We start from the raw sequence: 144,179 nt of genomic DNA, 5'->3' as shown, positions 1-144,179 counted from the left end.
AAACCCTGAGTAAATTTTGTTCAGCTGACCACATTGAAAAGTTCTTTTTTTAAGGAGACCTTTAGGTAGAACCCATGATACTCACACTGAAATATATTTAAGCAAGTTTAAAATCCCTGGTACCTCCACCTGGTTTTGTTCATTGTATTATTCTTTTAAGTTGTACTCATACAGAAACATGCAGAATAGTCCAGATCCATTCTAGTTCAGCATTTGTTATTGCAGAAACAAGCAGGGTTTTGCCCAGGTCATAAAGAAAGCTTGAGTGTGATAATCAACGGATGGTTCAGGACATGTGGTCAGATTTTAAGAGGAAAAAGGTAAGACCTAGGTTTAAGCCTTGCTCCTCACAATGTTGAGCATAGACAGTACCTGTGGCCTGTGGAAGGATCATCTCTGCTTAATCACACTGACATCCTCATAAAAACCTGGAGTTTTAGAAAAGCAGGAGACAACAAGAAAAGGAAGTACTATTTTATTGCTGAAGCTAAACAATTCTCTTTGCCACCAAAGCTTCAGCCTGTACACTTGTTCACCTTGTTTATCTTTCTTACCACCTCAAAGACCAGAACAACACTGCTGTCTCCAGAAAAATCACCTCGGGGACAGCACCAAAGAAAAACTGTTTAAGTCTGCCTTTTATACCTCATTTTATTTATACTACATATTGTTTTCCAAGCATTTCTTAATCTTATTGATTAAAACATTAGGGTATCTAATTATTATTGGCAACACAAATCACTCTGTTATATCAAACTTACATCAATACTTATTATTATGTTACTAACGGTTATACTATTATTATTACAATTTAACCTTGTACTCTAATTAATCAAAAACAATTTGAGCAAACAACACAAATAATGTAACTCAACATTTCTTTGTTTTCCTTTCTCATAAGCAAATAAGATCATTATTCACCTTCTGGGTAATGAAACTGCTTTTACGTATCCATAACATCCAAAGTTCATCCTCCTTATTTAAAGTAAACTTCTCAGAACTTCATCTGCATGAAATTATTCAGACTGAACTGCAGGGAAACAAATTTGGGATTATTCTGAGAAATTTAGTCAATGCATACTTTGTTTATCCTATACCAATATCTAATTCTACTGATAGAACTGTTCTCAGTCTGCTGCATCCCCTTTTCACAGGCAAAATCTAGTATTCAAATATACCCCAAAACTCTGTATGGCTTGCTAATACAGAAAGGAAGAGGGAGGAGTGAGACAGAAGAAGAGGGAAGGGAAGGGAAGGGAAGGGAAGGGAAGGGAAGGGAAGGGAAGGGAAGGGAAGGGAAGGGAAGGGAAGGGAAGGGAAGGGAAGGGAAGGGAAGGGAAGGGAAGGGAAGGGAAGGGAAGGGAAGGGAAGGGAAGGGAAGGGAAGGGAAGGGAAGGGAAGGGAAGGGAAGGGAAGGGAAGGGAAGGGAAGGGAAGGGAAGGGAAGGGAGAGAGAATGATGACATGGAAACTAGACAGCATATTCTGAGTCTAGGTCACCTAGTCCACGGGAGGATTGCTCTTGAAAAGTTTATGGGGCACGCTATGTGAAATAGACAAGGCATCATCTATTTTCCCTGATCATTAGCTGCTTTTTAACCACACAGAATAAATGTCAGGCTAGACTCTGTTTACTAAATACCATTTGGGGTCTGTATGAGAATAAAATTGTCAGGGAATCTAATTTTCTTTTTGTGCATGTTAGATAATGTACTGCAGTTGTACATAGTCTTTGTGTGTATAGGTTGAAGGTAACCTATAGAATATACTCTGACCCATGTTGTTAAAATATTCTATGTGGGCGTAGGGACAACAAAAATTATAGGTGAAATGAAGTGTAGACTTCCCCACAAAAGGTTCCTGTTCCTTGTAAATATATGTTTCTTTGTCTTTCTAAAAGAACAGAAAATAATCATCCTCAATTAAATTTCTTTTTTTTTTCTTTCAAATATAATTTCTGATTTGCCCTTATCATTGTTATAATCAATAATTACAATATGATTATCACCCGTTTTTATGTCATTAAACAGTAAGTTATTTTGAACATTAAGAGTATAAATTCATTCCCTATAACAACCTTAATTTATACATTAGATTGATATTCCCCTCCATTTGCATATCCTAAAGCATGCACTCCCCACACATACATTTGCATCATGTTTTTTATCTACCCAGGTTCCATAAGGAACCCCCAAACTTTTTTTTTTTTTTTTTTTTTTGTTTGTTTAATGCTCAACTCATCTATCTTGGTCTCTCCTCCTCACTGTCCTCCCAAATCATTTAACAATGGTGACACTTTTTCAGTCTGTCACAGTGAACTCAAGGTTGCCTGTAAGTCACGGCTGTGAGCAGCCCTCTTGACCAGATGTGTTGTGAGCTGGGTGCTGTTCTTAAAAATTTGATGGTGTGAGGAGCACCTACCTGCAAAAGGCAGACGGGCACCATGTGGCACCCACTCGCACCTCTGCTTCTGTATTTTCATTGGATGGGGGAAAAAAAGCCAGACATTTAAAGGTTTCCTCTTGTATTGTTGGGCACTTAACCTTTTTGAAAAGTTGCTGCCTAGAAAAAAAATAAATTACACTTGGTGAATACTAGAGGCACAAAGAGTTTTATTATACATGATTACTATCAGCAATGATGGGTTTAAGATGATATTGTACGTGTATTTTCATAGATTACATTTCAGCAGGCTTGTATTCCCAATATCCTGTGTTGCTTAGATAAGAGAGCTAGTCAAAGGATGAATGTGATTAATTTCCAGGAAACCATGTTTTCCTTTCTTAATTATTATGTAGTTACATTCTATTTTATGTATTTCAAATAGCAAATAAGAGTATTGAGTCAATACCAAGGTAACCATGGCCTAGAAACTTATTAACATACACCTAATACTGAATGGTTTACTAGGCTAGAGAGAAATTTTGAGAGCATTTCAACTCTTCCTGTGTCTGTGTCATCAGATACTAGGTCCTGCATAGCCATAGTCTACTTTAAAATACTCTTCAGCTGAAATACACAGAGGGATTGCCATTCATGTTAATTGATGCACTGTTAAAAGTTGGATATTGTCGGCACTGCTTCTTTTGCACTATCTGCTTGCTTTTTCCAAGCTAAACATTTTTAATTTATATATGTAAGCTTTGTTGAAATGCTCTAAAGTGGTCCTACCATGACTTCACATGTTCCAAACCAAACCAAACCAAACCAATCCAAGCCAAAACAATCCAAACCAAACCAAACTAAACCAGTCCAAACCAAACCAAAACCACAACAGTCATTGTGGCTATAATTTAAGCATATCCTATCTTGTATATATGCTATGTTTATATACATTCAATGGAAACTAAAAGAAATAAGGTGGAGAAGTATAAAACATGAAAACTTCTAAATACATACTTTTTAATTTTTTATTTTTTTGTGCATAACAGCACAGCTGTCACTTAGAAAATGTGTCTGTGTGGAGCAGTAAAGGAGCAGGAGGAAAACCTGGTTGTGCAGCTTCATTTTCCAGACTCTAGAGGGATGCTGCCCAGGGCTGGCAGTGTTTGCATCCCTCTGCCATCACTTCTCTGCCACCATCAGCAGGCAGGGGAGGGACATGAAATCCAGTGGAGCAAGCAGGCAGCTTGAAGGTAAGGGTGCTGTGTAAGGGCTGCTTAAGCTGGGCAGGATTTTGCCCCGCAGTAGTTGCTGGACAGCTGAGAGGGGTCCCTGGGCCTCCAGGGCAGGGCAGGAAGCTCTGACAGAGACAGGTGGTGAGGGAAGCAAGGTGATGGTGGGTCCTTCCAGAGCCCCCACATGGAAAAGCATTTTTATTCTGATGCTTTTCTCCTAAAATATGTTTTGCTCTAAGGAAGATCTTCAGTCACCAGTTACGACTTCTCTTGCAGCCAGAGAGAATGAAATTACCAAATGGAAGCCTAAATCAGATTCATCCTGATAACCATGTTTTATCCCAGGGAACTGCACCCTCAGAGCCTATTCACAGGGTGACCAGATCAGGTAATGCTGTTCTCAGAAAAAAATGTGATAGCTGAGGGGCAAAGACCATTGGGGTGTGCTAAAGAGGAAGCACTGGAAGTGATCACCTGCAAATTATAGCAATTAAGCTTGGGGATATGAGGAAACCCTATTTTGAAGAGTTTGAAGATGAACTTCTCATTGTCTGTGACTGCCAGAAAGGCTCCTGAGGGGAAGAGGCCTATCCATTTTACTTCTCCCAGCTAAATGGCCATATCAGTGTTCAGTCACTGGCTCAGAACGGAAACCCGGGCAGCCATTGTGGCAACTCTGCCAAGGAAAAGTGTGTTGGGGCTGTGTCATCTTGCCCTTGAGCCTCCAAGGCTGACCAGCCAGAGCAACCAAGAGAAATACAAAACCCCTTTCATGCTATGAAGCTGGTGGGTGAGCTTTGTGTCAGACATCCAGGAGCATCTCTACAGCACATGGCTCTCTCCCTCTTCTTACTGGGTCCCTGTATTTCCAGCCCAGCTTAGGTCTCTTTTTCCAGCCACACACTAAAAACACCCTTATTGTCTCAACTAGGCTGTGAAAGAACCACAGTTTAGGTTTAAGTGCCTGTGATGCCCCATTGCCAAGCCTCCAATAACCTCCAAAATTCTCAGAGGAAAACGAAGACATGACATGTTTCTGGTACGACTGAGTTGTCTTTATGCACCAGAAAGGGCACCAACACCATTAACATGAATGATGAAATGCCTTTACAAATCATTTTGTAAAACAATATTCACAAAACAAAGTGTGCTAACAAAACTACTCCAAACTGTGCTAAAATGACTCTCAGTGAGCGTTGTGGACATATATGGTCCACGAAACCACTTACAAGCTAAGCCTCTCTTAGCCCCATCAACAACAGATGGGTTTAAACAAAGCAGTCATTTATCTTGATTTTTACAGCCTTGGCAATCCAACGTAACTGCTGATGTCCACCGTGTCTGCAGCCCTCACTGGGAAAGATTAATAGGCCTCGTCAGATGCAAAGCAAAAACTTGTTCTTTCAAGACCTAATTATTTTGTTTAATTGTAAGCTTTCTATGGAATTTACTCTTAAAATCATAAAGAAATACCATGTAAAGTTCAGATCATTATAATTGCAGCAGGTGAAAGTAAAATACAAAGCAAGAACTCAAGAAGTTGCCCTTCAGCAAGTAGGCAGAGATCTCAGTGACATTTTCAGCAGCTTGAAATAGGTGTTTTTGAAGCTTTAAAGGAACCGAATCCAGCCTGTGCTCCTAAACGTTATCACATTCAAGGGGGCACAGGTTTGCTCTGCGGTGCACAAAAGGTGCTCACTAGCCTGAAGCTGTGTTGATCTCAAGCATTCCATTAATAAATCACTTTATGAATAAATCACTGCATGTACAGCACACAAGAGACATCTTAAACTAGCAGGAGAATGAACAAACTGATCTAGCTGTTTTCCAGCTCTGAATTTATAGAATACCTAAATGATATAGTCTTCCTACATACTGATAATCAACTTAACTTTCTGTAACAGTTTTCTTCCTGGGATCACGGCATGCCACTTGCACACAGGAATAGGGTTCCCACTAGACTGAATAGGTCTATTTTCAGAGTTTTGGATTATTATTTTTTTGTGTGTGTGTGAAATTAACAGTAGCAGTAACCGTTAAGAGTTTTTTAGAAAACACCACAGCAACAAAACATCAGACAGTAATGTGACCCTGTCCAGTGAAAATTTGATTGAGTGTTTTCTGCTCTATCAACTTCACTTACTGCAGGGAAGGCAGAGAGGGTTAAGGCAATCTTAGGAACACAATCAATATTTCATTTCCTTGCAGCTAAATAACAGCCAAGATAAACACTTCTGATTAAGATGTTTATAGGACTGGTGCTTTTTTGCTTTACAAGCATATATTGAGGAATCCTCCCAAACTCCTGTGGGAATACTTACATATATTTGAATCATTTTATAGGCAGCACTGAAATACAGGAAGAAAGCCTGACATTAGGATTTCATCCACCTTTTGACATCTAAAAAAAATCTGGACAAAATTTCACTGAAGCCAGCTAAGTTTTCAGCAAGTATTTAACTGGATCTCAAATAATTTCATATTTGTTTTATAGCAAAGAGTGCATACAAAATTCATGATCCTTTTCAGAAAACAAGTGGAATTCTTGTGGAAATGTTGGGACTAGAATTGAGAAAATTCTGGTTTTTAGTCCCTATTTTAAGTTTCTGTCATAGACAATGGATTCTAACTTATTCTTATATGCTACACAGCTAAAGAAATATGCAACAAGCCCCAAACTGGTTTTAGTAGTGGGTGGTATGCATAATGTTAATTGCTAATTATAGTGTGTTTGATGAGAATTAATTATTATTTTTTATTTATTTATTCATTTTATTCAACTAGCTCTAAATGGTTTGCATTAAGGGAAGGTCTACAGAGAACTGAAAACTAGATTATTCTTCAAGACACATCTGGCAGAAAAGGGAGCTGCGTTATTTAAAATCCTGAACCCTGACTACAAGATTCTGCTGCGTCATCTAGTAAATCTGATCCCATTTCTTCCAAACAGTGGAATTTAATTACAAAGGCTTATGAGTATATCATACACAATGATATAATCACAGATGGTAAGTCCATCAACAGCTTTATCTGAAAATTAACAACAGATAGTAAGGCACCCAGGGGAAAACAGCAGGCTTTTCGGTTTGCTGATGTATATGAGCTTTTCTAATACAACAAATGCTCTTCCATGATGTTAAACAATAACACAAATTGATTCAAGTCTGTGTAAATAATAATAGGTTATAGTCTTAGATGTTCCACATCTCATTGACAGTGTTTTCAAAGGGTTATTTAGCATTTACCTATACAGCGTTCCAAAAAACAATGAAAAACATGTAATTAAAAATTCCACCTACTGATACACTTAAAATATTAGTTTGTTTTAGTATTTAATATTTAAAGGTCAATAATCTGAAAATTAATCTGGAAAATCTTTTCCCAGATAGGTTTGAAAAAAAACTCTGGTCCAGTATAAAGCAGAGGTGTTCATTCTTCTGCATTATGATATGAATATTGGAGTTCAATGACAGAATTTTGCAGTAGTTTTATTCTGCTGTTAAAGGATATTTTAGATACTGCTGTTAAAGGATACTTTGTTTTAAAATAGTAGTACCACCTAATAGTAAGCCATCTCTTCTGGTATAAGCACAGGGTATAAAATATGCCATTTTAAAATCAAAAGGCTAATTTCAGTTTCAGTACCTTATGAAAGCCTTTGCAAATAAAACACCAAGAAATGTGATGCAAATAAAAATGTACCTTTCAATCCCAGAAAAGAAAGATCTCATCAATGATATGAACTCTGTAAAATCACAGAAAAGGGGAACAGAAAAATGACATAATTCAAGAATTGGGAACACCCAGTAAAATTAATGGACAAGAGCTCTAATACAACCAAACGGAAGTATTTTTCCCCAAGTCACAAATCATTAAACTGGATAACTTAATTTAGAAACAATTTTGAAATCCAAAAATTTGAGTGAAGTCAAAAAGAATCAGATGATAAAAGAAAAAAAATATATCTGTCATCAGTAGAAACATGAGGATGCAGATAGAAACTGTGTTTCAGGGGGATCGTGAACTGCTGTGGAGCTTGGAGACTGCATGGGGATCTGTTGCCACTTTCTTAAAGCTTATATCTGTATGTTCATTGCAGTCCATTATACTAATGAAGCTAACAGATTGGAAGGACCACTGGTTTAACATAACTGGGTGGAAGGACCACTGGTTTGACATAATTGGGTGGCACAGTTAATATGTGGTAAAAAAATGCACCAATGTTAAGTGGAATGACTTCAGGTCATGGGCTAGCTGTTGCCAGCAGCTCATTCCTACTGTTTCCCTGCTAACAGTTTTGGAAAACTTACCTTCTCTCTTATGAATTGTATTTGTAGAGATTTTTTTTGCAGATAATGTTGGTAAAAAACTGAATATAGATCAAGTCCTTCCAAGGAGCAAGTCAGCCAGTGTGTTGACATATCTGAAATATCCAAACTGGCTACAGAAAGGTGAGCCACTGGTGCAGACATCAGATCTTCAGAAAGATCTCCACAGCCTGCAAAATGATCAAAGAAAAACCTCTGTAGATTTACTGGAGATTTTCTGGGTTTCGTGGGTGCACAGGCTGCACACTGAGGTGAAGGAATGGAGGAACTGGATGGGCTGAGTATGAACTCTCAGCTGTGATTCACATTTGAGGTTAATGGCTGTGGCATTATTCCGTTGAGCTAGAAACCCAAAAGGACAGTAAAAAACATTGAATAGAATCCTTCTTTATGAAATTATCTGAAGTCTGCCTGTAAGAGTGATTGCCCTGGAAATCATCTGAGAAAAAAAAAAAGTATTTCAAAGAGATTAAATGCTGACATATTGCCAGGAGTGGAAATATTTAAGATGGAAGGAAATTATTGTACATATGTAAGGCATACTTCAGAGCAGGGAGAAATGGGAGGGGCTGTGGCAATAGACTACAAAGATCTCATAGAAATGGTAAGTCCAACAAAAGTAATCTCTCTTAGAAGTATATGATGGCAATTATTTTAGCACAGTGAAATGAACAATAAAAAAGAAACACCTGACAAGGCAAATTACAGTATTCTAAGTGTAAATTAGGCACTAGACCAGTAGATGTGCAATTAGGCAATAAAAAAATATCACTAGTGGATTTTTATATTAATTGTTTCTGTCCATCTGCAGTGGCTTAAATATCCCCTGTAGCTTAAAGGGAGGTCAATGACACTTGTTAATCTATTTCTTCTACTGGGGAGCTCTGTGGGTACCTCTATCTGTCAAGTATCTATCATCCCCCTGTAATGCAGCCAATACTGGACTAAGGGGTCACCTTCCCCTTTTCCTTTCCTGCAAGGTGACTACACTTGTGGTGATGGAGTGTGGAGCAACCCCAGAGTCAAGGTAAATCTTTCCAGAAGGCTATGGACCAGGTCCTCAGCACTTAAACCAACCAGGAACTGCCCCAGTTGAGTTTAGTTTCTGTGAAAGCCTGTTCCAGGAGATGGTCACTGTCTCCAAGGACAAGATTTCTTGTTAAAGCTTTGAAAAACACAAACACCTACATACCCCAGAAGGCAGGGGAAGAAATAACTGCACAAAAATGGGACTTGCAAGGGAGGGTAGGTTTGTAACATACCTGAAACATGGTAAAGGCTTATATAAGTAATACTCAGTAAATCCACTCAAACCCCAAACATTTTCCTTTCTAACCTTAGTTCTGTTCTCAGGTGTAAGATCGGCCAAGAAGCACAACTGTTCATATGTCTGCACTCATACTCCTTCTTTAAATCTGTCTTGTAGTCTAAAGCTATCTTGTTTGGAACTCCCTACATGGACTTCTCTGGATGGGCTAAATCCCAAATAAGAGCACGTGCCAAATACTTTGGGGTCTCTGACCCATAAAGCTTTGTAATATTTAAATTTTATTAACTATGAGTTGGAAAGATTGGTCAATTTTTAAAGTAGCACAAATGCAGCAAAAAATCATGTACTCATGCACATATATCACAGGTTGGATCAGATATTTCAGAGACAACATCTCAATTAGTAGTCCTCAGCAGTACCAGACAAATCCTTATTTAGATTGTGATTTTAATATGGTATGGGAATTAATAATACTACACTGAAAGTATTCATTGTTCACAAATACCATAATAGCTCCACAAAATAGAATGGAAAGAGAATTATAAATGAGAATTTGCAACAAATAAATGCAAATATGGAATCACTGTTCTCTTTTGTAGGCTCTAATTAGATGCTTACTTCAGGAAAGATGGCCAAACAATATTGCAGCCCATAAACAGAAAAGGTTAAATCAGCCTTTAGCTGAAGCTCTGGCCCATTAAACCTTTTTTGAGGCTGTGTAGTCCATGATTATGAGTAGAACTTAATGTATTTTTTTTAAACTATCTTTAAAATGATAAACAAACTTGAAACACTGAGAAATGTAAGCTAATAATGTTTATCCTTAAAAAGCCTGACTGTGGAGGCAAATCACTTGATGTTATAAAAAAAATGTTCACTGCAAGTTTTTAATAGGTCTGTGGGTATTTAAAATCTAATTTAAAGGTGTCTTAATGTATTTTTTGTTCCTTCTTGCAAAATATTAATAAGAAACTACAGAACTGTTCAATTGCTTGAAAATACATAAGAACAAATGCAGACAATAAAATGCAGAAGATAAACTTCCAGTTTCCAAGCTTTCACTGAAAGGTAATACAAAAGATTTTATTTTACTTATTTCCTGAGGTCTAAACATGTTGCTTGTTCTTTTCTCATTACTTTCCCTTTCCTAGATAAATATGGTATTTCAGCCTCTCTCAGAAGGCGACGTTCCAGGAGCACAGGGACAACAGCTCTTCAAGCAGACCAAAGAGTGGCATATTCTGTCACTCAGCTGCTGCTGCTAATCATACTGTATGATCAAGGCAATGACAGTTCATCTGCCTTTATATCAAGTATTTGTATCATAACTCCCAACAAGTATTTTTTCCACCTTTCTCCCTCCTTGATGTCATTTATTTCTATGCAATTTTCTCCTTATCCGTTTTCAAATTATTATTTTTATATGTAACATTGTCACTCCTGCAGAAATGGTACATTGCCAGAGTACTCTTGCAAACATCTGGCAAATGTAGTCAGTAATCTGATTGCTGCCCATAGAAATATAAGGTTATAAGACTCATTTCAATCTTTGTTGACATCATAAAAGTGTTCTGTGCCTGTTATGTGGTGTAGAACCATTTTTGTTACCAATTGTCTCAACAGAAAAAATTGCATCAATCAGTATAGATTCATGGCAAAATCTTCACCTTCAGTTGTTCATATGGATTAATAACAGATATAGACCTGGCCAATTAAGGCCTCATCCTGCAAGCATTGTTGTAACACATAAATAATTTCATGGGAGACTAGGTAACTACCTCCATGTTCACAATGTCTCTCAGGACTCAGGCATCAGAAATCAGCAGAATTTCTTCACCTTTTCTTGCTCAATACATCTCTCCAAGGAAAGTTCTTCCTGCCTAGTTCATGCCAAAGTTGTGTATATTTGCAAAACTAACATAAAAGCGGATTTCCCCTTTTGGTATACATATTCAAGTGGTTTTAGATAAATGCTGCAGTGCTGCAAGTCCACTGGATAGCACTAGTTGGCTATCTTAATTTACCCTTCCCCACATGGTGCTAAAGAGCACACCTTTCAAACTTTGTCTTTTGCTTAAAAAATACAAGCAGAAGCGCTTGAAACCCATCTGTTGTTTCTCAGTTAAACCATATTGTTGAAAGCAAAGTGTCAAGAGCTTTATATGTTGTTGAAATCTAAAGATGCATCAGCCCCATATATTTTCTTAGTGCAAGTACAAACACACACACACAAAAAAAAAAAAAAACACAAACAAACAAACAAAAAAAAACATTCCCTGTCCTAAACGAGTTTACAATCAATGTAAGATATTTCAGACAAAAAATGATTGTACTAAACTCAGAGGAGAGTGCTGGTCCTATGATGCAAACATCCCAGTAAAGAAATAGGCTTTAATTACATAACTATCTTCTTACAGACACTTTATAAAATTTTATAAGGTTGTTTTGATGTAACTAAGGTACACAAGAGGTCTTGGTGTATGTAATTCTTTTTCTCATAACATACCCATACTCAAATAAAACAGTCTGTTTGAAACAATCCTTAATTTATTACTTTATAGTTCTTCCAGTTAGTAAAGTTTTCCTTGACTTATACCATATTAATCCATATTTCCAGCTTCTTCCACACTGAGTTTCCCAATCTCAGTAATTAGTACCTCTGAGACATCTCTTCATTTTCCAGCTGAGTATTTTAGATACTGACTTAAATTTTCTTTTCAAAGTTTTAGAGCTTTTGTTCATTAATAATAAATGATAGACACAGAAGAGGAAGAAAGCATACTTAAAATATTATGTATAACATGGGGTCAAAACTTTCCAATTGTTACTTTTTTGAGTTACCTTGAATTTTCATCTCTAAGTTGTAGTGCTTTAACTAATTTCTAGTAAATGTAGAAAGGTTTTTAAAAGCATCAGGTATAAGACTGAACATAAATGTTGTCAATATGCTCATGGAAATAGTATTTAAGTTCAAGAGAAAGTCTCAGATAGAGGGCATGAACTTGGATTTCTACTCAGTCAAGAAAGAGTTTGGCATGCTGTGTCCATTTGCAAAAACTTCCACCCACCTTGCATAAAGCTGGATAGAGCATTAAAAGTGAGGGCAAGGGAAATGAACATTTTGCACTGCAATCAGGCTGCTAGGAAAGCAGCTTTATTTTAAATTCCCTATACCAACAGAAAGGTGACTATACTATCAAAGATGTTTCCTAAAGCAGCACCAAGGCACAATTTTGATAAGAAATACAGAAAAAAATCAGGTAATTTAAAATAAAATTAAAGGTAAATTTATTCATAAATACACAGACAAATGTGATTTTCCTTGTGGAGGTACTTACTGAATATGGTCATCAGTTCTTAATACTACTGTTTTGCGATTTTTTTCAATGACTGTCAGAATTAGTACTTCTCAGTCTCTGAAACTGAAAAAAATATATTAAGCTTTAGCTGTCAAGCTTTGTAACTTAGTGCACAGAATACAAATCACTATCACCAAAGGAGTGTGTGTGTGGGGGGGGGGGAGGGGAACAAGGAAAAAAAACAGCCTTAATTATTCAGAGATTTAATATACTGAAGTATCATTAACATTCAGGACTCCATCTTAAAGTAATTAAAATGCAGGAAGACTTAAGGGACTGGAGGTCATTGAGAAAAACACCTACACAGGTGCATGAAGAAGGAGGCTGGCTGGAAGAGAGAAGCAAGACATTATAAAGAGGAAGACTAATGCTTGTTGACTCACAGGTCCAAAAACATCCTCAGAAAGCTTTGATTAAGGACACATAAGATATTTACATGTTTTTATAAGGTGCATTTTATCTGAGTGCTTTGTAAATAAGCTTTCTGACACATCACAAGCACTTGGGGGCTAGTTTTCAGTATTGTGGTGTTTTGGTTGTTTATTTCATGTTATTTATTTATCTATTTATTTATTTATTCATTTATGTTTGTAGAAATCCCTTCTTTTAAAGCTCTCTGCATTGTGTTTAACCTTGAACAGTGTGTATGTTGCCTTAAGTACCTCAGAATCAAGGTTGTCTAACAGCGAACTGTGCTTGGTAGAGCTGGTTGACAACCAGGGTAAGCTATTAATGAAAAAATGGCTCTTTTGTGTGTGTTTGTGTATGTGTGTGTGTGTGCGCGCGCATTTGTTTTTCCCCCCAGGTAAAATCAGACAAGATACCTAACTCCTTTAGCTGAGGCACATGCAAAGGGGTGACTTCATCTAATGCTTCCTCCTCTGGGAGGTCCTCTCAGACACAGGGGAAAGTCCTCAGCCACAGCCCCATTTCTGCAGTGGCTAACTCACAGGCCTTCTCCTAATTTAATCCAAATACTAAGCTTTTCTTTACAGGAACTCCCCACCCCCTGAAAAAGTCTCAGACATTATTCTCCATCCCCTTGATGCTGTTAAATTGATGATGACACTAGAGCAGGGCAGATTCACACCAACACACAGACCTCTAAGGGCATGAATGCTGTGGATTTCAATCTGATATCTTTTTTTTTGGTTGTTGTTGCTTTTTAACTGAATTTCAAATGCAGTTTACTCAGGACTAGAATGTCATTTTATGGTCCTCTGACTCTCATCAGTTGAAATGAACATTTGGATAAATGAGAAATTATTTTCTTGCAAGACTATTTTCCTGATATTAAAGCAATGTATTTTTTTCAGCTAAGAAAGCCAAAAAACATTAAGCAGCTTATGAGCCAGGGACAGAGTTAGTGTGCACATTTACCCCAACCTTGTATTACATGGTTTTGACGTCTGAAAGAACAATGTCAAGCAAAATGATCAGTACGCAAAAAAGCTATTAATGACAGTCCCACAAAATCTACCATTGTTTTTCTCTACATTCAACCTGTTTCTGTTTTAGAAAGTATTGAAGTAGGTAAATCATCAGTATATAAAGAAAAAACAGTCTTCTGATTAAGATAGTTCATTTGCATTCCAATTTGAGTCTTGCTGCTGTTTTTTCTTGTGTCCTACTGCCTCAACTTAATTTGCCTGTTTCTCAATTTTCCCTTCTTTAAAATGGGGAGAGTCATAACTGTAGCCTATGTTTTGCCTTTTTGAACTGGATGTTTTCAAATCACAAGTATAAATCGGAAGCTGTTAGGGAGCTCTTCCTCTGAAAAACACTATGGATCCTCAATAGCTGAAAACTTAGGTTTCCTTGTTTAGCGTTCCCTATCTCCACAGCTGCTGGAGCTTTTTTCTTTTTTCTTATATATATATATATATATATATATAAAAATGTTTATATTTTGTTATTCAAAGTCTTCAAGTGAATTTTCAAGTGAATTGAATGTGAGCTTTAGATTTAAGCGTCAAGCTCTGTATTCATTGCATGTAGTCAGGAGAGAAAACACTTAGCAAAACCTCACAGGATTTGCTCAGGTTCAGGAGAAGCAGCAAATTTTGTGAGGAGGCTGAAGATACCTAGGAAAGATGAAGTGCAGCAACAGGAAATGTTATGAGGTGTTGAAGGAAATTGTTAGGGTTAGTGCTGAAAAAGGCAGAAACTAGTGATGGTCTGAAAGAGGTCCCAGCAGGAAATGACTTCCTACTTCCCAAATTAACCCCATGGCACTCCTGAAAACCAGGCATTTGCCCATGACACACCATTGAGCAGCAGAGACAGGATACTGCCTTTATCTTCTCACAGAAGGGTTTCTGGGAGCCCAGGCAGTTTCTGAGTTATCGTGTGCCAGCAGAGCAGATCTATTCTGTGATGTTGAAAAGGCCTCCCTTGTACAGTCTCACCACCAAAGAAGAGTGTCAGGTATTTGTAGCTTGTATTAATTTCTGTTGCAAGCACAACATAGCTAAAACCAACTAGTGAAATGGAACTTGAAAGTGTATATCACCTAGATATGGGGGATCTAGGTGTGAAGGCTACTAAATCTGTCATTAGCTGGGGTCCACCACGAACCATGCCTGCACTGGTATGGGACTGTGCCCAGCCAGTTAACCTTGACTTTTAGAAACATAGCACCTCTCTATTCTTGCTCTTATGGACTTTTTATTGCAACAGACAGCACTTCTCACTAAGGAATTCACAACAGTCTGTTGAGGTTTTTTGTTTTGTTTTGTTTTGTTTTAAACTAAAAAGTTACAAAGGAAAACTGCACCATCACCCCTGGTCTTTCTCTCTTGGAGCATCACAAGGACATATCAGCTTCCTACTGTTTTGTCAGTATCTGCATGTGAACTATAAGTAGAAATGTACAGAAGGCACGAATCAAGTACCTGTCTAGGTACTCGGTATGGATTTCATGTTAGCATGTCAGTTATACAAACAACATACAGTGCTCCTTTTCCTTCCCCTACCACAGCACTGCCTCCAGAGGGATGGAGAATCAGCTAGATCACACAAAGGAGCAAAAGAGAAGCAAAGCTGCTTACTCAAGGGCTCACAGCCATCTGGGCATGAAATACGTTCAGCTTAATAAATTCAGATTGGTACCCCATGCAGCAACCTGTCTTCGAGTGTATGTGGGCAAACAAAAGAGTATGTTTTTCTATCAATGCTGGCTTTGTGTACCACGAAGGCTCAGCCCATGTGTTGCTGATACCACACTGTTGTGGTTTAATCCGGCCGGCAGCTAAACACCACGCAGCCGTTTGCTCCCCCTCCCCCTCCCTCTCTGGGACGGGGGAGAGAAATGGAAAGTGAAGCCCATGAGTTGAGATAGAGACAGTTTAATAAGACAGGAAAATAATAATAACAATAATAACAATAATAACAATAATAACAATAATAACAATAATAACAATAATAATAATAATACAATGGTGATAATAGTACTACTACTAATAATATGTACAAACAAGCGATGCACAATGCAATTGCTCACCACCCGCTGACTGATGCCCAGCCTAACCCCGAGCAGTCCGGCCCCCTCCCCCCGGCTAGCCACCCCTATATATTGTTTAGCATGACGTCAGATGGTATGGAATACCCCTTTGGCTAGTTCGGGTCACCTGTCCTGGGTCTGTCCCCTCCCAGCTCTTACTGCACCCCCAGCCTGCCTGTTGGCAGGACAGAGCAAAAGGCTGAGATGTCCTTGGCTTGGTATAAGCACTGCTCTGCAACAATTAAAACATCGGGGTGTTATCAGCACTCTTCTGATCCCAAGCCAAAACACAGCATTCCACCAGCTACTAGGAAGAAAATTCTGTTCTAACTGAAACCAGGACACACACGACAAATGCTGTGCAGTGACTTCCAACCTCAGCCAAGCCAGGTATTTCCCATGGCACTGCATTGCTCTGCAAGGGCACATCAGCTTGGACCTTGAAGCCACATAGCTGGAAATTACTGGGCTGGTGCCTCTAGCTCAGTCCAGCAGTGCAGCACAGGACAGCTGCTTTTGATCACCGGCTGGCTTCACGCAGCAGCAGTTCAAGTGTCTCTGTGCTGTGGTTGCCAGCACCCTCCTTACAAAGGTTACCACATTTGGTATTTGAAATACTCACTGTTACTCTGTCTTCCATGCTCTGATGTCAAGTGTGGTATTAGAAAATGCAAAACAAAACATGCGTTCAAAAGAGGATCCAAAAATATTGCTTCTCAGCCAAGGACAATTTTGAGCATGCAGTCTCAGTGAAATGCCCACGTTGGTTATTTTAGGGTTGTGTTCCTTTCTTAAATCCTTTACACTTCCATACAAAAAGCCTTTTTGCTAGTAGCCTCTGTTGCCAATTCTGCTGCAAGCTGGAACACGACCTTTACAAAAGATAAACAGAAGCAGAGCGAGAACTGCCAAGCAGTCCGGCAGCATTAATACCTCTCTATGAGATACAAACTTTAATGCTGATTTATGCAGTTGTAGATCAAAAGGAGATGTACCCACACTTAGACTATTCAAGTGTAGCAATTACTTACAGATCTCAAAATGGAGCTTTTCCTAAAGCCAAGCTGATATATCCTTTTCCTTGCTGTGAGGAAGCTTTGTTGAAGACAGCCAGGGTCATCTTGCAGAAAATGAGTGCTTTTAGCAAGTGAAGGTTGAGTTTAAAGCTCTCACCCCTGCACACAGTGACTAATATTTCACTTCGGAGGTGGCCTCACAACTGTACAAGGGCTCTAGAAGTGTGCTAGCCATCAGTTTTATTAGTGCTATTGTATTTTATGAAAGTCCATTTTTTCCACACCTGAGTGGGCTTTTAAAAGTACACAGGCCAATGGAAGTCTCTTTTGTTACAAACAGTAGGCAACTTCACTAGGAGAGCATCAGCTTTGGCAATAAACAGCGTGGTTTCTTTGGGGTCCCTGGCAGCTAAAATATCCGCACTCTAATATAAACAGCTTAGGAGCCTAATACTTCTCCTTTGTAACACAGAGGTGGAACATTGATTTCAGCAGGAAGCGTGACAAATTTCACAGTCGCTCCAGTTAATACATTTGTCTTATACTCCTGGTGTTCACACCACAGGATAAACAGAGGCTTTAAATCAATTAGTGAATGTTTGTAAAGTTCCTCACAATCTAAAAAGCTAAGTGCAAGCTATTATTACCTTCTTGTTATAATTTTGCTATCATTAATCATTCTGCATTTTAGGGGGAGGACAGCTGACAAACTCCTTAAAATTTCATTCATTTATATTAATCAGAGCCATTATGCAAACCTTTTCCAGAGTGAATATATTAAATACTGCCAAAAGCTAATTGTTACATTATGCATATTATTACTCCTTTTTGACCCAGTTGATTAACCAAGCTATGGGGTCTTCTGCATTATTTCTCTTGGGCAACAAAATGGATCGTGGAGTCAAGTGCCCTAGAAGCAATGTGTGCAGTACAGAGCTTTTCTGCACACAAGGGCAACCCAATAAAAGGTATTTATTCACTCACAGCTACCGTCTGCTACCCAGGCTCAGCACAGAAAACTCTTGCTGCCCTTTTTTTCTCTACAGTGCTGTCTATACTGTTTCATAGCATGTCTGGTGTTGTCTTGACATTTTTCCCCACATTTCAGTTGTTCCTCTTTTCCTCCTCATTTAAATGAGGAGGAAAAGGTTCCTGTTCACACTGGAACAGGCTCCCCAGGGAAGTGGTCACTGCACCGAGCCTGTCTGAATTTAAGAAAAGATTGGACTGTGAACTTAGGCACATGGTCTGAACTTTTGGGTAGACCTGTGCGGTGTCAAGAGTTGGACTTGATGATCCTTAAGGGTCCCTTCCAACTCAGGATATTCTATGATTCTATGATTCTATGATTCTATAAATGTCAGCCCAGAGCCAGCCATTGTCCTCTGCCATGCTATTCTCTATGACACACATTCTGTGCGTGTTTCTGTTCAGGCCAATACCTGGCTTTCACTTAAGCAATTTTTCTTCCAGAATTTCTTACTTTAATGAAAAGGCTCGTGCAGAACCACATCAAAGCTCTGGGAATCCTCACCTCAGATCAGTATTTACAGAGTGGCCTGGGGATGAATTTTGCAAGACATTTGTATTCAGAAAAACTGAACAGGCACAGCACAGGACTTGGCCAGAATATAATAACTACACTGTATTTATCTTAATGCCTATGCTCAGTCTGTCCTAGATGACCAGCTGTGAAAGGACTTCCATGAAAGAAATGGAACAGTGCCTTTTCCGTCAAAGCAGTATGTAAACAGGAGCTGAGGAAAAGGTGGGAGGAAGCGAGTCTGGTGTGTGAGAAGAATGGATGTTCTTGTCCTCTTTGCAGGCTGCATCTGAAAGGCAGTGGCAAGAAAGAGCTTAGATGACAACTTCAGCCTGCACAACACTCAGGGCAAAACCTGGTATCAATACATTATTGACTGTGATGGGGAAGAGGTAAGCTCCTTCCTCTCTCCACTTTTTCAAAATTGGAAGGAAATCATGTTGTTGAATGACCAGGGCAGAGGCACATCAGCTTCAGTTTGTCTGGCACTGGTTTTGACTTGGATTTACCAAATGGCATGCTGGATATACTCAAAGCAATGTATGTTATTCTTGAATATCCTCCCATCACCTCTCCCACCTCCACTTCTTCATACTCAAAATAATAACTTTATGGATCACTGTTATTATATTACAATCCCCTAAAATCATATTGGCAGACTAGATTGATCTGTTTGTATATTTTCCTTAGTCTCAGAAAGCTGTTTTATAACATACAACAGGAAAATATGGAGAGCTCTGAAGATACCTTTTGCTATTTTTCCTAGTTTCAGTTATGACATTCTCATTTTAGTGGCTCTCCTGACTGTAGATGGTGCTAGTTGGCTGCACAAAAGTATGGTATGTAATTTTTAAAGAAAAGTAATATCTTTTGACCCCTATTTTCTTTTGGTGTTGATGTAGGACATAACTGAGAATTTTTAGCTCCTTTCTGGAAAGTCTTAATGGTATCCCAGTGACAGTGTACTGCCATGTACAGTACCAAAACACTAAATCTCTCCATATGGAAATGGAAAAGGCTCTTCCAAAACAGGAACGGAGCATTTTAATGTCTTTTTCTTTGTCTTTTTTTGAACTGCCTGTTTTTTTGCTGGAGACAACTGATGGAGACCTCCTTTGATGAAAGCATTGGCCAATGCTCTAGTCTAATTGCAGGAGGGTAGAATGTGTCTATATGCCTTTGCAGCATGTGCCAGGATGCTATCAAACTATTTCATGGGCAAATTAGATCTATAAATTTTGCTGGTGGACATCAGGATCTTTTGACACTGCTGTAGAAGCAGGCATTGCTTGACATAATCATTGCATTTTTCTCCTTTTCTTTGTGCTGTATTAACCTATGGCAATAATTTTGGTAAAGAAGGTGGTTTTGCAAGCTGCTCTGAACAGAAAGCTAATACAGCATCTGGTAATCTCCTTTGTAAATTTAGTCTGTATCTCAAAAATAGTGTCTGGAATTCAAACTCCTTGTGCTTGGGATCTGGGAACTGGCCAGGTAAAGTCATGAATGATGATGAGACCAGTAAAATAACTTCACCCAGAGCAGTGACCAATAGTGTCAGAAACTGGAACTAAGATTTTGAAATGACTGAGAAAATGGATGAAAAAAAAATTGATCCTCAGAATAAAGTAGTAACAGTGAGCCATGCCACAGAGAAGGTGAACATTTTCTTTCTGCGTGTTAGTGCAATAGTCGCCTACAGGAGATGTTTTTGCCTGTGTACATAGTAGTCTTACCATGTACCATCTTACCTTATTAATAAGAAAGGAGTTTTGGCAGTGAGAGGTCTAATGAATTAAATCCTTGCTGGGGTACATAGAGGAAAGAAATTTACACTTGTGGACAGTGTTTTTCATTCATAAGGGTATAGGACGGTCAGCTTTGTGACATGATAATTTGTTACAGCTGGAATGTGCTTTGACTAAGTGGAAAGAAAGTTACTTTAATTCTTAAAGTGGGTAAGACATTTAATGAGACAAGTTGCTTTCTTTTGAAAATATTTGATATATGTGTAAGATAATGCTATCACGAGGTATATGCAAATGAAATTAAATGAAAACAACACAGGACACAAAGTTTATTGCAAGATGATATATATCATCTCTAGCTAATTAATAAACATGTAAATTAGACAAGCTGAGATAAAGAATGTGTCAATCACTTTTTGGAATGATTCCTCTAGGTGATGTCATCATGGCTACCATTTGTCTCGTTTCCACCACAGAGAGGCTGCAATTATGGAGAAGCTTGCCTGCTTTGGTAAAGATGTCTTGGATCTTAGCCGTAAATATAGTTATTCCAGATTTTGTTTGACTTTTTAAAGGAACAAATCTTACACAAACTACAAACTTCATAAATTAGAAACTTCACTAAACAACAGGATCAAGACATGACAACACAGAAGATGAAGTAAATTTTGGAGGGGGAAAAAAAAAAAGTATTGTTTATATCTGACTCATAACTTAAATATAGAGTTCATCATCTTGAGAAGGAAGTAGTAAGTACTTTCTGTGGGAGAAAAAGGCAATTCTTCAAAATAATGCTTCCTGTTTATCAGATTCATCTCCGTCCTGCTTAGACCAAGCGAGACATCTACATCTGGGTGCCAGTCTCTTCTCAGAACAAGAACAGCTTTGTATAACAACATACCAAAAAGGAAATAGTGGTACCTGGCTGTATCAGCAGCCAATCCCCATGAGTAGAACTGACCTTGTCTCGTCACCCACCTGAATAGTCTCATATGGACACGAAGTTGTAAGGGTTCAAGGTGTAGAGCTTGGGTCCTGGATGGATAGGCTCCCTGAGTAGCTTTTCCTGGCTACAAGACCCCAGCCTGACTTGCAGAAGCCCATCACAACCAACTAAATGCAAACAGAGCTATGTGCAAAGGCTCAGCAGTGAGTTGTTTGTTTGTTTTTAATCAGGAGCTTCTTCATGACAGTCTTTCCCAAGGAACAACCTAGTTGAGCCACACATCTATGGACCCTGCTAGTTCAGGACCTTCTGCTTTGTGTCTTGCCTTGCAGTCACTGGTGTGGCACATGTTCTGGGTGTTGAAACACCAAAGTGAGGATGTTGCACTTAAGCTGCAAGAGGCTCCAGACCATGCTGCCCTTGCCTGCTATCAGCCCCTGCTCAACAGCTGAAGCAGTAACACAGCAGTGGAACAGCCTTGATGCATGTGAAAAATGGAACAAGGCACATTTGACTTTCTCCTGTCTCTAGATTGATAGCTTGTTTAATCAAATGACATGGAGGAGATTCCAAAAGCTGGAGTCTGTGCCCGCTGACTTTCCCTTCTCACCTTGCTTCATATAATCTGGCACTTCCCAGTTCTGATCTCACCTACGTTGTCAAATGCCAAATATATTTATTAATAGTGTACTATCTTGGATAAAAATCATAACAACTCCTAAACTCTGTAGTGTGAGAAGGAGTTGGAGAGAGGACTACATGTACCTGTGAATATAAAGAGAAACAGGAAAGCCAGAGACACTCCATTGGGGAGCACTCTAAACAAGCTACACTTCTATCAACTCCTGCCAACACAGAAGGAATGACTAGATCTGTGTTTATCCCGTGGGGGCTTAATATTAGATTTGAGGAGCATGGGCTGCCTGCACTTGCCCAAGGAATAGCTATGAACAGGGCCGAGCACACCAGCCTCCACCATTCATGGAAGTCTTTTATTGACACCTGTGTGAGACAGATACCTCCCCTAGTGCCTTGTATAATCAACCTTGAAACAAGTTATGATTTAGCTCCTCTTCAGTCACTGAAAGTCAATTTTCTCTCAGTTGAGTCATGTTCAGTTGGGGGTAGTCTGGAGTGGGTAGCCCCTTTGCTAACCTGTTGTGCTTTGTTAGCACTAAGAGAGGGTAGGAAGAGGTACTGGTGATTGCACTTGATCTGTAGGATATCTGCAGCCCTGCATAGATTAGCAGCCTTGTGGATTGTTGGACATTTGTCATACGGAGGCTGCTGGAGTGGAAGGCAAGGACCCCTGCACTTTTAATAGCACTTTTCATCTCCTTATTTTGATTCCCTCTCCAAAAAGCAACGTTTGCAGCAGATCTGAAGGAAAGTCTTTTTCATTCCTCTCCTACGAGATGGCATGCCGTTGTTTCTCTGGCGTTAGACGTCCACAAATTTCAATGATTTCAATGATTTTGCAATTAGGCTTTTACAAAGCATGTTTCTTTGGTAAAAGACCAAACCACCGTGAAACTGCCATGGCTTGGTGGCCCTCTCCTGGCCACAGGGTGCCATGCACTTGGCCTGAAACAACCCTGCCGCAGACCAGCCCCAGACTGCCGACTGTGCACTATGTCTTCTTGCCAGCTTGCTGGCAGCAGGCAGCAGCCAAGAGCACACATGCAAAATGAAGCAAGGAGCTGAATATATTTCCTTTGGATTCAAGAGGGCACCTTCATGTTTTATGCACCAGCATTTTGCAAAGTGGCATGCTAAAAACAGCCCAAACCCCTCCATCAACTGCAACATGAGGCACCCCTCACCATAAATAAATGCTTAACTGTATATTGATCAGTAAAGGTAGGATCCATCTCACCTGTGTCCTTTCACGTTTTTTGATACCTACTCTAGGTTAGTGTCCTTTTGGTCTAAAAAATTTTCAGGTTGAGCTTTTTTTTTTTTTCTAAACATGCCTATTCCTCTCCACTGCAGAGGTGAGTGACCAGTGACATCCACCAGAAAATAGCCAGACTGTTTTCCTCAGTCCTTGTGAGAGCCTGGTTCTCCTTTTACTTTCTTTAAGGTGAAAAACAGCTCCTTTGCTGAGGTACATAACATTGCCTTGGTGTGGAAAACGGTGTAGACAAAAGCTGAAGTGGGGCCTAAACCTCTTTAAGGATCAAGTGATTTTTGCCACTACTGGAACTCTTCCTTTCTTTCCCCTCCTTTCTCCTCCACAATTTTTCCCCTTTTCTCTGAGTGAAAAACAAGTCAGGGGTTGTGAGCCTCCTCTTTTGTCTGGCAACATGGCACATTCTTCTTCTCTTGTCTATAAATATTTAAAACTAATGTATTTGAAATACAGTAGACTGACAACATGCCTTTCATAAAGACTGATGACTCACACAGCAGGAAAAATAAATGAAAATACCCATTAATCATACAGTGCTGATGGAGTCTGCAGGTGACACAAAACCTGTTTAGTGCTAAAAAATGTAAAGTGATAGGTCTGAATGGTCTAAAGTGTATGATTTTATAACACTACATCATATTCTGCAGGTAATAACAAAGAAATTCCTACTGCATCAAGGTCTCTGTCCAGAGAAACAGTGACTCCTTCCTGACACTTTTTTATCCAGCTGGACTTAAATATCCAATGTCCAGTGTCACCAATGTCAAAAACAAAACCATGGCCCCAGGAGTAACAAACCCCCAGCAACAAGGAGAGACTTCCACCCCTCTCTTTGGCATGCATACAACTCCACAACCTGTTCTGCTGCCCATGGCTTTCCAGGGTACCAAAATAAATAAATAAATACAATTCAAAGCAGGTGTCAAAGATGAGCAAAAAATAAAATCCAAGATGTGGAAAATGCGCTTTCCTTGGAAAGCTCACACAGCTTATACAACAGAAAGCTAAGGGTTTGAACAAAATTTCTAAGAACCCAAATGAGAATAAAACTTAGTTAAGCAGCTCTCAAACCTGTAGGATATAACGAGCTACCAGGACTGGAAGCAGATGTAAAGAACTTTCTTCTGAAAATAAAAAGATAAATGACAGCCTGGAAAAAGAGAAGGAGGTATAAAGGTATGCAGTAACATCCAACAATGAGACTGTTAAAGGTGTGTAGATAGCTAAAAGCAAGAAGCAGCCTTTCCCAAGCATTTCAGAAATGTGTGTGATGCCAAACTCTCATTAATTTGTCTCTGCAAATCTGACACCTGAAGTCAGCAATGTAGTATAAATTGATAGCTGGCCTAACCCTTTGTGCACCTGGAAAGGCTAGCATGGAAAGAGCTCCTAAGAAGCTGAACAAATAAATCACTCTTACATGCAGCAACATGATTGCTTCTTAAAGATCAGGCTCACTATGAAAAGACTGGCAGTGTAAACAGCCTAGGCCTGTCCCTGACTGACAGACAGCCCCTAGCCCAGGTTTAGAAAAAGATGGATGTGCTGCCCAGGACAGGCAGCTCGGGACACTCTGGGTAGCTGGCAGCACCAGGCTGCCCACCACCACCTCTGTCTCCTTTATACTACTTCATATTTACCTATGAAGACAGGAGAGCTTCATTTAACCTTTGAGATGATGAGACTTTTATGATATTTCCTGTTTCTTCTGCGTTAACTTGCTCTGGACTTAATCAGTCTCACAGAGGCAGAGCTATCCCAACATTGACTTCTGTAGATTTTTGCTGCCAGAGGAGAAGGCAATTTGTACAGTCTGTGATTAAAGCCCTGAACTCTTAATTCAAAGACAGACCTCGAGTTGCTTCCTAGACTGTCTTGCTTTTCTACTTCTCCCATCACCTGTCCACTAACACAAATCTCTGTTTCTCTCTGGGACAAAACATGAAGAGAGCTGTCAAGCACTGAAAAATAAGAAGTCTTTGGATTGTGAGAATAAAGAAAAGCTGCCAAAACATGCATTACCTTGCCTGTAATCAAAGGGCTTCTGATCTACAGATCCGAAAAGAAAGAGAAAAAATATTATTTTAGCAGCCAGGGTGCTACAGACATTATAAAATCACATTATAAATTTTGGTGTAGTGACAATGTAATCATATTTTAGTTGGAACAAAATTTCACTTTGACAAGAAAAATCAATATTTTGTCTAATTGTCAAAAATGCTCCCAATATTTCTACATTTCATTTTTTCAGTACTCTAAATGATCCTGTCAATTTGGCTGGAATTTACAAATAATTTCAGCTGATTCTCAAATGAATTTTTTCTTTTTTCTTTCTTCTTCTTTTTTTTTTTTTTTCTACTCTCAAATGATATGCTTTATTTTTCTCTTTAAAGCTGGAGGTGGAATGGTTCTTCCTTGCAAGACCTCCTTCCCTGTGCCTTTATGGGCACAAAAAACTGTGCACAATCTTTTAGAGAGGCAGATGGGGCTAATACTTCCTCTAGCTTAAGGAAGAGACAGAAGAATAACAATTAGCTGCTCGGACATCCTTCCCCTGTCCCTCTCACTTTTTATAATCCACTGGGATGTACACAAATTTAGGTGTCAAGGAGAAAATATCTTTCCTTTTTTTTCCGTAAGCCACTCTGTTTCTTATAGACATGTACCATATCCTGCCCCGGTAGTTTTAGAGCATAGAGAGCATTAGTTGGCTATTTCTAGCTCCAAATTACTGGATTAGACAAAGTGAGGGTTCAACTCAGTATAAGCCCACTGCTACAGTCTTTAGCAGTGGCCTTGGCAAGTTGTGCATGACCCTATGACTACTACAGAACAGCACTGCAGAACTTTTCTTTCCAAGTAACATGCATGGACCTTCAATTTCCCAAAGAGTCTGCTTCCCATTCGGAATGGTACATCACTGCTAAATTGCTCCTCACGAGGGTCTGTCACCCTGCTGTCAAGAACCACCCCATCTGTGGAGACCTGAGCTGCTTGTGGCCAGGCCCAGGCCCAGGTCCCTGGAAGACCTTTCTTCATGCAGAGCAGTCAAAATGAGGGTGACAAGGCAGCTCTCTCTGGCAGCCCTGGACCTTGCCTACCCACTTTGTCTTTTTTTTTTTTTTTTTTTTGGGTGGGGGGGTGAAGAGAGCACATGAGGCTCATTTTCTTTTCTGTAACTGGAGATATTCTTGTTCATTCTGCTTGAATTCTGGAGGGTTGTTCCCAATGATCTAGTGGGTCATCAGTTGGGTCCAAGCCATGCATCTTTGCATCTGATCACATAGCCTGATGTAGGGCAATGTTTTCTCTTATACTCGTGTAAAGACACTTCTTTCTTCACATCACCAGAGACAGTCTGTAGGGCTCAGTAGAGTGCATGTGTTAAGTTAGAAAATCTGGAGCAGAAGTGCCCTGGTTCATATCCATGATGTTGGGTGAGTCCCATAGTATGTTCCTTTTGAGCTCTGTTCCTAACTGGACACTACTTTTTCTTCTGACCTCAATGATAGGCTCCAAATTGCAATTATTTGTGAGGACCAATGGAGAAAATAAGTTCTGAAGGAAGTATACTTGTCTGTGTGGTCACAGAGGGGATGATGTGTGTCCAGTAGCAGAGGTAGCTACTGTGCAGGGAGGATAATATTCTGTTTAATTTCATGTGTGTATCTGTAATATACTCATTAAACAAGAACTTTGTAAGAAAGGTGATAGATTTTCATCTAATAGCTACAACTGTATCAACTGTATCTAGTAAAAGAAGAGCACTATTGACATTATGGAAGGTGTAACAACATAAAAGTTTTTTACCTTACAGAACTCCCCAGTGAAGACCCAATAAAACCATTCAGACACACCCACTCAAACTATTTCTACTGTCAGAGTACAAATCAGTGAAATAAAATGCATTGTTAAAACATCAGTTTTAGGATGACAATATTTTCATGGAAGATGCTTAGAGCAGAATTATTTTTCTATCATCTGACATCCTTGAATATCAGCCTTGGGTCCTATCTGCATTATCAAAGTTGAAATCAGCCACAGGGTTTGCATGGCCCAGAACATGAAAAAAAAAAAAATAATAATAAATTTTTCCTCTTTGCAAGGCTCCTTAGATTAATGGATCTGCCTTAAAATAGCCTTGAGACACACAAAACAACATCCCAGTTGATGGAGAGTGGAACATTTGATCTTAACTACCTGTAAATAATTTAAGTATTGAAAGTTTAGAGATGTTGAGTAGGCCTAAGGCACTTAATTATCTAACAAGATTCCTAGGGAACTCAAATAGTGTTTTTTGTCTGCTTACAACAGAAGTACTTTTTTTTTTTTCTTTTTTTTTTCTTTTCATTTTTTCCCTGTTTTAGCAAACATCTCAACAAACAATAAAATGTGCAAGCTGGAAGTTAAAGACTGGTTAATGGCCCCTTGACAGGATCATACTGAAGTGAAAAAGAGTAAAACCAGCATATGTTATGTACATAAAAAAGGTATTTCAACCTAAATGTTAATATTTTAAAGAAAACACACTGAAGGCCATGAAGTGTTCTGCATCTCAGTGGATGGAAATTACTGAGTTTTATTCAGCTTCCATTTCTGTTTATTGCATTGACTCTAAAATTGTGTTTCCTATTACTAAAAGGAAAAGGAGGTGCTGTAAATCAAATTAACAAGTAGCCTTTCTAGAGCTGTCGATGCAGCACTTACTGGACTGCTGCACACATACAGGCTGTGAGAGAATGCCTTCAACCTGGCATGCTATGGTTTATGACTTTCACTCCACTTATTAATTGATATTCTTTACTGTGGCTGGTAGGCTGGTTATGAGTACTTAGAAAGTGCTTTATCAAAGGTCCATGTGTCAGTTAAACAAATTTTGAGAAGGAAAGCTTTTTTTTTGTTGTTGTTGTTTGAGTGTATTGAAGGAATACAAGACTGCTTTTCAAAAATGATGGGCAAACCAGAAGGCTTTGAGCTTCCAGCTTCCAGGCTGTTGTAATGCTGGCTGTCAGGCATGGTGTCTATTTATTGCCCTCTGCTGGTATCATCCCTAAATTTGATGTTTCAAAGCTGACTTGTCTACCATTTGTCTCATTTATTTGCCATTCCCTGACAGTGAAAATGATATTTTAGAGGAAAGAAAGATTTGCAGATTGGTACTGGTAAGATGAAATGTCATGTACTTAGTTGTCCAGAAATGATGATGTTCATAAATGAAGTGCTGGGGAACTGAATTTCTTAAGCTATTTCTTTAATGGGGTCTTCATACATGAGAAAGAATATGAAAACCTTCTCCACAGAAACAGACCCGCAAGAAAGGGAATCACACTTAGAGGAAACTGAAGAAACTATTGCTTTTTTTTTTTTTTTTTTAATAGGAAGCTCGAGGCAGTAAAACTGAAGTCAAGGTTTGCTATTTAAGTATTTTTCACTTCACTAAATCACAAAAAGAATGTTTTAAATAAGAAAATAGAATAACTTAGCAAATAGACTGAAAATTTAACATTCCACTCATCTTTTTCACAGATAATGTCTCTGTTCTTTTTTACTTCATATAACAAATGATTAAGCACCTTTGATGAGAAACTATCATTTTCTCTTAACAAATAATGTACTCAGTCATGGTAACATCTGACAACAAATGTGGTGCTACTCAATTGCTGATAATGATAAAACCAAGTTCATCTGTGGGGTCTTTCTATTCCTAAAACAAGAAGCACCAGCTTAAATAATGATAAATTCTGGGAAGTCTCAGGCTGTGTGGTCTAGTTGGGTCTCCTCTGGTTTATGATCTAATAATTCATCTGCACAGCTGAGCTCCTGCTTCCTCTTTCCCATATTCTCCCTCCCCTTCTTTATCCATTTTTTTTTCTTCTTGGTCCTTTCCTCTTACTCAGCTCCAGTCTTCTTCTTATCCTTGCCACTTCTCCACGTTATATGTCCAAAAAGTTTAGGTCTAAAAGGACTAAAAGGAAATTTTGCATCTAAACTTATTCACTAAATAAAACTACCTATAGGCCATCACCTAAAAGGAAACAAAACCAGTCCCCCCCCCCCCCCCAAAAAAAAAAAAAAAAAAAAAAAGATACATATATATACATAAACTGATGGCATCCCTTAGGAATTTGTTGTAGTGTTTTAACTTCATTTCTCAACACCATTTATTTTTATTTGTTTTTTGAGTCCAGTGTCCTTAGACATTGTTACAGAACACCATTGAATCTTTCTCTCATGGATCAAAAAGCACTTTAGTACCTAGCATTTTATTCTTGTGAAAATACTGACAGAAATGACATCACTCTGAACTTACTTTTAGATAAGATAAATAGGCTGAAAAACGTAAGCCTCTCATTACACCACAGTCACCAAGACCCTCACTACTTCTGTACTTTTTCCACCCCAGTCTTCCATTGCTTTCTGTTCTCCAGCCTGTCTTGCCACACATTGTCCTGCTTCCAAAAGTCACTTTGCCAGGAGAAAAAAAAAAGGGGGGGGGGCGGTTGGGGGGTGAGGAGGTGGGGGGAAATTCTTGTCCTGTGGAGTAAGCAGGGCTGCTCTTGTGACCTGTGGCCATTTCCAGCCCTGGGCAGCTGGGCCACACGTGGGCTGTCCAGCTTTTGCAGGTATCTTTGACAAGTTTGGCATATTTGCATATTTATACTAGTTTCAGTGCTGTAACTCAGCAAATGTGGGCTGCTTATTGAAGAGAAAGGTATGCCTCCAAATCCAGGGTGAGTTCTCTTCTCCTGAAAAGGTTCCTATTCCTGCTGCAAGGCAGGAAGACACCTGCTGACACTGCTAGATCAAATAGCTTGTCAAACTGTTTTGACTTGGTAGAGGAGTGTGTTCTCTTCTAATTTCAGTCCTGAAAATGTCCAGATCACTTTTTCACTTTTACTGAAGCTTTCTTCCTTCCAGGGTCTCACTCCCCCATTCCTGGAGTATATCCGGCCTACACACCTCACCAACATACAAACATTCAGCGGGTACACTGAAGATATAAGTACAGAGCAGCAGGGTAGCAACATAATCTTGAGGTCTCTTCCAACCTAGAAATTCTGTGATTCTGTGATAATATCCATGACAGTTGTAAAGCTTAGATAGGCCCTAGATCTTACAGTATCCATTATCCTTTTCCTAGAATTACCCTTCCATTAGATTCATATATGAGCCTCCTATTTTGGTATTGAACATCCCAGTATTAATCATTGGAACTAAGCTGTTGTATTTAAAGTACATTTGCCACTGATATTTGGAACCTAGTATTTAAAAAAATGATTGTATTTATTGAAATACAAGCCCTGGTTTACTTGATATATCCGTGTACGTGTTCTGCATTCTAGAAGAGTGGCTATAAAGTCCAATTTGAACTAGCATTATATTACATGCCTGTCACTCATGATTACAGACTCCCTTTTGAACTTTGTTTTTCACAAACATTAATATCTCTAGAACTGCATGGAGAAAGGAAGTCCTGAAATACCTTTGCTGGTTTTCTGTACATTTCTAAAAAAAACCTTGCAAAAGGAGTTATGAATATTTATTACAATCATGTATTTAAATGGCTCTTATAAAAGCTTTATCCATAAATACTGCATAGCACAGAATGAAAAAGAAATTGCTGAGTACACTGGAAATTCTGTGTGACTTCCTTGGCTGTTCTAAAGCTCCCCTTTTGCTTTGCCATGGAAGAGAGCTATTGAGACCTGCTGTAGCTGGTACACTTCACACCGCAGAGGAATACATCAGTCCTGACTAGCAAAGCAGAAGACGGACCATATGGTATAAGGAAGGCTGAAATTGAGCTAAGGCATGTTAAATTAATGGGTAAGGCTTTCAGAAATACCATTTCATACATGAAACTCTGCTGCTTTCACAAGTTGCCCAGAGCAAAACTCCCTAGTTGAATTATTCACTGAGGGCAGAGAGAATTCCTGCCTCCCCTGAGAACTGGTTTTCTAACCCCTGTCGAGGTTGTATATTCTTCCATCACAGCACTCTCCTTCACGCTGGATGAAGCTGCATTATTGCTCTGTAGCCACCATATTCCCTGGTAGCTCTTGCTAGGACACTCTGATAATGTGAAGTCAACTGATTTTCCAGCTGCTATCCTCTTGGCTGATCTGCATTTGCTAGGAGACACTAGATTTGCACAACTTGTCATCAGCTTTTCATAGGTGGCTGCTAGATGGAGCATTTTTCATGCTTATTAATCTTTGTGAATCAAACATTTGAAAAGGAGGCAGGTCCCAACCTCTTCCCAGAACACCAGCTAGTGCTGAAGGCAAGTGAAGAGGACACCCAAGGACAGAGGTTGAGAAAAATTCCAGGTAGCTAGCATAGGGTAGCTAGGTAGCTAGGGTGTAAACTGTAACCTGAATGAACAATATCCACAGCCACATTTTCAGAAAGCCTCCAGGAACTTTGCTGGTCCACCCGGCTTCTTGCAAGTACCATGGCAAAACTTGGCCAAGAAGTCTTCTTGTTTCTCATGGCAGCAGGGTATCACAATCTAGAGAGTCCCTGGCACCTTCCCTCTGTCAGGGCTTGTTTTTTCCAGTGCACTTCACTCAGAGCTCTGCATGGCGCAAAACTTCTCTGTGTGGGGACAAAACTGATGGCAGGATCTGGCAGTAGAGCTCCCGTTTCTCACAGTGCAGGAATTTACACCTCCAGGAAGCTTCTGCTCAGCAGAGATTTTGGCAGCAGGCAGCAGTTTCAATGCATAAACAGCTCTCCAATTCTGCCCAACCACTGCAGCTGAGCTTGTGTGATCTGTTTATAAAACATAAGCAGGCACTTAGAAAACAATAAAAGGGGAAGAGGGAAAAGGGACATACTGGCAAAATAGGATACTTTCTATTTCAGTTCCAAGTCTGTCACATTGGTCACTAATTTTACACCTGTAGTCTTGGCAAAGCATCACCACTGGGCAAGAAGCAGCAGGTATAAACAGGTATCAGCACTGTGAACCTTACAGCACAGGGTTTATAAAGCTCTGTGGCAATCCTGAAAATTATATGAATAGCAAAAAGGCTTTTTAAACTAAAAAAATCTCTGCTTGGTAAGGACTGCAACATCACTGCATGTGCACAGGAGCTTCTGGGACGAGGATGTGTGCCATTTAAGACCTTTGTAGCTTGAATATGAGAACCCAGTTCCGGGGGAAGAGTAACAGAGGATGGGGCTCTCTGCTGAGGAGAGAGGATGGAAAAATCATAAATGATCACAGCCAAGTGGGATAAAAGAGCCCTGTGATGCTAAATCTGTGCTGCCAAACAAGAAAAGATGGGATGGGCACCCTGCAGACTGACAAGACAGGTAGGGAGAAGACTGTATTTTGGAAAAAGAAAGAGAAAATAAAGTCACAGAGCATGCTTATCAATGTGGGAGGACTATATTGCCAGGTCCTCATGATATCTGAGATGTGGGACCAGCTCTAATGGTTAAGCATAATGGAGAATTGCACTTCAGAGATTTGTTTTTCTCTTTGTTTTGTTTCCAGTTCCAATTTCTGTAATAAAATAGCATAATCATTTGAATTTCTAGAATAAACTTGCTATTTTGCTATTAAGTTTATCTGTTATCAAGACAAGATTAAGTCCATCCTGACATACATTAATCAGTGAGGGACCAGTAAACCACAGCCTCAGGAACACTGTGTGATATGATGAGTTATACGAACAACAACAAAAAGACTATCACTCTCTTCTTTAGCGGAAAAAAAAAAAAAAAAAAAAAAAAAAAAAAAAGGAAAAAAGAGAGAGAGAGAGAGAGAGGCATTGAAAGATTGCTTATGTATCTATAAATTGCTGGAGTGCTGGGAAACCTTAGTTTCCTCTAATTATTCTTGCTGCCACTTCTAGTGAGACATCCAAACATCACTTGGTAAATAGCCCTTTATTTCTACAAAATCTTTCTAGAAAACTGTTTACTTCTGTCATTTTTCTTATCCTTCATATCTTGCCTCTAGCTATGCCAGCAAGATGCAGGTTTGCCTGATTCATAAAGTTGACGGTTTAATAGGTTTAATAATTAAAGATTAATTTAGAAGAAAACAAGTAGCTTCAGTCAACTTGACAGGTTCACTACTGCAACTAATATTTTTATTTATTTTAAACTCAGTTCATGATTTTATTGTATAGAATCTTCTACTCTATGAGTTATTTCAGATCATCTGGACCTTACACATTCAATAGTTTCACCGAGCAAGAGAGCACAGGTAAATCAGGAAGATGCTATGTGAAAGATGTCTATTGAGAAATAATAAGTATTTCGTGAGGTCTTTCTGTTAACCTCTCAGGCTTTATGCAGGGCTTTAGAAGCATGTGGAAAAGCCCTGAGCAAAAATCATTCAGACTTGGCAAGCTTTCCTCCACAGCAGCTTGTTAAAGAACCTATTAGGGAATTTAATGATGGACTACAAGAGTTCATCGGCCACAAATTATATCAGTCCAAAACCTGGCAGAGGTTCCAGTTAATGTATTAAATAACTTTTGCCCTTGTGAATAGATCAGTTGGCCAGGCCATGGAAGAATAATGAGCAATACAATATCTACTCTTACTGAGCAACCTTTGCACAGCTATTGAGTTTCAAGTGTCAGTTATCAGCGTTTTTTTGTATTTTTCCTAAATTGACCAACTTCACCTCAAAAACTCCTACTAACCTCTCTAAATAAGGAAAGAGAGGATGGTGTGGGAAAGGTGTATTGAAAGAAGGCTGTAGCTTCTGGTCAGATTGCAAGGAAAGTGATGATTCCTCAAACTCTCACAAACACTAACACAATGAGCATCTTTCCCCAGTCTTGGGCTGTTGACTCCCATGCTCCATGGCAGCACACGGTGCACTTGGTTGTGCCGACTACCACATTCAACTCCTGGCAAAATATTAACCTTCTTTTAATCCTTGATACAGATCATTTCAGTGATCCAGCAACGAAACACCTTGGTTGGTAGAGCTGAGGTAAATGAACACACAGACAGCAAAGGCTGGGGTGGGCCTTCAGGAAGCTGAAAGGGTGGCATTCTTCAATGAGGTTTTGTCTTAATTAGCAAGTAGCATAGGTGAATAGGAGCAGGTCCATAGAGCAAATCAGTTGGTGTGAAGGGCATGACGCCCATCCTGCTTGGGTCATGCATCCCAGCTACAGCCCCATCTTTCAAGCCAAACACCTGTTTGTGGCTGTGATGCATGCATTGCAGTCCTGAAGCATCTCCATTCCTTCAATTTTCCCAGCAAAATCCGGCCCTACAGAGTTCTGTGTAACTGAACTGGTTGACACGTTGACAGCTCACAGGCCAGATCTCCAAGTGACAAAGGTTTCCCACAGTGCAGCCTACATGGGGTCAGGAAGGCTTCACAACCAAAGCAATCTAAAGGGCTTTTTCTCTTGCCCAGTTATCCTGCAATGGGAACCTCTCCCAGCCAGGCCTTGTGCAAGGTTCATAAACACCTTGGGTAGAAGAAAGGAGGGTAGAAAAAAGGTGAACGTGTCAGTATTGTGTATGGCCTCCATCTTAAGTGCTAGACTGGTAACTCACCCTCTATGACAACAGCAGGTGGGGGAATGGATTCTTTCACTGAAGTCTTTGGTTGTTCTATTACCTTTAAGGTCATTTAGGTATCTGTATTACCTATTCTATTCATTTACTTCTGAAACTGGAGAAAAAAAATGCTGTAGATTTGGAGACCAGATTTCACAGTATTTGGTTCCATAAAAAGCCTGTGGACAGATGTTTCACATAGTTAATGAGTTTTTTTCTTTTTTTTTTTTCTTTTTTTTTTTTTTCTTTTTCCCCACATAGGACACACAAATGACAAAGAGATAAACTAAAGTGTCTTTGTTTTTCCAAAAAAAAAAATGCATTGAAGAGTTAAGCAATTCTGCTTTCATTGTTACATTTGGAATGCTGTGCAATTCCTATGCAGGAGATTCTATACTATTATCAAGTGAATTTACTGAGATTACCATTTTTACAATGGGTGACTGAAGAATTAATGAAGATGATGCATTTGAATTATGTGCTTGATAGGAATACACTGTTTAAATCTATTTAAAATTAGAAAGGGAGCCTGAGACATTCTTTAACTAAGTTTTAGTTCTTGGCTTATTGTAAGACATAAATTTTGCTGTTCAATTATTTACAATCCTAATGGTGTTGCTTTCCCTTAATTGTTGAATATAGATAATATTTTATGTATAGATAAATATATATTATATTTATTCCGGAGTTAGGGGAATGCAATAATTAAATACACACAAAGAATCTGAATAACTGCAAATTAAAGAAATTAATACTAACTGAAGAGATAAAATTATGTTGATATTAGTAGAAAAATTATCTCCTATTTGTGACTAAATTCTACCAATAATCCATTACTGCTGTCCTCATATTTTGCACTATGAAATTAACTTGTCACTTCTGCCATAATTCTTTATGAGACATGTATTAAGGTCATGTCAGAATTTCTAAGTAATCAAAAGTATTTCACAAAGGCAAAGATTACGTGTTAGAAACCAAATAGAAATTCTAGTACAGGATTACTTTGTAAGTGAGGCTTTTGGCCACTGAATCTGAGCACTTTGGAGCCTGTTAAATATTAACAGACAAGTGCTACAAAAGGATTAGCTTGGGCTGTGAGCAGATACTGTGAGAGGCAATCTTTTCCTGTTAGGTCTGAGTAGAACTGACAGGGTAATATTTTTCGATACCTCTGAGGTGAAGGCAGGAAAGTGGATGTCTATTTGATATGGATGTCTATTTGATATTCTAAATCGACAGATTTTTATTTTTTTTCCAGAACATAAAGTAAGTTGAAATAAGAAGATTTTTTTCCCCGGTTTTTAGCACTGTTCCCACATTTGGCAGTTATGAAATACTGCAGATAAATATTATTGGATACCTTTTTTTTGAAAATAAACATTTTACATTTTACTTGGCCATAAAACCTGAAAACTAGTATCTGATGGCTGTATACTCAGGAAATCCAGCTAGTAGGAACGAGAAGCAGGTTCTAGCATATTGGAGGACGATGACGACCTTGCGAGTTTTCAATTAACCTTTGTCTTCTGTTTTGATCTTTCTGCGTGTCATTTCAGGCAGAGTTACCGAGATGCTGTAACTGTGGCTCATTAGCATCACCCACATTGTTAGAGTGGCAAAATAATCATAATAAACTTGTACAAAATAAACTGTAACTAGGGCTGGATCTGGTAAGAACTTACTGACTCTATTCAGGAAGATTATTTTGCCACAGAAATCCACATTTGGAATAGTGGTTTGTGGCTGGGTGCCAGAGACTGGAGTTTCTCCAGGCTGCTATGCCCTGGTGACACCCAGATTCAAGTATTTCTCTCTGATTCTAGGCTGCTAAAACTTCCTCTGTAACGAAATATGGGTCACGTAAGTTTGCATATATAAATAAGTATGAACTGTTGAACTGTTAGTCAACAAAGCATTATTGGGATTCAGAAATAAGCAGAAACTTGAACTTTAGGAGGAGCATCTGGGGGGTTTGACCTGCTGGATTAGGAAAATTTGGGGCCAAGACCTGCACTGACAGTGCTGGGTGACCTGCCAAAGGAGGGTGGAAGAGGTCACAGCAGAAGACAAGCACCAGGCCTGGCCTGTGGTTAGTCACCCTGCTGAGGGCAAATCTGGTTTGGGGAGACTTTTCAGCCATCCTGTTGGAAACACATCCATGTGTTCGTGTCAGCTGAGGGAATGGTCTGCTCGTCACAGAAAGCCATGAGTCCTTCACCTTGCCTTGGTTGTTGTGATAGCATGGGCAAATCAACACCTAAAGAGGGCTAAGGCAAGAAAGTGATCTTGCCTCTGTATGCGGAAATTGTGAGAGTGCTGCAAGAATAACATGCCCCCAGGGAGCATGCAGGAAGGAGGGAACTCGCAGGAGGAACACATAAAATGATCCAGAACAGGGAGGAAATTCCTGTGATGCAGAGGGATCAAGTTACTCAGCTTGTACAGAGGGATTGAGGCATTCAGCTTGCTCAAGAATGGGTCTTAGAATCATTTTAGATAGACATGTTAAAAAATGCTGGCGTGAGAGTTGCTTTTACAGCCATGAATGAATTCACAGGGAAGGGGGAGGAGGAGGACATCAGTAGTTACAAACTACTGCTGTCACTGGCCAGTGCTGTGAATTAGCTTTGTTAGGGAATAAAAGAGGAACAATACATTCTCCTTTCTTTCCCCCAAACCTGCAGAGCTGCCTCCAGTCCTGGCTGTTCATCCTGCAGCCAGCAGCTGACCAATGTTTAGTAGCTGGAAGCAAAACTCTGTATAGATAAACTCAGCCTCGACATAGGACACAGTTTCCTTGAAGTAAGATTAACAGCTGGAATGATTTACCAGGGGAATTGCACAGGCACTTAAAATGAAATTGTATCTTTCTAAACTGGCTGTCATCCAGTGGCAGAGAACAGCTCTATGTCCTGTTTGTGCAGAAGAGCAGTGTGTGTGAACACAGGTGCTCCTTTCACCTTTGCTGTCTTTGGAGATACACTTGACATTTATGGATATTTTGGTTCCCGATCATGCTGACTTTGCAGCAGCGGGTGGTCCTGACCTGACCCAAGGCAGGATGCAGTGCTGCTCTATTTGCTACCTGTCATAGCTGGCAGATAGAGGGTGGAAGGGAACGAATCACTTTCATTGAATTTTTCTTTGCCTTATATCTTTGCTAAAAAAAAAAAAAAAAAGACAGAAAGAAAAGAGCAAACATCTAGTACAAAATTACATGATAACTTGCTTAAATTTTCAGATTAGTGTGTAGCTGCAGAGAAAATCTGCCTCTGCAGGCAGAAGCACCTGTAAGGAAAGAGGCCCCCTGGAGCTCAGTGACTGGCTCTGTCAGTTTGTATTTCACTCAGCTCCTCTCCATTTTGGCAGGTGTGAGCGAAGCCCACGGTGCTGGTTGCTGTGCCTCAGCTGCCACAGTTGAGGACACATCTGGGAGGAATGGGAAGACAAGCACACCCTCGGCTTTCTTCTCTAACCCTGATGCCTGCTTGCCTTGAAGGAGCACATGAAGGTACCACTTCTGCTTTGATGATGTTGGACAATCTCTAGTGTGCGTTCAGAGCAAGCTGGCTTACTTGGGCATGCCAGCTGCAATGCAGAATAAAAGGAAAGGCAAACAGGCACTTAAATGGGCTTTGAAGCTCTCATCGTGATGCAGTGAGAATAAAAGCCACTTTGCTGCCAAAAAAGAAAAAAAAAAATCAATTGGCAGCAGTACAGTAGCTCTCTTTTCCCTGTATCCTTTGCTTTCACTCACACCTTTGCTCTGTTATGCTTTCCCACAAATTGACACCAGTTTAGACGCAGCAGCACCTGCCAAATGGAGCTGCCACAGGGCTGGCCTAGCAGAGCTCCCTGCTCCTCTTGTCTAGCACCTGGCTGTGGTCACCTTCCTTGCAGTGCAGGCATGGAGACGGGCTCGGGGCTGGCTGCACCTCCCTGTCTCCTGCTGGGGCATCAGGACAGAGCCCACAGTGCTGTCAGGGCTGACTCAAGCCAAGCATTTCCCATCACTGCACCTGCACTTTCCTCCCCTCCCTCATCCTTGGCTGCATACACAGCCCCTGCGCTTCTCTGTGTCCAACAGTGCTGGTCAAGCCAAGCAGGTTCCTGGGCACGGGACCACAAGCACCTACCTTAAACTGCTCCTTGAGCCACACTGGGTGCTCCCCCAGAGCTATTTCCAGGCACCAACAGCAGCATGTGGCCATGTGCACACAGCTGTTTCCATCTGAAGGCCAGATGGTGACCTGGCATGGACATCAGCCACCCCACAGCATCAGTCCTAATGCCCAGGAGTGTTTCTGGGCATGCACAGTTTATGAGCATAGACATACAGCCACTGCCAGCATGCCTGTGGGGCCATATAGCAAAGACCAGAGCCATGGCCTGCATGCAGGCAATGCACAGTCATTTTTCTGCTAGGAACACAATTCAACAGAGCAGTCAACCATTTCTTTAGCTTTGAAGATGCTGAAATGGACCCTGGGTTAAAAAGTACCAGTTCCCAGCCTGTCCCTGAAAATAGTTGCTCAGGGCTAAAATCTGAGTTTCCTTTCAGTTACGTCTAGATCCAAAGAGACTCATACTCCCTTCTCAGTTGACTTCGGTGCTGCCTAGTCTTAAGATTTTCAGTACTCAGTCATGTACTCCAGACTCTCATTTTTTGAGAGGGATTGCACTCCTCTTAAATTAGATGGGAATCCCATTTTTTTGTCTTAAGGGTGAATGGTGTAAGGCACTTATAAATCATTGTAGATTGTTGTTGTTGTCAATTGCCATGTAAATTAAGGCCATTCAAGTACCTTCTACTCTTTCATCTTTTCTTTCATTTGTAGTCTGACTACTACTAAATACTATATAGTTGGTGAAATGTCCTAAAAACAACGTTATTTTTAAAATTTAACAACTTATTAACAATTTAACATTTTTTTCCTCTAGGTCTGCCACTAGCTGACAAAGTAGAAAGATGTGCTTTTCTCTTTCATTCTTGTGAAGTTTGAGGCAGAGACAATTTAAACTGTAACTGAGATTCTACAATGGTGCAAGTCTATCTTACTACTTCAAGTTCAGTGATGCAACCTGAATTTACATTACTTAACTTTCGAGTATTCAACCAATTTAAATGTGTGGGAATGTCTTCAAATAATTGTCATTGTCCAAAAGCTTTATTTTCTCATTTACATTTGTTTGCTATCTCCATCTCATTCACCAAATCATCTATGTTGGAAGAGACCTCCAAGATCACCTAGTCCAACCTCTGACCTAACATTAACAAGTCCTCCACTAAACCACATCACTAAGCTCTACATCTAAACATCTTTTAAAGACATCCAGGGATGGTGACTCCACCACTTCCCTGGGCAGCCTGTTCCAATGCCTAACATCCCTTTCAGTAAAGAAATTCTTCCAAATATGTAAACCTCTCCCGCGGCACAACTTTAGCCCATTTCCCCTCGTCCTGTCACCAGGCACATGGGAGAACAGACCAACCCCCACCTCACTACAGCCTCCTTTAAGGTACCTGTAGAGTGTAAGAAGGTCGCCCCTGAGCCTCCTCTTCTCCAGGCTGAACAAGCCCAGCTCCCTCAGCCGCTCCTCGTAGGACTTGTTCTCCAGACCCCTCACCATCTTTGTCGTCCTTCTCTGGACTCACTCGAGCACCTCGATGTCCTTCTTGTAGCGAGGGGCCCAAAACTGAACACAGTACTCGAGGTGCGGCCTCACCAGAGACGAGTACAGGGGAACAATCACGTCCCTAGTCCTGCTGGCCACACCGCTTCTGATACAAGCCAGGATGCTGTTGGCCTTCTTGGCCACCTGAGCACACTGCTGGCTCATATTCAGCTGACTATCAACCGATACTCTCATGTCCTTCTTTGCCAGGCAGCTTTCTAACTACTCAGCCATCTTCAAACTTCCAGATCTAGAGGAACGCTTTGGCTGCAGCCTAAAAGCCATGTGTACAGAAGTTCCCCCAAGCCAGCCAATCTTCTTCCTGCAACCTGCCAGAAAACAGCTGTCCTGGTTTCAGCTAGGATAGAGTTAATTTTCCTCCTAGGAGCTGGTAGGATGCTATGTTGTGGATTAGCATGAAAAGAGTGTTGATACCACCCTGATGTTTTAATTGTTGCAGAGCAGTGCTTACACCAAGCCAAGGACTTTTCAGCTTCTTGCTCTGTCCTACCAGCAGGCAGGCTGGGGGTGCAGCAGAAGCTGGGAGGGGACAGACCCAGGACAGCTGACCCAAACTGGTCGAAGGGTTATTCCATACCCTCTGATGTCATGCTAAACAATAGTTAGGGGTGGTTAGCTGGGATGGGGGGGCCGTCTGCTCGGGGATAGGCTGGGCATCGGTCAGCGGGTGATGAGCAATTGCATTGTGCATCACTTGTTTGTACACATTAGTAGTAGCTATACTATTATCGTTATTTTTTTTTTTTCCTTTCTTAATAAACTGTCTCTGTCTTGACACCCAGGCTTCATTTTCCTATTTCTCTCCCCCATCCTAGAAAGGGAGTGGGGAGGGTGAGCAAACGGCTGTGTGGTGCTTAGCTGCTGGCCGGGGGAAACCACAACAGCAGCAACGTAGTCATGTAACCAAATTAAAGCCAAAACTTTCAGCCCAGTCCTTGACCTGAATAGGGAGTGAGGATCCGGATCCTGGCATTTATACCTGAGAGTTTATATGCAGCCAAAGTAAATACTGTTGTCAGAGGTCATGGAGCTAGATTTTGAAAAGTCCTGCATAAAGAAGAGATCTCAGAAAAGCAAAATTAAATAACATTAATGTCAAGAAAAGTCATTCTGATTGCTATATTCTTTATCTGTGACTAGGCAGATGAAAATCTATGACAGCAATTTTGCCTTTAAGGTCATTTTCTTTTTTCTGTTATTTATTTATTTTATATATGTTTATTTATCTTATTTTAACAGGCTCTGTACTAATTTTCCTCACAGAATGAATAACAGAAATATGACCCTTACGCACCTTTTGTAGTTAATTCATTAGGTCAACTCTAACCACTAAGCCCCTTGTCAGGTTAATTGTACTAGTGATAAGGAGCAATTGACCTTAAAACTTTGAAGCCAGGTAGACTAGCTTATTCCACAAGGTCTCTTGGCTCCACCCTTGTGAAGTGAAATCTGCCAGGTGGGGATCATTTGACCTCTGCTATATAGGAAGCATGAGGATATATGGGAGGAATTGCCTCCCCAGGGGAGGTTGAGGCTTGGGTTACCTGGAGTGCTTTTCTACTGTCCTGGTGAAATGAACTCAGTGTTTCCCAGTAGGCTGCTTTTTCTTCATGTTTTCTATGGTCTCTGTGAAATAATTCTAGAGACTCTATGAGCTAGCTATGAGCTAGTTATGTTGGTGGTGCCTTCTCGGTACAGTAAAACCCAGGTGGTACTACTTGGTACTACTTCACTGGGAAGTAGTTTGGCAGTGACTCAAGTTCAGAGGCAGGCAGGTAAGTGTTCCTGGGTTCTACAGTTGTTTCATGTTGGTGAGTTTGAGTACTTCCTTCACCTTCACTGTTCTCAGTAAAGTAACTTGCATGGGTTCTAAGCTTCCTTCCCAGCCCTAAAACATAATAATTACAAAAATAAATAAATAAAACCAACCTCAGAAGCTCAAGTGCATGCAGGTAAGGCTGACTTTGAAGAATGTTTTTAAGTATTTGTGAAGACTGAGCAACAGGCTGTATGAAAAAGATGCCTTACTGTGCATTCAGACCTTGCTTTTTGGTAAGAAGAAAAAGATTTGGGTAGATACTGCTCAGGACTGGTTTGCTTCTCTGTTCTCTGGAAAAGTTCTATGCACTAGGAACCATTGTTAGAATCAGAATCCTGATCTAAGAGTATGATGAAAAATGTTGCACTTCAAGTTGGAAACTGGAAAGGAAAATGTTAATGTATATGTAAGAATTGTACTCAAACGGCTGATTACATCTCTGCACTTCCACATAGCCTTTGTTTTGTTGTTTTTTTCCCCTTCCCCCTGCCTTTTCCCCCTTTTTTCCCCTTTTGTTCAATTGTTTAGCTTATAATAATCTTTCCTTAATAAGTGTTTTTTTTTTCCCTTATTTAAATTATCCTTATCTCAACCCATGAGTTTTTCTTTCCTGTACTTTTTCCCTTCCTCATCTAAGGAGTGCAAGTGAGAGAGCAGTTATAGTGTTTAGCTGCTTAGCATGGTCAAACCACCACACCTGATCCCCAGCCCTGAACATTGGGAATGGTTTATAAAATGCAAGTCTTTGATTCTTAATTTCATAAGTTACTCCTGAATAACTGATTGGAAAAAATCCAAATTCAGGAAGTGCTCCCTAAGTCTATAAGCTTTGTATTTCAGGCATGTTTTTGCCTGTTGGTGTTCTTATCACTCAGCTTTGTACATGAGGTTCAGAAATAAGGAAATGTAGAAAACAGATGAGGTAGTCCTACCAGCTATTTACATCAACCTATATTATGGGAATCATAGGCTTTCCCTTGAATAATGCTTGCACTACCTTTTTCCAAGCAGTTGCACAAAATCATTACACTTTGGGAAATTAATGTTTGCTTGACTTTCGAAAAATAAAATGCATGTATCAGCATTTTGCTTTCATAACTTTGTAAATGATTGTTATCTCTAAATGTACTTCTGGGTTATGATTAATAGCAGAACATTCTGCTTTAAAAGCCTTCAGGTATTAGTGGGGGACCTGGGTTTATAATGAAATCTGAAAATGCTTGTTTAGTTATTTTGTTAGTTTTAAGCTGGAGGGACCATTTAACTAGCTTCTCAGGAAAGCAAACTCAGACCTGTGAGATGAAAATCCGACCACGAGATGGCATCTTGTTCTCACAGTAACCTTTAGCAATGGGCAGAAATATTTCTGAAAACGAAGCAGTGGTGGGCATTTCAATAAATCCAAATCATTTCAGGCAGAGCGATGCTCATAGCACTGCCCAGAGGGGTGCACGACAGCCACAGCAAACTGCAGAGCAAGGAGCTCGTCTTCCTCTCACCCCACCCAAGCTGCAGTTCCTCCTGCTGAAAATCTTGTGCTAATGTTTTTAATTGCCCTAATTAAACAACAGCAACAACAGCAAAATCATGATCCACCGAGAGTATAATGCAGACACTTTGAGGCTTTTAATGGGGAGGCTGATCATTGCAACCTATTTGAGAACCTCCTGGTTGCAATTTACACTAAAAGACAGTTTGTGGCTGATTTTCTTGACAGTAAAATATTTTGTCATTTTCAAGGATGAGGCAAGTGTTTTTTATAATTCTTCATTTCCAGGAGATGCCCAATACTTATGGTATGTTTTCAGATATCTAAGAGTGATGTGACACAAAATAAGGCTACGGACTCAGCTGAGAATTACTTCAGTAATATCACTGCAGAGAAAATGTGACCATCTCTGGAACTGATATAGTATGAAAGGTAAATTAAAAAATACTCCCATTTTAGCTGACACTGCTGTTTAAAACAGCAGGCTTTAGACATGAAAGTTCCCTTATTTCTTGTGTGCCCTATTAGGTAGCACCTTTCCAGTCTCAGTTATCTTCTATTGCTACCGTACTTCTGTATTAATGAAGGACCTTACACAGGAGCAAGGACCTTCTCTAGCCTCAGAGGTGCCCATTCCCTGAGTGCCCTGGGGTCTCTGGCAGTGCTCTGGCTTCTCAGCAAGGGTTTAAACTCCGCATGAGGAATGTGGTAGGGAAGAACATTTTGCCTGCTGGAAGATGCTCAAAATCTCCCTCTTGGCTTCAGTTGTGCCTCCCCACTCCAGCTGGGGTTACAGACAGCCCCGAGCACAGGGCAGTGTGGTAAGGAGGCTGAAAAATGTGCTGCAAGGAGGGTGGAGTGGCCTGTGACATCTGCCCAAAACATTAATGCGTTGGGATGGGTGAGTGGCTGTAAATCACGGTCTTCCTGAAGGCTGTCCCTCTCAGGGCACATGTGCACATCAGCCTGTGCTTGGGCACACTGCCTGGCTCTCTGCTGGTTCACTGCTGCTCTGCTCACTCCAAAGTGAAGTATCTTGTAAATGTTCTGTAAATCACAACTTGAGACAACATAAATGCTGCATCCAGCTGAAACTGCAGCAAGAGTTTCAGAAGATGGGCTGCTATCATCTGTATTGGCTCGACAGCAACCCTCTCACAAAATCTGGCATGGGGTCTGTAATGACCATGAGGGGTCATGAACCCACTGCAAGGACTCATCAGGAAAACAGCCCCACATTCCCCAGCAAGATACCGGGGCTTCAGCTTGTTTGCTGAACCATGAATATTGACTGCTATGGCACCTTTGTCTTACTGAAGGCTTTCACTAATGTGCTGTACAAGTATCCTGCTGCAATTAGCATCTGAAATCTAAGAAACAAAAGCACAGCCCTCTTCAGCTGTGGCTTGGAGAAGTGCCATAGCAAAGTTTTCCCAAGCTCTGCCCCTTGTCTAGCAGCATAAGCGACTCCTTGTTCCAAAACATTAAGCGAATAACTGTGTGCAAATCTCATGTTTGTTAGTGGGAGGCAACACTTTCCAAAGCCTTGTCTGGGTTTGAACCAAAAGAATTGTGCAATAATAAAAAAAAAAAAAAAAAAAAACGTTATGAGAAGTGTTCAGAAAATATCGAGGAAAATATAATTGAAATTGTCCTTTCCTTTCACACAGTGAATTCTATGTCATTTTTTATCCAGCCTGTTTAAAAATGGCTCTGTTCTGTTTGCAGTGGGAAAACAATAACGTAGACAATTTATTCAGAACAATCGCTTATTTGAGATCTGCTATAGTCGGAGAGCTTCTACAAAGCTTGTGTCATCACAGAAGCTCATGAATGCTATTACATATCCACACACACCCAATGTGACATTCCTGACACTCCATTGTCATCTGAATAGCTGCAAAAAATATACCATAGGGCACACTTCAGAGCTGAGAGTATCTTGCAAGAGCATTCATAATTTTAAACAGAATTGAGATTTTTTATAAACTCTGCTAATAAATCTATATTCAGAATTACTAATATTTTCTTTGTGCTATTGCAGCAATTTCATCTTTTCTACTCCACACCGTTTTGTGCTCCATCCTCTGCTGCACCTGGAGTAAAGCCCACCTTGAATGCCATGTGCTAGCAGCCCCAAAACTTAGGGAATCTTTGGCTCCCCAAAATGGAATACTACTCAGGCAGATGTGACTATTTTGCCTACCTACCATGACTGAGAGCTTCCTGAGCCAGAGAGGGAGCAAGACTAACCCAGATTTGAAATCTTTCCACACAGTTTTGGGACCAGGTCCTCTGCTTGCATGTGAGAGATAAAACTTTCAGAACAAAACTCTTCATAAGTCTGGGAGCACTCTGGAGTTCTGGGACCTGAACTAGAGCTAGAATCAAATATGAACTGCCCTCTTTTCCTCTTCTCCAGTCAAGTTCTCACAGGCAGAATGATCAGATGAGAGCTACAGGTCAATACAGGGGCAGCTTCAGCTTAAATAGCATTAATGTAGGTTCTCCCAGAGTTTCAACATTAGGAATCCATGTCATGTCATCCAAGATAGCCACATAACCCCCATCGCTCCCCTTCTGACCATTAAGCTTCGTTTGCCATTGACGGTCAGCCTACCTGACATTGCGAGTCCTCTACTTAAAAGCAAGCCTTAGCTTGAAGCAGAGTTAATGCAGGTTCCCCAGTCACTGTAGGGAAAGGGGACAGTCAATACAACCACAGTACTGCTGCCTGTGCAGCTCCAGGTTTCACCTTTGTGTCACACCGCTACTGTTGCAGGTTAGGGAGAGAATCTAAAATCCAAGGGTCAGAAGTTGCTTTCCTACCTACAGCTGCAATCTCTGGCAACCAGCTGACAAATGCTTGCTTATTTAATGGGGCTTCGTTCTTTCCCCTAAAAAGCCATTCTCCAGACACATTTTCCTTTGCAGTTGTTTTATCTAGGTGCTTTTTTCTACGGAGAGCTTACATTTTTCCTTCCCTATGCTATTCATTGGTGGCGTAAAGCTCACAAAGGTTTTAACATTTGCTCTGTTTTCATATGGTCTATAAGCACACTATTTTGACATGAAATAAATGTTTCAGTTCAGAGTGCACATAGCCTAGGGATAGATCACAGACACGGAACGCAACACAGAAATACATCCAGGAATGGTGTCATTCGCTGTTCGGTTAGCAAGACAATTTTCTACCCGCAGTAGATCCTTCTCACCTTGGTTGCAAGATTTATTTGAAAGACAAGATTTAGAAGAGGGCACAAATGCTATGGTTCAGGGTCAAAGAACATATTCCACCCTTGAGGAGATGCCTGAACACTGCTCTTGTTGCATGATGAGTTGATCTAATCATTAATAAAATCAGTAACATCTCCTCAAAACGATGTTAAGGAAGCCTTACCAAATGAGTATGGGTGGCACTGCTGTGTACAGAATGTGCTATGCCAAAAAAGATCAGGTTGACCTAAAAGCTTCTCTTCTCCCCATGGAACAGGGAAAAGTAGCATCACACTGCCAAAAACAGACATAGTACTCTGATGTTGTCCTTTCTGTGCCATGTTCATCAAATACTAAGTTCCTAGGACCCTTTAAGGAGCTACAGTGATGTCAGAAGACCACTTTAGATGGAAATGAAGAAAAGTTCCCTCTGCACCACTTCCAGCTGCCCCTAATATGAATTGATTTCTGTGTTCATACTGCAGTTTCCAACCAAAGGGACCAGTGCTGCTCCAAAGCGGAGGTGAAATGTCTGGTGTGGTGCACGAAGCATGGGAGGGTGGACACCAAACTCTGGCCAGACTTCTGTACTCAGCCATGCAAAATCAGCCTGGATCCAGCCGGACACCGCTGGATACAGATGGAGAGATGAAGTCCAGTGAAGATGCTTAAACAGCCCCCTGGCTCAGCCTGTAAGCATGCAGACTGTGTCTGCACCATGTCCAGCACGCTGGGTTTTGGAAACAGGCTTTAGGGAGCAGAAAATAATAACATTTGTTTTCTAGATACGATTTAAATAAGCACTATAGAAGTATTTCAGCAAATAAATAAGTATGCATTGATGTGCTGGGTAGCTGCCTCAACTCTAAATTAAGGCAACCTATTAAAATACCCAAACTTTTCAGGTATGTAATGTTTTTATCGACAGGACTTAAAAGAGGATTTTTGTGTGGCCATATTACTTATGCATTTTTCAGGCACGATTAAGAAAAAGTAGTTATTGGGAAGGTATTCCAATTGGGACAAATAACATTTATGTGATACGTGGGCTGATTGGGGATTTAAAAGTGCTGTTTGTTATGCTGCAGCCAGTTATGAAACAAATGATCTGGCTCCAACATAAACTGTTAAACTGAAAACATGCCAGAGGGAGACAGCTGTCAGTACATTAAAAAGTCATTTTCTCAGACAACAAAGACTTAAACCAATCATTTTATAAACATATTTCTTTGCCCAACCAGATTTCCTTAACTCTAATGGTTTGTCTGCTGCATGGAGAAATAAAGTAAGTTTTCGCTTATATGATTTGTCAGGAATTCTTACTTGGGAAGAACAGATGGTGCTAAAAAATTGAACAAGGATAACCACATTATCAGGCTTTCAGCTACAAATTTCATTCTTTCTACACATTTAAAATGGAAACAATGCATTCCACAAACCTTTGACCATGGCCAAGCCACAGTTTGCATTTAAATGACACTGTTCCCAGCGTAGAGAATCACATTTTGGAATCATTTTCTCCAGATTTGGGACAAAGAGTTTGAGTTATAAATTAAAGATATGGCCAGACTTCCCAGTGGTGTAAACTTGTGCACCTCTGTTGAATCAGTGAACACAGGGATTTATGCAGCATAAGGATCCAAAGAAGTATTGCCTTCCAAACAATCTGTGCCATATTTCGTGTTGACCCAGGTGAGTGCCTGGACGGGTCGTAGAGAGGCTGGCCATCCGGACAGAGCTGGGAGCATAGTTTCCACCAACATCATTTTATGCTTTTGTAGTACCACCCAAGCAATTATTGCTGGATCCCCCACTGTCTTACTTCCCCTTCTGATGTATCATCTCTGTGACACTCAGCCAGGTGGGGAAGCCAGAGGTCCCGAATTACTCTGGCCTTCTGCACCTGCATATTCAATAGCCCAGAAAGTAAAGATAGCACTTGAGTGAAAAGTCTGAAATCCCAGCTCTCTCACTTCAGAAATAAACAAGCAAAAAATAAAATCAAATTCAGCACCCAGGCAGTCCATCACCTGGACTGCTGTGGGTTAGAGCCCAGGAATGTTGAGCACTGAGGGGACAAGAAATCTTAAGTTCACTAACACCAGCTAGACAAATTATGGGAAGAGAAGGGAATGGGGTGGCTTGCTGACCCTGATAACTTCTGTGCTGGCATGGACAATTTTCAGCTGGTAAGCTGTTGCTAGATAAAACATATTTACTTACTTTGCTTTTTGCTTTTGTTCAGCGAACCAGGTCTTGGCAATGCCATTATCTCTGCTTATATGTGATTTTGTAGAAATTATTTTTCTCTTTTTCTTGCTGGCTGTTCTTATCATTTTTCCTCTTCCTCTCCCCTCTCCTCTCTCCTTTCCCTCCGTCCTTCTGCCCTTCCCTTCCTTCTCTCCCCCTTCCTTCCCTCACCAAATATCTTAGCCTGCCGCAGAGAGAAAAATGAAAAATGACCTGCATGGATGCTAAAGACCCAGAAGCCATGCAGCAAGGAAAAGGAGGTCTCCAGTGTATTTATTTCTAAATTGTATAATTTGCAGCCAGCCTTCTGTGGGCTTCGAAAACATGCAGCTGATAATAAGGTCACCCACTAGGCTCTAAAGCCAGGGCTGTCTCTGCAGCGTGGTATGGAGAGTGGCAGGTGGCAGCAGCGCACAGATACAATCTGCTAAAGCAATAATAATGATTACTACTCAGTGCTCCTCTCCAGAAACAGCACCACTAATGAAAATGTGATCTGCTGTAGCCTACATATGTCTTTACCCGCGACTTCTAAGACAACCCCAGTGGCAGCAGTTGCACCCACTGATGGCCAGGCCCCGAGCTTCTACTTCCCAAGGGATGGCAGGAGGGTGGCTGTGCCTGTGCCTGGAGGGCAGCCCCAGCCCCAGAGCTCACCCCAGCCCCAGCCAGGCACAGTCCCTTGGCAGGGCAGCCTCCCTCCCTGGCATCCCGACCCTGGCCAGGTGCGGGATGATTCAGCTGGAAGGTAAGCGTGGACGCTGCCAAAGTCTCCTCCAGCGTGGTAATGCCTGAACTGCAGAGTGATTCAGGGCTCCCAGCCAGTTCCTAGCCTGCCCCCATCCATCATCCACTCTTCAGGCTGGTGCTTTCAGGCTGGCGCTGCTTTAAAGCCCCCAAAGGACTTAGTCTGCTTCTAGGACTGGGCAGCAAGGGCAGAAGCAAAGCAGAGCACTGGTGGCCCTACATCCCTGTCCCATCCCTGCCACTCCTGGCTGTGCCAGGGCTGCCTCGGGTGGCACAAGGATGGGTCCCAGCACACAGAGCCAGCTCTGTGCTCCACTGCCCAGGAACATACCAAAACAATGAGGTACAGAAACAATGAGGGAACAAGAGCATCGCTCAAATCTTGCCATGGAAATGCTCACTAGTTGGGCTAATGTGTAAGCTCAGACCTGCTTCACTCTGAGGGTGGACCTCGGTGAACCGTACACAGCAGGCACGCCCTGCAAGCCTTGGATCTAAATATGCATGTCCTCGTCTTAAGTGAAACTTGCTCTGTGATGTGTCGAATCACGCAGAAGGAATCTTTTGAAAGCACGCCACTTCTAATTAAGTCGATGCTCACTCTCATAAAAAAGTTGTTTTGAGCATTTGCTACATATAAATGAGACAGGAAAGGAATATTTTTTCTCAGCCTCTTAATATTTTTAATGTAATCAATTAAATCAGCATATTCTAAACCAGTTAAGACTCCACTCGCTTTTTATGAGGCTACAAAGCTCCTGTATACAGGATTTTCCCAGAAAGGAACAAAAGACTATAGTTGGTAATTGTCTTGATTTATAAGTGTACAGTCAGTAATTATTTCTCAGACACAAGCCCACACACACACGGACATGCACACTTTGGGCTCCTGCTGAATGGTGGATTTCTGACCCCAGGCAGGCTGTGAGGCCAAGTCAGACAGGGAAATGATGGTGTTACCCTCATCTCTGCACTGTCTACAGTGACATCTTTTGACAGGGCATGACCCTGTTCCTTGCCACTAGCTAAAACAGGAACAGGAAAGTCAGCGCCAGTCCAAATATTTACAGAGCAAGCATTCACGTTTCCAGTTTTAAATCACTGTTTGTTCATTATATTGCCCATCCCCTTTGTAGTGATATAATTGATGTTTTCTTCCATCTCCACTGTGGCATGACAAGTATTTCCTTCCAGTTGCCTGCAAAAACATAATCTTTCTTCTTGAACTTGTGAGTGAATTGGGTATTCAAGAGAGAGGGGAGCCCAGCTGAATTAAACTGTTTCAGTGGGAGGTACCCTTAGGTGTGAAGCATTCTGTTGGGGAAATTCAGTTGAGAGCCCCCCTTTCTATTAATTTATTTCATTTACCTAGCACTTTTTTAACCAATATCTACCAGAGGCATCCATTGGACCAGCCACCCTCATCTGTCAGTCATCACCTCATCTCCGACAGCTTGTGTGTTGCATGAAAATAAAAGGGTAATGTGGAGGGAAAAAAAAAGCAGACTGGCTCAGTTCGTCTGCTAAATATGCTCCCTTACAAAGAGAGCAGTGAGATAGATTATGCCTATCTGGTTGCTCAGGTAGTGTCTGCTTCTGTAGCCTCTATAAGCTTTAACAACCAGGGTACAACGGAGTGTATGTGGGAGAGGAAGAAATCTTCTGAAAAGGATTCTTTGTGTACAGAACTATCAGTCATAGCAATCCGTGGTGGAGAAACCACCAATCCTTAGCGCTGGACAACCATCCTGCTTTCCTGGTTTTCCCCTTGCATCTCTTCCCTTTTTTAGCTACTTAGCTGTGTGATGAATTGTAATGGGAGTTGTTCTGGGTAATGCGAGTTGAGAGTGGGCTAAAGAAGGCGAGCTGCTACATAAATTGTGCTGTTTGTTACAGCTTTTAAGTTTGCTTATGCAGACATACTGATGAAATGTTGGTAACCATCTGCTACCAACATTTGTAAATAAATATAAACCAACCTAAATATTCGCCATCTCGTTGCTCTGTTTCAGGCATGAGTCTCTTGTTTTTTTTAAGTCTACATGTAGTTTATGCACAGGCTTAATTTCTTCAGACTCTTCAGCTGCCTGGGGGTGATTTCATTACACTCTTCTTTGGTACCCCTTCATGCAAATTATTCATAACAGAGCAGAGAGGAAGGGTGCCTGATTCTGATTATTCAGTGGCAAAGCAAGCTGTAAAACCACAAATTCTTCATGGCAGACTGGGAAGAGAGATGAATTATAAACATTTTTTTACATGAATTCCTTTTGCAAATCTGAGCAAGTGGGACGAACTTGTTCTACTGACAGAAGTTAGAGATTTCTTAGCATTTAGGAGCTTCAACTAAAGCTCAGCTGTGCTTGGTGCTCTATAGAAATAAGAGCTGGAATTTTGAAAGTCAGATCTTTACTTTTGGTCTTACATCGATTGTATTACAGAAAACTTCACAGCAGCTCTGGAATACTCCATTCAATGCATCCTCTCCCACACACGCTTCCTCTGACTTGCAATCATAAAGTATCTTGACAGTTGCCTACTGGCAAAAATAATATTATGAAAATTGTACTAGAAATCAGCTGTTGGGTACTTCTTCAGGCATCTACCACAATAAACGTTACTTCTTGACTGTTGCTATCATTTTGCACCATAGTGCCCCAGGGAAGCAAAAGCTGCTGACTCTCAGATCTGATTTCCTTCCTGATTTTGTGTCTGCAACAAGCAGTGCCCCAAAAGTTAAGAGTGCTCAGAGAGAAACTCATATTTTTGGGGCAGATGTTTAAAAATGATGAAGATGAAAGGAAGGAATTTGTGATAGCTAGATTTTCCTATTAGATTGTCACTTTCTGACAACTGGTATTTAAGTTTTACAACATGATTTTACAACTCCTCTAGCATATCTCTAGCACATTGAGGGTGGCTGTGCACATTTTAGATGTCTTTTTTTTTTTTTTTTTTTAATGCCCTGCATTGTGATATTATGTCTTATTGAACATGACTTCTAAATAGATTTGTTAGATCTAATATAGTAGAAACCTATCTTGATTATTTTTTTTTTAAAAAAAAACAACTTTAAGTATTCCTTTCCCACTAGAGAGCTAGATCAAATATGAGCATAGCTGTATTATTTTGCACAAACTAATGATCTTTTTTGCTTCCAGATGACTGCGATGCTTATGAAAGCTGCCAGAATGGATTAAAATCATTCATGAATTTGTAATAAGGGTCTTAGGTTCCACACAGCAACTATTTTGCAGCAGAAAGGATGCATTGCCAAAGGATTCATCCTTGTTAATAGCACACTCTGCAGTTCTGAAACACTGGCCTTTCAGACTTGAGCAAACAACTGAATCTCCTTCTGGCTTTGTTCCACTAATGACCCACTGGGACAGGGCAGAATCCTAAAGTCAGAGAGTAAGTGGGGTCTTCTTAGCGGGACATGCTTCCAGCTGTATTTGATATGGTACTGCATAGATGGAAATAAAAAGGGAAGCTTGCACTTGAGGAACAAAGTGTTCAAGGAAAAATGAGGAGCTACTCAATTACCTTGCAGTAATTTGTAACAAATAGTAAGATTGGTATTGATGGAGTGTGGGTGGAAATGTGTGCATATACGTGCATGGAAGCACCAGAAGCAGAACATGCAGTAAAAACACAGGTATGCAAATGAAGAGAAGGAACAAACAGACATAAAGCATCAGGCGAGAAAATCAAGTACAGAGATATAAAATACACAGATAAATACAAGAAATACCACATTTGTGAAGTCAAAAGACCCCAAGCATCATCTTTTGTTAAAAAACAAAAACAAGTCCAAAATCAATTCAAGTTTCCAATCAAGAAGAAACTGAGAGGAGCAATGAGGACCTAACAGACAGCTTCCTTGTCCTGTGTGTGATCGTCCTGTGTGTGATCACACATGGGACCCTGGTTAGACCATTTGGACAGATTTGTTTTGGTGCTTCTGGGTATGGGGATTCAAGAATGTAAATAGGCACAGTCAACTGTTTACAGAGACTTTTTTATAAAGCCACATCCCCCTTCTATATGATCTCACAGTGAGCTTTATTACACTTGTTCCCTATGCCCTTTTGTTCTTCAAAATCCTTTGAAACCTAGGGACCCTGGGTGCACACCCCCTGGCAAAGATGTTTACTGTAATGGCTGTTCAGCAGCTCTAAGGTAGGACAAATGTGGCATCGCAAGGATAGGCTTTAGTAACAGAGGGAGTCTAGACAGCTTGATGAACCATAATCCATGTGGATAAAATTTCCTCACATGTGGACACAGCCAGCACAACATCTATGCATCATTTAAATCCTTCTTGAGCCTTCAAAATATGGAAGTAAATGGTTTACAGGCCTTCAGCTGCCCTGGTTCCATACTCTTTACACAGTTCAGCCAAAAAGAAAATGGCAATAAACGAAGGCCTTATGGTGTATGCTGTCCCCTTGTGTTACTGGCAAGAACTAGGCAGATCACGCAATGTATTTTCTTCAGAAAGATGGAGGAAGTTGGACTGAGTTACCCAAAAGGATTTGAAATGAAAGCTTAGTGTAATACTGTAGGATCAGTGTGGTAGCTGGGAAGACTTAGGAGTCTGATTATAAAACGGAACATTTTAGGTTTGGGTTACCATTTCAGATTCATACCAGTTTCCAAGTTCCCCTGAAAAGTTTCTATCTGCTGCATAATTAGGGCACAGGCTGTGCAAGCGTTTATCTTCCATCCTGGTTATACAAAGCAACATGCCAATCTGGGAACATCAGAAGCTGGCAACTGGACCGTCTCTTCCGTGCAAAACACAGCATCTTTTGAGCTATATCAGACCAGGTTCCCTGCAGAATAGGATCAAGAGGCCTTGTGGGATCGCCAGCTGGGTGTGCCTCACAGGGAGGACAGAGGAGGACATACATGCCTAAATGAGGGCTTGAGAGGATTTAGGGTGATCAAAGCGTGCTCAGAAAACCCACATGCTGCATTTAATACACCAGAGCACTGCTCTGATATATAAAAGAAATTCCTCATCACGGGCAAAACTGAGCAGCTCCACACAAGGCTGCCCAAGTACTTCTTCATCTGAGGGGATGGATCCAGTAAGTACTTACTGCTTAACCTGCAGCATCAGCCACTTCACAAACTGCAGTCACAGCTGCTGCTTTCTCAGGAGTGCCAGAGGATGAGCAAGATGTATGTGAGGTGCTTTATTCAATGATTCCTTAAAGTACAGTACTGACACAGCCTTAGAAATCCTCCTTGCTTTCCTTTTCTCTCTCTCCCTCCCTCCCAAGCAAGCACTCTGTGAGGCTGAAAAGCCAGGTTTCCTTGTGCTTTTGAAAACATTCAGTTCTCTGCTGCACCGTGGCACAGTTTGTACCAGTGGAGCAGGAAAGGGCATTAAGAGTTGTGACAATTTCTTCATAAATCTCTGTGGAGCAGCTCATTTCTTCTTCATTCCTCTGCACGCTGCTCCAATATAAACATTGAAACAAGAAAGATAAGAGCATCACACAAGTAAAGAGAATCCTGCTGCTCACTAGCCCAATGCACAAAATGCTGCCAGCTGGCTTGTGCTGCTGCATTCAGATATGTGCTGTGCCTCATGCAAGGCTCAGACTGACAAACGTGGTAAGCAAGGGGAAACCCTGGCTGACTGGCAGCTACCACACGCTCTTACCTGAATGTGCAGAAATTAGGTATTTTCAAAATCAAGTATTTATTTTCCAAGGGAAATTACACGTGTAAGCCATAATTCTGTAATTCACAGAACTGGGCCAAAAGACCAACACCTCAGCTTCAAACCAGCTGTGAAAAGTCAACTTCGGGGATGAACACCCCTGATGCTCAGTTTGTGGCTGTGCCTATCACACGTGGCCTGAGGGAGAGGCATACACAACTGTTAGAAACCAGTCATATTTAACAGGATTTCAGTGACCTGTAACACCTATCCTGAAAAAAACAGGTAGGTAGGGGTTCTAGGTAGGATCTGATGACTTAGTAGCATCTAGCAATCAGGCCCCTGGTTTGCAATAAATAGTATTTCATCAAGACAGAGAGCTCCACATTGAAAAAAATAAAAAAAAAGGAGCGTGACAATGAAAACTGTCATTTACGATCTCATGTATACTTACTTTGGCTCCACTGAGATTAAGTGTTCTGCATGAATCAGAGTGGAACATGATACTCTAGCCAATGCTCAGACAGTACATCAGGGAAGAGAATTGCATATAATAATGCAACATCCTGTTTGGAGGCTTAAGAGGCAAAAATCTAGCAGTAATCACTTCCAAGGCTAGTAACTCAGTTCTTATTGCCTTCATAATGACTCCACGGTTATTCAGTCAATGAAAATGGAGTCTGATATTGTGCATCAAGAAGATAAATTAACAATAAAATGAGTCTCACTGATACATCCACTGACTACTTTAGTGAAGACCTGCAAAGATACAGGATGCGCTTCTAAAGTACGCTGCCTCCTCTTTAGGAAGGTGAAGACAGTGGAAGGGTAGGCTGAAGTAAAGTCCTTCTTTACCAAATATTAGGTGGCATTTCTGGGGAAAAAAAAGAAAAGAAAAGAAAAAACACATTAAAATTTAATAAACAAGTTTTCCATTGGAATTAATAAACAGCTTGTTTTTCAAAAGCCTCCTGGTTTACGCAGCATTTTGTGTAACAAAGAAAACACAACAAAATGTTATTAGGGGCTTTAGTCTTGGCACTAAAACAGTGCATGAAGTGCCAAATGCCAAGATGTCAGCCTCAATAACATTTGTACAAGACCCATATTCCAGACAAAACTACTACATTCTAATTAATAAAAAAAATCAAAACCCAAGATCTGACATAAACCATACCAGGGAAAGCCAAGCAAATTTAATCTTATTTTGTGTAAGCTTCCTTCCTTCCTCCCTCCCTGCTTCTCTTCCCAGCTCCAGGCAGTTCTCTTCTGTGTCTGTAGTCATGCTGGAAATAATCTAGGGAAAAGCTCTTGCCTGGGGACCCCAAATGTCTTATGGTCAATGGATATATCCCCGGAAGACTTGCCTTACATCTGAAATGGAGTACAAAGGATTTTATAACTATAGCAATTAAAAAAAAAAAAAAACAACAAACATCCATTAATAAAACAGGAAGTTATCATTCGTGGCTTAGAGATCAAAATTCTGAGTTCATTCTTTAAAATCTGTCTTGTTAAAGCTGGCTGTAAGGCAATAAACAAAGGCTAATGAACAGAAGACTCAGTGTCATGTCTAAAATTAGACTGCATGACATTTGCATTGTCATGGGTTTGCGGAATACGCAGAGGCTATTGTATTATTGTTTTAAGCATCATATGCATCTTTATCAATTTGCTAATTACAGCTAGTTTAGTATATTGCTAGTTCAATAGGTAAGTGACAGGATAATTTCTTACAGGAACAAACAATGGAGTAGGTATAAAGAGGGGTAATTAGTACAAACCACAACACTGCGGAAAAAAAAATGCAAAGAGAACATCATCTGAAGTTCCCGAAAGAAACAGCACAAACAGAAAGGAGAGCATTACCTCTTCTTGTCACTGCCCTCCTGACAGAGGTACTGGATCCCAAGACTGGCTCACTCAGTTGTTTTCTCCTCACCTGTACAGCCAAAATAAGCCTCGTTGGCAATTCCCTGCTACAACAGAGAGAGGTAGCACAAGCATTTACGGCAGCACAGAAAAAGAGATGGGAGCATGGGGGTGGGAATGGGAGGAGGGGATGGGGGAAGCTGGGATTTAGATCATCTGAAACTGCCATGGAATCACACCTTAAATTGCTTAAAATAAGCAGGCTCATTTTGAGAGAAATGAGTTGAAGGATGATCACACCAGTGGCAATACCATGCAGGCTTGAGAACATCGCATCCTCTGGCTGAAACAGTGATGAGGAGGCTGAGGAGGACAAACTTCATCTGAGATTGACTGAACTGGATGCTGCTCCCACCATGCTTGACGTATCACTGGTTGGTCACGCATGCACATCACCTGAAGCTGCATGTAGCAGAGAGATTCAGACCAGGAGGGGATTTAACTAAGAAAATCCAGGTTAAAGTCTGTAGAAACCCAGTCACATAATAGATAGGAGGGAGGAATACAGGAGAAAAATGCACTTGTATCATTGGATGAAACGAGAAATCTAACAAAAACTGAAAAAGGCGATACAGGATCCAGAAAGAATCAGAGTTTTTAAGACTTTGCCTATAAAGCACCAAAATACATCTGTTTCTTGAACCATCTATGTAGTCCGGCTAAATTTCACTAACAAAGCATTTGCAGAATGTGTGCTTTCATCTGTACGCATAAATATTTCACTGAGCTAGGAAATAACAAATCAAAATACAGCTCTGGAGTGACTACTTCAGAAATTCATTTCTGAGCTCTCATTACGATGATGACCTTAATACACTGGAAGTAGCCAAGATGAACAGAAACACAAGGTGGTTTCTGGCTTAAATAATGATTTTGGTGATCTAGAAACACTTGCAGCGTGTATGTACTCCTAATGGAGGGTTCATGGGATATAGGATGCTCAATTCAAGGACAGACAGCAAAGTACAGGTTAGGAAAGAGACACTTAAGAATGCTTACTGAACAAAAGGGTGCTCGAGACCACGGAATTGCCTCAAAAGGAACAAGCAGAGCTGCAAAATTACTGAGGACAAAATAATACACAGAGCAGAATAATACCACAGCAGTGAAAGAGTAGGTTCTGTGAGCTACCAAATCCACATGCATCTGTCCTTGCAGCTGATGGAAGACCAGTTCAAATGAGAACAGGACGCTTGCTAAGTCAACGTTAAACAGGATGAGAAGAAGCACCTCCAGTTGCAGTTGCCACTTCCTAAGAGATGTCGCAACTGCCTTGTCCACCCTGTTTGGTTTCATGCATGCCTCCTTCTCCCTGGTATCACTTTTCTCTCACAGCTCTAACTTATACTGTAAAAAGGTAAAGTAATGTATCTGCAGTTTTCCTCAAGTACAATTGATTATAGCATTCCCTGAAATGCCAGAAAACTGGCTTTCCTGACTGCCCACGTTTCTACACAAAAGCACTTCCAGCACTGTTTTCTGCTGCCACAGCTGTTTTGTAGCCAGAAGAATAGATTTTTTTTTAAGCGTCAATAATAAAAAGTAATAAAAGCACAACACATCCCAGAGCAATTGGAGCAGCTCCTACCAGGAAGGTGCAGAGGGGAGCTCGGTTTTCCCCGTGCTGTCAATCAGCGTGTTATGCCACTAAACAGCCACCTGGCAGAAATAACCTTTTCTGATTATTTCCATCTTTAATGTTGGTGGTGGGGCAGAAGAGAAGGAATGGTGAACTCACAGGATCATTAGGGTTGGAAAAGCCCTCCAAGACCATCTGGTCCAACCATCCCCCTGCCACCAATGTCACCCACTGCACCCTGTCCCCAAGCACCACGTCCAACCTCTCCTTGAACACCCCCAGGGACGGTGACCCCACCACCTCCCTGGGCAACCCGTCCCAGTGCCTGACTGCTTCTTCTGAGGAGAAATGGCTCCTCATTGCCAACCCGAACCTAGAAGATTCTTTTTTTGTGAGGCGTTCGAACTTTGGCTTAAAGAGATGCTGCTCTGCATTTCTTTCAGATGGTGTTTACACCACGGAATTTTAGCCAACCTGCATCAGAACTGACAAAAAAAAAAAAAAAAAAAATCCCTACAAATAATTAAAAAAAAAAAAGCAGGTCTGGCTGTTTTGGCACACGATTCGTAAAAATTACCCACTGCCAAACTCCCCACCCCCCAAAAAAAAAAAAAAAAAAAAAAAGACTGTGACTAATCCGGGATATCTAATTAGCGAATTTAATCAAGGTCACTTTGGGGGAAAAAAAGCGTTATTAAGGAAAAAAAACACAAAGAGCAGGGCGGCGGCTGAGCCCCCGCGGCTAACGGTCGCGGTGCCGCCGCGTAACGGTCGCCCTGCCGCGCGCCCCGCCCCGCCCCGCCCCGCGCGCCTCAGCTCCCCCCTCCCACGCGGGGCACGCACGTGCTAGGAGAAACACGGCACTGCGCATGCGCCTCCCATCCATCTCCCTCCCCCCCCCTCCCCGGGGGCGGGGCGGAGCCCGTGTCTCCGGGCGGCCGATTGACCGCTGTCAGTGCCCCGGCGCCGCGCCTCGCCGCCCCATTGGCGGCTGGCGAGCCGCTATCCGCACCGCGCCCTCTGATTGGCTGCTGCCGCGCCGGCCGCTGCCCTATCCCAACGCGGGCCGCACGGATCGCGGACCCTGAGCCCCGCCCCCTCACACCTCCTCCTCTAGCCCCGCCCTCCCCCTCTGATTGGCCGCGACGAACCCCTCCGATTGGATAGCGGCGGGCTCCCCTTTACCCCCCCCTCCACCCTCAGCGCGCATGCGCCGAACCGGTAAAGTTTCCCTCTGCCCCCCCTCCGCTCCCTCCCCATGGCCCCGCCCCCGCCCGGGCAGGGAGGGGCGGGGCGGGGCGGGGCGGGGCGGCCGTTGGGGTGCGCGCGCGCTGGGGCCCCCTCCCCTCAGAGCCGCTCGGCAGCCGCGGCGGCAGCACCAGCGCCGCGTCCTCCTCCTCCTCCTCCTCCTCCTCCTCCTCCTCCTCCTCCCGTCCCCGGGGCACGGTGAGCACCGCCGCGTCCCCCAGGCACGGCTCGCTGAGCCCCGGGACCCCCCGCCCTCCCCTCCCCTCACCTCATATCTCCCCCGGGCAGCGACCGTTAACGGCTGCCCCCCCTCCGCTGGGACGCGGCGGCTGTGAGGGGAGGGGGGAGCCGCGGCCGGGAGGGGGGCTGCGAGGGCTCGGCACTTGGGACTAGCCTCTTTTATTATTTTTATTTATTCCGCTTTATTATTATTTATTTTTTTTTTCCCCGTCGGGTTTCGCGGCTGCCTGGGAAACTTCATCAGCCCGGTTCGCAACTTGGAGCAGAAAAGAGGAAAGGGGGGAAAAAAGAAAAAAAAGAAGAAAAAAAAAAAAAAAAAAAAACAACAAACCCATCCGTTTCCTTCAGTGTTGCGGCTGCTGGGAAGCCCAGCCGGCAAGTTGCTCTTAAAAATATAATTGCAACATCACTCCTCGAGAGGAAGCGAGCCCTGGAACATAGGACCGCAGGGAAAACACTTAATCTCGGCTCCTTTTGTGTGAGGCGAGGCGAGGCAGGGCTCTGCCGTGCCACAGGACGCTCCGCTGGGAGGTTTAATGCCTCTTAAAGTATTCTGAGGCTTTTCGGAGAGATCTTAAGTGCCAATTGCTCCTGCTGCAAGGCTCTAAGCCGCTGAATTGAAAAGGAGGTTGGGTGTTGGACGAGGTGGCTGTGCCGTTTTTTTTGTTATTTTCCTGTCGTAAATGCATATGCAGCCGTACCGGGGCTGGCTGGACGCGGTTTGTCAGGATTTGGGGTGTATTTGCTGCCTGACTTGCGTTTCTGAAACTTGTGCGTGCTTTCTACTATCTCTGCTTTGCCTGACCTTGCTCAGCTGAATCCTTTGTGTTATTGGTACTCTCAAATCTTGTGTAACATCTGCCACCGCTGTAGAAATGCATAATGTAGATAGCCATCCAAAAGCCTATCTTGCTTCCTGCTTGGTTTTCCTCGTAGCTATCTAATCTTCAACTAAGAGACTGAGATTAATCCTTTTTTTTTTTTTTTTTTTTTCCCTTCTAATTCAACAGATGCAGTTTATGTTGCTTTTTAGTCGCCAGGGGAAGCTGAGACTCCAGAAGTGGTATGTCCCGTTATCTGACAAAGAGAAGAAGAAAATCACAAGGGAACTTGTTCAAACAGTATTAGCCCGCAAACCGAAAATGTGCAGCTTCCTGGAATGGAGAGACCTGAAGATTGTCTACAAAAGGTTATTCTTTCTCACTAACCTTGTAATTACCATATGTCACAAACAGTGTAATAAGCAAGAAAATAACGATGGTTGACTTTTTTAATTTATCTCTTTTTCTTCCCTCTACTGGCTATGGAGGAGACAGACTTTTTCTTTGGATCTAATTTGATAGCCAAGTAGGAATCATTCATGTGTAGAAAGTCATTCATGCGTTTCGAAATGTGCTGAAGAGATGAGGTTCCCTTCTACTTTCATAAGGAGTGGTGGGTTTTAGTTCTCTGCTTAGATGCCTATGATAAATAAATGCATGGAAATAGGAAGCATGTAAGATGTAATAAGTAATAAATACTAAATTTCATAAACATTTACCTCAGGCAGTGGCTTCATAAAGCAGTTGTAAATGTAACTTGCTTCTAAAAGCTCATAGAAATATGGAAAGCATTCTCTTGTTTCAGAGTATGTAGGGTTTTGTTTTTTGTTTTGCTATGAACACGCAAAGGCATTTCTCCTAACTTACGAAATCATGAGTAGCTTTTTTTTGGGGCAACTAATGTATAATTTTCTTTAGCAATAGTTTCCTGTCCCAGTTGTTCACTAACTTGCTAGAGTGTATGGCAAGAAATTTTTTAGTTTTATTCTGATCTTTAGAAAGTATTACAATGTAGAGGTGTAGAAATAATTTTCCCCACAAATTACCGTAATTATCATTGTGATTTGGGAGGCTGCTTCTCTTTCAGCTAAAGCTGGTGGTATGAAACCTGGAGTTAACTCCCTGCTCTAGTTATTTATAAACTTCAAAAGGTTTATGCATTCTTATTTTCTTTGAGGTGGTAAATAATTTCAGTGCCTTACGATATTGTTGTGTTCTGTCAGTAGGAATGACAGAACTGGCGCTGAAACTGAGTTTCTGACTCCCCTCCAATGTACTGAGTGGAATAAAAAAGGAATAGATATTCTAAGTCCTGCTTTCATATGTACATCAGTGCATGTAGCATTGTGCACATGAAAGCTACCAGTGTATCTGATCTGTGTAGCTCTCCAAAATCAGGAGGAAAAACAATAAGACTGTACTTAAAGAAAACAATGGTTTTTTTTCTTCCTGTTGATTTCTTACAAAACTTCTTCAACATACATGTAGACAAGCTTGTTCAAATGCTTTCTGTGCTCCTGTAAGCGATGATGCATGCAAGTGTGCTTTCAGCTGGGCTTTTATGGGGCTAGATCAGAAGAATGGGGCATGAGTAGGCCAGCCTGTTCTACTCCTTGCCCAGTCTCGAACGGTGGTAGCTGTTCTGGTAGTGAGTTCATTCGGTGCTATTCTCTCTCCCGGTCTCTTTACAACGGTTGTCAACTGCTTGTCATGTCCTTTTCTGTTCAGATAGCAAGTGGAAATCTGTGTATGGCTTTTTGAGTTGTGGTGTTCGTGCATCTCAGTAACATGCAATGGGATCTGTGGTCAAGGAGAATACAGAAGTTGGCTGCGGTGTGTATGTAGACTGCAGTCCATCTGCTAGACTGCTGGTGTGCACAGCTGACTGCAGTAGCTTTTTTCACTGCCTGCAAACCAATCTGGCACAGTTAGCCTATGAAATTGCTTAAGATTAGCTTGTATCAAGCTAATTAACATCTCAATTTCTGTTCTACTTTGTTTTTTTTGGCAGTTGCATTAGGCTAAAACATCACCAAAAGGACTGAGTGTAAGAGGTGATAGTTGCTGTACAGGATTTTAAACTACTTTTAGGTTTTCAGGGGAAAGACTTTTTTCCCAATCAATGTACCATAATTAGTGTGTCAGCTACCATGATCTCTTTGAAAAGGCAGATCTGTTAGCTCAGAAGCAGATTATACCGAGAAGACAACTAAAATAGTCAAGGTCCAGTACTTCCTGAACAGTGGGTAGCTAAAAGAGCAAGACACCTAACAGAAGCTGTGTGGTTTATGAAATTGCAGAAGGCGCTCGCATTTGCTTGCAGACAAGACTCCTGCACATCACTACTGTCTGTCCTTGTCTGGTCTCTTATCGGGAAGGATCTCAACTTCTTAGTGCAAATGTTTTTTAAAATAAGTTTTTAAATAAAAGCTACAGATGTTTGTATGTATTGCTGTTGTGCATGCTTTATGTACATACTGCTATTATGAGTCTGAAATGGCTGATTTGTGCTATAAATGTTTTTAGAGCATATTAACTGTCAACATTTCAGGTGTGAGAGAACTGACCTAGATATATCAACTCAAAGAATGGTTGGCATTATTAGAAGTATACTCTAGGCTCTTATTGTACGTTTTTGCAAAAATAAAACCAACTCAAATGCAAAATTGACAAGCTTGTAGCTTTTGCTGCCTTCTGATATTTCACATTTGGCAAGAAAGCTGGACTACTTTGATTAGCCTCCTTAGTTCTTTGGGATTTCATCCTTATCATTCATATAAAATGCTTTCTGGATGAAACTTCAAGGAGACAGAGCTGTATGTCCTTAAAATCCATCTGAATATGCGATTACTTCTGTTCTCCTTAGTAGTTTCATATATGTAGCGTTCATATGCTTGCAAAACTGGGTCAGTCATTGTTGCCTTATTTTTTCATTAGAGATACAAATTCTTTAGAGATCACAAAATGCAGATAGTAAGGTGCCCTGTTTTTGACATAGCTCATGAACTGGGCTGGATGTGTTCTGTGGCTCATTTGGAAGAGAGTTTTTCAGGCTGGTAGGCACCCAAAGACTGAAAAAGGATATGAACTTCTGACTCCAAAAGACACAGTTTTGAAGTGACTTCCCAGGGGAAAAAAAGAATAAAATAAAGAATGGGAATCCATTAACAATTGAGAGGGAGCTGTCTGCAGACAGCTGATTAGAAACTTAGCAAATACAATTCATGTTGCTCTTCCTTTTGTTGTTCTTTAACTAATAGTATCGGAGCATACAATATTGGATAGTTGTTTGTGCAGCTTTCCCTTTTTGACAGAGAAATCATTGTTAAATGTTAAAAATTCTAATATTTTACTGGAAAGAGAACTTAAGATAGGCTGTGTGTTTTGTTTTGTTTTGTTTTTCTTTTAAGATCTCAGCTATTTGCTGCTTTAGCTTCTGGCAGTATTAGTTATTTTCATTGTGTAGTATATGGCACTTGAAATCAGAAATTGCAGAATTACTGATTTTGATGTAAATTTTACTTGTTATCATTTGGTATACTGAGGTTGTTGGACTTGGTTATTGTTGACTGGTAACTTGATTAAGGATTGTGATTTTGCTTTTATATGTCAATTTGGAACTGTATTGCCATACATCGTTTTAAATTGTCACAGCTTGTGCTGCCTTTAGTGTTGTGACAGCCTTCCATTTAATGTAAAATAACCTTAATCATAGGTTACTTTAAAGACTTGGGGGGGGAGGGGGGGGTTAAAACTCTCCTACCTTCCACCTCCAAAGAAAAGAGCCCATTCTGCAAGCAGTGTGCTCCTCCACTCAATATTTTGATCCCATTGGTAGTTATGTGGCAAGTTCTAGGGTCCAGTAGTGGACCTGATCAGTATTGTTCCTTACGTGTATTTAACTGAATTGTATCTGTTAAAAATGTAACCCCAGTGTTGCGTAGGTATCTCTGTAAAACTGACTGAGTGTAATGATAATTGTTAATTAGGTACTTAAGTTTGGTTGTTTTAACTAACTTAGGTTCTCTGTATGCTATCCTGGTTCTTGTGGTACTAGGAGGACCTCTGCATATTTCCAGGCAGAAACAGCAGCTTTACCTTACAGAGGATTACCAGTACCAAGATTTTGTTCGTCTCTAAACATAGGGGTTATAGCCTTGCTGAAATAAGAAACTGTGGAACAAATGCCTATTTTAGATAGCTTTATTACTGTTGCTTATTTCTGTATCCTAATTAAATAGTGACTGCTCTGCCTGTCCTAGAGTCTTAGAACTTCTTATTAATGAAACATGCGGCTCGTTTGAAGGAGGAACAAATCTTGTGCCAAGGGCAACTTTAATGGCTACAGTTTTCACTGGGTCAACTGTGATAACCTATCACCGAGTCCCAAACTCGGGCTGCCTGAAGTACCTGTGCCTTTGAAAGGCAGCGTAGCATGGTGGTGGTGGCTTTGAGTTGAGCTCTGCTCCTTCTGAGCTCTATAGGCTTCAGGTTTCTGCACACAGAATATACATGCAAAGGAGCTTAGATGCTGAAGGTCTTCAGGCTTCAGCTTTACCTGGTGACAGATTGTCAGTGATGACTTTAAGTAGGTGTTCTCTCATCGTGTAGAAGACCACTGAATGGATAGGGCTTGCAAGCTGTGCTCTGCCCACAATGACCTGATCCCTCAGCAGAACTGGTGAGCCTGGCAGTGAGCAGTTAGGGGAGAACGTGGCTGAAGGATTAACTTGCCAGTTATGAGGCTTCTCGCTATTGGACTAGTGCAGCTGCTGGAGGAAGGTTCATAAATTTTGTTTCCCTCCACACACAAAAAAAAAAAAAAAACCTTTGTAAGGTCACCTACCTGAAGGCACAAATTTTAGCGTTTGTGTTGCCTGTAGTTCCTTTTTGCTCTTCCATTTCTTATTGCATTCTTAGGTGATTTTTTCCAAACTGTTTTTGGTCTCTGGAACTGGTCCCCCTTTCTGACAAGGAGACTGTTTTATCATAAAATATTTCCTTAACTGAGTGTAAACAGCTGATTTAGGACTAAGGATCCTGCAGGGTGGGGGGTGGTCTGGAGAACTCAAACTGCAGTAGGAATGAAAATGGCAGAATGTTTCTTACAGGCTGGGCGGTGTTTGCTTTTCAGTGTGGTGTGGCTTATTTTATTTCAAGATTTTCCTCTTCATTGAGCGTTTTAAGAGTTCTCTCTCAGGTTCATTAGGAAGAAACAACATTTCTGTAGGTTAAATAATTTTTTCAGCCTGACTACAGAAATTTACTCATCTTTGTATAGACAATCTCCATCTGTTCAAGAGTATTTGTGGATGCTTTTCTGAAGCCATGAGCTGTAGAGGGAAGAAATGACAGAAAACTATTGCTGTTGAGAATTTGGGTCTTAAGAAATGCATACCTTTGTTTCCAGTATCGACATGCCCTTTGCAATGATGGCTGACATGTACAATCTTACACTGTTTGCAAAGTAGGCATATTGAATCTGCATTTGGTTACTACTTGGAGGGGGAAAAAAAAAAGGGAAAGAAAAAAAAAGTGATGTTCTCTAGGGATGGATACCTAGGCCTCCATTTTGTCTTATGACGAGTAGTTTTCATTTTTTGGTATTCCTTTTCCAAGACTGCAGTTGGCAGAGCTTGAAAGTATACTTTGCTTAATAGCTGCCAAATAAAGTCTTTCAGAAGTATGCTACATCTTCTTTTAAATTAGAACACTGAGAGCAGACAGCTTTCCTGGAAAGTGTTCTATGTTAGGTAAAATCCCTCTCCCTCCCTTCTCTTTTTGTACTTCCATAAAATAATTCCGAGTGTCAAAAGAGACTCTTAAGTAATAGAGAAATACAAAAGGACTGTCCCGCATGGGTACGTTTCAAATATTTAAGTCAAATGTGATTTGATAAGTATTACTGGTGTGCGATTCAACTTGTTTAAGCACTATGGGAATGGTTTACCTATACTTCATAATCAATTCTGCTTATCTGTATATGAAGGACACTTTGTTTAGGTGTATTTGACTTAGGTGCTGGTAACCACCATAAATGTCAACTAATGTACAAAGTTCTCTTTTCTACAAGCAAATATGCTAACTTGGAGCTAGACTTAAAAAAAAAAAAAAATAAAAAATAAATAAATAATAAAAAATCAGGAGGTTTGAGACGTTTTTCTTCATACTTTCTTCTTTCCTTTTTTAAGCATCTTTGTTTAAAGATGCCATATACAGATAGCATTTTGCAAGCTACTACAATTGCTGTAAATGTCCTTGAAGTATTAAAGTGAGGGACAAGCACAGCAGTGTAAAATCAAAAGAACTGTTCTCAGATAGGGCTTCTGATGAGCTGACAAGTCACCATGGTAAAGAGATGAAAGAGCAAGGGAATTAGTGTTGCGTGCTTCATTGGAGGTACCTGCCCTCTCTCTTCACCAGCCCTTCCCTATCCCCCAAGTCTGGTTTTGTGATAGGTTGGAAAGAAGTGGTGGATAGAATTTTTTTTTTTTGTATAACAGCTTAGAACTTCTGAATAAAAGTGTTTCTGATCAGTTGTGACTTGAATCGGCTAGAGCAGAGTGGGGGTGAGACTTTCAGCATCATCATGAATGATACTAGCTAAGTGCTTGGGAGATACTTCAACACACTACAAAATATTCTTTTTTTGATTTCTAGCAAAAAAGAAAGTCAGTTTCTCTTAGGCCTGACAGAGTTCCAGGTAATATGATAAAGTGATAAAAACTTCTGTAATGTTAAAAAGGCATATTCATTTCAGTGTGTGGGAAAAGAATATGCATCTTAAACTTGGTGTTTACATCCTAATGACTCTTTTTAACAGGGTTGGCTACTCAGTGCTTAACACTGCCAGTTCTCTCTAAATGGGCAAACAAAAGCAGCTCCTGGTTCACATAAATCAGTGGCTACAACAGGTGTTACTTGAAATCTCATTTCTGCCATGTGTATCTGTGTGCCATATGGTTTTGGCACTTTACAAAAGAGCAAACGGGTTTTTCAGCTTTTACTCCTGTTTTTGTTTTGCCCCAGCTGCTTTTTTAAACATGAATTCAATAACTGTGTGGTGTCATACGGTAGAATTGGGTAGTCTTTTTGTTAAAGTGGAACTTAAGATCACATTCGAGGAAATAATTGTCTGTATTCCAGGGTGGAAGTGGATTGCTGGAAATGAGTTGATGGCCTCTCCTGACACCAGAACAGTTGGTAGTGATGGAGTTGTTGACTTAATAGTGCTTGGGGTATATGACATTAGTGTTAGTCCTGGAATTTTTTGGCATTAGTTAAATTCTCTAAAGACCAAATCCTAAATTGCTAGTTCCATTTATTTATCCCAGGGCATTTTAATTAGCTGTTATATGTGTAGCTTGTGTGCTATAACTTTAACGTTTAATCTGTTGATTAGTATACCAGTGTTTGGATGTTACAGTTAGTGGAGAAAACATCTTGCCTCAAAACTCTGCCAGGAGGCTAGAGAATCAAATACATTTCCTTTTCCAAATGCTAATGAGGCTAATTTAATTCCATCAGCTAAAAGATGATAAAAAATGAAGTCCTCTTTAACTGTGGAAGGCAGATCCCTTTGGGTCCATGTGTGTGTCTGTTGGTCTCCAAGCCATTTTTTGGTAGAGCTTGCGTGGCTATTCGTACAAACTAACAACGGTGTAAAGTTAAGTTTAAGGACTACTGAGAATTTAATAACTCTCAAGTGTATTCATTTTACTCGTCTTTTGCTAATGAGGATTATTTTGTTTTTACAGATATGCAAGCCTCTATTTCTGCTGTGCTATTGAAGATCAGGACAATGAACTAATAACTCTGGAAATAATTCATCGTTACGTAGAACTTCTTGACAAGTATTTTGGAAGTGTGAGTTAACTTCTTTTCGGTCATTTTTTATGGATTCACAGTCTCTTTATATTACATCACTTTGTTTTATTTCCACAGTGTTTTTATTTAAAATACAGTCAACTGGCTGTTAAAATGGTTTATCTAACAGATTTTCTGTTGCTTGGCCAAACTAAACTGATCAGTGCCTACATACCTGTTAAAATATAAAAATATGATTTTGGAGAAGAACAGTTGATAGTCTGGTGTTAATTGCCTATATTTATTTTATTTCATAGTTTCATTTGTGGTCAGATAAAATCTTACGAATCCTTAGCTATCTGTCCAGGCTTCCAGCTTCTCTTCTCCTGGTGCTGCTCTTGCGTATATACTTTCCCCCACGCTCCAACACTTCTTACATCTGCTTTCAAATAATGCAGTTGGTTGTGAGCTAGCAGGAGGGGAAGAGAAGAAAAGACAAGGCATCTGCTTTCCCAGATACCAAAAACAAACAGAACAGAGGTAGTGTGCGTTTGCGCTTAGGAATACTGCTGCTCATCCTTCTGTCTTTCTAGCCCTTCTGACTAGGGCATGCACAGGATGAATAAGAAATTGTGACTGTTCAAAAATTTTTCTATACAATTGCATGATCTGCCTCTGGATAGAGCAGGGAAGAAGATAACTATAGTGGTGATCTTCTGCCTCGTGAAAGACATGTCAGACTGACTGACAGTTGTGAATTGAACTTTTTAACAATGAAAAGGCTTTTAAAAGAGACTGCTCTATTTTTTTTTTTTTTTTAACTTGAGCAAAAAAATTTTCATTCCTTTTGGTCTCAAACTGTTCTTTGTTGTTGTTGCCCAATTTAAAAAGTTACAGCGTGAAGCTAACATCCTCATTTGGTGGAGCTGTGAGCAAGTTAAGTTTTGTGAGAGGACACCTCAACAGGGTGTACTTCCACTTCGCAGTAATGCTTGATGTTCTTTGTAGGTATGTGAACTTGATATCATCTTCAATTTTGAAAAAGCCTATTTTATTCTGGATGAGTTCCTTTTGGGAGGGGAAGTTCAGGAGACTTCCAAGAAAAATGTTCTCAAAGCCATTGAGCAGGCAGATCTTTTACAGGAGGTAAGCAAATTAAACTTCTCTGGTCAAAGTGTGGGCATGCTAGACTGTGATTAGAAAAAGTTCCTGTTTCTTTGAGCTTGTAGAAGGTGCTTTCTAGCATGCCTAGCATGTAGTTTCTGCTTAGTTGTTCTAATTGTGCAATACTACAACATTATCTGCTCTTCTCATCTTGTTTGGCATGAGTATATTGTAACCTACTGTGATTTTGTGTGTTTGTTCTGTGTATACCTAGGTAATTATAGATCGTGCAGCTTTAGTTTTGTTCATGTGTCTTTCATTCTTTTTATTAATCAGCACTTAGTTTTTTGTCATACCTGATGCATGTTCACTTCTTTACTGTTTCATTGCTGAAATCCAGAAGCTAGACTCTCTCCTTTGAGACTCCTTCAGGTATAGTTCTTTAGATTCTAAAGACATACTTTTCTGCTATAGGTTGCTTACTCTGGTTTCTGTCTTTTTAAGTTGGAAAAGCAGTAATAGTACTGCCACAAAACCACACAGAATGAAATGTACAAACATCTGTTTTTTCACTTTGAATGCATTTGTTCATTACTAACTCTAACGAAAAATCCAGATTGCATCTTAGCCTTTTTCTTTGGAAAGTATTTGAGGGGGGTTCAGTGGCATAGAAAAAAACTTTATAACATTTCCCTCTTGTTACTCAGTTCTGTGCCTTTCTTTGTAATTAATTGCTGTAGTCTTGAGGTCAGCATTAAGGTTCTCAAATGTTTGAGTGAAATTCACAAAATTCTGGTGGGCTGAGGATATCATCAGTCTTGTGTGTGAGTCAGTGAAATGCATGGTTGAGCAGGGATTATGAACTTTTTTTTTTTAAGTTTCACTCATTGTATACGTGTTCGCTGCTCTGTTTTTATACTTGTGTGAACCTTCAGTTTGTTAATTTGTCCAGTCAGTTAACTGCTTAGTTCTGATATGAGTGTGCTTTGTTCCATGTGGTATTTCTTTGTTGATTGTGGTATTAATAAGATGCAGATGCACATCACTTTCTATTCTTTTCCTTGCGATTGTGTTTGTAGCTCTTTCAGAGCACAGACAAATCCACAACACATTGAAGTTCTTGTCTGTCAGCAGCTAGTTAGTGTTATGATTAGGGTCAGCGTTACACACGGATTTGATGCTATTTTTTAGGAAGGAAATACTTGCGTGTATTTTCTGCTTGTATTCTGAAGAAGTTTGTCAGTCCCTCCTTTACACTTGGAAATAATTACCTTAAACTGCAAGAGGACTTCCAGGTACAAAGAGGGGAAAAATCCATCCAGTTTCTCTTAAAACCTTATGCCGTTCTTTATATAAAAACAGATATAACAGTTACCTATTCCAGTCCGTCTCCTGAAAATGCAGAGTTAATTTATATATTAGATGAAGTTACTGTATTCTGATCATTTGTTTTAAGTTTAATTTTCACCATTTCTTAAGGCTCTTCTGCTAAAGCAAAAACTAGGGATTAATGACAGTCTTTCTAAATAGTTAGCATACTCTTCTTACATCATGTAAATTCTAGTTAAAAATGTGAATGTATAAAGTATGACTTTCAGTTGGAGACTCTCCCCTTGCTGTGATAGCTTTACCCTGATGCATTTTACTCTATACCCTTCCCTTTGCCACCTGAGATTTTCTTTGTTCTGTCAAGATCTAGTAACGCTTTTCTGATTAAATTCGAATTTAACCCTTGGCTCATGGCTCCGCTGTAGTTATGTGTTTGTTTTTATAAGCTATTTTTTTCACTGTTTCACTCTTAGTAGAATTATATAGACTGTCAGTCAAGTATAAAACTACTCCATATATATGCTTTTTAATTTTCATTAAATACAAAGACCTGTAAAGGTCTGATTTTTATATTTAAATTGAGCTTCCAAAAAGTTTGACTTTTTCTCTGGATGGTATTCTGTATTAACTACTACCATGTGCATTCTGAGCTGAAAGAAGCAGCTCATTAAAATACTGTTAAAATAATCGTTTGTCGCAAATGGAAACTTTTTGTACCTCTAGTTTATTTTTGCTTTCCAGAATACCTGAAAGCTACTGGAGTGCAATGTTTTGATTCCAAATGCAAACCATTTCTTGCAGGGTTATGGTTTATTACAGTGTGACACAGTCAAAAAAAAAAAAAAAAAAAAATGTGCAACAAAGGGACTTTTATTTTGACCTGAAAACTTGCATTGCCTAACTTAAAAATTATTAATCAGTCTTGAATATACATTATTAATAATACATACATAAATGTATGAAGCACCTTAAAAGCTGTACAGAATGCTTGCACAATGGAAAATAATCACAAATACATTAAGTGGTTGTTTGGGTAATGTTAAAAGAAAATGCAGAGGCATACATTGCTGAATAGCAAATGGGTTCTTAATAGTCTTGCCTACTTATATTCTTGTGGCAGTTTTCCAGGATGTGCTTCTGTTTCTGAGCACCCACTTGTTGTGTCCTTAAGGTCTTTGTGCTGTGCAGTTCACTTACTGGTAGAGTTCATGGGACTGAAATATGAAAAGTTTTAATGCCTTTTTCATCCATTTCTTTTAGCTCTTACAATTGCACTCAGTTCAAATATTTGTTCCCTACCTCCCATTTATTACCATCTGAGAACTTATTAATAGTCAGTTATCAAAACTGGCAGTATTATCCATTATCCAGATAGTAAAAACTATTCTAATGCTTCCATGCTTCACTGTGAGTCTATTGCTAGAAGTGTCTGTTGAAAATGCTGTTGTGTGTCTTGTTTGATAGTTCTATAGCTTGTTTGCTGTAGAAATTTTAGATACTTGAGTAGTGACTACGGAGGCACGTGTTTCTGTTTTATGAGATCCACTCAAGGAGGCAAGTTTGCAGACAGTGTGTTTGTGCATGGCTGCATATGTGTGGTCTGTGAAAGATCTAAAACATGCATGATTTTGTTTTTTTAATGCATGAAACTCACAACACAATGTGTTTTATGGAAAGGAGAGGATCCATTTTTCCATTTAAATTTTCTGTGTTTTTATTTGATGGTCCAAGAAAGCTAGTATGCTCCTTGGAAGTTCATGGTTATTCACTGTGATGAAAATGTAAATTTAAGGAGTTAATTCTAATATCTAAATCAGGCGGTTACATATGTATTTGAAACCAAATTTATACAGAATTGCTGTTCCTCATTTGAGGTTGGAGCAAATTCCTAAACACTAGTTTCAAGTTAAAATTCTTCTTGGTATTTTTATCTGTCACTTTTATAATTTTTTTCAGAAATTGTCCCCATTTTGTTCATCATTATTCTTACAGGTTATGTATGCTTTCAGTAGTTGATCACAGAACGTCTAAGATACTTTAAATTACATTTTTTGGAAGATCTCAAAGTGGATCTATTCACAAATCACTTTTTCTATCACTGTTCCACTAGTGATCAAATATGTAGAAGCTGTGTAATGTTTTTCATAGGCTCTTGCAGTTTGGCCTCTGGCACTATCTGCTAGTTCATCCACATGAAAAATAATAGTTATGCTATGAATCACCCTCATTTACTTTGCTATTTCAAGTCCTTACCTCATCCTATATACAGAAGTGTGGTTAAGTTGTTAATATCAGCTGACCTGTGCAAGATGGTTAAGGTTGCTGTGTAGATCTAGTTTTAGAATGAGTATCTTTGCAAATGAAAATTTGGCTGTGAAACTTCTCTTGGAGATGTGCACTTTGTAAACAGTACATTTGAAGGTATGTGTAATAGCGGGGAGATGGCATTAGGTTGTTCTTGGAATATGAGAAATTAGAACAATGTTAGCATTAGTGGTGACAAAAGAACATCTTTGAAAAACCACAGTGGGTGAGAGCCTAAGGCTTCTGTGTCTGGATTAGGAAAGAGCCTCTGTAAGCACCTGTTTCTTACTAGTCTTCTGAGAAACTTACCATAATGCCATGAATTCAGTCTTCACTTAGCTTTGCTTTACGTTAGCTCTTAAATATGGACTACTGCAGTAGACTGCCTTCTGAAGTTGGCTGTATCGTTCTGTGCTTCAGCTGTACCTGGCTGTATGCCTCTCAGGGTGCAACAGGAATCAACAATGAAATCTTCGTTGTAATCTCTCTTTAAAGGAGATCTGTCTGCCTTGACTGTGATGTGTAACTTCTGACTCACTTTCAAGTAGATAGCTTGGTCAGCTTAAGGCTGCAGTTCTTAAGACATGTATATGCTTGATTATATAAACAGACAATGGTCTCTAATTATATTTTAAAAGATATTTGTGGGGACCTTTGTGAGAGTTACCGTGATGGAGGTAACATATGCTCTTAGTTAATGATGCAAGGATTAGGAAATACCTAAGGCCTATGTTGCTTGGGAATCTCTCTCAACTCTTAAAAGATTCAGTAAGTTGTGGTATTGTTTTGGTGGCTGACATTTTTTTAATGCTGTTCAGGCATCAGTGCCAGAAGGGTGTTGGATATATGGCAGAGATTGTATTGCAGTTAGATTTCGATCGTTTGGTTTACATATGAAGTATATGTCTTGTCCGGTTCTATGAAAGCTGTTGACTGATAAATAGATCAAGAAAGAAAAAATGGGTTCTCCTGTGGTGCTGACTGGAGATCTTAAGAACCTGGAATAAGACTACTTCTGTCTTCATGTGATAGATGTGAGAAAGTATAACCATACTTACTCATGAGACATGCAAAGTAGTTTGGCAAGTGTCGTAGAAGAGCCTATATGTAAATAGAATATAGAATATATTTATATGTATATATTCTATATATTATATATATAAATAAATATATATATATATATGTTATATATAAAAATATATATTTATATATAGAGAGAGAATATATATATTTGGAATGTGCAGTCAACATATTGACTTCCTTTTTGAAGTATTGTGTGCTTCCTTAATTGTGCTGCTTAAAATGTAGGTGCTAATACAGTACTAGGTGAAGAAATGCATGCATGTGGAAACAATTGTTTTTTTCAGATACTTTGGATTTTATGGGTAGATATTTCTTTCCAGTCTTGGGAATAAAAAGTTGCATTGCTTGTTCTTAAAGACTAGCATAGTTGATCAGAAAACATTATGTAAAACCAAGATAAAGCATATGTTAGTGGTCAGTTGCTTTTTTGTTCGTTTTCCCACATGAGCTGAACAGATGGTTATTTTTTGAATGAAGTAAACCTTGTATACATAACTTGACTAGAGTGATATTACTGTGTATGTAATACCCTTCACTTTGGAGGAACTCATTTGCACCTTGTCTTAGGGAAGTACGCTTGTCAAAGTGTTGTTCTAATACGATACAAATTATTCTTCTGGTGGTGAAAACTAGCCTGCTTCTTACATTCAGCCTTCAAGGGATACAAAGCAAGGAGAAAAGAGTTACAAAGTTCTTAATTGTGTAGAACTGCTGAAGTCTGGTGTTTCCAAATATGTCAGTTAACTTCTGGCTCTTTTACACTATCTTTTTTTGTGTGTATGTTTTGTTAACTATTTCACTCTCTGTAGCATTCTGCTCAAGTAAAGTGACTTAAAATCTCTGCAGAACTGCATTACTGACTTCGTATCTGGATCTGTTTATGGCTATCTTGCTTGTCATCAGATCTCTAAATTTAAAAGTACTGATAAAACCTGCCAGCTGTTTTTGAAGATGTGTTCATAGTTTCTGACATACCTAATACAAATTCAGCTGAACTTCAGATGGAATGAACTCTAAGAATATACATCACCAGAAATGATAGGAATATCACTTCTTTGGAACAAACCTCTAACTACAACTAACTGTCACTTTAGTAGTAGCAGACAGGTCTGTAATCCTCAAATGCAAAAGTACTTCTGTATTTTTAATACATATTTTTCAACTGTCCTCTGTGTGCTATGGAATAGGCTTTCCTGCAAATACCAGATCGTACTTTTGTTTCAAGCAATCAGAGTGTGCAGAAAACGAATAGTAGAACCTTCATCTCATTTTTTTTCTCCTAGGTAGCAATGAGAGAGGAGGGGAAGTTAACCTTTTCAGACCTAATAGTTATCCTAAAAAAAAAAAAAAGTGGCATTGAGTATCCAAGATGTTGTCATATCATACTTCACCCACTTCCCATTTTAAGACTTTTCCCCTGATAACTTAATGATTGGTCTATATGTGAGTCTTATATTCTTTATTCTTTATTTGGAGAGATGTAGTTAGTAGTTACGCTAATACTCTTTGAAATTTCTTGCTTCTCTAGATTTCATGATTCTTAGGACCTCATTACCATAGGTTTGCACACTAGTTTCCAAATATTTTAGAAATCCAGTTGTCTTTCCAGAAACACATGGTCAGATATTAACCTATCCTTCACTTTGAATTGAAAAATGATAAAAATCAGTCTGTTCTTCACATGTGCAACTTTTGTGCAGACCTTTAGAATCTCATTTTAATAAGTTTGTCTCCATAATGTTTTTTCTTGATAGTTTTGTTCAGGGTGCACATGTAAGATGCAAGTAATTTTATTCTCTTAAATCAGAAACTGATTAGGATGTCCTAAGAATCCTCAAGTTATGAGGAAGGCATCTACAATATAAGTCTTGCATTAAATGTTCAATTTGGTTTGCAAATTGAAACACTATAAGCAATTATAAGTAAGGCATATTAGTACAAGTCCTTGGTGTTCCTGGCAATTATTCAGTACCCTCTCTGATACAAATTGCAATACTAACAATCAATGTTTACATCACAAAACTAACTATGGAATTGATTATTCTTTTATACAAGTGATCCTTATAGAACTGTGAAGGGTATATTAACAATACCGAACTCCTGATGGATTTTCTCCAGAGATGCTTTTCTGTTGCTGTCCGTAGAAGTACTGCATTGGGGTGATACGACAAAAATTTTAGCTCTGCTGCATAATCCATGGTTGTTTCCAGGAGCTTAGTTGCATGCTTTTGGTCAATAAACATAGAAAATTCAATGAACAATTGCAGAAGACTGCTTGACAGTAAGGAGTATCTTATCTTCAGAATTAGATGCTCTTTCTGAATGAGCACATAAATCTACATTTTAATAGAATGTGTTCCCTAAATCTGGCAGAATGCTGAAAAGAGTAGTGTTAGATGTTTGAACCTTGAGATAGTGAGGAGAAAATTCCATTTCCCTCTGGTGTCTGAGAATTGTGTGAGATGATGTGTCATGTTGCAGTAGTACTGTCCTTCCTTAAAACTCTCATTACTGGTGAAGATGTGTTTAGAGCTCCACAGAACAGCAGATGAAAAAAAAATGAATGCCCCCAGGAGGGACCCCATTGTGTTCAGGTTTTGAATTCTCATCTCTTTTGTGCTCATATCTGTACAAATGTCAGGCATGTTGCTGGTATGTTTGGGAGCTTTTAGATACTATTTTAAAGGAAGAAGCTCTATTTTTTTTTTATTACCGGTCTGTCTAACAGGAGTAATAGTTCTCATGCTGGCTGTACATTGGAAGTGCGGGTATTTTAATCTTATGCTGAAAGTTTGATTTGAAAAAGCAAGAAATGTGTGAGAAGGCCTATCCACTTTTTTTTTTTTTGAGTAATCTAAGTATGGATGATTAATGTATGGATTAAAGCAAAGCTATTCAACTTCTTGTACCAGGCATTACTACATGAAAACACCTGGTTTATCACATACAGCTCAGCAAGTAACAATGATAACTTATTAGAGGAGTAAATATCATTACATAGTTCTTGAATTAAATTGTTTAGATCACTTAAGGGATAAGTTGAATGTTACTCATCTCCCTTCATGGAACAAAACTTACTTAAATATCAATGTTAGTAAAAGCACTATGTGAAATGGTCACTGGATTAAATATATGTAAACTTGGTACCATCCTGTGCTACTATGCTCTCAGTCTGTTAAGGTTACAATAACAAACAACTGATTTTAAGTTCTCTTCAAGCATAGGTGAAGCTTTCTGATTAACTCTAGGGCTTATTCTTTTAAGGAATTAATATCCTTAGCTTGTTAAGAAGTGAAAAATTAATGTATTCTTTAATGCATCTGTATGGAGTCTTTGAACAGATGTTCTTTACTGATGCATTTGTTTGCTTTCTTAATGGTGGACTTTTAGTAGGACCTCATAAAATTGTGTTAATGAATAACAATAGCTGAAATATTTTTAAGTGAAATAACTGAATTTACTTTTTATATAAAACTGAGAATATTTTCTAACTTATCTTAAATAGAAATAAGCTGTAAATAGTGTTTTAATTTGTTTTTTACATAGTTGATATTACATGTTCACTGCTGCTTGATTTTGTGTTTATAGAGCCAGAATGAAGACTGGGGAGGTTTGTCTGAGGATATCTTATGATTAAGAGCAATCTAAGACATTAGCCCTTTTGACCCCCATCTAAGTGATTGGTAACTACCAAGTTTACCATTTTGGTGGCATGGATTAAATGGGTGCTATGCAAAGACTGTTGCACGTGTAATTAAATCCTTGCAAGGGTAAACAAAAATGGGTGATGGGCTTAACCTTCTGCAACACTTGCATGATGGTCTTTGAAGAGTGCTTTGAGTGTTCCCTTTTATTTTCCTTTGTTGTACTAACCGCATCAACTCAAAGTGTCTGACTTCTACTAGCTTTCTTTTGGTGTCGATAATTAAGTGGGATAATGCAAGTTAGAGAAATGGATACCAAAACTAATAACTAAACAGATGTTTGGCTTTGTTTACTTACAATCAACCCATGTAAATGTGTATTTACTGGAAAATGGGCTGTTTACATCTGCTGTGCAAGGAAAATGGGCCCTAAAAAGACTGGGTGCTGCTGCAATTGACTGTATATCAAGTGCCGGATGCTGCATGACAGAACAAAGCTTATTTGCATATATAGTGCATTGCAACATATTTTTGTCCAAAGCGTAAGGAGTACATTGTGGCAGTCCTACTAATAAAGGTAAGATTTTATCTTAAATAAGGCAAGTTAAAAACGAACATGAAAATGATTTGCTAGAGAAAACTTAATTAGCCTGCTGCTTATTTGATATCAGGATATACACGTATTTCAGTAGACAAATTGGCTTTTGTAATGTGGAACTGCAGTAGTAAATATAATTTCATATGCAGCTTTATAAAGATCAGGATTTAGTTTCCAGACCCAAGAAAGTTGTTATAATAGAAAAAAAATGTTTTGTAACATGTTCAAAATCCAATATACAGTTATATGGACAGTTTTACCACTTAGAAGTTACCTTGTACATGATACGGCAGTTGATTGGTGTCGAAGAGTGGGGAGTAACTAATACGCTTGCATATTAGATCTGTAGAATTCGAGCAGCCAACAAGAGTCGTTTGTTCAAAATTGAATTACTTATGTGAATTTAGACATACACTAAAACAACTAAAAGAAAACCTAAATGTTCCAACTTGATTTTTTCCACACTTTTTTCTTCACATTTATTGATTTTCTCTTCATAATAATAAGCTTATTTACGAAGTGTGGTTTTCATGGTGAGGTTAGTGTTAATGCTGTGACTGTATACATTTTCTTGTGATTAGAACTTTAAAAAGGATATTTGTGACCGTTCAGACCTATGTTAAGCATAGAGTTTTTATTTAGGAGTGTTAATCTTATATTGTCTTAGACTGTTACAAAGACCAATTCAGGAACATGCAAGCTCAAGCATAGAGAATTCTTTGTGACTTGACTTTATCTACAGTATGTCCTTCATTAATTCTTTGGGGGTATGGTTTTAGCTGAACAAATGTGCTTTGTCCCCACTGATTTAAACTGTGGTGTTATCAGTTGCCTATGGGATGCTTCTTCCTGGGCTGTGCTTTTCCCTGAAAGGAGTGAAAGAATAGTCGCTGTGTACAGAGCATAACTTCTGCTCGTTGTGACTCCACAGAATTAGCAAAACTGGGCATGATGTCTGCTGGGGTGAGTGGAGAGGGACAGACAGATGGCTGCACAAAGTGAGAGGGATAGTTTGCCTGCTGGAAGTAACTGCTGCTTGTATGTAGAAATTAAGGTTATCAGTGGTAAAGAAAGTTGGCTGTGGGCAAAGGGGGAGTTGGATTCATATTCTAAAGCTAATAATGTAACTTAAATTACATTTTATTTTCAACAATTGCCAGTGTATGTATGTTTTTTAAAAGCCAATGTTCCTCATGTATCATGTTTAAAATGATAAATATTTGTATTTAAATGTTCATTTATAAAAACCCATAGTCAGCAACTTTTCACTTTCTGGTTAACAAACTGGCCCTGTAAACATTTATCCAAACAACTATAGGAAGGCAAAGTGCTGCAGAACAGGAAGGAGTGGGACTGCTTAAATGCCATTGCCATGGAAGCTGAATGATACTGGACGTGACATGGCTGTTACAACAGTATATGCTGGTCATCTCTTCAGAGACACAGCCCAGCAGTTTAAGTAATGGCTCCTTAAGCAAAGGGGAATAAGTAAGGTAAACCTCTAGCCGCAGTGCGGGACTGGAAGAGAATGGAAGAAAACATAAATGAATCCTTTTGTGCATTGTTTGGCAATGTGCCAACCATACAGACACCGTGGTACTGTCTGGGAGAGGAGAACTCAGTGACTTGTTTTATAACTTCGGCTCTGGCTTCGTAATGCAGAGCATTCTGCAGTAGTGTTTTCCTAAAGCTTTGGTGTTCTTGTGGTGGGAGGAAAGCAAAGCCTCCAGTGGATGTTCAGAACCACCCTCACCATGAAAGCTCGGACCACGTTAATTCTTCCTAGCTCACTTTGTAGCAACTGACAGGCAGGTAGAAAGCACTGCCTCCCGGGGTGATTATCACCGCTGATCCAGCAGGTCAGAAATAGCAAGAAGCAGGACCACCCACTGTTATCCGGTTACAGTACGTAAAGTTTCCACTGGTATTTTTACTCCTGCTTTTGAGAGGCAGGTAGGCAGGTCACTGCTGATTGTGTGTCACGTCCTTCTGCTCTGCTCTGTTGAGGTAATGGTAGTGTTTTAGACCTTAATTGTACACACATGCTAGAACACTTTGCTGAGAAACATCCATGACAACTTTTGCTGTTTCAGAGTATTGTGTTGACTGATTTGCACCAATCTTGAAGGCTTTTTTTGTGCTCTGTACATAGGAAACTGCAGACAAGATCTTGACTTAGAGTTGGCATCGCTATATATATATATATATTTGTTTTTTAAACAATATCATAGTTAATAGTTGTATTTGAACACAGTAAAGACCTCATGGGTGTTTCTAGGCTCTCTGAGGAAACAAAACACATTGCTCTGCCTTGTAAGTAAAGTAGACTTTTCCCAATAACCCTGTAATTGCAGTTTCTGAGTACTTAGCTAAGCAAAGATTGGGAAACAGTTACCCTACTATTTTAAGGTCCTTGAAACTTCAAGTGAACAGTAGCAGTTTCCTAAAGCAGGCTCTCATTAGAAATATTTCCTAATAAAGATTCAGAAGTAGAGTGTAAAAGTAACTGCTTCTGAAGAATTACCGAAGAAGTGCTTGTTAAATGTTAATCTCTACTGTAAGAGCTTTGTGTTTTCAAACAGAAACCCTCATCCTTCCCCTCTCTTTTCCACGTAAGTTTTTTTCTGTAGGATCATTCCTAAACTGCTGTGCACTTCATGGTCCTGTATTTTGTCTGTTCTCACTTGGGGTTTGTTTAGATGCTGGGAAAGAACAAGTAAGCAACAAAACACCAAGCCTTTATCATAAGGTAGCCACTGTATTTTTGTCTGCAGTTTAGCATGGCTTATATTCATGGGGGTTTGTGCTGGTTTTGACAGAAAATTGAAACAAACCTAAGCAAATTGTACCTGACAAAGGAGACATGCCAGGTGTTCTTGAAGTCTGTTTTTCACTGTTGAATTGTCAGCAGGGCAAAGCACTGAGCTTGAGTCAGCTTGGTTTAGGCATAAATTATTTGTCTCTTTAATGCCTGAAAGAAGTAGACTGTTTTCTTGTCCACTGCAGGCAAAAATTGCAGCAAGAAAATAAATTCCAAGTAGATGTTTGGAAAAAATTTAGTAGCAATAATAATGAAGCATTTGGGCGGATTGCCTGGGGGATGTTAAAAAGTTTCCATCACTGGATGCCTTTAACAGATTAAATATATACCAGTGATGTTACAGGTACACTGTTTGGAGGGCTGGATTAAATGAAATCCCTTCTAATTTTTGTATGACTATGATATTTAATTGGGCTGAGTCATTACAAAGCTGATGGAGAAAAATGTTGCTTGGACTGGCTAAATAGTTCTGTGACCCAAATTCTACCATTTTTTTAACTTTAATGACTTGGACTGAAAATCCCAGTGTTAATTGGTTTCTAAAAATGAGCTGCAAACAAATGTCAGCTTGAAAAAAAAAAAAAGATTCTACTAACTAGGATCTACATGTTAAAGTCAGATAAACAGTTGACATACACATCTTTAAAATAAGTCGTGATTTTTCAGGGGCAGTGTTTCACGATGGTTTGACATTGCATTGTTCTGTGAGAACACCATTACCTCTTCCCTAGCTGCTAGATGAATTTATTTATAAACTCACAGCTAGCTAGCTATCTTAAGCACATGTTTCGCAGGCTCAGATGTCTGAGGTCTGCAGAGTCCCATAGAAGGAAGGCAAGGTAGGGTAGACACTGGTTGTAAAAGTTGACATCTGTCCTTTCCTGTCCCAAGTCTGTTTTCTGGTATTCAGACCTGCAGGCTCACTTATCTGGAGGCAGTGTGGTAGGGAACGCAGCAAGAAATTGAGCAGTTCATGGTTGAAGCATGTGAGGTACTGTAGTTCTCTGACCAGATACAATTTGTCAGGTTTTTTTTCCTTTCTGTTGGTTGTGAGGCTACCACGGTGCCGGACCCTCCAGTGTGTGATATTCTAGGATGTCCTCGGTACAGAGGGCTCACTGAAGCTGCAGCAGTTTCCATCTCACAATTCTGCTGCTATTGCTTCATCTCTCAGTTACTGTTATCTTCCCTTTCATCTTTTAGATTCACCTCTACAATGTCAGTTTATTGCTAGGCTAGTTGCAGGTGGTGTTTACATGTTCCATAGGCTAAAATGTTGCCAGGAGTGAAATTACCATGTTCTTCCTACTGTTATCTGACACTCTATCTTGCCTTATCAGGAGGTAATACATTTCTGTCAAGATGAGACCCTAATCCCATGAGATTAATTTGAGTCAGTCACCCAATTTTGTGTACCAGTATTTTCACACCAGAGATATTTAATTCCTATTTTCAATGGTTTGTAGCTCAAAGAATGAGGTGGGGTATACCTGAAGGGTGAGTTGGGGGGGGAATAGAATATTCAGTTATAAATTTAGATAGTTTAGAAATTACAGAAAAGTAACAAGTAAATAAAAATAACACTTCCATGTCCTTACTTGTTGATATCAGGTAATAAAAAAACTAAACGATAACAGGTAAAAACTGAAAATACAAAAATGTAAAAATTCGGTGTTTTAGATTATTGCAATGTACCTGTTTTTAGTTGCCTTCATGAATGAATGTCATGCCAGCAGTGTAAGTAAAGCAGAAGTTCTCCATAATTACCTCTGGAAATGTTTTGTCTGTGGAGGCTTCTAGAATTACTCTTCTTTTTAGTTGAGGCTCCTACTCCTTGGGGCTAGTACTGTATACTGTCAGTTTGATGTTTCCTTTTCCAGTTAAAAATATACCTCAGCTCTCCTACATTCTCATTTTTAAACATATGCTGACACTTGACTTCAGTGAGAATTTTAAGAGTTAAAATTCCACTTGTAATTCACTGTTATCCACCAATCCTTCCTACTTCTGCCAAAAATCACAGCAGACTTCACTTTGCAACTGCCACTGAGCTGTTGTTTGAGAGCTACTGGATTTGTTCCTGATAATTTAAGTAACTGGTATGAACTAATGGTCAGGTTACTAATTCTTAAAAAGCAATGTAAGTCCTGTAAAGCTTCTAGGATATTTTTGTAGGGACTCTTACTAAGTGGAGGTAAGAATTTAAAAAAATTCAACCTTGAATATATTGTGAATGAGATGGCAATACTGCTGTGAAATAATACAGGATGGAGGAAATGTTAGGTTTAAAGGCATGAGAACTTTCTCGGTTCTGTTCCAAGACTTCAGTGATTCGGGGGATAGGGTGCTAAAATACTTTAAAGATTTTAATGGGTATAAAATGAAAGATGCTAGCTAGCATGCAGGGAGGTTTTTCTCCCAGACAGTGCTTAATTGGCATATCTGGGGCGTATGCTCCTAAACCACTACTGCTCTGTTTAAAAACTTCATCTGTCTTCAAGACATAGGTTTTTTTTTGTTTGTTTTGTTTTTTTGGGGGGGGGTTAAAAAAAAAAAAAAGTTGAATGCTGCTTGATTTCTAACTCATCTTGCAACAAATCGTGTACTAACTTTCATGCTGATAAAAAAAAATAAAGAGCTGGGTTATTAAATTCAGTGGTATAATTCAAAAGCAAAGAACTTGGCCTGCTGTGAGAGGTGTTTCAGATTGCTCCCAGTTTTTAGACAGGTGCTCTTTAAAAGAATGGTAATTTCTCTATCAGGCGATCCCCCTGCTGCATTACCCTGGCACGTTGTGCTCCTTGCAGTTGTATTCTGGGGGCTTTTATCGGTGTGTGTTCGTGAGAGCAGATATGGCAGGAGATGTCAGGAGTTCACCTAGCACACTGCCGTGTCTCTCACAGCAGCCAAAAGTTGATTCCTGCCAAAGAGGCTAGCACGTAGCAGATACACAGGGTGAGCCATCTCTGGAACAGCTACCTTCAAACAATTTTTGGCTGAGAAGAAACTCTGAACTTTCTAGAGTAATTACTAGAGTAATTATGATGTGAAACTCTCCTATATGTTGGTGCTGCCAGCATGCAAGTACAGGGGAGGGAAAAACAACTTTTTCCCTAGGAAACCTAGAGCAGTCAAAAATGCAGTATTTATTTGATGTACAAAACATTCTTCCATGTCAGGGATACAAAAGTGAGAATCTTTTTTTTTTTTTTCCTTGCATATATGTCCACCTTTTTATTATGTGTAAGAATATGTACATTTCTTTTGTAGCCACGTCATGAATACTTTAATGTCCCAGTGTACTAAATGGCTTCATTCATCATGCATGCAGAATTTCAGAGGAGATAGACCTGTGACTTACTCATGACAACATTATCATCAGCTTGGTGAATCCAGTCATCTTGAATCTAATAGAATGCCACAACCATTCTCTGCTGTTGTACTTTCCTCTTCCCCTTATGTTTTACAGTGTTGTCTCTTCACATGTCTCATTTCAACAAAACTTGTGCTTCTTGGCCTATGGTTTAACTTTTTTATCGTGTGTAAGCTTGAAGCCTTGTGCTTAAAAGTTCTGCAGAATTTTCTGAGCTAATCATCTATTTGCTGCAGCACCTGTACTGTAACATTACCTGACCTGTGTTATCTTTTAACTGAGTTTTGGTGGTATTTAAACATAGAGTTAAAATCAGTAGATTATATTAATATTTACTGAGAAATTAGTGTAGTAGTAGTGTGTGGAACTACTACATATGTATACAGAAGTATTAAATACTGCACATAATTCTATGTAGATCTTGCATCTTAATTAAAGATGCTCATACCAGTATCCTTTGCTGAATCTGGTACAATAGTGTGCCTTATCTTACAAAGAGAAGGAAGACAGGATTGATTAGGGCAATGAGAATGACTCATGTAAATCTGGAAGTTGCAACATTTGTATTTCAATGTTAAAAACACTTGTGAGTTAAACAATTGCTGCTACTGAAGGAGAGAACAAGTTCATTGTTTCCCACATGATTAGGATGGGAAAGACTTTAAGTTCATTAATAGCATACTTGAAATGTGTCTCCTTCAATTGATGTTTCCAGTTTTAAGTGCAGACTGCAGTGTGCATCAGCAAATGCCACATATCTAAATATGATGAATAACTTTCAGTTAGAGCGAGCAGAATGAGAGGGCACTCATTGCATCCTCTGTTAGCCTAGCAGAAGAGTGTATTTTGTAACCTCAAACCAATGCTGTCTTTGAAAATTGTTGAAATATAATTAGCAAAGAGGTGGTTACAGAGGTTAACTAGCTACTTACAGGTAGCTAATTCCACATTCTATATGTGGTAATGCACTACATTTCAAGTGTTAAACTGACATAAAGAAGAGAGATTTAGGAGATGGGACAAAAGATTTGGGTTAGACTTGCATCATTCTGAAATCATAGAAGACAAGATCATAGGAGTGGTTTTCCATTTCCAAGTTTGCCTTTTTCTGTAAGACATTAACAATGTATTTCTGAATGTCTGGTTAATGCTGCTTTAGCCTGCATTATTTCATGCCTGTTGGCTTAAAATGCTGTGCATTGAGCTGTAATGAGATGCTGTTTTTCTTGTTATCTGTATACAGCTGCTTGCTTCTAAATGACTAGGTAATGAATTAGCTTCCCTGGCATGTTTGAAATAAAAGTATTGCATGCACTTTTGTCTCATGTGAATGGCTTTTTTCCTCATCTGTGTTCTGATATATTTCAAATTTGCATTGTTTGCCTTGGGTGATTCTGAGCTGCAGGTAGTGTATAATAAAGCGGAATGTAGTCCATAATTGCATAAAATGTTTGACACTTCCTAAAACAAATAACACGAACAAAACATAATCCATTCCATTTGTTTCTTAAAAGTCATAATTGATGAAATTATTCTAGCAAAACACATTAGCTTTTAGGTGTTCCTGTTGAGATTATATTGTTGATATGCATGTAAGAAGGCATGTTTGCCTCAAGGCTGCTACTGTAGTACTAAAATGTTAACATCTTACTGAGTTTAACTGGTGAGGTTTACCTGTGGGCAAGTAGCCAATGTCCTTGAAATAATTTGCTTTAAATTCATTATCAGCCAATGACCTTGATTTATTTGAAGAAATTTAATCGTAATTTTCAGCAGGCATATACTTAAATTATCTGCAACTTTGAATAGGCAGTGGAGATGGTAATAGTAAAGTGCTCTCTAAATACAGCAGCAGTGCACTGTCTTCAGAGTTAGAGCAACCTTTTTTTAGGTTGTTTACTAAATATACTGCTTCACCACTGTAACTGTAGGCATCTACTGCTGTTGAGTCAATTTAAAACTTTGAATGATTGTTCTACTACAAATATTTTCAAGACCCAGAAATCTGTGAGAAGTTTCACGATTTCATGTTTTCCTCAATATTTTTTTTCCACTTGAGTTCTGTTGCTGTAGTTGGTTAAAAGTGTAGGATTTTTTTTTTTTTTTTTGGAATAAAATCTTTCAAGTTATTGGATAGGGGAGAGGCATATCCTCTAAAATGAATGCAACAAAGTCATCTGGGAATTTAATGCTACAGGTTATATTAAAAACTTATATATATATAGGATATATATATATAAGGATATATATAGAGAGAGGATATAGCTTCCTTTTCAAGCAGTGTTTCTTTTTGGGGTGGGCATGTTAAAACACAAGTCTTTAAGCTGTACTGCCTTGCTTTATCAAGGTCACTGCAGTTCTAAGAATATTTAAATATCACATCAGTGAGAAAACACTTCATCCTTAATTCACTGAGTATCTCGCTTCCAGTTTTAACTTGCTTTTTTTCTGGATTTTGGAAGCCATCTGAAAGTGCTCAGCAGTGGACTTCTCCAAATGCTGACTTTCAAGTGAATTTGCCTATAAAATATTATAACTTCATATATATTTTTATATTTATTATAAATTTTTGTGTTAAATAGTCTTACATGTGAATTGAATTGATTCTAAATGTGATCATTTTGTGCTCCATAGTCAAAGCCGATAGAAACAAAGTTCTGGTGTTGCTTGCAAGATTTAAGGCTTTTAATTCTGTACTTTACAAAAAAAAATAAATTGTTTTTTGAGAAAAAAAATGTTTAGAAAACAGTTTTAGAAAACATTTGTTTGCTGCTTTAACTGTTATTTGCCTTTTTCCTGCTTCATGACATGTCTTGCTTTAGGATGCTAAAGTAAGTTTATTCATACTCTGGATATTAAAAATGCTTATGTTTCCATAAAGATACGGTATCCCTTTTTATTTACTATCATATTTTTAATCATTATGGTGAAGTACTGCTTAATGTTTCTAATCAAATTAATATTTTTTTCAGATGCTATAGCAATAATGAATATGGAACTGATGATAACCATTCGGAGTTTTGTATAAAACAACTTGTTCTGACTTAAAACAACGTTCTGCAAGAATAGAATTAACGTAAAACTTTGCATTCTACCTGCTGTAGAATAATTCAGTTCCAATCCTGGCAACTCCTCCCCTGTCAAAACAGTAAATTCATTGACACCAGGTGTACCAAGGAACATGGATTTATTTTTTTTAAGCTAAGCATGTTACCTGTGTAAAAAGTCTAGGCTCTTCATGAAGAGCATGAGGGATACCGTATCTAAGTAGCTTCAGTATTTTCATCTGTGTATTCTTTCTAGCCTAGCAGAGACCCATGAAACAACTCACCACAAAAATAACTGGCAGATTCCATTGCAAGATGTTTCCCTGTCCCTCCCCAGTTCATATCTCTATTACTGGGTTGTGATTTGTTCCCTGCTGGTACACTTGAATTGCTTTTTTTTATTATGCTTAAGGGCAATAAAATCTACCAGCTCTTCCTGTGAACCATGACAATCTAATTAACAGCTCTTTGAAAAGTGCAGCTAATGCCATGTTTGCAAACTGCAGTGCTTTTATATTTTCATGTCTTCCAGCTTTTCTTTAATTAAGCATCGTTCATACTAACTCTCATGTATGGTACTGTTCAGTAGAAGCACAGGATCCATTTACCACTGTCTCAAATTTTCCCTCCATAGGAAGCAGAGACCCCACGTAGTGTACTTGAAGAAATTGGATTGACATAAATCTTCTGTTCCGCTGATGACATCTCAGTGTTTCATACTGTAAATGTTCACTGCCTTCATTGTAATGTTTAGCTAATGGTGTAAGATGCTGTTTGTCAGTATTACTGTTTTGCTAAGCTGCTTCATTCAGGCCTACAAGATAAATTCTCCTTTTGAAAAGGGAACAAGAAACCGAAGTCCAAACACGATAAACGAAAGGGAATTAGATTTAAATTGACTCAATGTCTCCTCTGCATTTACAGAAAATTTGCATTTGATTTCAGTAAGTGTACTGTTTTTATAAGCAAACTTGACTTCAGGAAATAAATGTATCATTGCCATAGCATATCTAAATGAACGGAAACTACATGGACAACTTCAAGTATGAAATGTTATATTGTAGAAATTGTGTTTATGCAACCAAAGACTTTCGTTCATCTACGTTTTTAGTCAACAGCTGTGATAATCCTGCTTTCTTTCAGTTGATGCATTAAGATTGGAAATAACTGTTTACTACTGAATTTGCCATTATACCAAAGAATCCTCTTAGGATCTGCATATCAAACTGGTTAAAAACTGTTAAGGTGGTAATGCTTTTTGCAAGAAAGCTGCAAACTGATCATTTACTAGCAGTGAAAATGCATTTACATGTAGTTATCTGAGCAAATCTGTGCAAGTTACTGTATTAAAAAGGGAATGCATGTATTTAAAAATCCAAACAGGGAAACTATTTTTAAATCAGTATTAGCTTGCTCTGAATATAAACACACAAAAAAGTAGCCTTTTTGACACTATAGAGGTATGTAATGAAAATGGGATACTTTTGAACATGGAAAGAGGGAGCTTTACAAAAGGGAGTTTTTATGATTTTCTTTTGAACTCTACAACTTAATTTGTATTTATTGGTGTTTTATAGTTATGCTTTAATGGGTGTATAAGCACCTTTAGGAAAAACAGTGTCAGCTTCATGTTTGAATACTTTCGACTTACATGTTTCACGTGGGACACATCCCTTATAAAACTCCTACCTGGTGTCCAGTGGTATAACCAGCTAATTTGCAGTGAGAACTTTTAAAGCCAGATTTGTATATGAGACTCACTGCAAATGGGGCAAAGTGCTACCAGGTGATAGTTTGACACTTCTCGCAGGCTCTTTAATTGTACATCCAAACTGTTTCACTTGAGGAGATGTGGTTCATGTATGCTTTGCGAGTTCTGAGAAGGTATCGGCACACCTGGGAGTAGCAAAGTTCTGTGTGTGTGCATGGTCCCTGAGAATGCCAGGCTTTCTTTCCCTCTCTTCCCTTCCCAGCGATTTCACTGTAGAAGTCCATGTTTTGGCTGGGTCAGTTAAGTACGTAGTGCCATGTATGTTCTCCCCAAACAGAGCTTTGGCAGGGCTGGTGGAGGCAGTTGTGCAGTGCTTGCATGAGCAGTTACCCAGCTGCGGGAGAGCCAGGCTGTGGGCCTGGCCTCATGGATGCTAAATGTAACCCACCAGAAGAGGGGCAGTGGTGACAGGCGTGAGTTCCCTGACCCAGGTCCCAGTGCTCGTGGCAGCAGAAGGCAGGGGTGGGTCTGCATGCCTCAGTGGCAGTGCTGGAGCAGAGCCTGTGAGCTCGCGGTGTTCAATGTTGTCTGCTTAAGCCATTCCTGGGATTCGAACATACCGCATTGCTAGAGACCGCGGTTAACTTCAGGCACACAAAAGCAGTGGTTTGCGTTTTCTCTGTGCACAATGTGCGGGGATAGATGAGGTTAATATGGTGTTAGAATACCCCTCAGTGTGAGATCAAAGCGGTGAAATTACCTTTAGTCAAACCTGAAGCAATTTCGTACGTATTCAGCGTTTTTAAAGTTTACACTGTCACTTGTATGTGCTTGGCTGGGTTAAGCTTTGTTGTGATTGTGATGAATAAATTGTTTGACCTCCGTCGTACTGTCACATTGGTTTAGTTGTAATAAATGTCCATTTTTACACCATTGCTTTGTGTTTATATGTAATTAGTACTGTTTTTTGTTTTTTTTTCTTTTTCTTTTTCAGAGGAAAAAAAAGGCTACTCAGTGCCAGCTTAAAAAAAAAAGGGAAATTTTATTACAGTGCTTAACCTGCTCTTGAGCACTTTATTAAAAAAATGTGTGAGAATACTGTGTCCAAGATTAGTTATTTACATCCATTTAAATTCTACAGAAAGCAATAAATTAGCAAGTTTTTGGAAGCCTTATCACATTAAACATGGAATTTATTAAAGGGGATGGTAAATTGTTGCGGTAGTGCCACTTCACTTGAAATTAAAACAAATCACATGTTGCTTGAGAGAGGGTTCTAGGTAATACAAGCTTGCTGTTCAGTTCCTCACTTGGGATTACAAACATGTCAATGCAGCATTCACAGTCCTAAGTCCTCGTCTCAACCAATTTTCTCTTGACTCATCTGCTTTCCAGCTTTCTGAAGCAACTGAACTGCCTGATGTCACCAGCAAAAGCACGGGGAAAACTTACCATCTTTAGGGCATTCTTTAATATGGAAGAAGTATTTTGTTTCTTAAATTTTCTATCTTAGTTAGAGAAGGGGAAAAAAAAAAAAAGCTAAGGAGTTCTGTAGACTTTCTGAATTGTTTAGGCAAGGGATTATTAGCCTGAGTGCCCTCACTGTGATCACTGAATCTTCAAGCTGAAGAGGCCTTAAACATCTGCTGTTCCTTTTGGGTTAACACTGAGATGATGGTCATGCTGTGGCTGCCTCTTTGCTGAATTACCATGTTTATGGGTGTTTATGGGTTATGCTTGCACAGCTTGCTTTCTACTCAGTCTAGTGGCTTTCTGAACTGTATGTCAGATAGCTCTTTTTTTAAAAAAAATATGTGATAGATGCTGTATTCAGCCGATACATCAGAGCTGAATACAAGGAATGGGTGGAATAAGTGTTTTGTGTGTGTTTTTTAATTACAACAAGCTTAAAGCAAAAGCAAAATCAGCTGCATTCTTCAAGTGATGTAAGAAACTAAACTGAGCTTTTAAGTTTTTAACTTTCACATTTTTAAAGTGCTGTTACAGGACAGGAAGCAACAGCATCTCAGAGCAGACTCCTGCATTTCTTCTGAAAACTGTCACTTTGCACATCCCAAAGATGCTGCTACTGGTACAGGTATATAACCAGTAAACATCAGGGTAATTACTGATGCACTGCATGTGGTAATATGCAACTGAATCAAGGATTGTCCTCCTGAAGTGTTTAAAGCTGAAAAGTTACTTAGAATGGCTTCTGGCCACTCATTCCATCACTAATGGAAAGCGCCAGAGAGGAAAGGCCTTCCTCTACACTTGTTCCCTCATTGTGAAAATGCAAGTCTTGCATTCAGCACGTGAACATGTGAGCTGCGTGATGGGAGCTGGCTACGCAACAAGCACAGCAAGCATCAAGGAAAGGGAAATCACCTCAAGGCAGGCACCACTGAGACCGTGAAGCTGTGCTGCTGGTAGAAGGCAAGCCTATTTCCCAGGTGCCTAACCGCCACCAGGCAGGGATCCTACTGCTGCTGACAGGAGTAGCTCCTACCCCTCTGACAGTATTCCCCTTCTGCCACAGGCAGCACACTAACTTACTGTCACAAAGCACATCAGGTAATCACCTGGAACAGCATGGTTTCCATGAAGTAGTTGGGACTTCCACATTCAGCTTTCTGCTCCCATACATGTATTCCTTCCACAAGAGAAGGGTTGGAACAGCATTTGCTCCCTGCCCTGACTCCATCAGCTGGCTGGCAAGCCCCTGCTGCTGCCCTAACCACCTTCTTGCAGCTCTGTGTCAGTACCTGCTTTCATAATCAATCCAAAGCCTCTTGGTGATCCTTGCACAATTAAATTAGGAAAAAAAAAAGTATAAAAGCAACTGCCTTAAGCAGTCATTAATAAAAAGTAGTAATTCACTAGCCACTAGGAATTCACTTTATAAGGTCCTTTTATGTGGATTATGCAGAATAGTACATGGTGAGAACAAGCTATTCCTTGCAAATTTAAATCCCTTCTGTGTTTTCTGGGGCTTTTCCCCTTTGGAAAAAAAAAGGAGCTTAACATTTAAGAACTTCTAGGCTCTTTGTCTCTTCAGAATAAATAGCTCACTCAGCTAATAAGGAAACACAAAACCATGCATATGACACTACTTAAGATTATGAAGTAGGGAAACTACTGAAATACATGAACTCTTAATTTCGAAAACTGGTTGAATGCCAGGTTTCATGCTAACAAATGCAAACTAAATGTCAGATCTACAGCACTCAATTTCTGTGTAATAAGCAGACTGCATATGAAACAATGATAATTACAGCTACCAGTTCTACAGCGCACGGGTGCAGCCAGCACGTTGGATCCAGACCTCACGAAAAAAAGCTGAAGCCTCAGCCATTAGGATAGCAGAAATAAAGTATATTTAAGTTTTACATGCATCTCTGAGCAATGTTTTTTTTTTTTAATTATTATTAAGAACTTTTTTTTTTTTTAGAAAAAAGATAAAATACAGCAGCTCAGCTTCCCTGCTCCCTTTACAAAACCATGGGGACAAGGAGCCTAATTACCTGTGGAATTCTCAGTCCCAGAGAGGTCCGTTTCATTTATTTCACCCTGCTCATCACAGATCATCACAAAACCAGCATCCTACTGCCCATTTCACTTCTGGTCGAGCTCAGTGATTTACTTCCCTCAGATAACGCTCAGCAACAGCACAAGCGGCACGCTGCATGGCAGGGGATGTACAACACACTGCAGGTGGCACAAATCAACTTTTCCGCCCAAGAGCCTTCACCAGCAGTCCAGCTCACCAGAACGCGGGCTGTGAGACGCGAGGCAGCACCAGTGAAATGATCTTCCTGGCCTGCTGGTGATGCTGCCCAGCCAGTGGGGAAGGCCAGTTCAACTGTACCAGTTTACTGCGTTCTGCACAAGTGCCCATCTATGAAAAAATAGAAACCCTGGGGAAAATCTGCCTGTGAGATCTAGTCAGGAAAGATACATTATGAGAAAGCGGTTGTCACAAATTTCTCAAATACAATTTAAAATGGTGCTGTCTATCCATCAAAATCTGCCTTTCAAATGAAGTTATTATTTCAAAAGTTATGCTATTACAGTCCCTACATCTGTTAATAACTAAAACATTTAATCAAATTAACTAAGCTACAGTTCTGCCTACAGTTATGACAATACATATTGAAAGTCGGGTTTGAACTGAACAACAATATATAGCACTTCTGTTGTATTACTCCAAATTGGACAACAGTTACACATGAAAGAAGGAAAATGTATAATCAGCATGCTAGGTGCAGTATGCATTTAGAAAAGCAAAAATATATATATATTATATCCAGAACAATGGTCATTCACTCTATCCTGGGGAAAAAAAAATGCTCTTGCTATGAGGAAAGCTACACTGGAGTTTGGATGTCCAGATTTGCTAAAGAACTTGATGCTATGTTGTTGAGTCATAACAAACACCTATTTGGGAGCATTTCATGCCTACTTCAGAGGCTTCTAACTTAACAAGTGGTCTGAACTGTGCTCTAGAGGCAGGAGTCCCAAGTTCTTTGGAGAGGCTGAAGAGAGAGAGCTATCTCTGCAGACACCTGGGGCACGCACACCTTCAGGGTCACAAACTGCTCTCTCCAAGCATAAACAGACATCGAAGTGCCCAAGTTAAAAACCTAAAGGTAAACAGGGTGAAGTACAGTCAATTTAACAGCACAAATCTTTCATTTAAAACTGAAGAAATAGCTATAAGAACTTCGCTAATTGCAGGTACTCCGCTAACACAGCTGTCAGTTATAAAAAGCTTCGTCCCGATAACCTCATTTTTAAGCACCCCTCTCCACCTTGACTGTAGGGGAGCTAGGCAGTAGAGTGCCTTAAACTGTAATATAAGCCCCAAAAAAAGGCTTGATATCAAATCCTCTCACAAAAAAAACCTAAAATATTACTTCAGGTATAAAATAATACTGAGTTTCTTTAGCCACTCTGCAACATCTTGAGCCTTTACAATGACATTCCCATCTTTAGTTACCAGATTTACACTTTTCTTCCCACTCCGTAAGAGGTTAGGCAGGTTGTTTTCAACTACAAATGGTATGCAACCAAGAAGTATGCAAAGTATTTTCTGTCTTCACTCCAGGGATTACAAGTGATTGGTCTCCACACTTACTTGGGGATTAAGGTACTGAATAAATTGATTGTTTTCCTGTGTAATTCCTACTTGGTTTTTGTCTACTGCAATCCCTACAGGCAATTAGCTCAGCAGCTCAGTCACAGGAGAGAGAAAAATCCAACACTTATGACCACAAAGCTCCTACTGGGCAAGTATTGTACAAGCAAACAGTGAAGCCTTTTAGATCCCTTTTCTCCAATGCATAACATGATTATATTACTTTGTCTAGAACAGGATAGCCCATAAACATACGGTAAACATAAATGGCTGTCTTTTACACAGACTTCAACTGGCAGCGTGCTGCTGTGTGAGTTCACAGCACACTAGCTGTTCTGTACTAACTCCTTACAGGGACAGGAAACACTTAACACACACGTTACACAGAAATAAGCATATACCAAAAAAGCTTTACTTCTCTTTCTATTTTGTATTCAGGATGCATCCAGATGTTGCAGTAGTTCAGAGGGACAGAGTAGCTAGAGTACTTGACATTTACACCTCATATAGGACTTAAACTTTTAATTTTCTGAAGCTTAGCACACAGTAAACTAGGTTTCCTTTATTAGGAAGAAACATTTTAATGTGCAAGAACACTTTATTTGAAACTCAAACGTATCTGGTGCCCTATTGGAAAGATATTTGTCAGCTCTACATTTGATCAACATTTGATCAATTAGCAACTTCTAAGATTAATTCTCACTTTGTTTTGGGAGTTTCACTACTTTTTCCTCTGCTGCTTGATCTCTTTTTACCCCTACTCCTGGATCGAGAAGAGCTCCGACTTCTGCTCCGACTACGTGTTCGACTGTAACTTCTGCTGCGGCTGCGTCCTCTCCTCTTCCTCCCTCTGCTGCGAGACCTCCTCCTTTCTCGACTCCTTGACCTGCCAGACCGGCGCCTCCTCTTGTTTTTGCGGCGATTCTTTTTTCTCTCAGATTCTCCGTTTCTGCGGTAAGAATGATCTGGGCTTGGGCTGCCCCTTCTCCTTGACCGGCTGTAATAGTCATCACGATGGCTTGATCTGTTTCTCCTCTCAGAGTTTTTAGACAACTGATTAGTCCGTTCAGGAGAAATACGTATGTCTCTATTGGCCTCCCAGAACTCATTGTTTGGATTTTTGAATACATGAAGAAAGTTGCAGTGTTTCCCTCTTGGACACTTCTGCCTTTCAAATAAGCCTGCAACAGATGAGGGTTTGCTTTTTTTTTTTTTTTTTTTTTTTTTTTTTATGAACCAGACCTGTTAAACCTTTATTACGCACCTACTGGAAATGAAGCTTTCTGAACTTCTGAACTTAATTTTGCCTCCTCCAACAGAGAAACATCTATCTGAACACCTACCAATTTAATTCACCCAAGATTATTTTTACAACAGGTACTTTTCTTGGAATTAACCTTCTAACATGTATTTAAGATGGTTATTACAGCTTCAGTTTAAAACTATTTTCATAAATAATTTTAGCACTCTAAATTTTCTAAGAATGTAAATACAGAGAAGTCAAATGTAAGTTACTGCTAAGAACTGTTGATGGTTGAGAAACTATTGTTGCTTTTGAAAGAGATAAATTTGTATTTTCTGCACTTCTGCCTTAGTATTGTTATTATTTCTAAAGCTGGAATCTACGCTTTCTCTTCCAGTCCAAGCAAATCCACTAGGATGATTCAAATGCTTAAGTGACAGAGGACAAATATTCCCTTTCCTTCCTAGAGCTACACAAGCAAGCAAGCATATTTGTCTTCCAAATAGAAATGAACTCGATCTGAAGCACTGGCTGAATCAAAGTGACAGATTAACTCCCTCTTTTTCACTTCTACATTAACTCTTTCATTAACGCACATTCTCTTTTACGAGCATTTATGTAACTCACCACAAATGGCAGTCTTCCATCTTGTCACAGGACAGAATTCACAATGGAGCTGCCGGCCTGCGTACCATCGGCCACTGAATAGAGCAAGAGCTGCCTGGCAGTCCTTCTCCCTTTAAAAAGAAAGAAAGGAACAAAACGTGTAACATTATCACTGTACAAGCATTTAGGATGTCACTTACCAATTTCAGGCTCCCATTGCAGTATGAGAACAAATCATTTGGATTATACAGTTTTCATTACTGGGCTTTGGAGTTTTAGAACTAAACTTGGTAAGATTGTGAATACTTACGACTGGTACTGGACATACACATTTCCTCGCAGGTGAGGCTCATAGTTGCAACTGACCTAACAAGATCAAAACATTAAGTTAGGACAACTGAAGGCTGATGTACAGCAAGTTACACACATGAAGGTGGCAGCCATTCTGATTTATGACAGCACATCAATATGAACTTGTGTATTATTTTCTTCAAAACATACTCTTAATCAAATACGATGTTCAGACAACAAAGGCCATCTGGTTTATGTCTGTATGTTTCCAGCATTTTGCTTTGATTACCACTAGGTCCTCTGCTTCAGTTAGTCCACAAGGCAGCTTGTACTCCATTGTCTTGCACTTAAGTCTGGGCCAACCCTACTACGCGACTGCCAAGTCCTGCTCTGAAAACATTCAGTAGTATCCCCATGAGGAAACGTGGGATTCATTATGGAAGAAGAATGTTTAGAACAATTTACCTTCACAGCATCCCTGTGAGATGAGTTAGGAAAGCTGAAGCCACTAGCTTTCACTGAACAGTTCTGATAGCTATTTTTCACTATAATCTAGCATTCAAAGTCTATCCAGAACTCACAAAAATACACAATTTAACTTCCAAAAACCTTGTTACTAGTTGCTAGGGATGCTGAGATGTGCAGGGCCAGGCCAGTTAGGACCTGGTTCTCCAGAGCAGAACTGTGAGCCCAGCCCCTCCTGCCCCCAGGCCTCTTCCAATACCCGCACCAAATGAGGCAAGCAGCTTCTTTCATCACTGGACCCTCAGAGAATACACCTCTGGATTAGGCAAGGGCTTCAGAGGCAACAAGGAACAGTTATGTAATTAAATATTACAGAGTAAATAGTCACAGTATTTGAGATAAATAGCAACGTTAGTGTAAGAACAACCTCATCTTCAACATGTTTGGGTGGGAAAAGAAAAGAAGGGCATTTTGTCAGAACCTGCCAGATTCAGGAGTAGCTTCCCAGAAAGAACAGTAAGAATAAAACCCCGTACCACATTGGAAATGGAAGTCAGTTGAAACAGGCATGAGTGTAATATGATTATAAATGGTAGGAGAGACTCAACCATGGTTGAGATTCCAGCTGCCAACACATCATTTCAAAACATCTCTAATAAAATGAAAACGCCTTTGAAAATCAAAATACAGTTGCACAATTACTTCAGAAGCTATGAAACCCCACACTAGAAGCTCTTACCCCATTATTAGCCACAGGGATCCAAGTACGTGCAACTTTAGAAGATAGTTGCACAAAACACAACAAAGATACTACCTTAAGGATCCGAGTTTGAAGGTAAGACAGCATTTCAACACATGTTCCAGTGGGAATATACATCCCATCTTCTACAATGGAACATTGCTGGCTAATATCCCTTGAGTCAAAATAAGGTGGGATACTCATTCAAACAAGTAAAGGTTTCTTTCTTACAACCTCATTATACAGCTATTGAAAATTCATATTTATTTTTTTTTAAACTTTCCTCCTGCTTAAAATGCTAATACAATCTCTGTTCTAAGGCAGCTGTCACTACAGAGAAACAAAAAGAGAAAAGGCACAGCATGCCTCCTGGTGACTACAGAAAAACACTTAGGAATGGCAAGCAGAAAGGGATGCTGCAATAAGTTTTGTTACAAGGAGATTTCACCATCCAAGCTGCACGTTTTATGACAACAAGGGACTGTCAAAATGCATCATTCATCTCCAAGGTCTCCATTTACAGGACCCTCATTTTTCCCCCTGAGAAATCGTAATATAAATAGGAAAAAAATTCAGGAAGCCAGATGCAGAAACTAAGGCTGGATGACAAATCTCAACACCATTCACATAACGTACTTCTTTGTAATACAGCCATTTCAAATTAATTCCTGCTACTGAAATATCTCCTACCTTTTCGGTTCATTGCCACTTGAGTTTATTTTATCTAACCAGTTCTAAAATGACAGTATTTGGGTGTATAGTCCAAATACTTTTTGCATCTCCACAGTATCATTCCTTTGGTGCAGCTTTAAGTGGCACAAATGCACTAGCCCAGATACCTTTAATATTGCCTAGCAGTTTTAATCCATGGGCCCTCTGGGGCTTATCACAGGCTAAGCAGAGAAGGGACTGTGAGGTTAAGTGGACTGTTGTTCTGTATCAACACCTGGCAACGTAAAAGCACCCGCTTTTATGACAGTTCAGGAGACTAGCAGAGAAGATTCACCCAGAATGCTCTGTAGAAGCAGTTGGAAGTTTACAGGTGCCAAGAGAGATGCATAGTTTGCAGCAGACACCAGACAGCTCTCTCAAGGATATGGGATTTAGCTAGAGCATACTGCACAGAATTCTCTAAAGGCTAGTAAAACACAGGTGATGCGTTATAAGTTAAGAATTGAAAAAAAAAAGAGACAAGCTATTAGACTCCTACGCATACCTTGAATTGAACAACCTTCCCCACGTTCTGAAACTCTGGGAGCACATCCTCGTAGAACTCGAGGAACTGCTGGTAGGTTTCCTCGTCACTGTACTCAAGACTCGCATCGGTGTCGTAGTCATCCCGCCGGCACTGCTCCATGCCAAACGTAATGAACATCCCTCGGACAAGTAGTGTCTTACTTGACGTTGGATAGTTATGCTTACGAGAACACCTGGATAGTTACAAAGAAGAAGAACGAAGAAGGTTTGCACTTTTGGTGAAGACAGACCTGCTGAAGCTTTGAACAGCTGCCATGTTGAGAGAGTTACTACAAAAAAACAACCCACTAGTGGAAAATCAAGTTACTTAATAATTAAGATAGTAAAGTTTGGAAGTGAGTTTGCAAATAATGCTTTTTGTCAATCATAAATATATTCTTACATTAAAAAAATTGTCTGCAGAAGACATTGATACCCTTAATGTTTTAAAATATTAAAAGCCGAAGTTGCAAGGCTTAAATGCATTCCCCATTTCTCAATGGCTTTACAGAAATACTAACAGTCTTTTACAATATTAAAAAAAAAAAAAAAAAAAAAAAAAAAGTCCCTGCTCTTCTTTTTGCTGAAAGAACTGAAAGAACTTTTACTGGTAGCGTTCTCTGCACACAGGGAAGAGGAGGTTTGTGAGGTGGGACAGGGCTGAGGAAAAGAAAGCATGTCTAGCCCTGTAGTTGGATGAATACCCTATTATTTTTTCCATTAAAAAAAATGCTTATTATAAACAAGTCATAGCTTAATCTGCATCTTCTGGGCAGCCATAAAAGTATTAAGATCTCCCACGCTGTCTATCATCTTCGGGCTACCTCGCTCACGAAACACAGCTCTCCCCCACAAACCTTTAGATTTGATAAGAGCACGGATGCTAGCCCCCGTGTTTATTTCACTGTGCTTTATGATCTGTTTCAAACACTTCACAGAGTAACTGGGTCATACGCTCTCCAACACATTTCTGCTTTTCATGACATGATCAGAGCAACAGTCAGACTAGTCTGCTCTCTTATCTAGCAATGGCAAAGCACAGACAAACTGGGGGAGGTCAGGTCTAAAACCAGCAATTACAGCCTAGACTTAAGACAGAAAGTTTCCTCCTGCATCTTGCCAGATAGAAATTGACTCACACGTTCTGATTTACAACTTAGAAACCAACCAAACAAAGAAAAGGAAAAAACAAAAAAAAAAAAAAAAACAAAACACACAAACAAGTGAGACAATGAATTTATCTTTTTTGATTTGAAAAGCGACCTCATTTCACAGCTGTTTGTATTATGGAACACAAAATATTATACCCAACCAGCATTGCCTGTACACAGGTAGCACATGACAGAACAAAAGCCACCCCAAGAAAAACAAATGACCCAGAATTTAGTATTGCTAGAAAATAATTAGTATTTAAATTATTGTGATTATTTGGTAGTAGGGTAATGGTTGGACCAGATGATTTTGGATATCTTTTCCAACCTTGATGATTCTATGATCAATAAAGATCGACTGAAAAAGTTTTGCCTTCTTCAAGGCACAGTGAGCTTTGACAAGTCAGTCATTATTGTATTGATAATATGAGCTCCCAATTTTTCACCACTGTGGCTCATTTCAGCTTCTACCCTATTTGTTCATTCCTTATCCTGCCTGTACCTCAGTCCTTTTACTTATGGCTAGCAGCAGAGGATGAAATGACCAGAATACGACAGAAGTGTGTTATGTGAAGACAAAGAAGGAAGATGAAGGAGAGGAAGCTGAAATCAACAACTACAGATGAGAGAAGGGCAGCATACCATGTTTCCCGGTACGTAGTTACAAAGTTTATGCATAGTTTGCAGCAAAGCTGATTTATGGCCAATTCATGATTAACCCAAGGAGGTTACCTCCATTTAGTACCTCCAAAACAAAAATACTACAAAGATTACAAAGAACTAAGCATGAAAATTTCAGTAGCAATAATGCTGTTTGCGGTGAAATAAATGCCCAAGGTTTTATTTAGGCATTCATCCCATATTTCAGAATAGAAAAAGATATAAGGGCTTATGGGCTTGAAACTTACATAGAGTTCAGTAATCACATAATTGTCTGCACTATGCATCACTCCGAAACAAATTACTTTTAGGAGGAAGGAAACTACAGTACATGGATCACACACATTTCAGTGATACAATTTAGTGTCCTGGTTTCAGTCAGGACAGAGTTAATTTTCTTCCTAGGAGCTGGTAGGGTGCTATGTTTTGGCTTAGGATGAGAAGAGTGCTGATAACACCCCGATGTTTTAATTGTTGCAGAGCAGTGCTTACACCAAGCCAAGGACACCTCAGCCTTTTGCTCTGTCCTGCCAACAGGCAGGCTGGGGGTGCAGCAGGAACTGGGAGGGGACAGACCCAGGACAGCTGACCCAAACTAGCCAAAGAGGTATTCCATCCTATCTGGTATCATGCTAAACAATATATAGGGGTGGCTAGCTGGGATGGAGGAGCTGTCTGCTCTGGGATAGGCTGGGCATCAGTCAGCGGTTGGTGAGCAATTGCATTGTGCATCAATTCTTCGTACACATTAGTAGTAGTAGTACTACTATCATCATTGTTGTTATTATTATTATTGTTATTATTATTTTCCTGTCTTAATAAACTGTCTCTATCTCAACTCACAGGCTTCACTTTCCCATTTCTCTCCCCCATCCCAGAGAGGGAGGGGGGAGGTTGAGCAAACAGCTGTGTGGTGTCTAGCTGCCAGCCGGGGGAAACCACAACAGTTAGTTAAACAGCCTTACTCGTTTATGCTGAAGATTCGTGTAATAGAAGAAAAAAAAATTAAAAAGTATCAGTTTTTCCCTGCTGATCTATACTTCCTCCTTAACATGCACAGAAATTAAGGGATTTTCTACCCAGACTCTTAATTTGGGACACCAATTTCAATGGTCACAAATGAACCTGTAATCCTGGACCCATTTATGCTCTTGACTTCCTCAATGTGAAATTTGTTGCCAAAGGACAATTTGTTTCCTCTGAGGAAGGTGTTTTTTTGTTGTTTTAAGGTGGTAAGTGCTTGGGGACACCTAATTAAGCTGTTTCATGCTAAAAGCAAATAATCCTTCCCATCCTGCTCATGACTTCATCTACCAAAGCCCTCTTCCATCAACTCATTGAAAGTGAAGAGCCTAGACCAGTTAGCCAGTCCTCCTACAGAAGCTGCTCCTCATCTCTCGTTATCTTGTTGTCCTTCCTCTGTTCTCACCTTTTACTGTATTTCCTTTCCCAGACAGGGCACCCACAGCAGTATACAAGTATACAAGAACCAAGAATGAGTGTACCACACGTTTAACAGTAAACAAATAGGAGAATTCCAGAAGCTACTACAACATCTTTCCCAACTGTGCAGATGTACCACAGTTTTGCTTTAGTTGACAGCCTCCTAGTTATACATTTATTTTTAAAAAGATGCAGCGTATGCAAACTAATCAAGATAAAAATCAACAGCTGACATGTGAGGCCTGTGCTAATAGCAGAAATCAAATGTACTCTGTCTGAACGAATCTGTGCGTCTGCCAGCTCTAAGGTAAAGGCAGTCTGGCCAGTGGAACCAGAATGTACCATCAATAATACGCCTTAACAATAAATGCTTCAGTTCCAGGCAGTCAACAGTTTTGCTCTCAATGTCTAATTTCACCATGAATAACAGTATCCCATCCAAATAAATAAAAGTAATTCATGAAGCAAGATTTCTTCAGTTTGCACATAAACTAATGAAGTTGCTTGCCTCTCACCCCTCCAAAACATTCCTGCTGGTAAATATTCAATTGATTACCTGTCTCCGAATCGGCAGGAACCTGTTTTGATATAGAATGGGCAATTTGCTCTGTCCTTCTCTGTTCCTATGTTCTCTGGGGGCTCTGGGTTATGCCAGGACACACCATTCTCCAGCTGTGGAAAAAGAAAACAAATATTAAAATACATGTAAGTTAAAAAAATAAAAAAGAAGAAAGATTTAGTATCAAAATGAAGCTACCAATTAAATTCACAGGCAATTATGAGCACTGCATTAGTACAAATGCAAGCTTGAACCTATTTATGCTTTTATTTTTTTAAACAAAAAACAAACCGAAAGCTACCCAGTGCCTTGGGTCTTTGGTGATGGAAGCCCCTTTTCTTGATAATTGTGCAGTTTTACGAACAAGTCCATATTCATAATTACATATTAACAATAAAATATAACCAAAATGTGTGTTTTCTTTTGCTGAAGTAAAAATAAATAAATAAATGAGCTGCGATATTTGTTCCTGAAACACCAATTTCATTTGTCATCCACAAGAATTACAAATACTGGGACAGTTTATTTTCATTCAGCTAAACCAGTTAGGTACTTCACGCCAGCACACACTGAGCAGCACTTTTTACACCTGGCAGACAGAAGTCTGGGACTATTAACTTATCTGTCCTTGCAAAAGCTTAAGGCTCAGTCATATTATCACTTTTTATGCTGTTAGGAAAGGCTAAATAAAAGTAACCTGCCAAAGGCCATAATTAAAAAGCAATTAAATTCACAGTTAGCACTGGAATGAAAAACATTCATACTGCTCAGCTCAGGCCATCACATTAAGATTTCTAAAATTCAAATTGGGATTATCAAATTGCAAGCCTGACCATAAACAAAACAGTTTTTAAGAAGGTAATTTTCCTTAGCCAAAAGATCTGTAAAGCTAACTAGCTTAAGTTCTCCATTTAAATTAATTGAAAACTGTTTATTTATGAGCAGCATTTGACTCTGCCACCAGCTCTGCTCATGACTCTCAGCCATAATTTCCCCTCAAGAAAACAGCACTATCACTGTTCATGCTGTTGAAGTAACTGAACCCTGCACTGATACCACATAAAGACCAACATGCAATATTTCTGCCTCTGCCCTCGCAGAAGTGGCTGCTAATACATCTTCAGCACCAATAGCTCCGAGCATTTTTCTACCCATATTGCAAAATAAAGGTTTAGATTCCTTGCCTAAGAAAACTCTTTAAATGCAATTCAGAATTGAATGTAGCTAATAGCAATCAACCCTCAACAGGTAACTGGGTTAAAATTTAATTTTCGGACTTATGCAGAGTATGAGTATTCACAAATTTAACCGTATCAGGTTGTTCTCTAAGGAAACTGGAAAAAACGAATTCACCTTCTCTAAGCTCCAAAAATCCACTGTTCCTAGGTTTGTGGGTTGGGCGTTTTGTCGTTTTGTTTTAAACACAGCACACAGCAGTATTTTCAGATTCATTTTTGACTCAGACCTCCTAAACAGCAATGAGCATGCACAAATGCACTGCCATCAACCGGCCAGAAATACACTTAATTATGTTCCACCCAGTAAATAATTGTTTACTGCTCACGCAAACCACTAGATATTCAATTTATTCAGGCCATTAGGTTCTTGAGAGCAGATGGACAGCACGCTACGAGGCAAACACCGGACGGCAATTAAATTATTTTTCAGTTCTTTTTTCAAAAAAAAAGACTCTGAGCGTACCTGGCTTTCGGCTTGATCCAGCATCTTCTGCACAGCTGCCTATAAATGGTGCAAACACAGGACTAGTGAAAATCCCAAGGACACACAAAACATCTGGTTTCTTTAGTTAAGAACCTAATTTACAATACTCAATGATTAGACATGATAAAAGTTTTGTGGGGTTTGCTTTAAAAGCAGATGTTTTACTTTGCTTTGTAGCATTTCACATGGTACAAAGCTGTTAAAGGATACATCAGACTAGACTTTCATGTGGACAATTTTCTAACCTAAATGCTAGACAACTTCAAAAGTTTCATTTCTTTTTTGAAACTATCATTGAACTACTCAATAGTTAAATGCATCTCTTGGTCTAGTACTCAATCTTGTCACAGTTATACTTGTAATCATTTAGTTGTGCTAAACTTTTTGACTTGGAACATCCTGTGTACCACAGAAAAGCACATAGCTTACTAAGCCTCTGTTAAACCCAAGTTTATAACTGCTAAGAAATCTTAATATCAGAAACCTGGTAAGCTTTGCTGCATCTACTCTTTCAAAAAAAGCAAAAACAATGAGGATATTCTTTCCCTTCCCTCCTCTAAGTGGGATGAGCAAAGCAATAGACACACTCCAAGACTAGATGGAAATTAGTTCTCTCAAATTATTCTAGGAAATTTCAAGAATAAAGACATTTAAAGACAGCCAATGCAAGAAAACACATTATCGTTGTTCTGATTTGGAAGTGAATTAATTAGATCTAAAAAGAGGAGGAGCAAGTTAAAAAAAAAAAAAAAAAAACAATGTGAGGAAAAAAAGACAAAAACCCAGAATAACTATTCCCCACCTTAAGGGGGGGAAAAAATAAACCTTTTCTTTCAGTCAGTGAGTCAGAATTTGAATAAACTGCAGTTTGAAGAGACAGGCCAAATCAATTTACTAACTTTCTGTTGCTGAAATGGGTGGCTCCACTCCCAGCTGAGCACTCACAGCATCCCTCTGAGCGCATGTCAATGCCCTCTATGAGCCAATTTAGCTCACTAGACCAGTAAATTAGTAATCCAGAAAAACAAACAACAGAACAAAAACCAGAAAGCAGCTTCCATTTAGTGCAGGGGACAAAATTAGTCCGCTGGAAGCTTGGGCAAACCCAGACACCACATAAACCCCTTCCCAAGAAAGGGAAGGAACAAAATTCTGCTGTTACTGTTACCATGGTATAGTTCTGGGAACTCTACCTCAACCTTCAACAGGGGTGAGACCAACATTTTCTCTCCCTACTCTGACAAGGCATGGATACATAGCACAAGAGGAAGACTGGCAGGAAACACAACTGCTGTTCTTCTTCATTCGTCATGGAAGTGTTATGTAACTCATGACATTAAGTGCAACAATTAAGTGCAGGAGACAATACCACGTGCTCATGTCTCCTCTCCTAGTACGGCTACCAGACACGGTATCAAGGCACCTCCCAGGAGTTGTACTAAACTAGAACCTTTTGCTAATGTGGAGAAGCTGATTTGTCACGGGTCCTGGGAAGCTGCAATCACCCTTTACTGGTGATAGGCCAGTCCTCCCTTTGGATTTCCATACAGGCATCTTACATCCAGTTTATTCGACTCCTAAAACTTAAGAAGAATGTACACTTAGTGTTATAAATGAAGTGTTATAAATGACTATTTCCAGTATAACTTTTTTCCTCCACTCAGGGAACTCTGGAAAAAAAGATACGTCCTGTTGGATGAGTCAGGTAAAGAAGAGCTGTAATGTATCTTTTGAGTAAGAACTCTGTTAAGGAACAGCAGCAATGTAATTCCATGTCCTCATTGGGAATTTTCTTCCATACTGATTGTGTTCAACTGGGACAGTAAATAAGGATCACCTTTAACGTAAAGACGTAAAGAAGTGCACGTACAGTGTGCCTCCACGTTTAACTGATGCACAGAAGTACATATTACAAACAACCCCATGATTTAGAATTAGTTATTCCCCCCAGGTAAACAGAGTTGCTAGCTCCTCTTTAACAATGAAGAATAATTTCAGCAACGTAGGACTGAGAGAAGTAACTAACACATTTATACACTTGCAGTTAGAATAGAATCCGCCTTCAACATGCATAGACTCGTGCATCAGATAATGCGAGAGGATATGTAACACGTTTATCCTCCCACTGCCAGGAATCACCTCTCTTTCTCTCTTCTCCTGCTGCTTCTGCTGTGCGACTTCTCTCTCTTTTCTTTGCTGCTCTTCCCATTCTTCTTTGATCTTCCTCTTTACGATAAAAGAGATTTTAAAAAGTTATTTAAGGAAACAAATAAATATTTTATAATCACTACAGTCAAATTTGAAACTATCGTGTTGTATTGTAGCTTCTTGACCATAAAGTTCTCACTCAGTCATAAACCACTAGATCTCTGAACAAAAATCCATTTAAAGATTATTTTTGTGTCTTTTTAATTTTTCTATCTAGAATGAAAGAAACTATAAGAGCTTACGCTTTCAGACTTAGCAACATCAACAAAACTGCGTACACTACGGAACAGTAGAAGATATTCAAGACTTTTAGAAGTTTTCCTTATCACCAGGCACAACTATAACACTCAGTTTATGCATCACCTCTTCTTCTTCTTGTCGTTTTCTTGCAGCCTCTTCTTTTTCTTTCTTAAGCTTGAACTCTTCTTGGGCCTTTTCTTCTCTCAGCAACCACTGCTCATGTAGTTTTTGTCTACCAATGAAACCAGATGCCACTTAGACAAATTTTACTGCCTTCCTGCAATTGTCATGCATGTAATTCAAATTTATTAGTTCAGCATTAATTACAGTTTACCTAATACTCTTTGAAATAGAAAATGCCATGAAGGTCATTCATGCATTAGAAAAATCCCGTGTAGCATTAAACACAGATTAAGGATTCTATTTCATAAAATATATTGAGACTTTTCAAGTTTTCAAAATGTAATTGGCTAAAAACCTATCTACTAAGCATATGTTAGTTTCTAGCTGTTTCACCTTTCTGCCTCGAGCTTTTTCTCCTCTTCTTCTTCTTCCTCCTCTTCCAGTTCCTCCTCTTCCTCCTCAGACACCGATTCATCTTTTTCTGTAGCTTCTGAGAAAAGACAAAAAACAACGCATCTAAATGATCAGATGTCACAGTCAGTGAAAATACACAAAATACGAAACTCTTCACACTTACCAGAGTCTCTCAGTTTGGCCAGTGCCTGCCGCTTTTTTTTCCGCTTTTCTTTTTTCAGAATAGCTCTGTATTTTTGATGGCTGAAGATGAGAAATTTTTTACATTACTATACCCAAACGATTAAGTTTTACTGTCATATATACACTCAATTACATCAGCAGCATAAAATCTCACAAATGCAAGATTAACGAATATTCATATGAAACAGCAACTCCACAGGAATATCTGGCACAGTAATAAAATCCGCAACTATGCCATTAGAACTGCACGTTGCCAGCAGTAACGACCTCGCTGGGGACCAACACAGAGAGTCTCATCCTTCTTGAGCTCTGCAGGGCTTAGCGTTATCACTAACTTCATGAAATCTCCCCATAAGCCTGAACTTCGGTCGTTAGGTAAGATCTGGGAGAAGAAATTGGGCATATCCTGCACTGAAGTTGTGATACCCCTTTCAGAATATTTTAGTGTTTCTCTCTTTTCATGTGGCACGAAGTTTTAAGTCTCTACCCTTCTACCGAGATACTCTCCACAGACAGTGGTTTTAATATGAAAAAGACATGTATCAGTCGCCACAAATAATTCTCAGGTCCAATTTTCCACCACTGAATCTTGGCCACACTCGTGTTTTGCCTGAAATCTCATCTAGTAACTCTGCAAGTGTGTTTGGAAACAGCATCTTGTTTTCATTATGGTTGAAATCCTCCAAGTATCTAATGATCCTTCCACACCAAAGCCTTGTTTTCATTTTTCCTTCTGGCTCCACTGTTTCTGGCCAACTCATAACAGAAGAACCGGAGGGATGATCTCCAGCGCTCCCCATCCTGCCACTCCGAGTAGCGACAGCAGATCCAAACCCTGCCATCTCAGCGCCTGCCATTTCACAGCATTCCAGAGGCGTTACCTCAGAGAGCCCCAAAATCACCTGCATCTCCAGCTAAGCTCCTGGCTATGTGTGAGTGCTGCGTGCCACTCATAGCACCGCGGCGGCCCCCAGCAAGCCGAGCTCCTTCCCTCACAGACCCAAACCTGGCCGCAGGGTCATGTTTTGGCCTCCCCCCCCTGCACCACCAACGCCCTGGGACCCCCCTCACCCCCTCAGCGTGCGCCGGGCGCTGTCCGCAGCCCCCCCCCGCCCCGCGCCCCGCTCCCCTCAGCCCGGCTCCCAACCCCTGCGCAGCGCAGCGGCCCCGCAGCCCCCTCACGGCCTCCCCCGCACCTGCCCGAGCCCCCCCCGGCCCTCAGGGCCCCCGCAGAGCCCCGGCGGCGGGGCGGCCATGGCGGCAGGGAGCTGCGCCACTCCCGGGCCCGGCCGCGAGGCGGCCTCAGCGCCGGGCCCGCCGCACGGAGGCACCGCCGGGCCCTCGGCCGGGACGAGGAGCGATCCGCGGACCCCCCCCGGGCCCCCCCCGGGGCTCCCTCCCTCGGCGGCGGGGGCGGGGGGGGGGCCGCGGCCCGGCCTCACCTCAGCTTCCCCAGGGGGGACTCGGGCAGCAACATGGGCGCCGCCATCTTGCGGGGCCGACGGGACGTCACGTGACCCCGCGGCGGAAGGGCGATAAATCCCTTCCGGCGCCGCCGGGCATGGCGCCGGCCGGGGGGTGGGGGGGGTGGGGGGGGAAGGCAGGCTGAGGGGGTTGGTGTCCCTCGTGCGGCTCCTTCCAGCGATACTGGCGCAGTGTTAAAACTATAACATCTATAAAGTTTGCAAAACAAGGCTCAGGCTTTTCCTGCGCGCCCTAAAAGAGCGCGATGGGGAGCGCAGCCGTTGCTCCTCCCTCTCAAAACCGTTTGTTATTACAAGGAACGCCTGAGGAAGCGTTGGAAATTCCCAGTTTAATCAAACGTTGAAAAAGTAAAAAGATGCACTTCTCACTGAGTCCCTCACTGATTACATGTCCCAGTCCAGTCCTGCACTGTGGTACACACACCAATTTCCCAACCCAACTGAGTAAAGAAGGTGCCTATCACTAGGTGTGCTCTTTTACAGAGATCTTTTTTTTTTTTTTTTTTTTTTTTTTTTTTTTAATTTCTTGGCTGCTGTGGCCTAATGGCCTCCCAAAGAGCCAAGGGAAGTCAGAGCTGTGTAGCTGGGGCACACCAGGCAGGTATGTTTGTGAATTTAGCTGAGAACACCTATACGTTCTCATCCTGTCTGAGGCATCCCATCTCTCTCGATTATGGACACGTTTCACAGCAAGGTAAAAGTTACAATGGGCAGACTGGCACTGATTAGATGGGCCAAAATTTGCAAATTGTCAGTAATCAGTTGTTTGGTGACAAGCATTATACATGGCAGCATTTGGAGGTAAAGGATATGTAGGCTTCGTCTGGTCATGTTTTGCATAGTCATTAATAATGTACATTGTTGATTAATACCTAAATTATTGGCATAAATCCCAACACAGGAGCTTACTTTGTATATCCTAGAGGTGGTAAACTGCATAAATTGTCCAAGCCGCTGGCAGTGAAGCGTACCAGTGCAGGCTTTGTGAAAATCAGACTAATTGACTGTGCTGTTCATCGATAGCATAATGAGTGTCGTATTAATTCGGAACCTCAGTGAAGTTATTTAAAGCAATTGTGACTACTGTAGTCAGCAGCTATGTTTGCCAGTTGATCAATGAATATTCAGATGATGACCTTTCTACTAGTACTTCACCATGTTTCAGATTATAGATTGTCTTTTAAAATGGAGTTGACATCACTATTATTTTTACTGTTTGCTTGTGCAGAACAAACATGTAAAATAACACACAAATTGCTGCATTAGATACAGAAGATGGCAGTATTGTGCATTTTAGGACTGATGAACCATACACATTCATGAAATTTGTGAAAAAGCACAAATATTTCATAAATCTGATTTTGTTAAGGAGTTACAACTTTTTATCCTCCTTTTAACAGAGTAAGTACCATAACAACTCTCCTTTAAATTGTCTGTAAGTCAATATTGAGAAATTCACTCATTTCTTTCATTAGTATCATACATTTCATTATGGCATTTTCCAAATATATTTGTGGAAATAACTGTCTTCAGATTACACATTTGAATAGTGAAAAGGAGGATCTCTTTATAAGACAACACACACACACACACACACAAAAAACCATCAGCTATAACAGACATTCATAATTCTGGAAATTCTTCTGCAACAGGAATAAAATAATTGCATTTTTCTCCATTTTGTTTATTCTTACGGATTTGTGCATGTAGCAACCTCCTGCTATTCAAGCACAGGTGCAGAGTTCCATGTAATTTAATTGTCACAGTGCTATGAAAGTATTCATGTCAGAAAGAAACAAATATGACCATTCCTGCTTGGCAAGATCAATTCACGTATCCAAGATAATGTAGCTTTCTAGTAGGTAATTCTTAGCCCTGACACTGGGTTTGGAGAACAGAGGCCTCTTCAGACATGGTTTATTTTTGTGGAAACCTTCAAGATATCTGCATAACTCACTCTTGCATCTTTCCCAAAGAAAAATATACCTACACTGTGTATAGTTATATACATGTCCCATTATGGGAAGGTATATATGAGCTGCTCTGATTGTACATTACAGAATACAAAACATTGATTATACAACCTGAGACTACATACTATTCCATTATAAATCTACATGCCTTGTAAGATACATGCACAGAGTTAAATACATACATTAGGCCAGCTCTGAACCACAGTACAGGTACCCCGTTTAGCACATATTTTCATGTAGTGGCCACATGATCCCTCTGGCTTCCGTTTTCCTCGTATTTCCCACCAGTGCAGGCAGATACAAAGTTTTCATTGTTTTTTTTTTTGTTGTTGTTGTATGCCCAAGCCCCATGGGGAAATAAGAAAAAAAAATGCATAAGTGTACAGTTTTTATTTTCCTGTCTGAAGAAAATGGAACTAGGAGAATATGTAGGTAGGAAATGGCGGTAAATCACCAGCGTGAATTTGATTGATTGAGAAAATGCATTTTTATAAAGAGACACTCAGGAAGCTTTAAGGCCATGGCTTGTACTGTACGGTGGTTGGTGAAGTGACAGCAGCTGCACCGTCCTTCCCCATCACGCTGAAAGTTGCTGTTGCTCATTCCCAATGCTAGCCCCACTGTGGGTGACCATCTGTGCTTTTCACTGCAAAGTGCATGCTTCAAGGTGATACATGCAAAATCTAGAGAGCACATCTTTCCCACACCTGCTGCCTAATGGCTGCACTGCTGTCTCAAGGGGTAAATGATTTCTCAGACACTGTCTACTTCTGTGAGCCCTGATAAAAACTCCGTGACAATGTAAGCTATTTCTCCAATATTATAATGATGACTGTGATCATGGTCCCCATTCCACTCCCACTTCCCAAAAACTTAATAGAAAAACTCCCATTTAATGAGACTTAGGGTGAACCTATAAAAGCTGGCACTGGTATATTTGATGCTGCCGACATTCAGGTAGATCCTCATCTCACCAGCTACCAAAGACTGCAGGGGAAGTGCAGCATTGTGCTCGGGGAACGGCACAGCACCGTGCACAGCCAGCCTGCAGTGCTCTAGGTACATTTCCATGAGTGACTAATGCTGACAGTAGCACATTGACTCTTTCCTCATAAGAGTTGAACACAACTATTTAAGAGTAAAGATTAACTTCCACAGAGTTTAAAACTGTTAATTTGTCAAATTTGAAAACTGAGGTTAAGTTTGGCCATAGCTGTTAATTAACTTATATGATGGCTATCAATATTTTACTTTCCTGGGATTTTTCCATTTCAAAGGCATTGAAAGAAGCAGAAAAGTACCTTGCTAATCACATTGAGAGGATGGAAGGGTTTTGTTTTACCAAGTCATGTGCCTCATAGAAATTTCAGTCCTTTCTTCATTTGTTTAGAAGTCCGAATTATGGTATACTGTTAAGTACACACATACAGATAACGCATGAACTTCTGGAGGTCACAAGGGTGGACAAAAATGATACTGATTTTCATCCAGACAGACAAATTCACTTAGTGCAAGAAGGGAACTAGTTCTTTTCACTAGTTCAATTTTATTTTCAAGCTGCAGATTACACCTGGAATTCTGCGTGGCTCTCACTTGTAGTTCAGCCATAGTTAGGAAAAACAAACTTAATACAAAAGAGGAACTATTAAATGATCAAGTACATCAAAATACTGAATTAAAAGCATGCTCTGTTTGCATGCAGATTGTTGTTTGTTCAAGCAAACTGATGTCTGGCTGATTAATCAGTAGCAAACAAATGCAGATGTGCTTTTACAGTGCTAAATTATCTGGCCAAAATGGGAGAAAAGAGGCTGGGCAGAAAGTAACCCATACAAGTAGTTTTATTAGAGGGATGCAAAGTGGCAAAATATGTGTCTTCCTACATTATACTGGCATTTGTAACCTGAGAAGTTACAGTGTTTTTTTATGACAGTGTTAAAAAATGTGGTGGGTTTGAAGAGGAGTTAATTTTCTGCTAATACCCAGTCTAGGCGTGTCCACCTGCCTGGTTTAATAAAAATAAAACAAGTAGATACATTAAAAAATAAATGAAAATCATGCCAGCTTTGGAAAAAGATTTATAGATGTGCAGCAATCAGTTGTTTATGTGCAGTGTATGCACAGCTGAATAAGTGTATGCACAGCTGAATAAGCGCGTGGGACATCAGCTGGGTGCATCTGGCACGCATCCAGGTCATTCTCCATGAGCTATGAGCTGGAGCATTTATCACACCACTCCTTCTCCTGGCCTCCTCCCCTCACCACCAGGAAAATCACCCGTATTGCTGCTTGCCAGTGTGACAAATCAGTAAAATCAGCCATCCTGGCTGGAAGTCAGCAGCTGTGATCAGGGAATCCAGCCTTACCCTCCGAGGCCATTCCCGCTGGGCACTGTGTGGCTGCAATGTACTTTGACACTGGCTCCGTGTGTTTCTAAGGCAAGAACTGATTTCCAGTGGCCAACAGCAGGGAGAGATGACAACACATCACAGTGGCAATTGGCTCCATTTGCGTGTGTGAAAACAGTGCTTTGTTTTTCCACCATCTTCCCTGGTACTGCAGTATGTCCTCCACAGAAGGAGCAGAGTTCAAGCGCTCGTTATTTGAAGCAACGCACATGAATTTACCATGAGGCTAACAAGGCTTAGAGTCTTTTTAGACTTTTTGAAATTACACATTCTACAGAAAAATGGTAGTTTTTCATGCATCTGTATATTTTTAGTGGTCTCCTTTTGATGCATATAGCCACAGTGTGTTAATTTGAGACATCATTAGGAACGAATAGGTCATTTTTTCGTTTTGGTAGGGATAGATTGAACATCTAAGCAGATAACAAATCCAATAGGTTTGTACCCGGAACCGGTTGTCTAGAGAGAGTAAACAGACAGCCAGGAATCAGCTTGATTTAATGACTTTTAAAGATGGGGTATCAATTCCTTTAACAGTGGCTTCTAAAAACAAGATTAAATTAGTGAATCAGTAAATTCTCAATTACCTGAAACTCCAAGCATCCTTATGTAGTAAATACTGATTACTGTCCTCCATAAATTCAATCCCACTGTTACATAAAATATTCTCAGTGATAGCCATTCTTGTGAAGGTCTTTGGGTCTGCAGTCTCAAGACACACTTCTAGTGCTAAAGGGCCGACTGAAAGTAATTTTGAAGAAATCTTCAATTTAGGAACTAACCATTAATCAGAATGGCTGCAGGGGGAATACAGCAGCAGACTGCAATAAAATAATCCTGTCTTGCTGCCTCAATTGCAAAGACTGTTCACCTCTCGGTGAGACATTTCAGTTGCTGAAATCTTTCTCCTCTACATTTATTTCTTTGTCTTTGAAAATGTTTGGCTAAGGGCATAGAGTACATCATTAACATATTTCCATTTATGTGTGCATGTGTGTATACACAGCGCCTTATGCAAACAAAACTAGAATACATCTTTATTCAATATGTGTACATGCTTCCCCATCAAGTCCTTCTATTGCAGGTTCTCTCATTCCAGTTTCTACTGTAGTGACACTCCAACAGCAAGAAAGTACTTCTCCACCTTTATAACTTTTCTTAGCTCAGAGTAATGTCTCAGAAGCTGATTTTGTTGGCACAGCATCGGTGCAGGTGAACACCCTGTGGGTAACAGCACAGCATCCGGCCACCGGAGTTGCAGTCTGGCCTGGCATTAATTATCCCAGACATCCTGTGTATATGTATCTAAAATCACATGCAGGGAAAAAAATAAATTAAAAAAACACACACACACACACACAAAAAAAACGAAAAAACACATTGTGCAATGCTTTGCATTATTCTAAAAAGGGAGAAGGAAAATGAAAACCTTATAACAGCTTTATTTTTTTTCCCCTTTTACTACAGATAAAGGTAGTAAATAACTAACAGAAGACAGTTGTTTCTAGTGCCCGTTTTAGCTAAAATAATGGGGGTTAATTATTAAACCTTTTACTTGGTTGCTCACTTGTGCTGCTGATGCTTTAATCCTGGGTCACAGAAAGTTTAAGAGTGCTTTACACCAGAGACTTACTTCTTTTTGCCTCAACTTTTCCACACTGAAAGGATGTTACGGGTTTTGCTGCTTACTTTCTCTGTAGTTACCATTGCTCATGCTGAGCTCTGCAAGCCAGGTAAGTTTTGGAGCTGCTGCTTCCCACTCTTCCTCGGGGAAATTTAGCTATGAGCTTATGCCTACAGAGCTCTCAGCTTCTTATGTTTTTTATTTTAGCTGGTTGCATCCAGTTTGAATATGGTAACTGAGCATTCACTTCCTTGCTGAGTTTTCAAATTAAGTACGGAAGTTGATCTTACATATTTTAAGGAGGTCATGGTAAACCTGACTGAAAATCTATAGGGCTGATGCATTTATTCATGCTAGTAGCTTCTGGTTCTCCTAACCAGGTAATCTGTTAGGGCAAATTTAGAAACTGTGATCTGTAAAATAATTAGAGAAGTAGATGATTTAAAATCCTATCTTGGTGACTATCAATATATGTTTGCCTTTCTTCTCTTTGTGTCAGATGCACAGAATGCTTTCAAAGTACGCCTTAGTATCAAAACAGCTTTGGGAGATAATGCAGTAAGTAAAGTATCTTCACATATTCTTCCTAACTAAACATCTGCCAAAAAAAAACTAATACACACTGTAAAATTTCTGAAGGCAGCTCAAGCAATTTGTTCTGAAGTGTTAATTGTAATAACTTGTTCACATCATGGCATTTGGCTAGCCCACTCCTTAAAATGACATCCTGTAAGTGAAGTGTAAAGCTTCACTTTTCATAAAGATGATTTTCTGTCAATGTATTTTTTCCTTTTTCTATTCCTTTTTTTTCATTTTCTGTGTTTCTATTCTTTTGTTGTTGTTGTTGTTTTGTTTTCTATTTTCTTTTTTTTTCTTTCTCCTTTTCTTGAAAAAAAAAAGCCAAACAGTAGAGATGTTGCACTTCATGCATGAGAGATGCTGCATAAATCTAAGTCTGTATTTTGGGAAAAACATATCTTCTTGAGAGTGCTAATTGTAAAGTCAAGCATGTCAGGGATGATAAGCAGGAAACGATTGTTAGATCTTTATGAAATGGGATTTTATGTCAGACTCTCAGACAAGCATGATCTGTAGAGATCATTCATGCATATCTCATCAGTTCTCTACTAATGTAGGCTTTGGATAGTGCCCTTTCTTCCCTGTCTGTGGTGCACATGTTAGTCTCATGAGGACTGAAATGCTTTGGCTTAATTCAAGTCCTTGGACTTAATGTACGAGTGCTGGTGTGAGCAATAATGGTCTGTAATATGCAAGAGTTTGGGAAATTAGATGACCAAATGGTCCTTCCTGATCTAAAAAACTATGAGATATGGCCGAAGGCAATATTCATTTTCAGTTTTGAATGCTTACAGAAAATCTGCAGTGCTACAGGGCTCTCAATAAAATTAGATATCAAATGTCTTGGACAGTCATCTCCACTGGAAGATGTCTGATTGTTAGAAGCCCTGGGAAACAAAGCACCATAAATTACGTGCTAGAAGAGACTGGAGGTATGAGAATCTCCCTGTGACCTTAGAAGCCATTCTGAAACTACCCTGGACTATTAGGTAACTTTAACAGTAGCAGGGACCAGTTCCACTGGGAACTTCATAAGCCAGATACATTTAGAAGAAATGTTCAAGATAAATGCTAAAGTATTTGTCTGTGGAAATTGGTATTGAAGTCAATCCTCTTGGGTGAGAGACTAATTAAACAGTTGTGCAAACCTAGATTGTTTTAAAAATTAGTGAAATACTGCAATCTTTTTGCTGAAAATATGGCAAAATCCTTATTGAAATACCTCGTGATAATAACTACAAATATTTTGATTTAATCTTGGTTCAAAACATTAGGCTCAAAACAAAGAATAAAAACTGCAGCTCCCAGCAGTGCTCTTTTTCAGTGTTTTTTAGTTCTGAAATTATAGTAAAATAAGGGTTATTTGTCTGATCATTTGTAACTTTTCTATTTTTCATCCCCAAAAAGGTATAATACAAGCCATCTTAAAATTTTTATATTACATTTTATATTTTTATATTACAAGAAAGAAAAAAAAAAAGTGAGGAGCCTTTTTTTTTTTTTTTTTGGTAAATAGATAGTAATTTATTTCATACAGTAAAGTGTATTTAAGACCAAAGAATGGTACAATCTAAACCAGTATTTTAGAACAATATGCCATACAAAATAATCCACAGATAATGAACAATCTGTTAACTGCACAACTAATATTTCCTTTTCATAGCCATGGTAGTCTTCTCTGCAAATGACTGAAACTGAAAACTGAAACTACTGTCAAACTGAAATTCATTTTGGCTTAATAATTTGTTAAACTTTGCTTTTTTATTGATTTTTGTTTTTAATTTTAGCAAAGAAAAGGTTAATACTGTCATAGTATCACTATAGTACACAATCAGTTTGGAATATCTTGGTATGCTGCTTTGCTATTTAATTCTGTTTCATTCACTTTCAAGTCACTTCAAGCTAGATGGTTGCAGAAGACTGTGATACCATCCATGGGCATGTTGCTGTAGGATTGGAAGGATAACTCCTACATACATTCAGGAGTATAGGAAATAGGTTAGTATAGTTTTCCACGTGATTTAGTGCATACTTTGAGTGATACTAATAAGGACAGACAGCATTTTTTCATCTGTTCACAAGGTAGGCTGCACTTTTAGGCAGAGAATACTGTTTTAGTGTACTGATGTTGTTATCATGGTGGCATAGAAATAGCAGCTAAGATATAGCAAGTATCTAGCTGTTTTCATGTTACTTGAAAATAATGTCAGAGGCAGAGACACTGTTAGCTAGCTAGTGGGAGGAAACCTAAACAGAAGGAAGGTGATTTACGGACAGAGTCTCTCTGATTACAGTGTTAACTTTATGAGTGCCTTCTGGAGTCACTGGTTGCTTCCTAGTCACGGAGTTAGAAAAGCTATAGAGAGTTAGCTCAAAAGGGCCAGAGTCAACCAGAGTGAGCAGGTGTGATGTCCACAGGAAGAGACCTTCAGCTGTCCCTAGTCCTCTGCTGCTCAAGGCCAAATCACCACTGCATATGGATCAGGTTGCCCAGGGGCAAGTTTATAAGATTATAATTTTGTTCTACTAACATACATTTTATTTTTCTGAGAGAACTACTATAGCATTTTACAATCTACACCACTCATCATCTTTTTTTTTTTTTTTTTCTTTTTCTTTTCCCATTGGCTCAACAACCTCTTCTTTCACAGCAAGCAATAGACTGGCAGACTGGCTTTGAGAGTCAGCTGTGTCTGTACTGTTTATTACCTTAAAGGCATTCTTGCCACCCTCATCCTCCTAATTATGTTGCCTTCTCACCACACATATTCCTGCAAGCAGTCATGTTCAGAGGGTCTTGTTAACATGGAGCCCACAGCCATCTCCATCTCCTCTTCCTCCTGTCTCATCCCTGTTTTCCTAGGGATTCTCAGCTTTCTGCCCAGAAGGCATCCTGCAGCTCCCTCTCCTCACTAGAGCAGACCCCTGAGTGCCACTTGGTTTTCTCTGCCGGTCTCCTCTCCCATTTCTCGCAGTTTATTCTGTCTGTTTTATAGTGCTTACTCTTTGAGCTGGTACCCTTTTTGTTACTTTGTCTTAAAGAAGCTCTATGCTTCATCATTAGTATTATTTTTTCATCATGAAAACCAAGTGCTTCATTCATAACAATGCATTTTGCATATATACATGTAGTGCACTAAACATAAACATGTCAAGTACATATAATATGTACTACAGGTATTGCATTTGTGTCCATGTAAGCATGAAATTGAGTTTCATCATTATCCATTATCCATCTGAGGGAATTATCTCTACAGCTGGTTTAATCCACTGGATAACAAATGATCTTATTCCGTCCTTTTGGACCTGCTCTCAAGGACTAGAGATGGCACGCAGGGATTCAGTCAATAGTGCCACACACGAAAAAGAGGATGATTTGCCTTTTTACTGCTGCAAATTGTGCTGTGTGGTTTAAATACAGATGTCTTTAAAATTATGGTAAATAGTTTTACGGCTCTCATCTATATTCCTTCCTCTACTACATTGTCTCTTCTTCCTTTAATACTATTGCTGACATTACTGTTACATTTCCATCAGTGCAGTGGGCTCAAAATACGGGCTTTTAAATACTTTTATGCAAACAGTTCCTGGTTTGTTTTCGCTTTAAGTTCCCCGATTGGCATGCATTATCACAGTGTGTTTACACCTCCCTTCATTCACAAAGCAGGAGCGGTGAGTCAGAAACCTGATTCTCAGCGCTGCATCTGGCTTTTAATGCTGCTCAAGCTGTCTGTTGCTCAGCTTTGTTGTCCCTGGCCAACCGTATCTCAGCCCATTTCACCACTCGTCATTCATTTAGGGGTGATAAATATGATCAGTATGACTTTTTGCCCTTTATCTGTCTGCCTCCTTCCCTATGCAGGCTCCCAGTCCACAGTATGTCAGAGCAAAATGAGGGATGGTGTCTGGAAGGTGGATTCCTCCTTTTTACAGAGAGGTTGCAGCTGCATGCATCCAAAATCAGAATTTAAAAAACAGGATTAAGATTTGGCATTTTCAGTGGTATTTTGTCTACTGATTTTTGATGTGTATTGATGGGTTTTGAGTGTGTTATAAGGGCCCATGAAAAAGTAGGTCCAGGTTGTCAGCAGGGTTAAGTATCCACTCCACTGGTTTTCTGTTTTGGATGATTACAGGGAGGATTTTTTTTTTTAATGCTGAAAGTTAAAGATTAGATTTGTGTTCTGACTGACTGATGAAAGCTGCCTCTAACCTCCACTAATATCATTCCAAGAAACTATTAATCTTTATAATCTGCTGAAAGGGGAAATTCAATCAGTATGCCTCAGTCACGTCTTTTGTTATAAAAATGTAATAGGTGCAGTTCTTGCTGGTCATTAGAATTGCATGTGGGAATGAAAGCCCAGGGGAACCTAGGGAAGCTTTCTCAGAAACCTGAAATTATGGAAGTATGATTTTTCATCAAGACAACAGAGAAAAGTTTTTGGAGCCCATTTTTACTTTTTATTGAAATAGTAAAGATACTGTTTTCTTTCTTTTATCTCAAATGTGAGGTAGTATTTTTCCTTGTAGCTGAGTCTATCTAAGGGTTGTAGGTGAGCCTATCTTCATGTTGTAAGAACAGCGTGCAGCAATAAGGCCACAATCTCTCTCTCTTTTTTTTTTTTTTTTTCCTGGTGTCCTGGCATCCAGCTCCCACAGACTACCTTCAACATTAGCTTTTTTATTTTCTGGCAGAACCACCTGGTCTTTAAGAGTGAATGTAAACCTCCTTAACGTGGCTGATCCAACAACAAAAGAGTCAAGGCAATTGGTGCAGCTGTGTTGGGAGAATTCGGGTAATATGCCTGGTCTTTTATATGAGCTGCTTTACATTTCCAGTTTGGCCAGTTTCCAGAAACATTCCATTCAGTCAGTTTTTGGAAAAGTTCATTTCACTCTGTATTGCATTTCACAGTAGCCATTAGAAGTCATCTTTGCACAGTAAATAAGAGACAGGAATTTATTTTCATAGCACAACCAGTGAATTTATTCATTTTCTTGATCAGTATAGCATTCCAAGTTCAGTGACTCTTTTTCCCCACTGTACCTCAAGCACTGAAGCTGAACCTGATGATTTTCCATCTTCCTTTACAGTATGCCTGGGATACAAATGAAGAGTACCTCTTCAAAGCAATGGTGGCTTTTACTATGAGAAGATATTCCAGCAAGACTACAACTCAGTAAGCATCTACTCTGATTTGCCTTATACCTATTAACCGTGCTGCACCTAGTGAGCCATTCTCTGCTGTACTGAGGTGTAGAAATCATTATATACAGCCTCCAAAAGCAGACTGTTCCAGTGTATTCTTTTGACACCCAGATACATGTTAAATGTCACTCTCTCTGTCTTAAGCAGCGTGCAGCCTTTGGAGCAGTGTCCCCACTGATGTGAAGTGGCACAGCCGTCGCTCTCAGTGGGGCTGTGCCAATTTTCTCTAGCAGAATCTGGCAGTAAGACATGATGCCTTCTGGAGGCCGTACTGGGAAGAGGTGAAGGGGCCCGTCGGCAAGGTCAAGAAATGCAGTGTGGATCCTTGAATAAGCAGCTTTGGTGCACATTTACTCAGCATGTAGCTTCAGCTGAAGATGAGCTGAGCCAGAGAACTGGAAGGTGGATTGCTGTGCTGGTGCTCTCTCCCTAATATTACAGCTGCTGAATTACCTAGCATCAAGAAGTTTCAGATGTTGCTGTTCAGACATAAATCAGCCATTAATTGGTTTTGGGATTAAATCTACCCTAAGGCATTGAATATTCTTCTCAGGCTTCTGATCATTGCTACTTATGAAATTAGATGCCAGATCAGACAGACCATTTAGCAGGCTGTAACTTCAGTATGTTCTTCCCTTCCTTAAACAAGAAACCTTGTGAGTGTATTTCTATAGGCCTTTTTTTTTTTTTCATTGTTTTTCAATCTTAAAGGAAAGATTTATTGCTCTGGTACGCTAATGAGCATAAGGTTTTCAATTTACTTTCCAAAAAAAAACCTGCTTTAGGCCATCATTGCATCAGAGGAAGCATAGTGCACATTTGCAAAGACATTAGTTATCTTTAGTCATATGATGACTATTGTGGCTGATGCACTTTCTCGTAAATAGAAGATGCGCTCCCCCTCTACGTCACAGGATTGCTTGGTTCCTTATTGTTTTATTCGTGTTCCTCAGAAGGTGCCTTATTTCATCAAAGGAGCCATTACACCGAGCTTAACAAAAACAGTCAAGTATGTTCCCACTGCACACAATGAAAATGACACTTATAAAAAATGAATTTAAGATTCAAGCTAATTAAAGGTGATTATGCAGGGCTTTTTCTCAGGTTTTCAAAGAAGGAGAATTTTAATTCAGTCTCTGACCCATAAGGATTTGCTTCCGTATATTTATTTTAGTCCCAGGTCCCCTTTTTAAATTATTATTCTCTTCCTTCAAATCCATGGTGCTTTCACATGGCAAAAAGCCTGTGTCAGACACCAGTGAGCTTTATTCTCTTCAAGTACCATGGCTGTCTGCAGACTCAACTAATATTAGAAAGTTTGGTATAGGAATGGGAAAAATTAAAGCCAGTATGAAAGGAGATAAAAATTTAATGGAAGCTGTATTTATGTACTCTGGAAAACCACAGCATTTGTACTCACTTAGCTCAATTTCCTACCAAGACAGTTTCTCCTATGGGCAAATATGATAATGGCAGTTACTCCAGTTTGGAGGTGGGCTTGCACATGTCAACAATTTCCTGCTACTAAGTTTGTCAGAGGAGAAGTCAGTACAATATTTGCAAACAGCTAGGTGTGGACATCTTTTCCTGTTTCTAAGACAGTATAGGACTTCCTCGTGAGTATAACTTGCTGGGGCAGAGGCAAGGACCCCACATAGTTACAAGTTAGGTAAGTGCCAGGCTGTACCCAACCTCGATCCCAAAGAGTCTCACTGAGTTTCAGACTGAGTGAAATCTTATACCTTTTGTCACAAAGCAGTTTTTTCTGCTACTTTGCAGGTGAGGTAGAATTTTTAATCTTCTGAGAAAACCTGTGGCAAATAAATTGCATTACACTGTGGGCACATTTACAGGTAAATGCCAGCAGATTTTCATCATGAGATGTAAAAGATGATAAATTATTCTGTGATAAAAGAAGAAACAAGTTGCAAATGACTGCATTCTGGTAGCATCTAAATTTACCCAAATTTTGCATCTAGTCAGTTAAACATTTTTGACAAAAGAAAAATTTATGAAAAATCCACTGCTGTTTTACAACCAAACACTGTTTCTGACAGAGTATAATTTATGCATGGGGACGTAACCAGAATGTGACAAACTTCCCCTTTAACATCCCATTAATTTCTAAGCCACGACACTGCAGCAGCAGCCACAACTGACTCCCACATGAGACTGAACATCATTAACTTCAGCAAGCTGGATCAGGCCCCATATGATTTTCTGGTGGATCAGCATAACCATTGTTGCAGCCTGCCCATCATTTCTGAGATTCAAAGTAATCTTTTGTTAGGCTCTGAAGCTGGATTAAAGCCAGCCTGTGATGGCAAGCATTTGAATGTGCTGCTGGAAAGAGCAGCTGGTGCTGGTGCTGCCCTTGTGTAACCACCAAGTGATCCCACTCAGAGTGGACAGGATGGCACATTGTATCTCAGTTTCTCTAAAGTTAATTTCTAAACTAAAATTTAATAAGTCATGGAGCTGTGTTTAATGTTTGAAAGGCTTGACAAATTGTCGAGGTTGTGTGAAACAGGAAAAAAACACAATCCATCAAATTACTTGGTAATTATTAATACAGATAAAACAGAGGTTTAATGTTCAGTGGAGAAATACATGTAGTTTATGTCTTGCTCTCTGTATAGCTTTTTGATTAATTCTCAATATATACATTCATGAATTACATAAGCAAACCTTTGATATGCCAGTTTTAGAAGATGATTGTCCGCAGCCTGTGTTAGCAATCCTGGTTTCCCTAATCTGTCACTCATTTGAAATAATATGCATTTCTTTTGGGCCTGACGCTGATTAATCTTTAGAGTAGAAAGAACGTGATTACATTTACCTATGTTCAAATGAAAGGATCTACTTTTGGTACATCTTCCCCCAGTTTCTATGTAAGGAAGGTGCAGTTTTCCTATCGGAATAACCAGAAAAAGTTCATCAACATTATCTATCCTCCTAGGACAGGCATTTTTGATACTAAAATAAATAAATAAATAAATATTCTGACCACTTAGAACAACAAAATAAACTTGTAGAGATAGCCAGAGATAGACACTTGGGACTCAGGGCCCATGCTTCTCCCACTAGTTTACAGCCACCATGGGCACCCAGCACCCACAGAGTCCCTGATGGATCTTCTTATCCCTAAATAATCCTCTAAATCTCCATAAGGAGATTCAAACACTTCAGCATGCTGCAAATCAAACTTATGTGCAAACAGCACCGGAAGAAAAAAAAAGAAAGGGGGCATACCTGCTGCAAGTCACATTGGTCACACTGGTGCTTGTTGAACTAGTCCATTTTGGTGTTTATGCAATCCTCTTTGACCTTCTCGTGAACAGTGTTATTCTTTTTGGAGCCCAAAAGGATTTGCATCATGCAGATTCTGCTGATGAAAAGCAGCAGTGAAGCTGGATTTTAGATGCTGATAATCAGGAGAGGATTTTAGACACAACAGGGGGCAATAAGGAGGCAAAATTTCCGTAACTTAGCATGAGTCTTGCTGCCCAACTGATTCACTGCTGTTCCATCCAGAGATGGAGAAACTGCCCCCAACAATGTCTGACTGCCCTAACTTGTGCTGAGAGCCTTGGCAATGTAGGGAAGCCCCCGGGATGAAGAGTCCCTTTGAGTCTCTGAGGCTGTAGAGAACGCCAGGGTGTTCTGCCAGTCTTTACCCACCAAATGTGTCTTTCTGTTGGAGGAATGAGCTTTGCTCACTCACCACATTTTGAGAATATTTGTAGAGCACTATGAACTCAGATTTTCTACCCAGACCAGTTTCTGAGTGCACCACAGAAATTCCTTCTTTACGAACTGCAGCAGCGTGAAGATTTAGGTCCTACTGTCATAAATTCTCCTGATGGAAAACTTCCTCCACAGAAACATTTTTAGATATTCTGTGAAGTCAGCAAGAGTTTGTCATCCACCAGCCAAAAGTAGACACTTTTTCTTCCCCTCCTGTAAATTTTGTGCTTTGCTTTTATTTTGAGTGGAATAAATCTACTTTCATCTTCTGACTGTTGCCAGCAAACTGATGTGAACATCTTTTAAAATCCCAGAGGATGGTTTTCCTCTTTTATCCAAGAAAATTCTCTGTATTTGCAAAATTGACATTGTTCCTGAGAGGTAAAAGTGGGTATTTCAGTTCTGCAAAATCATTGCTTTCCATTTTATTGCATGTCTCTGTGGAATATATACCTTCTCTGTAAAATTAAAGGCTGCCCTACCCAAACACTCGGGCACCTGAACAAAAAAAAAGCACCTACCACCCAAAAAAGCTTTTAGTAAGAAGTATTTCTACAAAATATCCAAAGTGAACTGTTGTGAACAAGCCAATGCCTGTCCTGCCTTAACAGCTATCTCATTTTTTTTCTTTTTTTTCTATTTTTTCCCCCTTTTTTTTCCTTCTTCTGTCTGGAGACTATGCACCTAAGGGCAGCATTTGTTACCTTACGTTCTTTCCTACTTTGTGCTTTCTGCTCCTCAGACCATTGCTGAAGTCTTCTTAGCAGTCATTTAATTAAGTTTGTAATTAGCCAGAAGATGGCACTACAAAACAGAGCTCTGTGGCAGGTCATTGCTTCCAGTGGGAGATTTGTCACCCTGGGAAATTGCAGAAACTGGAAAGGAAATGTTAAAATTTGCATTTTGATGATGGACAGTCCAAACCTTGAATCCAGTGATAATAATGGGCATCAACGTAGTTAATTAAGAGAGGAGCTGCATTCTTCTTTGCTGGCTCACAGCAGGGTCTCCTCTGTAACAGCAGATAGTAGTTGAACTCCAGTTGTCCCAAGTGGGGTCCAACAAAACAGGGACAGGGCAGCTTTGTTATGCTTGTGGCCAGGCAGACCTTATGCAAAGGTGAACCAAGGCTGGGCTGCTCCCTGGCAATAGAAATAGTCCTAACTCTTGCTCGTGGGCTTTTGGAATATCTGCTCACTGCTTGGGCATGACCAGGAAATCTGAATCCTGAGCCAAAGGGTTATTTATTAATGGTACAGAATGTTTTGTTGTTGTTTTCTATTTTTCTTTCTCTAGCTCTCTGTCTTTCAAGTTTTTGGATGTCCTTTTATGATACATATCATATTCCTTGCCATGCTGTAATAAATGCTACATTTACAGCAATTTCTGTATATCACATGTGTGTTTGGCTGGTTTCTCAGCTATATGAATAAAAAATAGGAACAGACCAAAGAACATGAAGGCACCATCTATTCTCAGTCACTTTGTTATACATGTATTAGCCTTTAATTCTTTATTTTTAACACTCATGGTGATATCATTCTGCAAGGTATTTCTAATTATAGTTCATTTAATACACTTACTAGTATCAGTGGTAGATTACAAGTTTATAAGATTTTGAAAAAAAGCATTTTAAAGACATGTCACCCACTTTTTACATCGTATGCAATGAGAAGCTGCATGCCTATGGCCTTCCACTGTTAACTTCACATAAAACCAAGCAATCTTCCTTTGAAACAGATGAAGTAAATATGCCATAGCACATCCTAGAGGGCATAGATCAGTGCCAGTATGATGTTTATTTTCAGTCTTTTGCCTCCACTCTGTGCTTGACAGTGCAGAAAGATGTTAAAGACACCATTTTTTTTGCTCTTCCTTCTGTGTTGACCTCCTCTTCTCCCTCCTGAAAGTATACCCTGTAGAAGGACTGCACACACTTGAAGATTGTATGGGGAATCACCACATCTGGCTCCTGTAGCATTGGTTGTCAAAAATAAAATTCTTATTTCATCAATGTGTTTATCTTATTATATGGCTTTGCTTTTTTTGTTTTTCAAAGCCCAGATGATTAAGATACAGAAATTTATTTTTCTGGGTTGTTACACTAAATGTATGTTCAAGTTCAGACAAGTTTGTAGTAGATTCAGAAATTCACTTGTAGGCTCAACTTTGGTCTCAATAAGCTTACATATTTTCAATCAGATTGGGAAATGGGAAATGCCATGGGTGGTGTTTCTTCCTTGGGCATTAACCATTACATTTTTTAGAAGATTATTCCCCCTTAGGTGAAAGCAGTATTTTAGGAAAATCTGAAATATTTCAATAATTACTCCCGTGCTTCTTTAATTTATTATTATTATATTTTTTTTTAACCGTCTGTAGAATTTCCAATGTGCTGCTCTGCAATGTGACGGATCGGGTGTCATTTTGGTTTGTGGTCACGGATTCTACCAAAAATACAACAACTGTTCCAGGAAGCGAGGTAGAGGCAGCCATCAGGTACAGTCACTGCTTCCGCAGCCTCTCCTTTCTTGCTGACTGAGGATGCTTTCTCTCCTGGGGCCATCAATAAGCACTCTGCCTCTTTAAGGACGAACTAATTGAAGTAGTTAAAACACCAAAGGGTCAGTACTCTTTCAGGCATGTAAGATTAGCAGGGTTTTTAACAGGCACACAGAATTCAAAGCATGTGAACCTTGGGATTATAACTGTGGAAGGAGCCTCTCTTAATGCTGGGGCTTTGGATGAAAGCTAGACCCCTTCCCAGAGCCCAAGCTGTAATTTGGTATCCTGTGCATGGCAGAAGCACTGCTGGCATCTGGCTGCTACATTTCCCAGTGAGAGAGCCTTCTTCCTCAGGTGACAGGATTCCAGCCTTTTTTTTTGGGGGGGAGGTTATATCATTTCATTCTCATTGCATGTTATATGACCATCTGCATGCACCAGGACTAGTAACCACGGGCTTCCTTTAGGTTCTCATCAAGTACAATTTTTCAGGCTTCCTGTAGAAGTCAATGTTCACATGAGAAGAGCTCATGTGAGGTATTCATGAGAACAGCTGGCTGTGTCCCAGCTTGGTTTAAATAACCTTGTACTCCTATTATTCTCATTCCAGCTCTTTTTGGAATGCTAGTTGCTACAGTAGTTGAGCATTACTTGTACAAAGTACCGTGTGGTACAAATCAGTTCACTTTCTACTCAATATCACATTCCGTAGCCAATAAAAGCAAGAGTGTGGAGTTGAAGAGCGAAAAACCTGACTTTGATGGTCTATCAAAGCTACAAAAGGGGTTTGTGGGGATGACTCCCACAGGCAGCATAACTCACATATCTTTCTCAAGCACTGAGTGGAAAACAGACCTCTTTGTTTTTAGACATTCTGTACTTTGTCTTGAAAATTCACGTTATCTCTGTGGAGGTGTAATGCCTAATTCCTGATGAATGAGCATGCGTTCTTTTGGAAAGATTAACTTTTAAGCTTATGAGTAGATTAAACTGTTTCCTGCAGAGGCACCAAACAATAGTTTCATAGCATTAGTAGAGGAAGCAGATTATTTATTCACTGAAGCTCTCTAAGAGTGCTGGAATGCAGATTTATTTTTTTTCCTTTTCCATTTCTGTTATTCTTTGAATCATTCAGTAGCATAAGCTGATTTACTTAAGTCTTTTATATGCCCCCTTGGAAGGAGAAACTGGATACTACTATAGCATGTTTGTTTTTTTAACTGTTGTGTCTCACCCAAAAAAAGAATATGCTATTTTTAAAAAGTTGTAATTCCTACCTAACACAGAAACAAGAATTAAAATGTTCTATAAAGCTACATATTTGAAAATTCAATTGCTTCTGACTGCAGGCTTCCATACTAAACTATTATTCTAATTCTTTGTATAGTACAGCATCATGTACGAATGCTAACGAGGACCAGGATTTTATTGTAGGAGGTTCTCCAGAAACTAAGAACAAAGAGGAAGGCAAACCTTCTCAAAGCTCTGTATGGTTCCCAAGATCTTGCATAAATATACATGGATATATTTCTGCCTATACAAACACAATAAGCACCTGTAGTTACCTGCACATCTTTCAGCACAGAAGTCTGTAACTCCAGCCATTAGAGAAGGGTGAACAACGCTTACTTCAGCTGCTCACAAAGAACCATTTATATCAATAAGGGTGAAAATCTCTTTAAATCACAGGCAGCTTACCATATAATGAGTCTTACAATATGCCATGGCTTTCAGTCCTCTCCGGGAATGCTAGCTTTCCGTTAAGGGTAAGAATTTCCTGCTTGAGAGAGTCAACGTGATGATTTCCAAGAAGAGTAATTTTAAAAATTTTACCTTTGTTTACCATATATCTTATGGGAAATATTTCTTAAGAAATACTTGTTTTATGGTAAATTAATTTAATTGTATACAAGAAAGAGATGATGTGAATCATACAACTGCAATCAAAAATCTCCGAACACCAATATGTGTAATAAATTTTGTCAAAATTTTCAAATGTCTTGCAAAAGCTAATGAAAAATACTGCTAAATCCTTTTGAGACCACTTAGATTCAGATCCAGAAATTACTGCCAATGCTCAAAAGTAATGAATATGAGTGAAGATATCCATTCAAGGGTAGTAGTTGTACTACTAATTTGAAAAAGTGTATTTCTCAGACTTACTGTTTCTCATAAAAGAAAACATCTGCAAAGTGCAAATCCATATACTACATCCTACAGGGAAGAAAGGTATATTGGCAATGGGGATGGATTCTTCTGGATCAAATAATAACCAGTGCCTCATGGATCTAAGAAAATCTACAGCAGCAAGAGTAGATGTACATGCCTATAACAGGCAGGACAGTTCAGTTTGTGGAACCAAGGGGCACTGATAAGGAAATCCTCTGAGCATTGCAGAGTGGCTCCACCAGTCCCACACTATCCTTGAATGTCTCATAAACAAGACAACAGAGCCACCATTTTAGATTGCTGTCTTCAGCATGTGGTCCAAACCACAAACAACTAATAATACTGTACTTCAAGTCTCATCTGTATTTTCCAATATTTCAGATAAATGAATAAGGAAGTCTGGTATTCAAAATCCCATAAGCGTGTGGGTATCTATGGATTACTGACAGGATCTATGCTAAAGTGAAGGTCTGTGTAATCCTACCAACATCATGCTGGATCAAATTCAACCCCGACAGACTTGCAGCACACACGTGAAAATATTTTTTTCTTCTATCTTTTTTTTTTATTATTATTTATAAAATACCTTTTTAAAGAGCTGTGATGCTTTTTGTTTTTGTGAAGGATGAACCGGAACAGAATCAACAATGCCTTCCTACTGAGTGACAAAACACTGCAGTTCCTGAAGATACCCTCCACTTTGGCACCTCCTGTTGAGCCCTCCACACCTGTCTGGCTTATTGTATTTGGTGTTGTTCTTTGTCTCATTGTGGCCGGAATTGTTTTCCTCGTTGTTGCAGGGATTCAGCAGCGCAAGAAGTAAGCAGCTTAGCTTTTCTTCTAACTACATACGGGCAAATTAAGTTAGCTGGGTTGGTTGTGCTTTTCAAGTCTGCCTCAGAGAAACTGTAGCTGTGTCCTTGCTCCATCCATAGGTAAAGGTAGCCTTTGTATCCTTTTCTGAAGGTAGGGTTTAAATTTTTTTAACTGTGAACTAAATGCCTTAGTAATGCTGGGGTACTGGAAACAGGGAGGATAACAACCTGATCCTGGAGGTCATCTAAGTAAAGACAATAGCTTTACACAGACTTTTGTTGTCATTTTTCTCAAGATTTAGCGTGCTGTAGGTGAATCTCTTCTCACAGAGTAGCCAAATAGCTACCAAGGGACAGAAGCCTGCCAGTGACTGTGCCCCCTCCAAGGCCACAGTGTCACAAACTGACAAGGCTAGAAAAAGTGCTGCTGCAATTTGAGAAGCCTAAGTAGAGGACACAGTAATGGTTAAGGTATGGCTGAAGAAGGCCTGCCCAATGAGATGGTGCCTCATCTCACCTTCTGTTCACATCCTGATGAGTCTGAGCAACCTAGCCCTTCACAGGTTCATGACCAGATCTCACCAGCCTAGGTGTCTGCTGTTTGTTGGCAGGGTAAGAGAGAGAGGTGCTCCCTTTGTCACTCATTTTCTGCCCTGTGGCAGCAGTGGTGAAACAGAGAAGGTTATTCATGCTGTCCTAGTGTGAGCAGGTAGAAGTGGGTCAGAGATTTGTGGAGGTTTTGATCCCACCGTCACTGTTGGTTCCGAGATGGGCATGAGGAATGGAAATTTCTCATCTGAGCTGAGATCCTGCCATGGAAGTAACAAATAGTTGAACTTCTACCATGACTTAGGCTGCCTTGAAGGTTAGGGTAATGCAAAGTTCTGACATCAGCAAGAAAATCATATATCCCTAGATATATCAGGACAACGGATTCACATGTGAAAAGCAGTATGTTGCAGAGATTTTTCCTTTCTGCCTCCTCATCACCTCAAAAAGCAATGTTAAAAGACCTCAGAAGAACAGGACTTTTTGTGAGGGATAAGTGGTTTTAATAGAGAGATGGGTAGCCTGAATCCCTTCAGTTATATTTTGCATTCAGAAAATTTGCATGAATTTGTGACCCCCCTTTCTGTTACCAAAAGCAAAATTCAACAAACAGTAGATGAGATATGCTGCTGGGGAAAGAGTTAGGGCAGGCACTTGAGATCATGTATAGTTTAAACCTTGTCACAACCTTCCATAACCTTCGGGTTATTTTATCCCCTGAACCTAGGCAACCTCATCTGTAAAACTGGAGCACTGTTGGTTCCTGAAGCCCATATTTACCCTCAGTGTATCTTTGTAGTATCATGGCTCTGTGAGTCTATATAACACCTAGCTCAAAGGGGGTCACTAAACATTTCAGATGAGTGTAACATAAATAAATTATGCTAAATAGCCATGATTTTTCTAGCTAAAATAATCCTTTTTACTTTATATCAGACTGAAAGACAACATTTTCCCATCCTGTTTACAGAAAAGCTCAGCTGAGCATGAACAGTTCTATTAGGCACCTTTTCACTCTCTCCTCTGTTCCCCTACCTTGTCTTTACGCATAGACTTTCCTGAGAGCAGAGTTATCCATGGTTGAATTATAACCCTCCTTTCAACTCAATGGCATCTGCAGGCAGAGCTGAAGGAATGAGAGGGTAAAACAAATGTATATTTTTTCTGTCTACTGTTGGAAAGACTGGAGAGGTAAAATGGATGGTCTGAGCTATTTGGCTTCTTGATAGAAGAGCCAGACATTAGAGAAGTGAATTTCAAAAGTGCTCATCTCTTCTTCAGGCACTGAAATATGTGATAAGTCGTGAAAAGACTTCAGAACAGCCAGTAATGAGTTTTCCTGGAAACCTGACCAGAGCTGACACAGTGACACAGCTTACTAGGCAACACAGCTATGTTGCCTAGTAAGCTGTGTTGGAAATCTGGCCCCAAGGACAGTGTTGACTTCTCATAAACCTGGCATTTTGTCTTTACTGGCCTTTAAAGTACCTTAATTCAAATAAGCACAAAAGGGAGTGCTTCAGCCTGCTCACACACAGGGTATCAAGGAAGCACATGATTGGCCTCTAATGGAGCTTCCTTAATGAGTTAGACTCACGTGTCATTTCTTGAACTGGAAGATTTTCTTAATTAGGTTTTCACTGTGCATCACTGCCAACATGTAAAAATCCAGGCCACAGCTGCCTGTAGTTTGCAGTCATTAGCAGAGCACCATGTGTCTGTAGCTACTGACTTTACAGTGAACTGGATCAGACACATTATCTCCCAACTTTATGTTTGTTCTCCTGTCATCACAGCAGTATGACACCTCCCTCTCTACTAACAGATTTGGTGCCTACCCAGGGAAGGACCCTACTTTGGGTCAGCCCAAAAGTGGTCAGGCAGTTGGACTTGATGGTCTTTGTAGGTCTCGCCTCGCCTCGCCTCGCCTCGCCTCGCCTCGCCTCGCCTCCCCTCGCCTCCCCTCGCCTCCCCTCCCCTCCCCTCCCCTCCCCTCCCCTCCCCTCCCCTCCCCTCCCCTCCCCTCCCCTTCCCTTCCCTTCCCTTCCCTTCCCTTCCCTTCCCTTCCCTTCCCTTCCCTTCCCTTCCCTTCCCTTCCCTTCCCTTCCCTTCCCTTCCCTTCCCTTCCCTTCCCTTCCCTTCCCTTCCCTTCCCTTCCCTTCCCTTCCCTTCCCTTCCCTTCCCTTTTTTCTGTTCTGTTCTGTTCTTTACTGTGTATGATGTGTTAGCCTGATGGACAGCCCTGCTTCCAAAATCCCATCTTCAGCAAAGACCAAAAACATTTGTCTTGGGAAGAGTAAGGACAGAGTGAGCACACAAATGCTTCCCTCTGTTACTCACCCAGCACCTATTTTGCAGCTGGTGGCCTTCCTGAGATGGATTTGGTCTTCATGTTCTGAGTAACCCACGATGTTTTATCTTCTCTTGACTTGCTGAGTCCCTCCTTGGACTAAGAAATTCTTAGCTTCTCTGAATTCCTATGGTAACAAGTTACACTCCTATTCTATTCCTCCCTTTTCTTTTGAATGCACACCTTAGTAACCATCTTTCTTTATGTTTGTGCCCACACTTTTTGAATCAAAGAACTCTCATCCCTGTAAGAGCTGATAAGTCAGTCAGAGGTCAGAGGCTTCCAGTACTATCCCCACAGTTATTTTTAGCAAGCCTGTAATGCCAACAATCTCCCAAAGGCCAATAACATTTTATTATTCTTAATATCACTATTATTTGATATTATACTGAGTCAGGCTGCTATGATTGTCCTGAGTCAGATTGTTACAGTATGCATTGTGGGATAGGAAGAAGCGGTGGAGCTGACCTTTGAGTTTCTTATCCTCTGAAACCGCTGATGCTGCAGGCTGTAAAGTACAGCAGGTTTTTCAACTATGAACTAGTGCATCTCAAGGTCAGAATACATCTGGAATTGAAGGAACACTATGACATGTTGACTGATACTTCTCTATTACATCTTTTTTTTTTTTTAAGATAATTTTATTTAACTATTTTAATATGGTTGTCATGAGAACTGTAGCCAGGAAAGTGAAACCCATGAAATTGCTTAGTCTAGAAAACAAAAGTATAAAAAGATACTAGGTTGGAAGAGTGCCTAACTTCTGGAGAAGGTTGTCAAGGAGTCTGAAGACACTCAAGTCTCCACCAGTGGAGGCTTTAGTCAGAAGTCAATTTGTTTCTTACAGTATATTTTAATTTATCCACATCATTGGTTGAAATCTATGACATACAACAGGGCCAGACTAGGTGTGTAGTGTGGTCCTTCCTGACTTCAGGCAAAAAAACAGATTCAGAGTTGGTTTTTATTTCCATTTTTCTCTTACACCAGGTTTTACTTCTGCAACCTCCAGTCATTTCACAGAACCAGTAGCCCAAGTAATACATATAACATATTTACAACACGTTTACCCTAGGTTTTCTGATTCCCAGTCCTGACCTTGAACCACTAAACCAAAGTTTCCAGTCCCAGGAAGGGAAGGCCTCCCCCCTTCAGTGGTGTATTTACAGCAGCAAAGAGGCTGTGCAGGTAGCTGCCTGCTTTTGCACGTAAAGGTGGTTGTGAGCTAATACAGCTAAAGTTGATGTAAGAGCAAATGATGCTGGGGAGCCTCTGCGCCAGACGATGCCTTTCAGTATGTAACCTACAACAACCTTCTAATTAAATGTGCTGTTTTCCGTCTGTGAGAGTTTGGTGGAGTGCTGCAGGTCAATAGAATAAGACAATTTTCTCTTCCTTGTTTTTAGAAAGAATAAAGAGTCAACAGAGAGAGAAAACTTAGAAGACAAAGGCGAAGTAACAATAACAATAGAAAATGGGATTCCTTGTGAAACATTGGATTTAAAAGCAGGCCACATTAATGGAGTCTTTTCAGCAGATGATGAACGGTTCACGTCCTTATGAAATGCTGCCATCGCTATCTGGCGCTCTTTTGAAAGACTCCCGTGCCTACCTTATCTCGTCACTACTCCTGAATGTCAAATATGAAGACAAGAAAAATGTCCTTTCACTTAATTTCCCTCGAGAGAACCTTTTGCTGATAACAGATACACAGGAACCTCCATTACAAAGCTTTTGTTCATGAGCGAAGCAAATGAGAAGACCTCAAATGATATCCATTAATGATTTCTAAAAGATGTGTGGCAGAACAGGGTTGAAATCTGCGTTATGTCAAGTGTTTAATTTTTAATGATTATTTAAGTGTGTCTGTTGGTTGTTTTTCCCTAATGTAAATGTGAAACTACATTATTCTTGGATGTCACAGGGGAGATCATCTATCATTGTCAATCCTTGCTGGGCTTTCTTTTAAGCCATATGCAAAAGTTTCTCTGTAAGCTGACTTCTGTTTGCTCATCTACAGTATGCTTTTGGATTGAATAGTGATCAGTGCATGAAGGTTTTAGTTTACTGGGGAGAAAAAAGTAAGCTTTCACAGCCTCCATAAGAGCAGGTTAGGAAGTGATGGGGTCAACTATAGCATTAGGACTAGCAAGGATCTGGTGGTACTAAACAGGTTTTTCACTTTACAAAGTAACAGATTACATGACCTGGAAATTAAAAGTTGCAAGAGTTTAAAATTTGTTGAACTTAAAAGTTGGAAGAAAGGGGAGATTTTCCAAAGTTGTAGCCTGTGGTTAGTGGCCCGTCTCTCATTAAATTTATGAGGGCATGTTGCAGTTCTTTGAAAATTCTTTATGCTTTTTAATAATAAAAGAAGAGCAAATTTCCCAGGGACATAGTGAACCCAGGGTCAGCTGAACACTTAATGTGGTATCTGGTTACCTTTTGAAAAGGTCCAGCACTTGTAGCACTGGCTACAGGTCTTCTTGCATCCTACCCAGATAAGGACATGTAGGCTGTGTCAGCAGAGAGCATTCGGACCTGGGTTTCCTATGGGTCTGGAAGCTGAGGGCACCAAATACCAGCCATTAAATTGCATTGATGGATTACTTTGACATCAGTCATGCACTCAGAATAGGCTATCTGTGCCCTAAGCCTGTTCCCATTGAAACCGGTAATGAAATTCTTACTGATTTCAGAAGTATTAGGCCTGAGTGAAGGAGAGTTGTCTGTGTGGATAACTGCACACAGAATGGAAGTGTGTTAAGTAAAATACTGTATCTGCAGTCACCAAACAGCTACTCACGCTACTATAGGTAGGATCTGACCATCTAATTTTCAGTGTAAAGTTTGAAGGCAATATTAGAAAGCCCACTTATTTATTCAGGTTATTCTGTGCATCTGGAGCTCCTTCACCCATAGGAACAGGGTAAAACTGGGTAAAAGCTCCTCATAAAGTACCCTCCAGTGTCCTGAAGGGTGAGAAGGTTTTTCATCTCCCACAGTTCAAATTCTTCGGCATTTTGGCTGTATCATCTTTGTTTTTCCATTTGACCTTGCTCTGGCTCTTGGGAATGGGGTGAGCAGAATGGGAGGTATGGGGAGATCAGGGAAACTGTGAGAAGAAGGGAGGAGGCTGAGAGGGTGGAACTCAAAGCTGAGAGAGGGAGGGGGAGAGGAGGGCAAAATGTGAAATAAAACTATGGAGCCCACAGATCAAGTGTCTCACCTGGTCTCCTTTCTGATTGCTGTCTTTTGCGTCCTGATGGAGGGCCCCTCTGGATGAGGACCGTGACTTCTCTGTGCCCCAGAGGGTGTGCCACTCACTCCTCAGTTATTAATGGTAACATCTCGGTGCTTCAAATTACCGTCAACAACATGGAGATGCATTTCTCACAGGAATGCCAAAGGTTAAGCTTACCGGTGTTTGAGATCATTTGGAGGGAAGATACAGAGTACAGTATTATTATTGCTTCCTCAGTCATTGCTCCAAGGTCTTTCACTCAGGCAGAGTTTTATGTAGGTAATTCAGATCACATCATTTCTAAACCTTCGCGCTTTTCACATTCTTTGTATGACAAATAGCTATGCTGCAGCCTGACCACAATGGATGGCTGTAACTGCAGCACCTCTGGAAGAGCCTCTGAAAGATTTCAGTAAGAAGAGCTTAGTGGTGCAAGAGGAACCCCAAGCTACCGTTTAAAAATTACTGTTATCCTGTGCTGTGCTATATGGGACTGGAACAAAATTCACTTGGTATGAAGAAGGGCCCGACTGAAGGTTTGATTCAGCCTGTGGCACTAGCCAGCAATTGGAAAACAGATTGAAAGCCTCTGAACAAAACACCAAGTGGTGTAGGCTGACTCTGGTGGTACACATTTAATCACTGACTTCCTGCTGGCTCACCTCCTAGCACTGTAATTACTTTATAGCAGTTTGGTGTAATTTTCTGCTAATGATGATATGAAATTCAGCTACAGCATACATCTTGCTTGCCTCTGTGCTGACAGAAAATGGCTTGAGAGAAGTAAATGATACATGAACAGACAGGTATCACACAGCCATACTTAGAAGTCAGTGTTGGTATTAACTTTTTAACTGAAATAGCTCCTGCAAATGAGGTTAATCAAGGGCACAGTGCTACAGAAGAAACAAATTTCCTTTCTGGTCTCCCTATGCAGCAGAAACCTATTAGAAAACAAAGAGCACTTTGATTTGGTAAAGCCTGTTCTCCTGAGCCTGCAAATGGTACAAAGACAATTTATATCCATTGAGGATCTGGCCCAGAGGTTTTATGTAACTTTCACTGTTTTTAAGTTTTGCTTTTTTCCCTAAACCACCTGCCATCGAAAGACCTGATAATAAACAGAAAAGTGAGAAACAAGCAACATAGAATACATGGTAAAATACTTCCTAAAAGCAGTGAGTCAGTCTGCTTTCAGTTACATTTGTGCTCAGCCAATGAATTTCCTCAAAGGGACATGGTGTGCCCCAGACAGGATTGTTTTATTTTCAAGAGCTGCATTTGAGAAGAGAGGGAGAGGAAAAAGAAAATTCAGTTAAATAAAGCAGTAAGGGCAGAGAAGTTCTGTTTGAAGATCTGCAGTGTTTATCATTAGCTCCATATCCACAGTGAGTCGACATTTTAGGAAGGACGTTGCAGCTCTGTTCAGTTTACTTATGAGACAGTATTGATGTGTGGGTTAGAATAAACACAACCCATGCACGTGTAACTTGTTTGCACTGCCATTCATTAGCTACATGCTTGGAGCACTGGAGACATCAGGAACTCTAAAATGCTGCTCATAGACTAGGGACTGGGTTGATTTAGACACATCTGTTTCCTGTGCAGAACCTTGAGCATTGCATCGACCACAGACTGGTTGTGTGAATGAAATTAGTAGTCCTTTTTCATCTACCCAGTTATTCAGGGAAGATGACAAACCATGAGCAGATGCTAAATACCTTAGCAGACCCATACTGCCACTTGCTTTAAGGAAATCCAACTCTGTCCACAAGCTGACACTCACTCTGCATTGGACAAAAACAGGTTGAAGCCTGTCCTGCCACCTCAGCATTTGCTTCTCATCCTCCACAAAGTCCTTGGAGGTGTGGCTTGTCTGCTGCACTCTCCTCTAAATGTTTCCCTATTATCCCACCTTGCAATCTGGTACTCAAACATGGATTCCCCCCGAGGCTCTGCTGTGTTGAAGATCCTGGAGGGGTTCCCTCATGTTCCTCTTGCAGACTGTATGCTCCTAGTTACTCTTCCAGGTACAGATATTTGCTTCTGTCACGCTGGCCTCAATGAAGAACACCTTCTTGACTATGCCTTCACAAAGGGCCTCATTTGTTCTGTATTTTGAGGGGAGACAACTGAAGCTAGTTCACTGTTTCTGACACTGTTCATGAAAGAGAAGGGTGATGTGGGCAGAGTGAGCCTCAGGGCAAGACTCGGATTGTGTTCCTTCATCGCTGTTGGAATAAAATATTTCCAAAATGAATGCAAATCACTGCATTTAGCACAAGAGCTTCTGGTTTGACAACCCGTGTGTCCGTTTTGACCAAGCAAGATTATCACATCTTGACAGGAAGAGTTTTTCATGTTTAACCTCCGACATTTGGGAAAAGGAAAGTGAAGACAAGGAAAAGTGAAGAAAGGCAAGGCGAGGCAAGGCAAGGCAAGGCAAGGCTAAAAGAGAGGAGAGGAGAGGAGAGGAGAGGAGAGGAGAGGAGAGGAGAGGAGAGGAGAGGAGAGGAGAGGAGAGGAGAGGAGAGGAGAGGAGAGGAGAGGAGAGGAGAGGAGAGGAGAGGAGAGGAGAGGAGAGGAGAGGAGAGGAGAGGAGAGGAGAGGAGAGGAGAGGAGAGGAGAGGAGAGGAGAGGAGAGGAGAGGAGAGGAGAGGAAAGGAAAGGAAAGGAAAGGAAAGGAAAGGAAAGGAAAGGAAAGGAAAGGAAAGGAAAGGAAAGGAAAGGAAAGGAAAGGAAAGGAAAGGAAAGGAAAGGAAAGGAAAGGAAAGGAAAGGAAAGGAAAGGAAAGGAAAGGAAAGGAAAGGAAAAAGTGAAAAGGAAATGGGGCAGAAATGAAACAAAGATCTAAAATAGCTCCCAGTAAAAAGTGGGTGCCTATTTTTCTAGATACTATTAAAAACACATATCAGATGCCCTTAGACATTTGGTCATTTCACCAATGCAGTAACCTGTGACTTATGAAATTAGCTGTTTTAAATGTGCCAGGTTTTTATAGAAAATTGACCAACTTTCTGCAATCCATTAGCAATGATCAATCTGAGCTTGGTTTTCTATGAGCAGTTTCTTTTGGCCTCTCATGGTTTTTGTTTCCTTTTAATGTGGCATGCAAGAAGAGATGTATGCAATAGAATGACACTGCAGCCTCCTAAGCTATCGGACAGTTGCTAATGAAAACTTGCACTGTTAGATATGTCCAGTTTGAATGACTAAACTTGGCAGATTTCAAATTATATAAAGCTAAAGTACATTGACAGTGATCAGTGGCACGCACTTGCCAGCAGAAATTTGTCGGTATGTTCAGTTTTGTGATTACATTAAGCACCGTGGATGCACTTACCATAATGCATTTGCATTTATAGCTTGATATTCTGTGGCTGGATTGATGTTTGTTCTGACCAAGATAAAATGGTGTGGAGGACTTACATATTTACAATATGGGTTCAACCTTGTTCTTAGCAAAGTCAGCAGCTTTAGTAGTAAACAGATTTGCCTTGAGATAATACAGAAAAGTTTGAATTTGTTAGCCAGTCTTCTTTCTTTCTGCTGTTTCCCTTTCCTGTAGAGATGATAATGTGAAGCTGTCAGTGCATCTTAATAGCTTCAGCAATGGTTAAAAAGAAAACATTTAATTTTGGAGAAATGGCACGAGCTCCTTTCTGTTCTAGTATTATCCCTCCATCAGCTTCTGCTGCTCTCCTATCACTTAGATTTTAATTACTACTGATTACCATATGTAGCCTTTATCAGCTGTGGACCAATGGGATTTTTAGACTTTGGACCAATGTATTTAAACAACAATGCAGATGCTGATGTGTGGACACATGGGCATTTTAAAATGAAGTGGGACCACTCACCTCCTCCTTAGTGAGCAGGGAATGAGAAACACTGGTTGCCTAGAGGGAAAGCTGCATATCACAGGATCAACACTTCCCCTTCACTGTTACAGCAAGGTGGCTTTCTGTAATGGGCAAGGTGTAAAGATTACAGCATACTGGGATCCTTCATGGTTTCTTCCCCTCTGTCTCCTTAACCTGTGGTCTCAATCTGACTGGCCTTCCCCAGCACAAAGCAGGACACTTCATAACATCCTGATTCAACCTGCATAGTTATAAGATCTTCTCTGCCTTCTTGAAAGCCACTCAGCTTCAATGCTTTGTCCTAAATATTGCAAAAACACTTCAGTTTCTTGATGCTTCAGGCAGCTGCCAGCATCTTTCCACAGCTCCTGATGTTTTCAGATGCAGGCTGTGCACCTGCCCACCAGGTGCTTGCCTCCTTGGCGATGCTGAGCATGCTTCGAACAGCCGTCAGCCCATGCCTCCCATGGAGCAGGAAGGAGCGGGCCAGAAGCAACAATTCTTCTTTAGGTCTGCACTCCAGGTAGTGAAACAGCCTGTCCTGGGACAGGAGGCTGCGGGGGTACAGTCAATTATCAAGGCGTAGCCTCAGGCAGTCACCAGGATGCAGCTATGCAGTGCCCTGCCCCTGGCTGGGCCACAGGGTCTTTTGTCTGAGAGCTGTCTGATGCCATGCATGCAGAAGGGTTACTCATGTGGGAAACAGGCTGCTCTGGGGATTAAAAGGGCTATTAGCCCAGCCCCCAAGTTGGAACATGAAGATGAGGGATAGGCTGTGGGATTGCCCCTGAGCAATGTGCAGGAGACGCTGAGGCAGTGTAGCCCCTCTTTGAGCAACGCTGCTGCATCCGGACCATCTCTGCCTCTACAAAGCTACCTTACTCCTCAGAGCAAGGATTTGCCAGGTATTTAACTGACGTGAACTGCTCTTTGGCAAACAGCAGAGAAGCAGGGCAGCTGCAGCCCTGCAAGGGCAGTAGGACAGCTTTTTCCATGGCTGCTCATCTTCCCAGGGGATGCTCAAGGCCAGGCACCCAGTGCCATGCAGCCACAGCCCCTCTGAGCTCCTCTCTGAAAATCAGTCTCTGAGTACTGCTTGTGTCCATCTCTTATGCACTGGGCAGAAAGGCAGAAGACGAAGTATACGAGAGAGCTTAAGCTGCACTCCTGCCTGGAAAAAATGGCCTGATAATGGTATTTGATGTTATTTTAAGGGTGTGGTGCCCAACTCAGTGCTTTCTTATTGAGGCATGCCCTAAATGCATTTCTGTTCTTCCAGCCCTAGTTTCACAGTACAGCTCAGCCAGTGACATGAGTGGTGAGGCAGAAACAGCTCTAACAGTCATGGTGCAGCTGAGTATACATGTAGCAGCAGGCAGCTATTCAAACAGATGTCAGACAACAAAGACCAAGGGGACTTGGAGGAGCTGGGAGACATGGCTCATGCTGCAGACCCCAGTGGCAGAGGGGAGAACTGGCAAACTGGCGAATGAGCCTATGCTATCATGTCAGGTTATCCTCACCCTTTGCACCATAATGGTAGCAAACTGTCATAGTCTCAGAGTGAGCCCAGCAGACTAGCCACAATCACATATAACAGCATCTTTGGTTGAGACCAGAACTTAACTCCCAGTTGGTTTCCTTGTATCACTGAAGCCCAATGGCTGCTGCCTCACAGCCTCTGATAGAGGTTTGGATGTCCTGAAAAGGTTCCAGGTACTTCATTTTCTCATTTTGCTGTTTCCTTTTCACTGTGGTACAAATGGTCTGGGTGCTCTTGCCAGCTTTCCAGAGCAGCCTGAAGGCCCACCCCAAGGCATGCTCCCAGCTCATCCCAAGATGGGCAGGATACACAAATCAATCCCAGCTCAGGACCCAGCATACATTAAAACATATCTAGAAGTAAGACAGAAATTTCACACTGCATTTTAATGTGACTCTCCATATTTCAGCGGTGGCTCACTGCAACATGTGCAGACACTTAAATACAGGCGCAGGTGCACTCCCTATACAAAATGAGATTATGCCCTTCAACCCCCCTGAGGTACCTACCAAGTATCCCACTACCAGGAAATCCCTTGGTCATGCAGGAACCTGTTAGGATTTTGGGGCAGTACATGGGCAGGTAGCAGGCATAGGACAGAGTGAGGAGCATGGGTTACTTGGGCACCATGACAGGGAAATAAGGCCTAGCAAGGATGCCCCAAGGATGATGCTAGAGCACTGTAACAGGGAAAAATAATATATATATATATAGTACCTGCATGTAAAACAGGAATTTTCAATCAGTCAGCCTGCTTTTAGTATGCCAAAAGGTACCAGGCTCAGTGATTGCAAGGTTACCTTACCAGAACAGAAGAGAAAATTAAAAGGTTAAAGCAAATAATCATCATAGTCCCTGTTCTCTGCTGGAAAAGAAGAAATCATATCAAGGTAATAGATATAATTCTCTGCTTTGACAGACAACAGGGTTCGTGGATAAGGGAGAAGCTGCAGCCAAAATGGCAACAACAAAAAAAAAATATCAACATTTCACCACATGACCAATCTCATAGGCAAATGAAAGAAAGATGAACCAGAGGAGAATTGCAAAATGCACATAATTATTTAAAAACCAGGCTCCATAATTCTCAATCAAGAAAAGGGGCTGTTTAAAGTGATAGTTCTCCTGGGCCCTGCTGTATCCTGAATGATCTGGATATAGGAATAGAAAACCTGGTAATAGGTTTATGGTCATTGCCAAGCTGTTAGTCCTTTGAAGGATTACAATTCCAAATCATCATAAAAAAAATGGAAAAATTGCCTGAAATCAGTGTGATGGACTTCAGCCCAGAGAAATTCAAAATGCTCTAATTAGTGCCACCCTAGAGCCAGATGTACAGAGGCAAAAAGGGAAGGGCTGGACAAGCAGCAGTGCT

The 144,179-nt window shown here is 40.1% G+C and overlaps 3 protein-coding genes across 7 annotated transcripts; 2 read left to right on the top strand and 1 right to left on the bottom strand.

The window, feature by feature from the left end:
• The first annotated feature begins 60,513 nt into the window (after positions 1 to 60,513).
• On the top strand, positions 60,514 to 91,262 carry AP1S2 (adaptor related protein complex 1 subunit sigma 2). 4 transcript variants are annotated; one of them, XM_082778773.1, is made up of 6 exons: positions 60,514 to 60,636; positions 61,689 to 61,867; positions 69,257 to 69,365; positions 70,314 to 70,451; positions 78,714 to 78,808; positions 89,243 to 91,259. In XM_082778773.1, exons 2-5 carry the CDS (start codon positions 61,689 to 61,691, stop codon positions 78,756 to 78,758), a joined length of 471 nt encoding a protein of 156 aa, XP_082634899.1. In that variant the 5' UTR covers positions 60,514 to 60,636; the 3' UTR covers positions 78,759 to 78,808; positions 89,243 to 91,259. The 4 variants fall into 4 exon arrangements, with proteins under 4 accessions (XP_082634899.1, XP_082634897.1, XP_082634900.1 ...); XM_082778771.1 differs by lacking the exon at positions 78,714 to 78,808; XM_082778774.1 differs by lacking the exons at positions 78,714 to 78,808; positions 89,243 to 91,259 and adding an exon at positions 85,459 to 89,233.
• A 3,407-nt stretch (positions 91,263 to 94,669) lies between these two features.
• On the bottom strand, positions 94,670 to 110,246 carry ZRSR2 (zinc finger CCCH-type, RNA binding motif and serine/arginine rich 2). The gene is made up of 11 exons (XM_082778760.1): positions 110,182 to 110,246; positions 108,720 to 108,799; positions 108,536 to 108,632; positions 108,143 to 108,251; positions 107,711 to 107,797; positions 105,551 to 105,589; positions 103,847 to 103,962; positions 100,017 to 100,230; positions 97,616 to 97,671; positions 97,327 to 97,436; positions 94,670 to 96,637 (listed from the first exon to the last, which is right to left on the bottom strand). Exons 1-11 carry the CDS (start codon positions 110,226 to 110,228, stop codon positions 96,156 to 96,158), a joined length of 1,437 nt encoding a protein of 478 aa, XP_082634886.1. The 5' UTR covers positions 110,229 to 110,246; the 3' UTR covers positions 94,670 to 96,155.
• Positions 110,247 to 116,203: 5,957 nt separating this feature from the next.
• On the top strand, positions 116,204 to 137,352 carry CLTRN (collectrin, amino acid transport regulator). Of its 2 annotated transcripts, XM_082778141.1 has the most exons (6): positions 116,204 to 116,337; positions 116,728 to 116,786; positions 121,905 to 121,990; positions 128,149 to 128,265; positions 131,065 to 131,259; positions 135,561 to 137,351. In XM_082778141.1, exons 1-6 carry the CDS (start codon positions 116,271 to 116,273, stop codon positions 135,715 to 135,717), a joined length of 681 nt encoding a protein of 226 aa, XP_082634267.1. In that variant the 5' UTR covers positions 116,204 to 116,270; the 3' UTR covers positions 135,718 to 137,351. The 2 variants fall into 2 exon arrangements, with proteins under 2 accessions (XP_082634267.1, XP_082634268.1); XM_082778142.1 differs by lacking the exon at positions 116,728 to 116,786 and having other exon boundaries at positions 116,216 to 116,337; positions 135,561 to 137,352.
• Positions 137,353 to 144,179: the final 6,827 nt, after the last annotated feature.

The sequence above is a fragment of the Aythya marila genome, assembly GCF_965140915.1.
Source record: "Aythya marila genome assembly, chromosome: 1".
Classification (NCBI taxonomy): Eukaryota; Metazoa; Chordata; class Aves; order Anseriformes; family Anatidae; genus Aythya; species Aythya marila.
The sequence above is the reverse complement of the archived record's forward strand: the minus strand, read 5'-3'. Positions and strand labels throughout refer to the sequence as shown.

Bases quoted from the DNA above. Each gene is read 5' to 3' on its own strand.
- AP1S2 (XM_082778772.1), top strand. From the start codon at position 61,689: ATGCAGTTTATGTTGCTTTTTAGTCGCCAGGGGAAGCTGAGACTCCAG. The intron at 69,366-70,313 runs GTGAGTTAACTT...TGTTCTTTGTAG, and splicing joins TTGACAAGTATTTTGGAAGT to GTATGTGAACTTGATATCAT. The intron at 70,452-89,242 runs GTAAGCAAATTA...TTCCCTCCATAG, and splicing joins AGGCAGATCTTTTACAGGAG to GAAGCAGAGACCCCACGTAG.
- ZRSR2 (XM_082778760.1), bottom strand. From the start codon at position 110,228: ATGGCGGCGCCCATGTTGCTGCCCGAGTCCCCCCTGGGGAAGCTGAG. The intron at 108,800-110,181 runs GTGAGGCCGGGC...TCTCATCTTCAG, and splicing joins TCCCCCCTGGGGAAGCTGAG to CCATCAAAAATACAGAGCTA. The intron at 105,590-107,710 runs GTGATTCCTGGC...CACCATTTATAG, and splicing joins AGGAGAAGAGAGAAAGAGAG to GCAGCTGTGCAGAAGATGCT.
- CLTRN (XM_082778141.1), top strand. From the start codon at position 116,271: ATGTTACGGGTTTTGCTGCTTACTTTCTCTGTAGTTACCATTGCTCAT. The intron at 128,266-131,064 runs GTACAGTCACTG...GTTTTTGTGAAG, and splicing joins GAGGTAGAGGCAGCCATCAG to GATGAACCGGAACAGAATCA. The intron at 131,260-135,560 runs GTAAGCAGCTTA...CCTTGTTTTTAG, and splicing joins GGGATTCAGCAGCGCAAGAA to AAAGAATAAAGAGTCAACAG.